Here is a 120139-nt window from a genome sequence, read left to right as displayed (position 1 = left end):
GTCACTATCGTCCCTGCTTCCACCACCTCATCCGGTAGCGAGTTCCAGGCACTCACTACCCTCTGTGTAAAAAACTTGCCTCGTACATCTACTCTAACCTTGCCCCTCGCACCTTAAACCTATGCCCCCTAGTAATTGACCCATCTACCCTGGGGAAAAGCCTCTGACTCTCCACTCTGTCTATGCCCCTCATAATTTTGTAGACCTCTATCAGGTCGCCCCTCAACCTCCGTCGTTCCAGTGAGGACAAACCGAGTTTATTCTTTTTTTTTTCTTGGCCACGTCCGCCTTCAGTCCCTTTAAGTGCGCGAACACTCGAGCCCTCTTCACCGGCCCATTCAAGCTCCTCACATTCCACACCCCGCCGACTAGCCATCTCCTTTTCTGGGCCAGTCCCGTGTCCACGCCTCCCTCACCCTCCAGTCCCCCAGAGGGGGGACCCCCGTCCCGACCACCTCTTCTGTGTCCCATTCCCTTTCGGCCAGTGCAGCAGCAACCCTTTCCCCCCCCTTCCCCCCCTCCCCTCCCCCCCGCTAGACCCCTGTCTAGCTTTTTTGCTCCCCCCATATCACTCCCGTAAGTCAGCTGACGCCTGCTGATCCCGGCTTCCCCCGCCGTCCCATTGACCTCCCCGCGTGGGAGTCTCCAATCCATATGCATTCCTTCGTTCCCCTTCCCGCCTTTCTTCCCGCGCTGCGGGAAAAAAACCCCGCGCTTTCCAAAGCCTGCTCCGCCCCCTCTGGCGCAGCTCCTGTCGCGGGCCTTGTCTCTCTCCCCCAGCCCATGTAACATTTCCTGTGCGTAATTGACCCCCTATATACAACAACATCAAACCCCAAAACATGCCCCCCACCCTCACAAACCCTCAGTTAGAGTCCAACTTTTCGGCTTGTACAAAGGTCCACGCCTCCTCAGGCGTTTCAAAGTAATAGTGTTGGCCCTTGTATGTGACCCACAGTCGCACTGGCTGCAGCATTCCGAATTTCACTTCTTTCCGGTACAATGCCGCTTTGGCCCGGTTGAAACCCGCTCTCCGCTTTGCAACCCTCACTGCTCCAGTCTGGGTATATTCGGATCTCTGCATTGTCCCACTTACTGCTCCGCTCCTTCTTGGCCCATCTCAGGACCCACTCTCTGTCCATGAACCGGTGGAACCTCACCACCATCGGCCCTTGGCGACTCATTTGCCTGGGACTTCTTCGCCAGCACCCGATGTGCCCCGTCCAACTCCAGCGGCCTCGAAGGGGCCTTCGTGCCCATCATCGCCTCGAGCATTGTGCTCACAGTATGCCCCGGCATCAGCCCCCTCCACTCCCTCAGGGAGACCCAGGATTCTCAGATTCTTTCTACTCGACCTGTTCTCCAGGTCTTCGAGTCTTCCCGCCCACCTCTTGTGTAGCGCCTCGTTCTGCTCCACTCTCACCGCCAGGCCCACGAGCTCATCCTCGTTCTGACTGACTCCTTTCTGTACCTCCTGGATTTTAGCTTCGTGGGCCTTCTGGGTGATCCCGAGTCTTCAATTGCCGAAAGCATAGGCGCCAACATCTCTTTGCGCATCTCCTCGCGCTGCTCCTTGAAGTAGCGCTTGATGAACTCCTGCAGCTCCTCCTTTGTCCCTGGCCACCGCCATTTTGTTTTCTTTCCCTTGCTTCTCCCGTTGCTCCAGTGCCGCTCCTTTGGCCGTTACACTTCTGGTCCGTTTCATAGAAGTTGGCAGTGTTTGCTTCACTAGTCTGCCCCAAAAAGTCTATGGAAACTCCTGAAAAAGGTCTGAGAGTCGGTTCCAGACGGGAGCTGCCCGAATGCGCGACCTACTCCTCCATGGCTGCCACCAGAAGCCTCGTCCCCGCCTCTTCAATGGCCCTGGTAGAACCTTTCACAGTTGTTCCCTCTGCTGCTAGAATTCAGCTTGATAGAGTCAAGCTAGGTTGCAGCTTTAAGCTTGCCCTTCCCCCACCTGCATGCTGGAAGAGGCCTCTGTCTATTGCTGCAGCTCAAGCCAAATCCTTCACTGTTTCGGCCGGTCTGGCAGCCAAAAGACACAACATTCCTGGGGACACCGTCAGGGGAATGCTGCAGTCTTCTTCCCACACCGGGAAATGTCAAACAAATGCCGTGGGGGCCCTGTAAAAGAGCCCAAAAGTCCGTTCCAAGCGGGAGCTGCCGAATATGCGACCTAGCTCTGCATAGCCGCACCCGGAAGTCCACAAACCGAGTTTATTCAACCGCTCCTCATACCTAATGCCCTCCATACCAGGCAACATTCTGGTAAATCTGTTCTAAATCTGCACCCTCTCTAAAGCCTCCACATCCTTCTGGTAGTGTGGCGACCAGAATTGAACACTATACTCCAAGTGTGGCCTAACTAAGGTTCTATACAGCTGCAACATGACTTGCCAATTCTTATACTCCATGCCCCGGCCAATGAAGGCAAGCATGCCGTATGCCTTCTTGACTACCTCCTCCACCTGTGTTGCCCCTTCAGTGACCTGTGGACCTGTACACCTAGATCTCTCTGACTTTCAATACTCTTGAGGGTTCTACCATTCAATGTATATTCCCTACCTGCATTAGACCTTCCAAAATGCATTACCTCACATTTGTCCGGATTAAACTCCATCTGCCATCTCTCCGCCCAAGTCTCCAAACAATCTATATCCTGCTGTATCCTCTGACAGTCCTCATCGCTTTCCGCAATTCCACCAACCTTTGTGTCATCTGCAAACCTACTAATCAGACCAGTTACATTTTCCTCCAAATCATTTATACATACTACAAACAGCAAAGGTCCCAGCACTGATCCCTGCGGAACGCCACTAGTCACAGCCCTCCAATTAGTAAAGCATCCTTCCATTGCTACTCTCTGCCTTCTGTGACCTAGCCAGTTCTGTATCCACCTTGCCAGCTCGCCCCTGATCCCGTGTTACTTCACCTTTTTGTACTAGTCTACCATGAGGGACCTTGTCAAAGGTCTTACTGAAGTCCATATAGACAACATCCACTGCCCTACCTGCATCAATCATCTTTGTGACCTCCTCAAAAAACTCTATCAAGTTAGTGAGACACGACCTCCCCTTCACAAAACCATGCTGCCTCTCACTAATACGTCCATTTGCTTCCAAATGGGAGTAGATCCTGTCTCGAAGAATTCTCTCCAGTAATTTCCCTACCACTGAAGTAAGGCTCACCGGCCTGTAGTTCCCTGGATTATCCTTGCTACCCTTCTTAAACAGAGGAACAACATTGGCTATTCTCCAGTCCTCCGGGACATCACCTGAAGACAGTGAGGATCCAAAGATTTCTGTCAAGGCCTCAGCAATTTCCTCTCTAGCCTCCTTCAGTATTCTGGGTAGATCCCATCAGGCCCTGGGGGACTTATCGACCTTAATATTTTTCAAGACGCACAACACCTCGTCTTTTTGGATCTCAATGTGACCCAGGCTATCTACACACCCTTCTCCAGACTCAACATCTACCAATTCCTTCTCTTTGGTGAATACTGATGTAAAGTATTCATTTCGTACCTCGCCCATTTCCTCTAGCTCCACACATAGATTCCCTTGCCTATCCTTCAGTGGGCCAACCCTTTCCCTGGCTACCCGCTTGCTTTTTACGTACGTGTAAAAAGCCTTGGGATTTTCCTTAACCCTATTTGCCAATGACTTTTCATGACCCCTTCTAGCCCTCCTGACTCCTTGCTTAAGTTCCTTCCTACTTTCCTTATATTCCACACAGGCTTCGTCTGTTCCCAGCCTTTCAGCCCTGACAAATGTCCTCCTTTTTCTTTTTGACGAGGCCTACAATATCTCTCGTTATCCAAGGTTCCCGAAAATTGCCGTATTTATCCTTCTTCCTCACAGGAACATGCCGGTCCTGAATTCCTTTCAACTGACACTTGAAAGCCTCCCACATGTCAGATGTTGATTTGCCCTCAAACATCCGCCCCCAATCTAGGTTCTAATATTGTTATAATTATCCTTCCCTCAATTTAGCACATTCACCCGAGGACCCACTCTTATCCTTGTCCACCAGCACTTTAAAACTTACTGAATTGTGGTCACTGTTCCCGAAATGCTCCCCTACTGAAACTTCTACCACCTGGCCGGGCTCATTCCCCAATACCAGGTCCAGTACCCGCCCCTTCCCTAGTTGGGACGAATAAATCCATTTGTCTCGGCGGCCTGATCGTCCTATCGACCTCCTCAGCTCGGGCGGTGGTGTGGCGGCCCCGGCCATCTTAGTTGAGGGTACGTCCGGGAGCACGGTGGTCGGAGCCTTGGTCCGGGTCGGGGTAGGGGATTGGGGCACAGTGGGAATAGTTGGGGCTGGGGGTAGCGGTGCCGGCAGGGTGTGTAGAGGGGGGCGCTAGGGGGCGCACGCGGTAGGTGCCCACCAACGGGGAGTGGGGCCGGGAGGGGGGTGTTGTAGTGGGTGCCGATCCTGCAGGAGAGCTGCGAGGGAGGGGGCGTCTGTAGTGGGGGAACCAGCGGGTGCCAGATCCCGGAGGGAAACTGTATCTTGTGTGCCGTCGGGGTACTCGATGTAGGCGTAACTGGGGTTTGCATGTGGTAATCGGACCTTCTCAACCAGGGGGTCCGTTTTATGGCTCCTCGCGTGCCTCCGGAGAAGAACAGGTCCCGGAGCCGTCAGCCAAGGTGGAAGCGAGACCCCGGAGGTAGACTTCCTGGGGAAGACAAACAATCGGTCCGTGAGGGGTCTCATTCGTGGCCGTGAAGAGGAGCGACCTAATGGAGTGTAGGGCGTCGGGTAGGACCTCCTGCCAGCGGGTGGTTAGGAGACTCCTCGACCGTGGGGCCAGAAGGATAGCCCTTCCACACGGTCGGGTTCTCCCTTTCCACCTGCCCGTTTCCCCGCGGGTTATAACTGGTCGTTCTGCTCGAAGTGATGCCTTTGCTGAGCAGATACTGATGCAGTTCATCGCTCATGAACGATGTACCCCGGTCGCTGTGGATATAAGCGGGAAAACCGAACAGGGTGAAGATGCTGTGCAGTGCCTTAATCACCGTGGCTGAGGTCATGGCAGGGCAGGGAATGACGAATGGGAAGCGGGGAGAACTCATCGATGACGGTGAGGAAGTAGGCATTGCGGTTAGTGGACGGGAGGTGGCCCTTGAAGTCCACGCTTAGTCGCTCAAAGGGCCCCGAGGCCTTCACGAGCCGAGCCTTGTCTGGCTGGTAGAAGTGCGGTTTGCACTCCGCACAGATCTGGCAGGCCCTGGTCATGGACTTGATCTCCTTGGTTGAATAAGGTAGGTTGCGGGGACTTGATAAAGTGGACAAGCCGGGTAACCCCCGGGTGGCAGAGGTCATTGTGGATGGCTTGCAGGCGGTCCTCCTGCGCGTTGGCGCACGTGCCGTGGGACAGGGCATCTGGGGCTCGTTGAGCTCCCCTGGACGATACTTGATATCGTACGTGTAGGTGTAGAGTTCGATCCTCCACCTCAAAATTTTATCATTTTTTATTTTGCCCCGTTGTGCGTTATCGAATTTAAAGGCGACTGATCGTTGGTTGGTGACGAGGGTGAACCTCCTACCGGCTAGGTAGTGCCTCCAGTGCCTTACAGCCACCACAATGGCTTGTGCCTCCTTCTCGACTGCGGAGTGTCGAATCTCGGAGGCGGTGAGGGTCCGGGAGAAGAATGATACTGGTCTGCCTGCCTGGTTGAGGTAGCAGCCAGGGGCGATGTCTGATGCATCGTTCTCTACCTGGAAGGGGATAGTTTCGTCCACCGTGCGCATAGCGGCCTTGGTGATATAGGCCTTGATGCGGTTGAAGGCCAATCGAGCCACAGCCGACGGGGGAAATATTGTGGTCTTTATGAGTGGGCGGGCTTTGTCCGCATATTGGGGGACCCACTGGGCGTAATAGGAGAAGAGCCCCAAGCACCGTTTGAGGGCCTTGAGGCTGCGGGGAAGTGGGAGTTCCTTTAGGGGGTGCATACGGTCGGGGTCGGGACCTAGGACCCCGTTTTCCATGACATAGCCGAGGATGGCTAGCCGGGTTGTGTGGAAAATGCATTTTTCCTTGTTATAGGTCAGGTTAAGGGCTCGGGCGGTCTGGAGGAACTTTCGAGGTTTGCGTCATGCTCCTGCTGGCCATGGCCACAGATGGTGACATTGTCCAAGTACGGGTACATAGCCCGCAAACCGTACTGGTCCACAATTTGGTCCATCGCCCTTTGGAAGACGGAGACCCCATTTGTGATGCCGAAGGGGACCCTGAGGAAGTGAAAGAGCCGGCCGGCTGCTTCGAAGGCAGCATAGGGGCGGTCTTTCGGTCGGATGGAGAGCTGGTGGTAGGCAGATTTGAGATCGACCGTGTAAAATACTCGGTATTGGGCGATCCGATTGACCATTTCTGCTATGCGAGGGAGGGGGTACGCATCAAGCTGCGTGAAGTGGTTTATGGCCACAACCATCGTTTCTTATCCCAGACCGGACTACCACCACTTGTGCTCTCCAGGGGCTGTTGCTAGCCTCGATGACCCCCTCTCCCAGTAAACGCTGGACCTCTGACTTGATAAAAGTCATGTCTTGGGCACTGTACCGCCGGCTCCTGGTGGCGACGGGCTTACAGTTGGGAGTGAGGTTCACGAATAGAGAGGGGGGTGCGACTTTCAGTGTCGCAAGGCTGCATACCGTGAGGGGGGGCAAGGGTCCGCCAAACTTCAATGTCAGGCTTCGGTGGCTGCACTGGAAATCCAGTCCGAGCGGTAGGGGGACGCAGAGGTGGGGGAGGATATAAAGTTTGAAACGGGTGTATTTGGCGCCCTGGATCGAGAGATCCGCGATACAGTACCCCTTGATTTGGACCGAGTGGGACCCGGATGCGAGGGCTATGGTTTGGGACGCGGGATGGGTCCGCAATGAGCAGTGCCTTACCTTTTCTGGATGAATAAAGCTCTCCGTGCTCCTGGAGTCGAAGAGGCATGAAGGGTCGTGCCCGTTGACTTAGACCTTCATCATCGAGTTCTGCAGATGTTTTGGCCGCGTTTGGTCGAGGGTGATCGCTCCCAATCGCGGGTAGTCCGAGTCCTCAACCGAGTCGGACTCGTAAAATGGCCGCCATGGTCGATCGCACGTGTCGGGTCGAGAAGATGGCCACCGACAAGATGGCCGCTCCCATGATTCGCACGAGGCGGATGACATGTCAGTAGGCGGCGTGTTGGGTTGATGCGCAGCTGCATTGCGATGCCTGCGGGCCTGAGAGCCTGATTTTCGGGCTGGCTGTTCTTTGTTTTCCTGGCCCCTGGGCCTGGCCAAGCAGACCCTCGCAAAATGCCCCTTCTTCCCGCAGTCGCTGCAGATAGCGGATCGGGCTGGGCAGCATGGGCGTGGATGCTAGCCCTGCCCGCAGAAGTAGCATGGTGTGCCCCCAGGTTGAGCGGGTCGCCGCGCGTTGTAGACCCGTAACGTGGCTGAGTCTGAGGAAGTCCGAGCGGGGGCTCGCAGAGTCCACGGAGTACGTGCCCAAATTATGTAGGGCCACCTCCAGCGAGGAGGTGAGCGTTAGCGTGTCCTGGAGGTCTTTTGCCCCATTTTCGAGTAGCCGCTGCCAGATGTAGGTCGAGCGGATGCCGGACACGAACGCGTCTCTGATGTGCAGGTTCATATGGGTTTCCCCCTGTTACATCCTGATGGTCACAGTCCCTGGCAAGCGCGGTGAGTTTTTCAACTAATTCGTCTAGCGATTCCCCCGAGCGCTGCCAGCAGGTAGAGAGCAGATGCCTGGCATGTACCTCGTGATGGGTTTGACGAACCGCTTGCGGAGTAACTCGACTGCCTCTTCAGAAGTAGTCGCCTTTTCGAGCGTGGCGGAAATTCTGTGACTCACCCGGACGTGGAGTAGGCGCAGCTTTGCGCGGCCCCAGGATGGGAGTCTCTGAGGAGTCCAGGTAGGGCTCGAAGCATCGGAGCCATTATTTAAAATTTTATTTTGCCTCCGGTATCCGTGCTTCCAGGTTGAGTTTCTCTGGTTTTAGGCCTGTGTCCATCCTGATGTAGTTTAGCTTATTAAATTGTTGTACCCTCAATAACGACGCTTAGAGAGTAAACGGTAAAGAAGGCTTTCATAAGCTAAGAACTAGCCTGGTGCCGAGACGGGTACTGTGGGCAGAGCTAGAGGCGGAGTCCCCCCAGGGTTCCAAGCCCGGTCTGCGGAGTCCCCCAGAGTTCCAAGCCCGGTCTACGGAGTCCCCCAGGGTTCCAAGCCCTGTCTTAAAGGGGTCATCACCTTACATGATGATAAGGGTAAAGTAATACAGTAAACCGTTCATCACACCCCGCCCTCCCCCTCCCCTCCTCCTCCCCCTCCCCTCCCCCTTCCCCTCCCATCCCCCCGTCCACCCATCCGTCCTCCACTCCCTCCCCCTCCCGCCCTCCCCGTCCCCCCCTCCCGCTCCCCCCTCCCTCTCCCCCTCCCCCTCCCATGTCCCCCCTCCCACTCCTATCCCCCTCCCTTCCCCCTCCCCACCTCCCCCATCCCCCTCCACTCCCTCCTCCTCCCCTCTCCCTCACCCCTCTCCCTACCCCTCCACCTCCTCCCCCTCCACCCCCTCCCCGTCCCCTCCCCTCCCCCCCCCTCCCCCTCCACTCCTCCACCCTTCCCTCCCCTTCCCCTCCACCCTCCCCTTCCCCTCCACCCTCCCCCTCCCCTCCACCCTCCCCCTCCCTCTCCCCCCTTCCCCCTCCCCATCCTCCCCCACCCCATCCCCTCCCTCCTTCGCCCACCTTCCCCCCTCCCCTCCCCGTCCCCCTCTCCCTTCTCCCCCCTCCCTATTCCCCCCCTCCCCCCTGCCCCCACTCCACCCCTCCCCTCCTCCCCACCTCCCCCTCCCCCTCCCGGTCCCCTTCCCCTCCCCTATCCCCACCCCCCTCCCCTTCTGCCCTCCTCCCCCGCTCACTCCCCCTCCCACCTACACCCCACCCCCCTCCCCACATTATAGCGTTTGATAAGGTTCCCCACGGTAGGCTATTGCAGAAAATACGGAGGCTGGGGGATTGAGGGTGATTTAGAGATGTGGATCAGAAATTGGCTAGCTGAAAGAAGACAGAGGGTGGTGGTTGATGGGAAATGTTCAGAATGGAGTGCAGTTACAAGTGGCGTACCACAAGGATCTGTTCTGGGGCCGTTGCTGTTTGTCATTTTTATCAATGACCTAGAGGAAGGCGCAGAAGGGTGGGTGAGTAAATTTGCAGACGACACTAAAGTCGGTGGTGTTGTCGACAGTGTGGAAGGATGCAGCAGGTTACAGAGGGACATAAATAAGCTGCAGAGCTGGGCTGAGAGGTGGCAAATGGAGTTTAATGTAGAGAAGTGTGAGGTGATTCACTTTGGAAGGAATAACAGGAATGCGGAATATTTGGCTAATGGTAAAGTTCTTGGAAGTGTGGATGAGCAGAGGGATCTAGGTGTCCATGTACATAGATTCCTGAAAGTTGTCACCCAGGTTGATAGGGTTGTGAAGAAGGCCTATGGAGCGTTGGCCTTTATTGGTAGAGGGATTGAGTTCCGGAGTCAGGAGGTCATGTTGCAGCTGTACAAAACTCTGGTACGGTCGCATTTGGAGTATTGCGTACAGTTCTGGTCACCGCATTATAGGAAGGACGTGGAAGCTTTGGAGCGGGTGCAGAGGAGATTTACCAGGATGTTGCCTGGTATGGAGAGAAAATCTTATGAGGAAAGGCTGATGGACTTGAGGTTGTTTTCGTTGGAGAGAAGAAGGTTAAGAGGAGACTTAATAGAGGCATACAAAATGATCAGGGGGTTAGTTAGGGTGGACAGTGAGAGCCTTCTCCCGCGGATGGAAGTGGCTGGCACGAGGGGACTTAGCTTTAAACTGAGGGGTAATAGATATAGGACAGAGGTCAGAGGTAGGCCTGCAACTACCTGCAACAGTAGTGAACTCGCCAACATTGAGGGCATTTAAAAGTTTGTTGGATAAGCATATGGATGATAATGGCATAGTGTCGGTTAGATGTGTTTTTTTTCGGTGCAACATCGTGGGCCGAAGGGCCTGTACTGCGCTGTAATCGTTCTATGTATCCCCCCTCCCGCCCACACACCCCCTCCCCCCCCACACTCCCCCTCCCCCAACCCCCCTCCCTCTCCATCTCCCCCCACACCCCCATCACCGTCCCCCACAGCCCCGTCCCCCTCCCCTCACACCCCCCTCCCCCTTCCCCTCCCTTCCCCTCCACTCCTTCCCCTCCCCTCCTTCCCCTCCCCTGACTTCCCCTCCCCTGCCTTCCCCTCCCCTCCCCCTCTCCCTCCTTCCCCTCCTCACACCCCATCCCCTCCCCTTCCCCCTCCCCCCTTTCCCCTTCCCCTTCCCCCTCCCACCTCCCTGCTTCCCCCTCCCCTCCCCCTCCCCCTCAACCCACTCACCCCCTCCCCCTCATCCCCCTCCCCCTCATCCCCCCTCCCCCTCATCCACTCTCCCCCCTCATCCCCTTCCCCCATCTCCTCCACTCCCCCCTCTCCCCCCTCCCCATCCCCCCTTCCCTCTCCTCTTCCGCCTTCCCCCATCTCCTCCACTCCCTCCCCCTCCTCTCTCCCTCACTCCTCCCTCCCCGCACCCCCACCCCCCCACCCCCTCTCCCTCCCCCTCCCCCTCTCCACTCCCCTTCCCCTCCCACTCCTCCCTCCCGTCCACCCCCCTCCCAATCCTCCCCTCTCGCTCCCCTCCCCTCCCCCTCTCCTCCCCCTTCCTCCCTCCCCCCTCCCCCTCCCCTTCCTCCCCCCTCCCCCCTCCCCCTTCCTCCCCCTCCCAATCCTCCCCTCTTTCCAGGAGGGGTGCTCTTTCCAGGAGCCGGTGCAGACTCAAAGGGCCGAATGGCCTCCTTCTGCACTGTAAGTTCAATGATAATCTATGATTAATCTAGGACAAAGGTTCGGCACAACATCGTGGGCCGAAGGGCCCTGTTCTGTGCTGTATTTTCTATGTTCTATGTTCTCCCCCTTCCCCCCTCCTATGTCACCCCTCCTGTCCCCCCTCCCTTCCCCCTCCCCCCTCCGCCATCCCCCTCCACTCCCGCCCCTCCCCTCTCTGTCCCTCCCCCCTCCGTCTACCCCCTCCCAATCCTCCCCTCTCCGTCCCCCTCCCCTCCCCCCTCCCTCTCCCCTCCCACTCCCCCTCCTGTCCACCCCCTCCCAATCCTCCCCTCTCCCTCCCCTCCCCCACCCCCTCCGCTCCCCCTTCCTCCCTCCCCCCCTCCCCTCCCCCCTTCCTCCCTCCCCCCTCCCCCTTCCCCCCTCCCCCTTCCACCCTCCCACGTCCCCCTCCCCTCCCTGTCCCCCCTCCCCCCCTCCCTTCGCCCCTCCCCCATCCCCCCTCCACTCCCTCCCCGTCCCACCCTAACCCTAACCCTCCCTCTCCCCCTCATCCCCCCTCTCTGCCCCTCCTCCCCCTCACCTTCCTCCCCCTCCCGATCACGCGACCTCCCTTGTGGACCCACGACCAAAGAAGACCCCAGGCCTGTGCCGCGCGGCTGCCCGCCCACCATGGGGGACTACCCTGTTATTTCTGCAGCCAGCCTCAACACCCTCGGCAGCGCTGCCCAGCCCGGAACGCGAACTGCAGGAGAAAAGGACATTTTGCTAAAGTTTGGCTGGCCAGGTTCAAAAACTCTAAATCGCAGGCCTGACCCTCAGATTCACAGGCCCGCAGATCCCGCAGTGTGGCAGCATGTCTGCCGGCTCCGCCACCGCCCCCCCCCCCCCCCCCCCCCCCCGGACGCGTCATCGGCCTCGTGTTGTCCGTGGGGGCAGCCATCTTCCAGCCCGCACAGCGTGTGCGACTCACGGGGGCTGCCATCTTGGCCATCCTCGCCCACGCGGCCCGCCACGTGCGCTTCATAGGGATGCCATCTTCCTCACCGCCCAACACTTGCAACCGACGGGGGCCGCCAGCTTGGCCGCCATCTGCAACGCCGACCGACACGTGCGACCAACAGGGGCAGCCATCTTGGACCCGCCCCAGCACCTCCAACCACGCCGGCTACCCGCAACTCAGTGCGGTCACCCTTGACCAGTCGCGACCCAAACACCTCCGGAGCTCTATGATGACCGTCCGGGTAAACGGACACAAAACGCCCTGCCTCTTTGACTCCGGGAGCACAGAGAGCTTCATTCATCCAGACATGGTAAGGCGCTACTCGCTCCCAATCTTCCCGGCGCATCAAACCATCTCCCTCGCCTCCGGGTCATACTCGGTGCAGGTCCGGGGGTGCACTACCGCAACCCTCGCAATACAGGGCGCCGAGTACGGCAACTTTAAATTATATGTACTCCCCGACCTCTGCGCTCCTCTCCTATTGAGACTGGATTTCCGATGTAACCGCAAGAGCCTAACCCTGAAGTCAGCGGGGCCCCTACCCCCACTCACCGTATGTAGCCTCGCGACCCTAAAGGTCGACCCTCCCCCCGCTCTTCGCAAATCTCACCGCCGACTGCAAACCAGTCGCCACCAGAAGCAGGCGGTACAGCATCCAGGATAGGACTTTTATCAGGTCCGAGGTCCAGCGACTCTTGCGGGAGGGAATCATCGAGGCCAGCAATAGCCCCTGGAGAGCTCAGGGGGTGGTCGTCAAGACCGGGGAAAATAACTGGATGGTTGTAGATTACAGCCAAACCATAAACCGGTACACGCACCTCGATGCGTACCCCCTTCCCCGAATCGCAGACATGATTAATCAGATCGCGCACTACCAGGTGTTCTCCACGGTGGATCTGAAGTCTGCGTACCACCAGCTCCCAATCTGCCCGGGGGACCGCCACTACATGGCTTTTGAGGCAGACGGCCGCCTCTTCCACTTCCTCCAGATCCCCTTTGGCGTCACGAACGGGGTCTCGGTCTTCCAAAGAACAATGGACCGAATGGTGGATCAGTACGGGCTGCGAGCCACATTTCCGTACTTGGACAACGTCACCATCTGCGGCCATGATCAGCAGGACCACAATGCCAATCTCCAGAGATTTCTCCAAACCGCCCGAACCCTTAACCTCACTTACAACAAGGAGAAATGCGTTTTCCGCACAACCAGACTAGCCATCCTCGGCTACGTCGTGGAAAACGGGGTTCTACGACCCAACCCCGACAATGTGCGCCCCCTCCTGCAACTTCCCCTTCCCCACTGCCCCAAGGCCCTGAAAAGGTGCCTCGGGTTCTTTTCATATTACGCCCAGTGGTCCCCAACTTTGCGGACACAGCCCGCCCACTAATCAAAGCCACCATCTTCCCACTGGCGGCTGAGGCCCGCCAGGCCTTCAGCTGCATCAAGGCGGATATTGCCAAAGCCGTGATGCACGCAGTGGACGAGTCCGTCCCCTTCCAGGTGGAGAGCGACGCATCAGAGGTCGCCCTTGCCGCTACCCTCAATCAGGCAGGCAGGCCAGTAGCGTTTTTTTCACGAACCCTCACCACCTCCGAAATTCGACACTCCTCAGTCGAAAAGGAAGCCCAAGCCATCGTGGAAGTCGTGCGGCACTGGAGGTATTACCTCGCTGGTAGGAGGTTTACCCTCGTCACCGACCAACGATCGGTAACCTTCATGTTCGATACTACGCTGCGGGGCAAGATCAAGAATGATAAGATCTTGAGGTGGAGGATCGAACTCTCCACCTATAATTACGATATAGTATATCGTCCTGGAAGCTCAACGAACCCCCAGATGCCATGTCCCGCGGCACATGCGCCAGCGCGCAAGATGACTGACTACGTGCTATCCACGATGACCTCTGCCACTTGTACTTAACCCGGTCTAAGAAAAATAATAAAACTCTCCGACCTTCACACACTCACACACACACACACACACACACACAAATAGATCAGAGAAACGGGAGGATAGGTAAAGTAATTAAGAGTCCAGTAGAATTAAAGGAGTATACAGCAGGTTGGTGACTTGGTTGGTTTCGGGCTTCTGTGTACCTGCAGCTTTTGCCATTGATGCACTTTAAAGTTGTAATGATACAACTTATCTGTGTTTCTCGACACATCAGTGTAGTGATCTCTGTATATCAATATACATGATCAATATATGTAAAACTAGTACAGTCAGTTCAACACTAGGGGCGTCATTCTCCGACCCCCCAGAGGGTCGGAGAATGGCCTTTGGCCGCCGTGAACCCCGCCCCCGCCAAAGTCTCCGAAGGGAGAAAAGTCGGCGGGGCGTTAATGGCGCCGCTGCCGCGGAGAATGTCACGGGTCTGCGCAAGGCAGCCGATTTTCAGCCTGCCGATATTCTCCCTTCCGGATGGGCCGAAGTCCCGTCGACGTGATGGCCATTCACGTCGACGTGAATCAAACCTCCTTTTCATCGGCCGTGACCCAGTGCTCCAGGCTCACGCCGACCAGCGTGGAGGTGAGTGACGGCCTGGGGGGTTGGCTCTGGGCAGGAAATGGCGTGGCCGCAGTCTGATTGCGTGAGGAGAGGTGTGTCTCGGGTTGTGTGTGTGTGTGTGTGCGGCGGGGGGGTGGGGGTGGGGGGGGGGGTTAGAGTAGGCTGGGCTCCGGGGGAGTGCCGGGAGGGGGGTCCGTGCCGGGGTGGAGGTTGGGGGTTGGGGGGGGGGGGTCCGTGCTGGGGTGGAGGTTGGGGGGGGGGGTCCGTGCCGAGGAGGGGGATGGGAGGGCAAGTGAGTTGGTCCACCTGGCCAGGTGCCAGCCTCCAACAGTTGGACCCATGCGGTCCATGCCACCTGGCTGGAGGGAGGAGGGGATATGGGCAATGATGGACATGTCGTCGTTCCCCTCCCCCCCACCAGGCCGTCATGTTTTCAGATCATCCAGCGATGTTGGCCGCCGTGGTGGCAGCCGCTCATGTCTATGTTGCCCTGGATGAGGAGGAGGAGGAGCGTGCCAGAGGGGCGGCGCAGGCTGCCGCAGAGGGGCAGGCGGCAGCCGCCCAGGCTGGAGGGACACCTGACCGACAGGACGAGGAGGGGGAGGAGGACGTCGCGGCCCAACGGCAACGGAGGCACCCGAGGGCGCCCCGTGTGTACCGCCCCGGCAGTCATACCAGGACCTCACGGACCGGGAATGCAGGAGGAGACTCCGGATGAGCCGGGAAACCGTGGCACACATCTGCCACCTGCTGGCACACCTGTCACCCGCGTGGCACTGGCGGGGGACACCCTCTCCCCGTGTCCGTCAAGGTTACGGTGGCCCCTGAACTTTTATGCAACGGGGTCATTCCAGGCACCGAGTGGGGACCTGTCCGGCATATCGCAGACTTCGGTGCACCGGTGCATCCGGGCAGTGACAGATGCCCTATATGCCATGGCGCACCGCTACATCCGCTTCCCCGTGGACCGGGCCAGCCAAGATGCCCGGCCGTGGGCTTCTCTGCCGTGGCCGGGTTCCCCATGGTCCAGGGCGCGATCGATGGGATGCACGTCGCCGTGCGGCCACCTGCAGATAACAGGGCCGTGTTCACTAATAGGAAGGGGACCTATTCGATGAACGTACAGGTGGTCTGCGACCACCGCATGATGATCCTGCACGTCTGCGCTCGTCACCCAGGCAGTGTACACGACTCATTCGTGTTGTCGCGGTCATCCATCCCCGGCATGTACGAGGGACGCCATCCCCGGCTGAGGGGCTGGTTGCTGGGCGACAGGGGCTACCCATTGCGATCGTGGCTGATGACGCCTATACGGAGGCCACGCAATGAGGCGGAGAACTGCTACAATGATGCCCATGTAGCGACAAGGGGAGTGATCGAGAGGTGCTTTGGCGTGCTGAAGATGCGTTTCAGGTGCCTGGACCTCTCTGGGGGCGCCCTCCAGTATCAGTCAGATAGGGTCGGCCGCATCATTGTGGTGTGCTGCGTCCTGCACAACATAGCCCAGCAGAGGGGCGATGTGCCGCAGGCAGAGGAGGGCGGAGTGGAGGAGCAGCAGGAAGAGGCCCAGTCCTCCCCAGATGAGGGGGATGGGGGCAATGGTCAGGGCAGACGGGGTAGACACAGGCGGGTGGCTGTCCACCGTTACCGGCTAGCCCAGCGGGCTCGGGACAGACTGATAGACGCCCGCTTCACTGACTAGATGGGCGTGGGAATCGGGTAGTATGGCCACAGACCGCACACCATGGCAACAGCCGATCACCCACACCCCCCACCCATCCACCCACCCAGCACCCTCACCCCCCTCCCCAACCCCACCCACCCCACCCGCATGCACACCACCCCCCCCCCCCATTGCCGATCCACCTGCGGCACAACGGGCCGGGCTCACACAGTTGCGGGTGGACGCGTGTCTATCGCAGGCCATGGAGGATGATGACAACCCGCCCTGCGATGAGCTCCTGGCTCTACATCGTTGGACTATGTCTGACCCATGGCCACAGTACCACCATCCACCCGGACCATCCCTGCATGCGGCTGTGACACTGCAGCGCACGGTCCCGTCCTCTGCCCGGGGGATGTTGATGGCGGCCCAGGGGGAAGGGGGCAGACTCACCTGGGGCTGAGGTAAGACCACCCCTCACACACACACTTGCGCTCAACGTACATGACACCCCCGCACACTTTGGACAGAGCACAAAGGCAGCTTCGGTAGGTGTAACATTGACTTTAATAACCAAAGGAGTTCATGCACGTGCCCTAGCCCCTAAAACTCATCTGTGCCCTGCACCCGTTTCAACTTACTCAGTGTCTAATTGTTTGGCCTTACGGGCCCTTTGACTACGTCTACGTGGTTCCCCAGATGGTACAGCAGAACTGGAGGTGGACTCCTGTGATTCCTGCCCTCTGACACTGGATCCCTTTGGCGGCCGTTTCCTGGGGCGTCCTGGCCTAGATGGGCCAGGCTGCGGCCCGGGCGACTGGGATGGCGAGCTGCCAGCCTGTCCTGCCCGCTGCCCACCCGATGCACCTGGGACAGAAGGGGGGAGTCCGAGGTGTCGCGGTGTACCGGGACCACCCCTACAGAGGGAGCCGGGACGGACCACACCACCTCCCTCCTCCCTCGGGGTGCCCGATGGCCCCCAGGCCTCTACATGGGTGGGGGATGCGAACGGACTGGCCATCCGACGCCCCCCCGACATCTGGCGCTGCCAGTCCTGGAGGCCCGTGCTGGTATCGACAGGGGTCTGCAGGTTTGCAGCCAAGGAGCCCAGGGTGTTGGCAAACCCTGTCTGTGACTGTGCGACGCCGGCTCGCACATGGCCACTGGCGCCGATGCCCTCAGCGATGGCCTGCAGAGACTGGGCCATGGCCTGCTGAGACTGGGCCATGGCCTGCAGAGACTGGGGCCATGGCCTGCTGAGGCTGGGCCATGGCCTGCAGAGACTGGGCTATGGCGTTGAGCGCCTCTGCCATCTGGCGCTGGCACTGGCTCAAGGCCTCCTGTGAGAGGGCAGCCATTTCCTGGGCCACAGACGCCGCCCTGCACGGAAGGCCCCAGGCCTCGCAAACCGTTCCCCATGTCTGACACCGTCGCAACCATTGCCTCCACCGCGGACGCCACCCGTGCGGTGTCAGCCTGGGTGGCACGCATGACCGGCACCACTCCCAGCTCCTGGACGCGGGTGGACTCCTCCACCTGCGACCGCAGCCGCCGCAAGCCGCCCGTCACCCTCTTCGCTCGTCTCCGGGTCGGTGGTTGCATCGGATCTCTGTGTGGGTGTGGTAACTGCAGGAACCCGGGATCCATCTGGGCGGCAGATGTTCGCTTGGCCTGGGCTGCCCTCCGACCGCTCGGTCCCTCTGCTGCTCCTACCTCCACCTGCTGTACCGGGACGGCTGTGTTGTGCGCACCAGTGAGTGTACCAGATGCCTCATCACTAAAGTGCCCAACCGTGGTGAGTGTTTCTGCGATGGTGGAGGGTGTTGGTGACAGCAGTGGCGTTGTGTCGTGCTCTTCGTCCCACTCTGACTCCATGGCACTTTGGGGTGGGGGTTCGTCTCCACCCATCCACTCTGAGTCACTGTCCGGTATTTCGTCTTCCTGGGTAGTGCTGTCCCGGGTAGTGCTGTCCCGGGTAGGGGTGTCCTGGGTAGTGCTGTCCCAGGTAGGGGTGTCCTGGGTAGTGGTGTCCTGGGTAGTGGTGTCCTGGGGTAGTGGTGTCCTGGGTAGTGGTGTCCTGGCTCGGATGTGACGGGGGCCTGTGGCAGCCCCCCTCATCGCTGGGTGGTCGCTCCCGCACGTGACGGGGGTGTCGTCTCCCTGTTGCTCCAGGTCTCTCCGTCTCCCGTGGTGTGCGAGGGGCATCCTGCGGGCGTCGCATGCTGGAGGGTCCGGGTCTCTCCGTCTCCCGTGGTCTCCGAGGGGCATCCTGCGGGCGTCGCATGCTGGAGGGTCCGGGTCTCTACGTCTCCTGTGGTCTCCGAGGGGCATCCTGCGGGCGTCGCATGCTGGAGGGTCCGGGTCTCTCCATCTCCCGTGGTCTCCGAGGGGCATCCTGCGGGCGTCGCATGCTGGAGGGTGCGGGGTCTCTCCGTCTTCTGTGGTCTCTGAGGGGCATCCTGCGGGCGTCGCATGCTGGAGGGTGCGGGTCTCTCCGTCTCCCGTGGTCTCCGAGGGGCATCCTGCGGGCGGTGTGCATCTGCGGGGATGGGTGCCTGGACGTTTGGTCCTGCGATACACAATGAAGCATGCATGGTTAGACATCAGGCAGTGATCAGGTGATACGGGGGAGGGGGATATAGGGGAGGGGGGATATGGGGACGGGCTGTCGGTGGCTCACTCGCTAGTACGCCCCCGACCTCTGCATCAGCAACCTCCCGGTCCTCAGGTCCGCCAGCCAGTTCCAGGGCCCTTTCCTCGTGTACGGTCAGTGGCCTCTCATCAGCGGGCCCTCCTCCAGTCCTCACATGCTCCCTATTGTTGTGTGCGCGCTTCTCCTGTGGGGGGGGGGGGGTGGTGGCAGTGGTAAAAGGCAACACTGTTAGGCAGGTATATGAATGCACGCCATCGGTTGCGCGTGCATTGCAGAGGTTAAGGTTAGGGCTGGATTCACTTGGGGATATGGGGGATATGGGGGAGGGGGGATATGGGGGAGGGGGGATATGGGGGATATGGGGGATATGGGGAGGGGGGATATGGGGAGGGGAGGATATGGGGGAGGGGGATATGGGGGATATGGGGGAGGGGGGATATGGGGGAGGGGGGGATATGGGGGAGGGGGGGATATGGGGGAGGGGGGGATATGGGGCATATGGGGGAGGGGGGATATGGGGGATATGGGGGAGGGGGATATGAGGGAGGGGGGATATGGGGGAGGGGGGGATATGGGGGAGGGGGGGATATGGGGGAGGGGGTGATATGAGGGATATGGGGAGGGGGGATATGGGGGAGGGGGGATATGGGGGAGTGGGGATATGTGGGAGGGGGGATATGGGGGAGGGGGGATATGGGGGAGGGGGGATATGGGGGAGGGGGGGATATGGGGGAGGGGGGATATGGGGGAGGGGGGGGATATGGGGGGGGATATGGGGGAGGGGGGGATATGGGGGAGGGGGATATGGGAGGCTCACCCTGCCTGCTCTGACGAGGTCGTTCACCTTCTTGTGGCACTGGGTGCTTGTCCGTGGTGTCAGGGCCACAGCGGTGACGGCCTCTGCCACTTCCCTCCACAGACGCCGGCGTGGGGCAACTCTGCGGCCGTGCCCGGGATACAGGGCATCCCTCCTCTGCTCCACCGCGTCCAGGAGCGCCTCCACATCCCGTGACTCGAACCTCGGGGCTGAGCGACGGCCAGCCATCCAGTCGGGTGTTGCGGTCGGGTGTTGCGGTCGGGTGGGGGGGAGCAGCGCGGCCTTATGAGCCGTCACGCCGTGCAGCGCGTATCATGCTGCACGGCGTGAACCACTGCGCAAGCGCGGATCCCGTTACGTCGCTGCTAACCCATTTCGGGCCGGAGACTATCGACCCATTTTTCCGACGTGACGCAAGTCGGATTTGCGCCGTTTTTTTGCGCCGATCGGCGGACTTTCCGCGATAACGGAGAATTTCGCCTCGATGTCTCACTATCAGGTGATATAAAATGGACTTTCCCGCTCTTTCTGAGAGAGTGTGCTTTAGGAGAGTGAACAGACAAGACATAGAATAGCTAGAGAGAGAGAAATTATAAGATATTTCATTATTACATTGTATAGTTAGTTAGTTATCTTTACTATATTTTATTTCTTTACTAGTTGAGTATTAAATAAAAAGGACTCACAGATATTATTTATATTACTCAATAAATTAGTTTATCTAATGCCCTGATTTGGCCTGTAAGAAAACCAGATGGTTCATGGCGACTGACCAAAAAAGCCCAAATTCTCCAAGAAAAGGTCACTTATTTAGGAACAGTTATAACACATGGTAAGCGTGAGATAGAGCAGAAACGTATCGATTCAATTGTTAAATTGCCCTTGCCCCATAATGTTACAGCACTCCAGTCATTTTTAGGACTGGTCGGTTACTGCAGGAACCACATAGACGGTTTCGCCACAAAGGCAGCCCCACTTTCCGAGCTCCTTAAGAAACAGGCCCTATGGAAATGGCTTCCACAGCACACGGATGCCGTAGATGCATTGAAACGCGTCCTAAGTACAGCTCCCGCTTTGCAGGCACCAGACCCACACCCCCCATACGCAATAGAGGTAGTGACCACCGACCGAACCCTTTCGGCCATACTTCTCCAGGAAAGGCACGATCGTTTAGGACCTGTAGCCTATGCCTCATGAGTTTTAGATCCGGTAGAGCAGGATTTTCAGCCTGCGAAAGGCACTTGCTCGCAGTTTTTTGTCTGTTTAGTACTTCTCGTACAATTCAAGACTCAACCCCGTAACCATTTGACCGAACACACCCCAACACAGCTACTGTTGGACGGTAGGCTAAAAGACGGTACAGTAAGCCAAATTAGAGCAGCACGCTGAACCCTACTCCTACAAGGACGCGACATTACAGTGAAGAGGACAAAGACGCACACGTTTCTGGCCGATAATTTACAATATGCAGGAACCCCACATGAGTGTGAAATCATTGCAGCCAAGCACAACACAGGCCCCATTATTCCCAAATCGTTACCGACAAAAACAGGCATCAGACCACAGAGAACCCAGCCCACAGATAAAGCTCTAAAAATGTATGTAGATGATCCTCCTCCCTCGGGGTGCCCGATGGCCCCCAGGCCTCTACATGGGTGGGGGGATGCGAACGGACTGGCCATCCGACGCCCCCCCCGACATCTGGCGCTGCCAGTCCTGGAGGCCCGTGCTGGTATCGACAGGGGTCTGCAGGTTTGCAGCCAAGGAGCCCAGGGTGTTGGCAAACCCTGTCTGTGACTGTGCGACGCCGGCTCGCACATGGCCACTGGCGCCGATGCCCTCAGCGATGGCCTGCAGAGACTGGGCCATGGCCTGCTGAGACTGGGCCATGGCCTGCAGAGACTGGGCCATGGCCTGCTGAGGCTGGGCCATGGCCTGCAGAGACTGGGCTATGGCGTTGAGCGCCTCTGCCATCTGGCGCTGGCACTGGCTCAAGGCCTCCTGTGAGAGGGCAGCCATTTCCTGGGCCACAGACGCCGCCTGCACGGAAGGCCCCAGGCCTCGCAAACCGTTCCCCATGTCTGACACCGTCGCAACCATTGCCTCCACCGCGGACGCCACCCGTGCGGTGTCAGCCTGGGTGGCACGCATGACCGGCACCACTCCCAGCTCCTGGACGCGGGTGGACTCCTCCACCTGCGACCGCAGCCGCCGCAAGCCGCCCGTCACCCTCTTCGCTCGTCTCCGGGTCGGTGGTTGCATCGGATCTCTGTGTGGGTGTGGTAACTGCAGGAACCCGGGATCCATCTGGGCGGCAGATGTTCGCTTGGCCTGGGCTGCCCTCCGACCGCTCGGTCCCTCTGCTGCTCCTACCTCCACCTGCTGTACCGGGACGGCTGTGTTGTGCGCACCAGTGAGTGTACCAGATGCCTCATCACTAAAGTGCCCAACCGTGGTGAGTGTTTCTGCGATGGTGGAGGGTGTTGGTGACAGCAGTGGCGTTGTGTCGTGCTCTTCGTCCCACTCTGACTCCATGGCACTTTGGGGTGGGGGTTCGTCTCCACCCATCCACTCTGAGTCACTGTCCGGTATTTCGTCTTCCTGGGTAGTGCTGTCCCGGGTAGTGCTGTCCCGGGTAGGGGTGTCCTGGGTAGTGCTGTCCCAGGTAGGGGTGTCCTGGGTAGTGGTGTCCTGGGTAGTGGTGTCCTGGGTAGTGGTGTCCTGGGTAGTGGTGTCCTGGCTCGGATGTGACGGGGGCCTATGGCAGCCCCCCTCATCGCTGGGTGGTCGCTCCCGCACGTGACGGGGGTGTCGTCTCCCTGTTGCTCCAGGTCCTCTCCGTTCTCCCGTGGTGTGCGAGGGGCATCCTGCGGGCGTCGCATGCTGGAGGGTCCGGGGTCTCTCCGTCTCCCGTGGTCTCCGAGGGGGCATCCTGCGGGCGTCGCATGCTGGAGGGTCCGGGTCTCTACGTCTCCTGTGGTCTCCGAGGGGCATCCTGCGGGCGTCGCATGCTGGAGGGTCCGGGTCTCTCCATCTCCCGTGGTCTCCGAGGGGCATCCTGCGGGCGTCGCATGCTGGAGGGTGCGGGTCTCTCCGTCTTCTGTGGTCTCTGAGGGGCATCCTGCGGGCGTCGCATGCTGGAGGGTGCGGGTCTCTCCGTCTCCCGTGGTCTCCGAGGGGCATCCTGCGGGCGGTGTGCATCTGCGGGGATGGGTGCCTGGACGTTTGGTCCTGCGATACACAATGAAGCATGCATGGTTAGACATCAGGCAGTGATCAGGTGATACGGGGGAGGGGGATATAGGGGAGGGGGGATATGGGGACGGGCTGTCGGTGGCTCACTCGCTAGTACGCCCCCGACCTCTGCATCAGCAACCCTCCCGGTCCTCAGGTCCGCCAGCCAGTTCCAGGGCCCTTTCCTCGTGTACGGTCAGTGGCCTCTCATCAGCGGGCCCTCCTCCAGTCCTCACATGCTCCCTATTGTTGTGTGCGCGCTTCTCCTGTGGGGGGGGGGGGGGTGGTGGCAGTGGTAAAAGGCAACACTGTTAGGCAGGTATATGAATGCACGCCATCGGTTTGCGCGTGCATTGCAGAGGTTAAGGTTAGGGCTGGATTCACTTGGGGATATGGGGGATATGGGGGAGGGGGGATATGGGGGAGGGGGGATATGGGGGATATGGGGAGGGGGGATATGGGGAGGGAGGATATGGGGGAGGGGGATATGGGGGGATATGGGGGAGGGGGGATATGGGGGAGGGGGGATATGGGGGAGGGGGGGATATGGGGGAGGGGGGGATATGGGGCATATGGGGGAGGGGGGATATGGGGGATATGGGGAGGGGGATATGAGGGAGGGGGGATATGGGGGAGGGGGATATGGGGGAGGGGGGATATGGGGGAGGGGGTGATATGAGGGATATGGGGAGGGGGGATATGGGGGAGGGGGGATATGGGGGAGTGGGGATATGTGGAGGGGGGATATGGGGGAGGGGGGATATGGGGGAGGGGGGATATGGGGGAGGGGGGATATGGGGGAGGGGGGATATGGGGGAGGGGGGGATATGGGGGGGGATATGGGGGAGGGGGGGATATGGGGGAGGGGGATATGGGAGGCTCACCCTGCCTGCTCTGACGAGGTCGTTCACCTTCTTGTGGCACTGGGTGCTTGTCCGTGGTGTCAGGGCCACAGCGGTGACGGCCTCTGCCACTTCCCTCCACAGACGCCGGCGTGGGGCAACTCTGCGGCCGTGCCCGGGATACAGGGCATCCCTCCTCTGCTCCACCGCGTCCAGGAGCGCCTCCACATCCCGTGACTCGAACCTCGGGGCTGAGCGACGGCCAGCCATCCAGTCGGGTGTTGCGGTCGGGTGTTGCGGTCGGGTGGGGGGGAGCAGCGCGGCCTTATGAGCCGTCACGCCGTGCAGCGCGTATCATGCTGCACGGCGTGAACCACTGCGCAAGCGCGGATCCCGTTACGTCGCTGCTAACCCATTTCGGGCCGGAGACTATCGACCCATTTTTCCGACGTGACGCAAGTCGGATTTGCGCCGTTTTTTGCGCCGATCGGCGGACTTTCCGCCGATAACGGAGAATTTCGCCCTCGATGTCTCACTATCAGGTGATATAAAATGGACTTTCCCGCTCTTTCTGAGAGAGTGTGCTTTAGGAGAGTGAACAGACAAGACATAGAATAGCTAGAGAGAGAGAAATTATAAGATATTTCATTATTACATTGTATAGTTAGTTAGTTATCTTTACTATATTTTATTTCTTTACTAGTTGAGTATTAAATAAAAAGGACTCACAGATATTATTTATATTACTCAATAAATTAGTTTATCTAATGCCCTGATTTGGCCTGTAAGAAAACCAGATGGTTCATGGCGACTGACCAAAAAAGCCCAAATTCTCCAAGAAAAGGTCACTTATTTAGGAACAGTTATAACACATGGTAAGCGTGAGATAGAGCAGAAACGTATCGATTCAATTGTTAAATTGCCCTTGCCCCATAATGTTACAGCACTCCAGTCATTTTTAGGACTGGTCGGTTACTGCAGGAACCACATAGACGGTTTCGCCACAAAGGCAGCCCCACTTTCCGAGCTCCTTAAGAAACAGGCCCTATGGAAATGGCTTCCACAGCACACGGATGCCGTAGATGCATTGAAACGCGTCCTAAGTACAGCTCCCGCTTTGCAGGCACCAGACCCACACCCCCCATACGCAATAGAGGTAGTGACCACCGACCGAACCCTTTCGGCCATACTACTCCAGGAAAGGCACGATCGTTTAGGACCTGTAGCCTATGCCTCATGAGTTTTAGATCCGGTAGAGCAGGGATTTTCAGCCTGCGAAAGGCACTTGCTCGCAGTTTTTTGTCTGTTTAGTACTTCTCGTACAATTCAAGACTCAACCCCGTAACCATTTTGACCGAACACACCCCAACACAGCTACTGTTGGACGGTAGGCTAAAAGACGGTACAGTAAGCCAAATTAGAGCAGCACGCTGAACCCTACTCCTACAAGGACGCGACATTACAGTGAAGAGGACAAAGACGCACACGTTTCTGGCCGATAATTTACAATATGCAGGAACCCCACATGAGTGTGAAATCATTGCAGCCAAGCACAACACAGGCCCCATTATTCCCAAATCGTTACCGACAAAAACAGGCATCAGACCACAGAGAACCCAGCCCACAGATAAAGCTCTAAAAATGTATGTAGATGGCTCCTCCACCATTGTTAATGGAAAAAGGATTACAGGATGTGGCATTTATGTAGAGGACGCACAGGGACGTGCATTAGAGGAGATATCGTTAAAATTGCCAGGACATTTAGGTTCACAGGCAGCTGAGTTAGCAGCCATTGCATACATTGTGCAGCACCCAGGCCAATATTCTCACAGACCAATATTCAAGATTTGGCACAGGCACAAAAGGAAGACGACACGCTGAAGGAAATTTTCAAAGGAAACTTCCCAGCTCCCTATGATAGGTTCAAAGATACTTTAACGGTACACAACGGAATCATATTAAAGGATGGTATTTATGTGGTTCCCACCCAGGACAGGAACCAGATTATTTGTCAATTCCATGACAGACACGGACACCAAAGGATAGAATCCACCCTTGCCCACCTCAGACCTCTCTGCTGGTGGCCCGATTTAAAAACTGATGTAACTCACTGCATTGAAAATTGTTTAATTTGCGCCCAGAACAACCCAGACAGATACGCAAAGAAAGGTCAGCTAAGACACACCCGCCCTGTTAATGGCCCATGGACGAACTTACAATTAGATTACATTGGTCCCCTTCCCCCTGCAGAAATGGATTTAAATATGTGTTGGTCACGATCGACACCTTCACAAAATGGGTGGAAGCATTTCCTTCCAGGACAAAGATGGCTGAAGCGACAGCAAAAATTCTAACCCAGCAAATATTTACTAGATGGGGACTCCCCCGTAGTATTGAGTCGGACCAAGGTTCGCACTTTACAGGAAGGGTAATGAAAAACGTCCTAACAATTTTCGGAATTAAACAGAAGTTTCACATTGTCTATCACCCACAATCCAGCGGCATTGTAGAACGCATGAACCGAACCCTAAAGGCAACACTTAGGAAGATGGTGCAACAGCACAATACGACATGGGACACAGTTCTCCCATTCACACTGATGTTTATTAGAAACACGGTGTCGAGTTCACAGGATACACCCCCCACACCCTCATGACCGGATGACCCATGAAGGGTACCGAGTATTTATTTGGGCTTGATTTGGCCAGCCGCACAGTCACCGCCCTTACCCACGAAAAAGCAGTCCAACAAATAATGGAGAATATTAAAGCAGCACAGCTCGCTGCAGCTGTTCGACTAGGCGCTAGGAAAAAACAAAGTAAGGCCTGCTTTGATAAAACTGTACACCCGGTAGAATATACAGTCGGACAGCAAGTCATGATCTCCTTGTACAATCTTAGTTCATTCCTCTTCCCCAGATTTGCAGGACCCTACTCAATTTCTGATAAAGTAAGCCCCTCAGTTTATAAGATTACGTATCCAAATGGAAAGTCAGGATGGTTTCATATAAACCAGCTTAAGGTTTATGGAACTCAGTGTAGCCACTCACACCACATTTCGCTGGCAATAGCAGACAGCGAAGACCCGTCCACTGGCAACCCAATCCAGTCCTCCCCCAGCCAGGACAGCACGTCCACAGACACGACCTTGACTCCGCCCCCAGAGATGAGTTTCCGCCTCACACTTGATTCGGCCACTAGCAATAGCGATAGCGACAGCGAAAGCACCACGACGTACTTGAAATCCCCGACCAATGGCAAAACAGACCAGGCCCCAGTCACTACAGCGCCAGTGACACCGACCACGATATGTTCGGCCCCTCAGAGTCCATTTATTTGCCACTATGAGAACCTGACCCACCGCCCGACGATAGCGATCCCCCCCTGCCACTACCGCCCTACAGGATAAGAAACAATGGCACCACGATAACTCTTATCGACTGATCAGAAACGACAAAATGGATCCCACATCGGCCCAGGCCGCCTTGGCCCAGAAACTCCAGTCACGAGTTTGGCAACCGGGAAATGGTGATGACTCAGAGCTTGACTCCCACGACTTTACGACCCTTTTTGGAATGGAACCCTGAGGTGTCCAGATGATGAGAGAAAAGAACCGATTGAGATTTACGGTGTCCCATTCCCTGATGGAGCCTGCCCGCTTTCTTTCTTTAGTTTTTTTTTAATGTTGAATGTTTCTCTCTTGGACGACTTTGTGTGTTGATCTCATGCTGAATTTCTTGATACAGTTATAACTACTCTTTTGACGCCGCATGGTAGTTAAAGGAACAAGTTTGTCGAAAGTCCATAGATGTTCAAATTCTTTCCGTTCTTGTAAGGTCACTCAGGCAGTGGATTAACGGCACTGATCCCCGCCCTGCCTGAGGACCCCCTATGTATTTGGTCAGCCAAGCTCGGGTAGTGGAGCAACGGCACTGATCACCACCCTACCCGGGGATTCCACCCATTCTTGCCCTGCCGTGGCTCATGCGCACCCCATTCAGAAAGTTATTTTTGAAACTCTTTTATTGTTCTTTTAAAAGTATACACACTCAGAGCCGCTTTTCTCGGACTTCAACAGACCCCACATTCTTTCTGAACCCTTTTTTCTCCCTAATAAATTCCGCGGTTTTCAAGACAAATTACTTTCTCTGTAAATGGCATAAGTGTTAAGTAGAAATGTGATGCTGTTATTGTTTATTTTGTACTGTAATATAAGTTCCTTTGGTTATTAGCTAGCAGCATAAGTGTAGTTCAGGTAAGGACAGTTAGAGCTTCTCCTTTGTGTAAAGAAATTGAAATGTATGATTGAATGTTATAGTGCCCCGTTAGAATTTTTATAGATGTGTGTTGTATTAAAAAAAAACATAGGTAAATGTTCCAATCCATTGGACAGAGTAGGATAGAACCTGTCCTTGATTAAGGGTAACCGGTACACCAGAGAACAGAAGAAGATTCAGTAGTGTGATCCATCACGCTTCGCGTTTAGGATCAAAAGGACGGACTGTAGCCATCTGGGATGGCCACTTACAACAAGAAACATGGACGTTCTCAAAGCCTAAAGGGAAATATGGACAATGTAAGATTCAGGCAGGCACAGAGCCTGCATGTATGTTCGTGAGCAGAGAATCCAGACAGTATCGAAACCCCCAACCGATTAGCATTTTGATGGCCCATCTCCGTAAGACAAAGGACTGATACTCAGTTAACCGATACAATCCCAGACATTTCGGCACCACTCCCTTTACTCAGGAAGCATAAACAAGGTCAATGACCGCTTAGGACACGCCCAGCCATCAAGCCACCCGCCCCTTTATTGCCTCAGATCGGAGGCAGTGATCGAGAACTGCCCAATTAATTGGGTCCAAACCGAAGGACCGCCCAAAAGAGTGCGAAACCCCCCCAAGGATAAAGACAGACTCTGCCATGTGTTCGATCTCTTTTGGACCTGGCGCTCTGGCAACGTCCATCTCCAACTGCAGCACCACGGCCAGAAGCAAGTCCAAGTTCAACGCTCGCTACCAGACGGATGAGCCCAGCTGAGCAGCACTTACTTCTCCAGACCCAGTAGATCCAGATTCGAACAAAGGCCGCTGTTCCTCTGACCTAAGCTGGGTGCCTGAAGAAAAATACAGGCTGTCACAGTTGTTAGGTGTAGTTTAGCTCGTAGTGTTTATGTTGCAAGTGTAAGTTAATCTTGTGTGTAAATAAAGTACCATTGATCTTGAACTAACTAACTGGTTGTTTGGCTCTTTGATCGATACCCGGTTGAACCTTCTGGCGGTATCATTTGATACGTGGTGACTCTGAGAGCATATCATATCACTATCTAGATAAAAGAAGGGCAACCTTATTGACTGTCATATTTATAGCAAGCAAAAATAGCAACACTGCACAATTGTAGCTAAACTTGTTTATTATTATATCCCCCTGAAAATGATTAGGAAGTGGGTAGTGAGGGAGGGGTCGGCATGGGAGTGGATGGAGGCGGCGTCATGCAAAGGCACCAGTTTGGGAGCACTGATAACGGCACCTCTCCTGTTCTCGCCAGCCCGATACTCCACAAGTCCAGTGGTGGTGGCGGCTCTGAGAATCTGGGGGCAATGGAGGAGATATAAGAGAGTGGAGGGAGCATCAATTTGGACCCCGATTTATAATAATCATAGGTTTGTACCAGGTAGGCTAGATGATGGGTTCCGGAGTTGGCAAAGGGCAGGAATTAGAAGGATGGGGGATCTATTTACAGATGGGAGCTTTCCCAGCTTGAAAGCCTTGGAGGATAAATTTGAATTGCCAGCAGGGAATGGTTTTAGGTATTTGCAGGTGCGAGACTTCCTGAGAAAACAGGTGCCGGTCTTTCCGCTGCTGCCGCCACGGGGGATACAGGACACAGTAGTCTCCAGTACCTGGGTGGGAGAGGGGAAGGTATTGGATATTTACCAGGAGCTTTCAGAGGCGGAGGAAACCCCGATGGAGGAGCTTGAGGGCAAGTGGGAGGACGAGCTAGGAGGAGAGATAAAGGCGGGTCTATGGGCGGATGCCCTAAGCAGGGTTAATACCTCCTCATCATGTGCCAGGCTTAGCCTGATACAATTTAAGGTAGTCCACCGGGCACACATGACAGTGGCTAGGATGAGTAAGTTTTTTGCAGTAGAGGATAGGTGTGCGAGGTGCGCGGGAAGCCCAGCAAATCATGTCGACATGTTTTGGGCAAGCCCGAAGCTTAGAGGGTTTTGCTAAGGCAATGTCCACAGTGCTAAAAATACGGGTGGTGCCGAGCCCGGAGGTAGCGATCTTTGGAGTGTCGGAAGACCTGGTAGTTCAGGGGGCGAAAGAGGCTGATCTCTTGGCCTTTGCCTCCCTGGTAGCCCGGAGACTGATTTTGTTAATGTGGAGGGACTCTAAGCCCCCGAGCGTAGAGACCTGGGTTAGTGACATGGCTGGGTTTCTCAGTCTCGAGAAAATAAAGTTTGCCTTAAGGGGGTCAATGTTAGGGTTCACCTCGGAGGTGGCAGCCGTCCGCCGACTTTCTCGGGGAAAATGAAAATGTCAGCAGATGCAGTATTCCAAGGGGGGGGGGGGGGATTTTTGTTGTATGGTTGGGGTGTGTGAAGATTGAGATGGGGGGGAATGTTTACTATACCATGTTGCATGTTGATGTCATTGTCTATGTTATTTTTATAACATTTTTCAAATACCTGAATAAAATATTTTTTTAAAAAATTATTTCACCTTGAAATAACATGCTATTTATTGGATTATGTTGCTGAGGGGCAGCATACAGATGGAGAATAAGTGGAGCTGGACCCGAGGTGTATCCTTGGGCAATGGAAAAGGTAACAGTGCAGGAAGAGAAGCCTTTGCAGGCAATTCTCTGGCTACGATTAAATGGATCAGAATGGAACCAGGTAATGATGATCTTACCCAGCTGCATTACAGATCTTTGGAGGAGGGTGTAGTGGGCAAAAGCAGCAGAACGGTCGAGAATGAGCAATAGGGACAATCAATCTTGTTTTAAAATCTTATTCCTTTTTCAGGGTTACACGGGCAATGTGCAGAATGCCCCTTAATCCATCTCCTTGCTTGCTTCAAAAACCAATAGCGAAGCAAGTTCTTTACACAGAGGGTAGTGGGTGCCTGGAACTCGCTACAGGAGGAGGTGGTGGAAGCAGGGATGATAGTGACATTTAAGAGGCATCTTGACGACTTCCGGGTGCGGCGATGACCAGCTGAGTCGCACGTTTCGGCAGCTCCCTGTGAAACGGACTTTTGGGCTCTTGATAGGAGCCCCAACGGCAATTTTAACGGCTGAAAACACCGTGCGGTAAACCAGAAGGGTGTTCCCCCTGGACACGGATGGAAAAAGGAGAGGAAAGTGGCCGGATTGCAGCGGATCCTTTGGAGCAGCGGCAAGGAAGGCAAGCAGAAACCAAGATGGCGTCGGAAGGTGGCAGTTTCATATGGGGCCCTGAACAACAAGAGTTTTTGAAACGCTGCGTGGAGGAGATAAAAAAGGAAATGAAGAAAGAGTTGTTGGCCCCGATATTACAGGCGATTGAAGGGCTGAAAGAGGAACAAAAGACCCAGGAGCAGGAGCTTCGGGTCGTGAAGGCGAAAGCAGCAGAGAATGAAAACGATATACAGGGCCTGGTGGTGAAGTCGGAGATACAGGAGGCACACCAGAAACGATCTGTGGAGAGGTTGGAGGCGCTGGAAAATAACGCAAGGAGGAACAACTTGAGGATTCTTGGACTTCCTGAAGGAGTGGAGGGGGCGGACGTCGGGGCATATGTGAGCACGATGCTGCACTCGTTAATGGGAGTGGAGGCCCCGACGGGTCCGTTGGAGGTGGAGGGAGCATACCGAGTTATGGTGCGAGGATCGAGAGCAGGAGAAGCTCCCAGAGCCATAGTGGTGAGATTTCTCCGTTTTAAGGATAGAGAAATGGTCCTTAGATGGGCGAAGAAAACTCGGTGTAGTAAATGGGAGAACGCGGTGATCCGCGTCTATCAAGATTGGAGTGCGGAGGTGGCGAGAAGGAGGGCGAGCTTTAATCGGGCCAAAGCGGTATTTCACAAAAAAAAGATAAAGTTTGGAATGCTGCAACCGGCAAGACTGTGGGTCACATATCAAGGGAGGCACCACTACTTTGAGACGGCGGATGAAGCGTGGACTTTTATTGTAGAAGAAAAATTGGAATGATTGGACTACGAAAATGAACGTTTGGACAAAGTGGTGGGACGAGTGGGGCGGGGGGGGCGAAGAGGGATTGTATGATTAATCCTGCGGTATGGTAACTTCTCTTTCTCCCACAGGTGGTGATGGGGGGAGGTGGGGAGGGAGAGGAGATGGGGCGTTGGCCATGGGAGGCGGGGCCGAGGGAGAGGCGCGGGCTTGGTTCCCGCGCTATGATAATTATGGCGGGAATAGAGAAGCAGGAAGGAGGGGGCGCAGCACGGGGCGAGCCGTGATCACGGGGGGAAGCCGAGGTCAGCCAGAGTTTGCTGACTTCTGGGAGCAACATGGGGGGAGTAATTACGCTAGCGGGGGGCCTAGCGGGGGGGGGGGGGGGGGGGGGGAGGGGGGAATTACTGGGTTGCTGCTGCTGGGGAAAGGGGGGAGTGGGTACGGGAAAGGATGGGCAGGGGGGCACCGTCTGGGAGAAATACAGCTGCGTGGGAACTGGGCGAGAAGCTGGAAAAAGATGATGGCTAACCGGCAAGGGGGGGGTGGGAAGCCCCCCAACTCGGCTGATCACGTGGAACGTGAGGGGGCTTAACGGGCCGATAAAGAGGGCACGAGTACTCGCACACCTTAAGAAACTTAAAGCAGATGTGGTCATGTTACAGGAAACGCACCTGAAACTGATAGATCAGGTTAGGTTGCGCAAAGGATGGGTAGGGCAGGTGTTCCATTCGGGGCTGGATGCGAAAAACAGGGGGGTGGCTATATTAGTGGGGAAGCGGGTGATGTTCGAGGCAAAGACTATAGTGGCGGATAACGGGGGCAGATACGTGATGGTGAGTGGCAAATTACAGGGAGAGATGGTGGTGTTGGTAAACGTGTATGCCCCGAATTGGGACGATGCCAATTTTATGAGGCGAATGCTAGAACGCATCCCAGACCTAGAGACCGGAAAGCTGATAATGGGGGGAGACTTCAACACGGTGTTGGAACCAAGGCTGGATAGGTCGAAGTCCAGGACTGGTAGGAGGCCGGCAGCAGCCAAGGTGCTTAAGGATTTTATGGAGCAGATGGGAGGGGTGGACCCGCGGAGATTCAGTAGACCTAGGAGTAAGGAGTTCTCGTTTTTCTCCTATGTCCATAAAGTCTATTCACGCATAGACTTTTTTGTGTTGGGTAGGGCATTGATCCCGAGGGTGAGGGGAACGGAATATACGGCTATAGCCATTTCGGATCATGCCCCACACTGGGTAGACTTGGAGATAGGGGAGGAAACAAGAGGGCGTCCACCCTGGAGAATGGACATGGGACTAATGGCGGATGAGGGGGTGTGCTTAAGGGTGAGGGGATGCATTGAAAAGTACTTGGAACTCAATGACAATGGGGAGGTTCAGGTGGGAGTGGTCTGGGAGGCGTTGAAGGCGGTGGTTAGGGGGGAGCTGATATCAATAAGGACACATAAAGGGAAGCAGGAGAGTAAGGAACGGGAGCGGTTGTTGCAAGAACTTTTGAGGGTGGACAGACAGTATGCGGAAGCACCGGAGGAGGGACTGTATAGGGAAAGGCAAAGGCTGCATGTGGAATTTGACTTGCTGACCACAGGCACTGCAGAGGCACAATGGAGGAAGGTGCAGGGTGTACAGTATGAATATGGAGAGAAGGCGAGCAGATTGCTGGCACACCAATTGAGGAAAAGGGGAGCAGCGAGGGAAATAGGGGGGGTGAGAGACGAAGATGGAGAGACGGAGCGGGGAGCGGAGAGAGTGAATGAAGTGTTTAAGACATTTTATAAAAAATTGTATGAAGCTCAACCCCCGGATGGGAGGGAGAGAATGATGGAGTTTTTGGATCGGCTGGAAATTCCCAAGGTGGAAGAGCAGGAAAGGATGGGATTGGGAGCACAGATCACGGTAGAAGAAGTGGTGAAAGGAATTAGGAACATGCAGACGGGAAAGGCCCCGGGACCGGACGAATTCCCAGTTGAATTTTACAGAAAATATTTGGACTTGCTCGCCCCGCTACTGACGAGGACCTTTAACGAGGCAAAGGAAAGGGGACAACTGCCCCCGACTATGTCAGAAGCAACGATATCGCTTCTTTTAAAGAAGGAAAAGGATCCACTACAATGCGGGTCCTACAGACCAATCTCCCTCCTCAATGTAGATGCCAAGGTCTTGGCCAAGGTAATGGCAATGAGAATAGAGGAATGTGTCCCGGGGGTGGTTCATGAGGACCAAACTGGGTTTGTGAAGGGGAGACAGCTGAACACGAACATACGGAGGTTGTTAGGGGTAATGATGATGGCCCCACCAGAGGGCGAAACGGAGATAGTAGTGGCGATGGATGCCGAGAAAGCATTTGATAGAGTGGAGTGGGATTATCTGTGGGAGGTGTTGAGGAGATTTGGGTTCGGAGAGGGGTATGTTAGATGGGTGCAGCTGTTGTATAGGGCCCCAGTGGCGAGTGTGGTCACGAATGGACGGGGATCGGCATATTTTCGGCTCCAGAGGGACAAGGCAGGGATGTCCTCTTTCCCCATTACTGTTTGCACTGGCGATTGAGCCCCTGGCGATAGCGCTGAGAGGTTCCAAGGGATGGAGGGGAATACTTAGGGGAGGAGAAGAACACCGGGTATCTTTATATGCGGATGATCTGCTACTATATGTGGCGGATCCAGCGGAGGGGATGCCAGAAATAATGCGGATACTTGGGGAGTTTGGGGATTTTTCAGGGTATAAATTGAACATGGGGAAGAGTGAGCTGTTTGTGGTGCATCCAGGGGAGCAGAGTAGAGAAATAGAAGACCTACCGTTGAGGAAGGTAACAAGAGACTTTCGTTACCTGGGGATCCAGATAGCTAAGAATTGGGGCACATTGCACAGGCTAAATTTGACGCGGTTGGTGGAACAGATGGAGGAAGATTTCAAGAGATGGGATATGGTAGCATTGTCAATGGCAGGGAGGGTGCAGGCGGTTAAGATGGTGGTCCTCCCGAGATTCCTCTTTGTGTTTCAGTGTCTCCCGGTGGTGATCACGAAGGCTTTTTTCAAAAGGATAGAAAAGAGTATCATGGGTTTTGTTTGGGCCGGGAAGACTCCGAGAGTGAGGAAGGGATTCTTACAGCGTAGTAGGGATAGGGGGGGGCTGGCACTACCGAGCCTAAGTGAGTATTATTGGGCCGCTAATATTTCAATGGTGAGTAAGTGGATGGGAGAGGAGGAAGGAGCGGCGTGGAAGAGATTAGAGAGGGCGTCCTGTAGGGGGACCAGCCTGCAGGCTATGGTGACAGCCCCATTGCCGTTCTCACCAAGGAACTATACCACGAGTCCGGTGGTGGTAGCTACACTGAAGATTTGGGGACAGTGGAGACGACATAGGGGAAAGACCGGAGCACTGGGGGGGTCCCCGATAAGAAACAACCATAGGTTTGCCCCGGGGGGAATGGATGGGGGATATGGAATGTGGCAAAGAGCAGGTATAACGCAATTGAAAGATCAATTTGTGGATGGGAAGTTTGCGAGTCTGGGAGCGCTGACCGAGAAATATGGGTTGCCCCAAGGGAATGCATTCAGGTACATGCAATTGAGGGCTTTTGCGAGGCAACAGGTGAGGGAATTCCCGCAGCTCCCGACACAAGAGGTGCAGGACAGAGTCATCTCAAAGAAATGGGTGGGGGACGGTAAGGTGTCGGATATATATAGGGAAATGAGAGACGAAGGGGAGACTATGATGGACGAACTAAAAGGGAAATGGGAAGAAGAGCTCGGGGAGGAGATTGAGGAGGGGATGTGGGCAGATGCCCTAAACAGGGTAAACTCGTCGTCCTCGTGCGCCAGGCTAAGCCTGATTCAGTTTAAGGTATTACACAGGGTACATATGACTGGAACACGGCTCAGTAAATTTTTTGGGGTGGAGGATAGGTGTGCGAGGTGCTCGAGAAGCCCAGCGAATCATACCCATATGTTTTGGTCATGCCCGGCACTACAGGGGTTTTGGATGGGGGTGACAAAGGTGCTTTCGAAAGTAGTAGGAGTCCGGGTCGAACCAAGCTGGGGGTTGGCTATATTTGGGGTTGCACAAGAGCCGGGAGTGCAGGAGGCGAAAGAGGCCGATGTTTTGGCCTTTGCGTCCCTAGTAGCCCGGCGCAGAATATTGCTAATGTGGAAAGAAGCCAAGCCCCCGGGGGTGGAGACCTGGATAAATGATATGGCGGGGTTCATAAAGTTAGAGCGGATTAAGTTCGTCCTAAGGGGGTCGGCTCAAGGGTTTACTAGGCGGTGGCAACCGTTCGTCGAATATCTTGCGGAAAGATAGATAGGGGAGAACAAAGAAGGCAGCAGCAGCGGCCCAGGACTTGGGGGGGGGAGGGTGTGGCCTGAGACAAGGCAGTTGCCAATTAGGGCTAGTTTTTTTTTGTTATTTAATATTTATTTATTTGTTGTTGTTTTTGTTTAAATTTAAAAAGGTCATTATTATCTGTATTGTTACAATGTTGTGTAAAGGATGCACAATGTACTGTGTTGGTTGACCAAAAATTTTCAATAAAATATTATTAAAAAAAAAGAGGCATCTTGACAAATACATGAATAGGATGGGAATAGAGGGATACGGACCCAGGAAGTGTAGAAGATTGTAGTTTAGTCGGGCAGCATGGTCGGCACGGGCTTGGAGGGCCGAAGGGCCTGTTCCTGTGCTGTACATTTCTTTGTTCTTTGTTGTTGTTGAATCTCATCCATGGTCCCCACATGAGAGACATACAAGATCCAAGCTGACAAGCAAAGGCATTGCACCTGACCTGACGCTTAACCTTAGCCAAAAGGCCGAGAATCAGTCGTACATATTGTCGTTTGCCCTTTTGATGAGGGCGGCTTCACTGATGTGGCAGGGATCACGATGGGTGTTTGACACAGTCCAACTTTTGGGAAAATTCGATAAATACTGGAGGAAGAGAAAGGTGCCGGCTGGAGGGAGAGAGCTGCAGTGAGGTGCGTGCTGGATTAGAAGAAGGTTGTAGGAGGAAATGCTGTTTGTTTCACAGCCCAATTTGATGCCCTCATTCCCAGTGTTTTTTTTCCATTCCCAAGCCGGAATCGAACCTGGGACCCGGGAGCTGTGAAGCAATTGTGCTATCCACAATCTCACGTCAGGTCTTTGGGCCAAACAGAGAGAAAAATATATAAACTCCAGCAAAATCAAACACTGCGAACGGAGCGCCGAGAACCCGATCCCGCTGAGTGTGAGCGGCTCTGTCAGCCCGAGCAGTGGCTGGCAGAGCGAGCGCGCAGGCGCAGTGCCGCGCGGGGTGGGGGCAGGGTTTGAATGAGGCTGAGCTCGAACTCAGTCGGATCGCAGGAGCGGCGGTAGCATGCCGGTCTTCACAGGTAGGCCCGCCTCCGCCTTGCTCGCTCGGCCAGCCGGCCCATCGCTATCGCGTTGCTTCATGCAAGCAGGGAGCGTGAGTGCGCCCTAGGCCTCGGGATCCTCGTTGGCGCAGTGTAACGGCGATTTGTTCACTGTCAGTGTGCAGGCCCTGTGCGAAATGGAGGCCGAGCTGAAAGCAACCAGTTAGTCGGTGGTTGTTGTCCGCTCGGGACCGAGTCCGAATCAGCTGCGCTACCGTGATTATTTTCTGGCGATTAATGGGGGAAATGTTCCCTCTTTCTCCTCCCGAGTATGTTTTTTGTTCCGAGTTGGAACAGCTTATGCTTGCCCTTTGCAGAATAGCTGCCACAATGATTGTGCAGAAAGCTGGGGCAGCTGCTGCTGCTACTGCCCCCTTCAGCTCTTCATGCCTCACTTTTAAAGATTTTTTTTGAAGCCCGATTTTTTTTAAAGTCAGAAGCACAGTAACTGAATTATTTTTAATTTCACAGGCTAAATGATCAGTGTGAAGTTTTTATAACTGCTATCCTCCTTAGTAAGATGTTTTAGTCTTGCAGTTATTTGCTGTGCATCGAAACATGCACATTGTAGACAATTTGGACTTCATAGATTATCATAGAATTTACAGTGCAGAAGGAGGCCATTCGGCCCATCGTGTCTGCACTGGCTCTTGGAAAGAGCACCCTACCCAAGGTTAACACCTCCACCCTATCCCCATAACCCAGTAACCCCACCCAGCACGAAGGGCAATTTAGCATGGCCAATCCACCTAACCTGCACATCTTTGGACTGTGGGAGGAAACTGGAGCACCCGGAGGAAACCCATGCACACAGGGGAGGATGTGCAGACTCCGCACAGACAGTGTCCCAAGCCGGAATCAAACCTGGGACCCTGGAGCTGTGAAGCAATTGTGCTATCCACAATGCTACCGTGCTGACTTAAATCATGCACTTCCTTCAGACAAGCTTTAAGCCTACGTTGGCCCACGGTTCTGGGTTATGTGTACACCAAAACATGAGAAGTCGGAGCCGGACTAAACCATATGGCCCATTGAGCCTGCTCTGCCATTTAATACCATCATAGAATCCCTACAGTGCAGGAGGAGGCCATTTGGCCCATTGAGTTTGCATCGACCCTCTGAAAGAGCACTCTACCCAAGCCCACTCCTCTGCCCATGTTGCCGCAACCTAATCTGTACGTTTTTGGACATTGAGGATATTAGTTCTGACAGTGTGGAATTGGCATGGGTCGAGCTGAGAAACACCAAGGGGCAAAAAACGTTAGTGGCTGTATATAGACCCTCAAACTGTAGTGGTGATGTTGGGCATGGCACAAAAGCAGGAAAATAAAGACGCATGTGACAAAGTACATGGAATATATGTATTTAGGGTCATTTTAATCTGCATATAAATTGGGCAAATGAAATTAGTCACAATACTGTAGAGGAGGAATTCTGGACCGTAGGCTGAGGAACTGACTAGAGAACAGGTCATCAATACTGTGTATTGACAACAGAATCATTGGCAATCGAGTTGTGTGAGACCGCTTGGGGATGAGCGCCCATAATACGATAGAATTTTTCAGCAAAATGGAGAGTGAAGTAGTTGATTCTGAGACTGGGTCCTAAATTGTAATAAAGGAAACTACTATGATATGAGGCGCTATGATCAATTGGGAAACATTACTTAAAGGGATGACTGTGGATAGGTAATGGCAAACACTCAAGAACTGCAACACTTGTTTATTCCTGTCTGGTGCAAAAGTAAAACCGGAAAGTTGGCCAAACCATGGCCGACAAGGGAAATTAGAGATAGTACTCGGTCCAAGGAAGAAGCATGCAAATTGGCCAAAAAAACCAACAGGTCTGAGGATTGGGAGCAGTTTAGAATTTAGCAAAGGAGGACCAAGGGATTGATTAAGAAAGGGAAAATAGAGTATGAGAGTAAGCTTGCAGGGAACATACAAACTAAAGTTTCTACAGGAACGTGAAGAAAGATTGATGACGACAAATACTCAAAAGAATTCCAGTAGATTTGTCAAACATGATTTCCCCTTTATAAATCCATGCTGACAGTGTCTTATCCTGCCACTGTTTGCGAAATGCTCAGCTATAAAATCTTTGATAATGGATTTGAGAATTTCCCCCACTACTAAAGTCAGGCTTACTGGTCTATGATTCCCTGCTTTCTCTCTACCTCCCTTTTTAAATAGTGGAGTTACAGTCAAAAATGGGACTTTATAATGGGGGACAAAGAAATAGCTGATCAACTAGATATAAACTTTTAGTTCTGTCTTCACAAATGAGAACACAAATAAGATACCAGAAATGTTGGGGAACACCGGGTGGTTTAGTGAGCCGGAAGAACTGAAGGAGATCGGTATTAGTAGAGAAATTGTGTTGGAGAAATTGATGGGATTGAAGGCTGATAATGTACATCCCAGAGTATTTAAGGAAGTGGCTCTAGAAATAGTGGATACATTAGTGGTCATCTTCCAAGATTCAGTCGACACTGGGACAGTTCCTACAGATTGGAGGGTAGCTTATGTAACTCCACTATTTAAAAAGGGAGGTAGAGAGAAAGCAGGGAATCATAGACCAGTAAGCCTGACTTCAGTAGTGGGGGAAATTCTCAAATCCATTATCAAAGATTTTATAGCTGAGCATTTCACAAACAGTGGCAGGATAAGACACTGTCAGCATGGATTTAGAAAGGGGAAATCATGCTTGACAAATCTATTGGAATTCTTTTGAGTATGTAACTAGATGAGGGGGAGCCAGTAGATGTGCTTTATTTGGACTTTCAGAAGGCTTTTGACAAAAGTCTCACTTAAGAGATTGGCATGTAAAATTAAAATGCATGGGATTAGAGGTAGTATATTGAGATAGATAGTAAACTGGTTTGCAGACATTAAACAATGAGTAGGAATTAACAGATCTTTTTCCAAATGGGGGACCCCAGCTATTCATAATATATTTTAATTATTTGGATGAGTGAATGAAATGTAATATCTCCAGATTTGCAGATGAGACAAAGTGGGGTGAGAGGGTGAACTGTGAAGAGAATGCAGAGATCCTTCAGTGTGATTTGGACAAGTTGAGTGAATGGGCAAATGAATGGCAGATGCAGTTTCATTCGGATAAATGAGAGGTTATCGATTTTGGTAGCAAATACAGGAAGGGTGACTATTATCAGAATGGCCATGAATTAGGAGAGGGGAATGTGCAATGAGACCTGGGTGCCCTCGTACACCAGTCGTTGAAGGTAAGCATGCAGATGCAGCACGGGTAAAGAAGGCAAACGGGGGGGGGGGGGGGGGGGTCTTCTAGAAACCTCTCAAATTCTAACAGGACTAGACAGGGTAGATGCAAGAAAGACATTCTAGATGGGGGTTTCCAGAACTTTGGGGTCACAATCTGAGGATACGGGGTAGACAATTTAGGACAGATATGTGGTGAGCCTATGGAATTATTTACCACAGAAAGGACTTGAGGCCAAAACATTGGATGTTTTCAAGAAGCAGTTGGATATAGCCCTTGGATCAAAGGATATGAGGAAGAAGGTGAGATTAGACAATTGAGCTGGATGATCAGCCATGATCATAATGAATGGCGGAGCAGTCTTGAAGGGCCAAACGGCCTCCTGCCCCTTAATCCTATGTTTGTAAGGGACAATTTAGCATGGCCATTCCACCTAACCTGCATATCTTTGGACTGTGGGAGGAAACCCACACAGACACGGGGAGAATGTGAAAATTCCACAGTCAGTCAAGGCTGAAATTGAACCTAGGTCCCTGATGCTGAAGCAGAAGTGCTAACCACTGTGCCACTATGCTGCCCCATAGCTTATCCTGGGCTTCAGCTCCACTTCCTTGCCCATTCCCTATAATCCTTGAATTGCAGAGGCACCAAAAACCTGTGTATTCTAGCCTTAAATGAAGTCAATGATGGGGCATCCACAACCCCCTGGAGCAGGGAATTCCAAAGATTCACAACCCTTCAGTGAAGTAATTTTTCCTCGTCTCAGTCATTAATGATTGCCCCCTTATCCTGAGACTCTGCCCCCATGTTTTAATTCCCCGACCCAGCCAAAACAATCTCTCAACCTTCACCCTATCAAGTACCTTCAAAATTTTGAATGTTCAATGAGATCGCCTCTCATTCTTCTAAACTCCAGAGAAAATAGACTCTCTGTGCTCAGCCTGTCATAATAGGACGACCTGATCATCACAGGGACCAATTCCATGAATCTTTGCTGTGTTGCCTCCAATGTAAGTGCATCTGTTCTAAAACATGGAGATCAAAACTGCAAACTACTCCAGACTTTCAAGGTACATGGCATGATTCAAAGAGTTTCTGTGTTGTGAATATCTAGTTCAGAATTCATTTTTTAAGAATATAATTCTGAAGAATGAAAGTTTTAACTGTAGATAAAGAGGGCACCTGGTTAAGACATTGGTAGGTATCTCAAGTGAATGCACTTCAAAACAAGCTTGGAGTTAATTACAGCTAAGAGTTAACTTATGTTTAATTTAAACAACGAATGACCTATCTCTATGCAAGAATGGAGCTGTTAAGTCTACGCTTACTGAATAAATTTTACACTTCTAGTTCTGACCTTCTAAGATAAACATAGGTGAGCTTTTAACTGTAAATGCAAACTGTTCGAATTTCTTAAATTAGTTACGTAGTTCCCAGATGAAAATAACTTGAAAGCTGATTGTGGGGTGAGAAAAGGGTTCCTTGATAGGACATAAATTCTGAAGAACCGCTCATAAACTCCATTAGAAATATAAATTAATCATTTGGGTCACAGAATCAGAGTTGTGTTGGAGGTAAAATAATTTGTTTACATTTGAAACCATCCCAAAGCATGGCACCTTAAAATAGAACAATTAGGGTAGAATGTTCTTTTGTTTAATGTACCTGGGTGTCAGTGGGGGAACATTTAGAATTCAGTAATCATTGTATCATAAGGTTTAGGATGATGGGAGAAAAGGACAATGGGCAATCCAGAGTAAGAATAATTAAGGAGAGAGCAGTCTTCAGTGGGGTAAGAATGGAGCAGGCTCAGATAGATTAGAACAAAAGGTTTGCAAGCAAAACTGTAGTTGAACGATGGGCTACCTGCAAAAAATAAATGTTTTGGGCAGCCAAAATAAAGGGGAATCCCAAAGTCATCTATAGGCTTATAAATAGTGAAAGGGCAAGTAGGACCGATTTAGGGATCGAAAAGAGAATTTACACGTGGAGACAGAGGGTGTGCTGAGGTATTAAAATGAATACTTTGCATCTGTATTTACCAAAATGATAGATGCTACCTAGGCCATGGTGACAGAGGAGGAAACTGTCACGCGAAGTCTTCAAAATTGATAAGGAAGAAGTGTTGGCTGAACTGTCGGTACTTAAGGTTAACAAGATGCTGGGGACCGGATGAGGTGGATCTAAGCATATTGAAAAAGTGGAAATAGCAGGGGCGTTGGCTGTAATCTTTAGTCTTCCTGGACTCCGGGAAGGTGCCAGAGGAGTGGAGGTTGGAAACATTACACCCTTGTTCAAAAAAGGTTGTACGGATAAGCCCAGTAATTATGGACCAGTGTGGTGGGCAAGCTTCTAGAAACAATTATTTGGGATAGAATTTGTAATTGCACAGAAAAATGTGGGTTGATTAGGACGAATCTGCAGGGTTGATTAGGAAGAATCCGCATGAATTTCTGAAGGGGAGATCCTGTTTAACCTTCCGGAGTTTTTAGAAGAGTTAACAGGTTGATGATGGTAATGGCGGCATGGTAGCACAATGGTTAGCATTGTTGTGTCATAGCACGAGGGACCCGGGTTTGTTTTCCGGCTTGGGTCACTGTGTAGAGTCTGCATTTTCTCCCCGTGTCTAGGTGGGCTTCCTCCAGGTGCTCCGGTTTCTTCCTACAAGTCCCGAAAGACATGCTTGTTAGGTGAATTGGACATTCTGAATTCTCCCTTTGTGTACCGGAACAGGCGCTGTCATATGGCGACTAGGGGATATTCACAGTAACTTCATTGCAATATTAATGTAAGCCTATTTGTGACACTAATAAAGATTATTATTATTACTGTTGACGTGGTGGTACATGGACTTTGTGATGGCATTTGATGCAGTGCCACACAACCGACTTGTGAGAAAAGATATAGTTCATAGAATAAAAGGGACAGTAGTAATACGGATACAAAATTGGCTGAGTAATAGGAAACAGTAATGGTTAGTGGATATTTTTCAGGCTGGAGGAAGGTTTGTAGTGACTATGGAGCGATATTGGGAGCCTTGCTTTTCCTGATATTTATGAATAATCTGGATTTTGGTGTGCAGTGGACAATTTCAACATTTGTGGACAATACAAAAGCTGGAAGCATTGTAAACTGAGGAGTTCAGTATGGAATTTCAAAACAACATGGACGGGTTGGAGTGGGCCAATAGGTGGCAGACGAAGTTCAATGCAGAGTAGTGTGAGGCGATGCATTGCATTTTGGCATGAAAAACATGGTGATGACATATAATAAGGGGTACAATTCTTCATGGGTGCAGAGGGACCTGTGAGTATATGTGCATAGATAATTGAATGTGTAAGGGCAGGTGGAGAGAACAGTTAAAGCATACAGTATCTTAAGTAGTGTGCTCTTTCCAAGGGTCGGTGCGGACTTGATGGGCCGAATGGCCTCCTGCACTGTAAATTCTATGATTCTATCTTGGGTTTTTAATTAATAGGGGCTTGCAGTACAGCAGCAAGGAAGTTATGCTGAACTTATACAAGACACCAGTTAGACATCAGCTGAAGTATAATGTACAGTTTTCTGTTCCACATGAAGGAGTATATGAACGCATTGGGGTGATTGCTAAGGAGGTTTACAGGAATAGTTCTTTTGAAGATAGATTGGAGGGGTTGGGGCCGTTCTCCTTGGAGAGTAAAAGGATAAGATATCACCGAAGTTTTCAGGAACATGAGATGGCTTTTTAGGGTAGTTAAAGCAAAACTGTCCGTGCTCGTAAAAGGATGGAGAACGAGAGGGCACAGATTTAAAGTGATTTGCAAAGGAAGCAAATGTGATGAGAGAAACAACTTTTTCACACAGCGAGTGGGTCGAGTCAGGAATATACTATCTGAAAGTGTAGTGGAGGCAGGTTCAATCAAGGCATTCAAGGGGGCATTGGATGATTGTTTCTATTCAAAATAATATGCAAGGATGTAGGAGAATGTTAGTAACTCATGCTCATTTGGAGAGTCGTGCAGACGCGATGGGCCAAATGACTGCCTCCTGTACGGTATCAGTTCTGTGGCTCTGCTCCAAGAAGGCAGTTACAGATTTGCTTTGTTGGGTTGAGAACGCCAACAGGTCATGATTGTCTGGCCTGCATTTTAAGCAGAGAAAATACTAACTTTATTGTTCCCTGCACTGAATGCAGGTGGAACTTAAGCTCAGTTTAGATTTTGCGAGAGGAAAAAGTAGCTAGAAGATCTGCTTATTTTGCAGCTGGAGAAATAAATCTGTTTTGCTCCTTGGAGCCCTGTGGCAGAAAACAGTCAGCAGTGTTAGTTGGGAAGCTCTGAGAAGGCGGCTGAATATCTGCCAGCAGCCAGAACAGAGTTGAGGCATCCACAGCTTGGCCAAAAACCTAATGGAATGATCTCCATAAAACATGACCTCGGGGGATAGCTAGTACACTGAGGAGAATTAACGTGAATTCCGAGCTGCTGTGGCATACTGTGTGGGTTGGCCCTTAAAGAAGTGAATGAACCTTCAAAACCCTTGGGGTTGGTGGGGGAAGTAAAAAGTAAGACCGAGTTCATAGCATGTTATCAACTATAGTGTTAATAGTGTTTGTGTTGCTTATTTCTTTTTACATGCAGCAATATTTGTTATTGTGTAAAGAAAAGTAAACTTTTGTGGCATAGTTCCGTCAGTTACTTTTGGAATGTTTGTATTTATTTAGCATTAACGGTCCCCAACAGGATCATAATGTCTGTTAAAATGAAAAACACTTCAGCTGTTGTTTTATCTCTATTATTTGTATGGTCTTGTGTAGTGCTGCTATGTAACAGTCATTTTGCAATTTATTGTGCTGATTGCATTTATTGAAGTGTATTGAGATGGTCAGAGAAATGCTCAAGTCTGTAAATAACATGGTCTTGGGTGAGAACTGAGTCGGGGTCTGTAGTGCAAGACCTACTTCAGTCTTGATCAGAATTCAGTCTGGTACTTCAGTGCAGTAATGAGGGAGGTTGCTGCACTGTTGAGGCGCTCTCTTTGGATGAGAAGTTAAACCAGGATCCCATTTGCCATTTCAGGTAGCTATAAAAGAGCCTACAGCACTATTTTGAAGAGGAGCAGGGAGGCCTGATCTTTTTCATCCTTGTGAGAGTGAAATAAGTGGTAGATCAATAAAGCTGTATATTCATCAGTATGAAAATTGAGATGAAGGGTGTGGCTATGGATATCAACTAACAGTAAGCTGAGAAAGAGAAAAGAGCCAGGAATAAATCCTTGGAAGACTCTAGGTGAATGTATAGGGGATTCAAAAAGAAACCCCCTGGGAATCTGTTAGCTGCATTGGGACAGGTAGAGTTTGTGGGACCATACGAGGACAGTCCAGTCGAGTTGGGACAATGGGAGAGGATGGGATACAAGTACCATAATTCATGGCAAGGCCAAGGCAGAATGATCCATTATGATCACAATCATCAGGAATTTTAAAACTAATATTGAGGAATGGGATACAAACAGAAAATGCTCGATAAACTCAGCAGATCGGCACCATCTGTGGAGATGTAGAAGGGCCATTTAGACTCGAAGCATTAGCATTTCCACAGATACTGCCAGATTTGCTGAGTTTTATCTGGTATTTTTTTGATTTTATTTTAGATTTCCAGCATTCGCGGTATTTTACTTTTACTGAGGAATGGGTGCTAGATAGCTGAGGAAGCAAGTGAGATTAGGCCAAAATCCATGAAGTGTTGATGGTCAGGAATACAAAGGATAGAGTATTGGTTTGCAAACAAGACTTTGGTACCTCTTTGATAAAAGAAGCCCACAAGTACCAGTAATTGCTAAAATAATAACGCTGAGAAGCAAACTTACCAAAACCACCTAGTAAAAATAGAAGCCAATGTAGTATCTGAAGGAGCAAAACTTGATGCACCAATTTCCTTGACTTCTGAGAAAATGAAATCTTAACTGTACATTGAGATGACAACTTGAATTTATGAAACACCTTCAATGTATGTTGTATATAAGCCTATACCCATTGGATAGAAAAATGAGATGATCTTATTGAAATTTTCATGATCTTGGGGAGTTGGGGGGGCTTGATAGGCTGGATAATCAGAGGATGTTTCTTTCCTCTTAGTAATTTGGTAGTACAGAATGAGTATTGCTGAAAAAAGACATTTTGTCAAAGCTTTTCATCTTGTACTCATCAGGACAATCACAACCTTTTAAGATGGATGGGGAGAATTTATTTTCTCTGAGGGTCATTAATTGAATTCTGTTCCCCAGAAAGTAGTAGAGGCAGGGCCTTTTAAGTTTATCTAAGGCTGAGTCAGATAGATTTTGGATAGACAAGGGGTCAAGGGTTATGGGTGGCAGACAGGGAAGTGGAGTGAAGGCCACAACCAGATCAGCCATGATATTGAATAGAAGAGCGGGTTCAAAGAGCCAAAAGGTCTTCTGCTCCTAAGTCTAATGTTCCTATGTAGAAATCATACCATGGCTCTTTGTGACTACAAAATTTGACAGAGCCACATATAGAGATGTTAGGGCAGGTGATCAAAAGCTTTGGGGTGGTAGATTTAAAGGAGTGTCTTGAAGGAGGAAAAAGAAAAGCTTGGTGAGGGTAATCAGTTGTAGTCTGAGGCAATTGTGTTGAAGCTGTAAAGTGTTCTGGGGATGCTATACCTTGAGCACTGCATTGGATTCTGATCCATCAAATTCCATGCACACATTCAAACCCTCCATGTGGTTCATAGAAGTATCAAACAGTTGCACTTCGAAGGTTGTACTTCATATCAAGATGTAGTTATGAGTGAAAGCTCGAGAATCAAATACATTTTTAAAAAAATGAGTGAAAGCTAGATGACTTCAGTCTTGAATGCAGGCAAATCAGAGGTGACCTTTGGAGAAAGTAAGATACAAAATGAAATAAAACTGGTTACTCGTGTGGAAGGGTGCAAATTAGGTAAAGGCATGTTTAGGACTAATGTCGCAATGTGAGGGCAGCACAGTGGCGCAGTGGTTAGCACTGCTGCCTCACAGAATACAGGTCACAGTGCCTCCCGGGCCTGGGTCACTGTCCATGATTTGCACATTGTCTGCGTGGGTCTCAACCCCACAACCCAAAGATGTGCAAGGTATGTGGATTGGCCACACTAAATTGCCCCGTAATTGGAAAAAATTAATTGGGAACTCTAAATTTTAAAAAAATGTTGCAATGTGTTCCTCCATAAAGTGATTGATGGCTGAGATGGTCTTCCAGTTAGGTTAATGGAAGCAAATACATATCTCGTATGCTGATCCCGAGGTAGCATTTATGTTGGTATGTATGTATTTCCGAGATTGATGTCAACTAAATAAATATGTTAACACTTTTATATTGCTTAAAAGCAATAAGCAATGTATGTTTGTTATTCGGTGTAGCATCTGTGCACTGATGTTTCTAGTGTGAGCAAGAAAATCGTCGCATGCAGGAATACCTAAAGACAAAAGTTTAGGCATGCTATACTATATGAACTCCGTTTTTGCTGGTGAATAAATGAGAATTTGTCTGCTTCCCAGTAAATGTCAAATGGGGGAAGGAGAGGTTTGATGGATTGGAGCTGAACACTGATGATCCACCTGTAGTTTTCAAGGCACAGCTATTTGCATTAACTGGAGTTCAGCCTGAAAGACAGAAGGTTATGATTAAAGGAGGCACACTAAAGGTAAGATTTTTTGTATGAGGGTGAATCATGGGAAAATATTTTCTCCGTTTATGTTTCCTCTTACCCCTTGTGAAACACACAATACAAGTCAGCACCATGTTGCCAGAAAATATCTAAGACTAACCAAAGGGGAAACTCTTTGTATCTACTTATCTTATCACTTTTATAATTTTCTAAAACTCAAGCTAGAACCTTAGTATTATGTTGAAGAACTGTGTATCCAAGCATCTTTGATTTAAATTCTCTGTCCTTGCCTTTTGATGTGGAGATGCCGCCGTTGGACTCTGGTGAGTACAGTAAGAAGTCTTACAACACCAGGTTAAAGTTCAAAAGTTTTGTTTCAAATCACTAGCTTTCAGAGCACTGCTCCTTCCTCAGGTGAATCACCTGAATCAGACCATTCACCTGAGGAAGGAGCAGTGCTCCGAAAGCTAGTGATTTGAAACAAACCTGTTGGACTTTAACCTTGCCTTTTGAGAGAGAGTTGATTGGTAATGATTTAGCCCGAGGGTCACCACAACTCGGGTGAGGACAAGGTAGAGAAGGCAGGGCCTTCATGAATAACTTCAGCTGGTATGGGAATTGAACCCACGTTGTTGACGTCACTGTGCATCATGACCCAGCGATCCAGCCAATTGAGCTAGCCGAATAAACATTTCAATTAAATGTCTGATGTTATCAGCGGGTGCACATTATTTTGTGTATTGACTCACCAAGATTAAGTGACTTGATTACTTTGATTTTTTTTTTGGTGTTAAGTCAATGCCAACACAAATTCCATGTCATTGAGCCATAGGATTGATCAAGAAAAAAAATTGTACTTCCGGTTGCGGCTATGCCTAGGTAGGTTGCACGTTCGGCAGCTCCCGCCGGGAACGGATTTTTGGGCTCTCTAGAGGGGCCCCAACGGCAATTGTTCGACGGCTTCCAGCATGGGAAGGTGACAGCAAGGTCCCCCCGACATTTTATGGATTGGACCAGGAGTGGAACGGTGAAAAAAGTGATCTTGGAGCAGTGAAAAGTGCGAGGGAGGAAAAACAAGATGGCGGCGGGTGGAGACCAAGCAGCATGGGCGCAGTGGTCGCAGGAGCAGCAGGGGTTTCTTAAACGGTGCTTTGAGGAGCTGAAAACCGAAATGCTGGCGCCAATGAAGGCGGCGATTGAGAAGCTTGTGGAGACCCAGAAGGCCCAAGGGGCGGCGATCCAGGAGGTGCGGCAAAAAGCCTCGGAGAACGAGGACGAGATCTTGGGCCTGGCAGTGAAGGTGGAAGCGCATGAGGCGCTGCACAAGAGGTGGGCGGAAAGATTTGAGCACCTGGAGAATAGGTCGAGGAGGAAGAATCTTCGGACTCTGGGTCTCCCTGAAGGAGTGGAGGGGCCCGATGCCGGGGCATATGTGAGCACGATGCTCAATTCGCTGATGGGCGCGGGAGCCTTCCCGAGGCCCCTGGAGTTAGATGGGGCTCACAGGGTCCTAGCAAGGAGACCCAAGGCCAACGAGCCGCCAAGGTCTGTAGTGGTGAGGTTTCACCGCTTTATGGACAGAGAGTATGTCCTGAGATGGGCCAAGAAATAGCGGAGCAGCAGGTGGGAGAACACAGAGATTCAAATCTACCAGGATTGGAGTGCAGAGGTGGCTAAGAAGAGAGCTGGTTTCAATCGGGCCAAGGCAGTGCTCCATCGGAAGGGGGTGAAGTTCGGTATGCTGCAGCCAGCGCGATTGTGGGTCACGTTCCAGGATCGGCACCACTATTTCGAAACGCCTGATGAGGCATGGAGCTTTATACGGACTGAAAAGTTGGACTCAAATTTAGGGTTTGTTGTGGGGGGATGTTTACTGTGGATATGGTGTTTATTACGATTAGGGGATGTTCCTTTGATTTGAGTGCTGGATGGGGATGGGGGAATGGATTTGATGGGGAGACTGTGGGAGAGTGTGGGTGTCGGTGTTGGAGGGGCAAACCCCCACGAAGGAAGAGGGGGAGTGGAGGCCCGGGGATGAGGAATTGGAATAAGGCTGCAAAAGGAGCTGCGCCAGAGGGGGCGGGGCCGGCTCAGGAAAGCGCAGGCTTTTTCCCGCGCTAGGGAAGGACGGGGGGGGGGGGGGGATGGGCGGCGCTGGAGAGGTGCGCACACTGACTGCTAGTGTGGGGGAGAGGGGATTCGGGGATTCTCACACTGGGGGGGGGGGGTGTCGAGTCGATGGAACGGTGGGAGAGGCCGGGGTCAGCAGGAGTCAGCTGACTTACGGGAGTGTTATGGGGGGGAGCAAAAGGGCTAGATGTGGGTCCGGGGGGGGGGGGGGGGGGGGTATAGGGTTGCTGCTGAGCTGGAAGTAAGAGAGGTGGTCGGGGCGGGGGTCTGCCGTCTGGGGGACTGGAGGGTGCGGGAGGCGCGGGCACGTGGCTGGCCTAGAAAAGGAGATGGCTAGTCGGCAGGAGGGGGGGGGGGGTGATTGGAATGTGAGGGGCCTGAACGGGCCGGTCAAGAGGGCCTGGGTGTTCGTGCACTTAAAGGGACTGAAGGCAGACGTGGTTATGCTCGGGGAGACACATTTGAAGGTGGCAGATCAGGTTCGGCTGAGAAAGGGATGGGTACATTCCATTCAGGGCTGGATGCGAAGAACAGAGGGGTTGCAATACTGGTGGGGAAGCGAGTGTCGTTTGAGGCAATGAATATTGTAGTGGATAATGGAGGTCGATATGTGATGGTGAGCGGTAGGTTGCAGATAGGTGTGCAGGTGGTACTGGTAAACGTATATGCCCCGAACTGGGATGATGCCGGATTTATGAAGCGCATGCTGGGACTGATTTCGGACCTGGAGGTAGGAAGCTTGATAATGGGGGGGATTTCAACACGGTGCTGGACCCAGCACTGGATCGCTCTAGGTCCAAGATGGGTAAGAGGCCGGCTGCGGCCAAGGTGCTTAGGGGGTTTATGGACCAGATGGGGGGAGTGGATCCATGGAGGTTTGTCAGGCCTTTGGCCAGGAAATTTTCATTCTTTTCCCACGTCCATAGAGCCTACTCCCGGATAGATTTTTTTATTTTGAGTAGGGCGTTAATCCTGAAAGTGGAGGGAACGGAGTATTCGGCCATAGCCATCTCAGACCACGCCCCGCACTGGGTGGAGCTGGAGTTAAGAGAGGAGAGGGACCATCGCCCGCTGTGGCGTTTTGATGTGGGATTATTGGCGGATGAGGAGGTGTGCGGGGGTGCATTGAAAGATATTTGTATGCCAACGATAACGGGGAGGTGCAGGTGGGGGTAGTCTGGGAGGCGCTGAAGGCGGTGGTCAGGGGAGAGTTAATCTCCATCAGGACCCACAGGGAGAAGAGAGAGGGCAGGGAGAGGGAGAGGTTGGTGGGGGAGATTTTAAGGGTGGACAGGAGATATGCAGAGGCCCCCGAGGAGGGACTACTCGGAGCGGCGGAACCTCCAGACGGAGTTTGACCTGTTGACCACAGGGAAAGCAGAGGCACAGTGGAGGAAAGCGCAGGGGGCGACGTATGAGTATGGGGAGAAGGCGAGCCGGATGCTGACACACCAGCTTCGTAAGAGGGAGGCAGCGAGGGAGATAGGTGGAGTTAAGGACAGCGGGGGGAATATGGTGCGGAGTGCGGTGAGAATAAACAAGATATTTAGGGACTTCTATGGGGATCTGTACAGATCTGAGCCCCCAGCGTGGGAAGAGGGGATGCGACGATTTTTGGATCAGCTGAGCTTCCCGAGGGTGGAGGAGCAGGAGGTGGCTGGTTTAGGGGCGCCAATTGGGCTGGAGGAGCTGGTTAAAGGATTGGGGAGCATGCAGGCAGGGAAGGCCCCGGGGCCAGATGGGTTCCCGGTTGAGTTTTACAGGAAATACTTGGACCTGCTAGGCCCGTTGCTAGTGAGGACTTTCAATAAGGCAAGGGATGGGGGGGACCTTGCCCCCGACAATGTCCGGGGCGCTGATCTCTCTTATCCTGAAGCGGGACAAGGACCCACTGCAATGTGGGTCGTATAGACCGATCTCGCTCCTCAATGTGGATGCTAAGTTGCTGGCAAAAGTGCTGGCTACGAGAATTGAGGACTGTGTCCCGGGGGTGATACATAAGGACCAGACGGGATTTGTAAAGGGCAGGCAGCTAAACACTAATGTGCGGAGGCTCCTCAATGTGATCATGATGCCCTCAGTGGAGGGAGAAGCGGAGGTAGTGGCAGCTATGGATGCGGAGAAGGCCTTCGACCGGGTGGAGTGGGAGTATCTTTGGGAAGTGCTGCGGAGGTTTGGGTTCGGAGAGGGGTTCATCAACTGGGCCAGGTTGCTCTATAGAGCCCCGGTGGCGGGTGTGGCTACGAATTGGCGGAGGTCGGAGTACTTTCGGCTGTACCGAGGGACGAGGCATGGGTGCCCCCTGTCCCCCTTGTTGTTTGCATTGGCAATTGAGCCTCTGGCCATGGCACTAAGGGAGTCCAGGAAATGGAGGGGACTGGTCCGAGGGGGAGAGGAACATCGGGTGTCGCTGTATGCGGACGACCTGTTGCTGTATGTGGCAGATCCAGTGGAGGGGATGGTGGAGGTCTTGCGGATCCTAAGGGAGTTTGGGGACTTCTCGGGGTATAAGCTCAATGTGGGGAAAAGTGAGCTCTTTGTGGTGCATCCAGGGGACCAGGGAAAGGGGATAGACGACCTACCGTTGAAGAGGGCGGAAAGGAGCTTTCGGTACTTGGGGATCCAAGTGGCTGGGAGTTGGGGGGCACTGCACAAGCTGAATTTGACGCGGTTGGTGGAGCAGATGGAGGAGGATTTCAAAAAATGGGATGTGCTACCACTCTCGCTAGCGGGCAGGGTGCAGTCGATTAAAATGACGGTCCTCCCGAGGTTTCTCTTTGTGTTCCAGTGCCTTCCCATTATGATTCCCAAGGCCTTTTTCAAACGGGTAGGTAGGAGCATCATGGGTTTTGTGTGGGCAAATAAGACCCCGAGGGTAAAGAGGGTGTTTCTGGAGCGTAGCAGGGACAGGGGAGGGCTGGCGCTGCCGAATTTGTGCGGCTATTATTGGGCTGCCAACGTGGCTATGATCCGTAAGTGGGTAATGGAGGGAGAGGGGGTGGCGTGGAAGAGGTTAGAGATGGCGTCCTGTGTGGGCACGAGCCTGAGGGCGCTGGCGACGGCACCGCTGCCGCTCTCGCCGACAAGGTACACCACGAGTCCGGTGGTGGCGGCGGCGTTGAAGATCTGGGGGCAGTGGAGATGACACAGGGGCGAGGTGGGAGCCTCTGTTTGGTCCCCGATTCGGGAGAACCATCGGTTCGTCCCGGGAAGGATGGATGGTGGTTTTTGGAGCTGGCATCAGGCAGGGATTAGAAGAATGGGGGACCTGTTTGTAGATGGGACGTTTGCGAGCCTAGGGGCGCTGGAGGAGAAGTTTGGGTTACCCCCGGGAAATGCTTTCAGGTATATGCAAGTGAGGGCGGCAGGTGAGGGAATTCCCGCTGCTCTCGGCACAGGGGATTCAGGACAGGGTGATTTTGGGTGTATGGGTTGGGGAAGGCAAGGTCTCGGCGATCTACCAGGAGCTGAAAGAAGAGGAGGAGGCCTCGGTAGAGGAGTTAAAGGGCAAGCGGGGGGAGGAGCTTGGGGAGGAGATAGATCAGAATCTGTGGGCTGATGCCCTGAGTAGGGTTAATTCTTCCTCTTGCGCCAGGCTCAGCCTAATACAATTCAAGGTTACTCACAGAGCGCATATGACAGGGGCGAGGTTGAGTAGGTTCTTTGGGGTGGAGGACAGATGTGGGAGGTGCTCGGGAAGCCCGGTGAATCACGTCCACATGTTCTGGTCGTGCCCGGCACTGGATGGGTTTTGGAGGGGTTTCGCGAGGACTATGTCCAAGGTGGTGAAAGTCCAGGTCAAGCCGAGTTGGCGGTTGGCATTATTTGGGGTAACGGACCAGCCGGGAGTGCAGGAGGCGAAAGAGGCCGGTATCCTGGCCTTTGCGTCCCTGGTAGCCCGGCGGAGGATCTTGCTATTATGGAAGGAGGCAAAGCCCCCCAGTGTGGAAGCCTGGATAAATGACATGGCAGGGTTCATTAAGCTGGAGAGGATTAAGTTTGCCTTGCGAGGGCCTGTGCAGGGGTTCTTCAGGCGGTGGCAACCGTTCCTAGACTATCTCGCGGAGCGTTAGGAGGAGGTTAGCAGCAGCAGCAGCCCAAGGGTGGGGGGGGGGGGAGTCTCTTTCCGGGGGGGGGGGGCGGGGGGAGAATTCGGGTGGGTGGGTGGGGGGGGGGGGCTTCCCTATGGGTACCTTGGAATGTCATATGGGGGGGTTACTGTATATGGGGAAACCCAATGTATAAGTGTTGTATAATTTTTGACTGTTGTGTTTATGTTTCTTTTTGTTATTGGGGGGGGTTTGCTAAAATTCTGTTGGAAAATTTGAATAAACATAATTTTAAAAAAAAATTTCAAAAAATTATTGTGTGAGCTCTTTACTAGATTGCTGATGGTGTGTAATTCTCTCCATCAACAGACAAATGAAGCATACCATCCAGCAACCTATTTGCTCCTAACTTTCACCCTAAAAACAGAGACGCAAGTAAATAAGGCCAGGGTCAAATTTTTTTGAGAAGATCAAAATCGTCTTTGCATTGAATAATATCCATGTATAAATTTTCTATCGGGTCTTCCTGATTTCAATCTGTACTTTCCTGCCTGTTCTATTTCTTCTGCAATAATGTTTAAATATTGTTTCCTTCCTGGCTTCAGGCATCACTTCTACTGTTCCGTTCCCTGCATCTCATTTGCTGAATGGACTTTCATTTTAAGTCAGAGTATAACTTTGGAATTAAGTCAGAAGGGAACATTGTAATTTTAATATTGCAGAGGAGCAAATTATGTGGAATATATTCCCATACAACTGCTAGTTTGCCCACTATTTTTGAATAATGTGCTCCACTATGAGAGCAACTGCAAAGAGCATGTTGCTCTCTTATAAGTGAAACATCTCCCTTATTTTTAGCCCTATTCAGGAACAGGAATTTCTCACAATGTGCATTAATTTATGCATTACTAATTTCCTATCTTCATGGACCTGCAGTCTTCATTCATCTCATGCTCCCAATAACTAAATGCCCCAGGTACATGTCATCAATACCTAACCATTGGCCAGTTACTCAAATATATTTTATTATATCCTTGTTAGAACTTGGGAGTAGTCGGCTTATTTGAATGTAAACTATAACACATTGAAAAACTATTGTCCAACCACAGTTGCCTCCCAAATCGTGAATCTTTCCCCACGATTGATCTGCCAAATGAGAATTATTATTTTCATCTGACGGTAATGTTTTGAGGTGAGAAACTTGCTTGAAATTCATCAAAGTGGCTTGTTTTGATAACCTTGAATCATAGAATTTACAGTGCAGAAGGAGGCCATTTTGCTCATCGAGTCTGCATTGAGTCCCGATCCTGCACATCATTGGACTGTGGGAGAAAACCAGAGCTCCCAGATGAAACCCATGCAGACACTGAGAGACTGTGCAGACTCCGCACAGACAGTGCCCAAGCCGGGAATTTCCTCTGCTGAACATGTATCCTAATTTTGAACTATTTTAAATTTACTGAGCAATATTTCTTTATGATCAAACTTTATTTTTTATTTTTTAGGATGATGAATGGGGCAACGTTAAGATAAAGAGTGTAAGTAAGATGAGAAACTATTATAATATTTTAATGCACTAATATTTGTTACAAAAAACAATAATATTAAAATGTTTGTTATGAAATCCTTTAATTTTAAATTCGGTCAGCTGAGTGGTACCAAGATTGAAATTCAAGTTCAGTGGCAATAAAATTGTCCGCTTCAATTAATAGTTAAAGAAAAATAAAGTTAATTCTTGGGATGCTGCCATTGCTGGTGAGGTCAACATGTATTGCCCTTCCCAAGTTGAAACTTGAAAAGGTGGTAGCAGGCCCTTTTCTTGAACTGCTGCAGCCTATGTGGTGAAGTTGCTTCCATTGTGTGGTTGGGTAGCAAGTTCCAGGGATTTGACCCAGCGATTGGTGAACAGCAATATATGTATTTATGAATTACCTTTAATGTAGCAAAGTCTCCCAGGGTGCTCCGTAAGAGCATTAGCAGACTAAGTTTGACTCAAAGTCACATGAGAGATGAGGGTGGTCGAGCAAGCAGGTTTTAACGAGTGCCTTAAAGGAGGAAAGAGAAGGGTTTTGGAAGCTGAAGGCATAAATTTGGAAAATAACATACTGAAGGTCTTTGGAAAGGGAGGTTGGTTTCAAGGATGGAGGTCAAGGGTTTATTTTTTTTAAAAAGAGGAATGGTGATGGCAGATTTGAATGAGAGGGGGACAGTGCCTGCGGAGAGAAAAACAATAACATTCACATTTCTGACCTGTGTCATCTTGTTGATAGCTAGGCTTTGGGGAGTCATTTGAAGTCACTCACAATTGAATACTAGGCCTCTGATCTGCTTTATTATAGCCACAACATTTATTTGGCTAGTCTATTTGAATTGCTTGTCCCCGGATGATGATGGTCGTGTCTCTGTGATGTAAGGCTGTTAAATGTCATGGGGAGGGGTTAGTCATTTCTTAGATTGGATTGTTGCTTGGCACTTGTGTGGCCTGAATGCTACTTGCCATTTATCAGTTCAAGTCTGGATGTTACCTCAGTCTTGCTGCATGTGGGCATAAATTGCTTCATTATCTGAGGGAGTCATGAAGCCACAGTGCTGTATTCAAAAATCATCATCAACCTCACTTCTGAATTCACGATGAAGGGAACGTCATTGAGGAAGCAATTGAACATAGGTGGACCTCGGATACTGCCCTGAGAAACTCCTGCAGTGATGGCCTGGTGTAGCGATGGTTGGTATCAATGAGCCATCTTCCTTAGTGCCAGATGTGACTCGGGGAGTTCTTGTGTCCTGATCTAGTTGACTTTAGTTGGACACTAAGGGACAATTTATCATGGCCAATCCACCTTGAGTGGCTGCAGCTGCTCTCTCTGTTGCTCTGTTTGCTGCTGTGTCCAGAGCTGGTGGTTGCTGAATTGCCTGGATGAAGGAGAAAGGAGAGAGGGAGGATGACATTTGCTGCTGCCTGGTTTATCTGAAGCTCACCGGATGTTACAGGGAGCTGCAAGAGAGGCAAAGCAGTCTTCACAGGTGAAGGTTTGGCCTGGCCTGGAGTGGATAGAGTTCCAGCCTTGGACTGGATTGAAACACTGCCTGCCTGCCTCCCTGCATTTCCAGAGCCTGCAGCAGGAGGAGGGGCCGGGACTGTTTGCTCCCTGTTCCATCTACAGGGCCCTTGGAGCTGGGACTGTTTGCAGTTTGCTGCCTGTTTCACCTACAGAGCCCTCGGGCCTGAGGCCTCCCAGCCAACAGGAGGTTGTTGCAACACTTGGAAGGGGACGAAGAGGAGAAGAAAGTTGGCGCAACTGGACTTTATCTTGTTTTCATCTGCCGATAACTCCAAGATGGGATAATATCCGTGAACTGTTTTGCTGGGCTGAAGGCCCTGTCTCCCACCCACCCGCTGCTGGATCAAAGACCAGCCCGCAAGACTTTTCTCTGCACCGGCCTGTTCTTTTGTGCCTTAACTTCCTGCTCCTCCCTCCCCTTCCCTCCCTTGTACTCGGGGCACACCGCTGTCTGTCCCCCTGTGCCCCATCCTCCTGTGCCACCCCCCCCCCCCAAGCTCCTCCCCTTCAGTTCCTCCCTCCCCTTTCTCCTCTATCATCCACTACTGACCGGGATTGCAACACGCTGCCTATGCTGGTGGTGGGCCCCTCTACAGCCACCTATGCGGGAGTGGTGGCCTCCACCCTCCCCACTGTTCCTGGGGTTAGGTCGCCGTTTCGCCTCATGACCCAAAAACCTGGAGTGAAGTGCTACGCCCACCCCACCATGTCAATCAAGGCCTGCGTCTGTGCTATGGCCGAGGTTGTTGGCCCTTCGGCCATAGTTGCAGCCTCGAAGGTGTATGGCAAAGCTGCCTTCTTTTTGAGAGCTGAGCGGGGGGTCCACCTCGCCCTGGAAAAAGGGCTCACAGTGGGCAGGATCTACCTAGCGGTGGACCCGCTGGAGGCCACTGCTGAGAGAGTTATCCTGCCTAATGTCCCACCTTTTATTTCCACGGAGCTTCTCCTCACCCACCTCCATCAACTGGGGGAGGTACGGTCAGGGGTGATACCGCTCCCGCTTGGCCTCAAAGATCCCCCCCTCAAACATATTTTCTCATTCCGGCGCCAGCTCTTTGTTTGCCTGGCCCGGTAGGAGGTCCTGGAAGGGACTTTTGAGATCCCTTTTGGGGACAAAACCTACCACATCTTCTGATCTGCGGGTGGCGTGCGGTGCCGCGCCTGCAAGAAGGTGGGACATATTAGAAAAAATTGCCCTACCTCTAACAATGCCGCTGATGGTGCCGCTGCCCCCTCTACTTCCACAGGCGTGGAGGTGAGGGGACAGCCGCATGGCTGGAAGGCTGAGAGGAAGACCAACAGGCCGATTCACCAGCAGTCAGGTTTGGGTCCTTCTGACCCTGATTGACCCAGTGCCCCTGGCTACTGACCCGGGTGCAGCTGTTACGCCTCACCCCACCATCACCCAGCAACACCCTCAGCCTGGTGACATTTCACCATCGGATGTCGGGCCCAGCGACACTTCTGCGCAGGCCCCTCTGGGTGGCGGTAGTGAGGTGCGTGACCTCAAACCAGTGGGTGCTCTGTCCCAGCCACAAATTTTGGAGAGAAGCAGTGAGGGACAAGGAGTCAGCCTGGAGGGGCCTCCAGATATAGAGGTCTCCCCGGCGTGTGACCCTCTCCTCCACAAACGGCGTCAATCCAGGTTCTTTTCCATCGATGTCACACCCAGTCCCCGAAAGAAAAGAGGCGGGGGGATAGTGAGGAAATCCTAGCAGCTGCCGCTGTCCCCCGAGCAGGGTGCTTCAGGGTCGGACGGGACCCTAGAGGTCCCCTTCCACCCAGCACAATTTAGCACCCCGGACTTGTTTAATTTCTTAGGGGAGGGGGTCAGCCATAACCCCCTGCTTCTTAGGTTCTTAGCGGGTTATAGTTTGGAAGACCCTCTGTCCCAACCGCTGTCTTTGGGCACCTCTGCCACCATCCCGAACCTGTTTCCAGAGTTATTTTCGGGGCCTTCCAGTGACCAGGCGGCGGGTGCGGAGCAGGCATCTGCACCACCGCCTCCCGCTGGCCCGGGACCCCAGAAGGAGCCTGAGGAGATCCCGCCTGTCGATGATCCCGGTGGCGGGATCAAGGCAGCCCCTGAGTTGGTTGGTGGGCCCGTGTCGCCCGTCGCACTGTGTGGTGGAGGATTCGGGCCCGGAGGGCGACTGTCCGAAGGCTGTCAGCCGTCCAGGGTCGGGAGCGCAGGGTGTACGAGACGCTCTGTAGCGGAGTGCGGGTCTCACTCGTGCCTGACACTATGTCGCCGCTCACCCCCTCTGGGTAACTCCCAGAATCCAGCACATCATAATTGAAGGTTATTTTGTTTTTCTGCCTCTGTAGATAGTTCAGGCAGTGCCCTATTGGGGCCCCCCCTTCACCAACACTCCGACTCCCTCCCTCCCCACCCCTTTCCTTTCCCTTCTGTTGGTACAGAGGCGAGGGTATGTGGTCTCTCCAGTGCAAAGTATAGTGCTTGTACCATTTGTTTTTTGTAGAAACGTGTTGTGAACTGTTTTAATAATCAGAGTATCATTGGTACTGAGGGGAGGATATCCTGTTTCTCCAACATAAAATGAGTGTTTGTATCGTTTGGCCGTGTATATATGTTTTACTGTTTTAATAAAAAGATATGGTGCTCTATTCAATTAATCGCTGCTTTGGAGACCAGGGAAATCACTCCTATCTCTGAAATTCAGCTCTTATGACCAAGGCTGTAATGATGTCTGGAACCAAGTGCACCTATTGCAAACCAATCAGAGCATTAGTGAGCAAGTTATCGTTGAATAAATGCCACTTGATAGCAACTTTGCTGTTGAGTAGGAGTAAGCTAATAGGCCAATAACTAGCCTCATTGGATTTGTCCTGTTTTTGATGGAAAATACATAATTGGATAACATTCCACATTCTTGGATAGATATCAGTATTGTAGCTGTCCTGGCACAGATTAGCAATGGATGCAACTGGTTCTAGCACACAGGTGTTCAACATTGCAGCAGGTAGTTATCGAGGCCCATAGTCTTTGCTGTGTCCAGCACTTTTATCCATTTCTTGATGAAGTGTGGAGTCTGATTCTCTTTGACATTGATTTTTGCGAGGGCTCCTTCATGCTGCACCAATCAAATGCTGTCTCGATGTCAAGGGCAGTCATTCTTGCCGCACTTCTGGAATTCACTCTTTTATCCATGTTTGGACCGAGGCCTCTGGCGAACCCAAACAGAATCAGTAGGCAACTTTTTGTTGAGTAAGTGTCGCTTGATAGCACTGTTGGTGACACCCTACATCACTTTGATGATTGGGAGTAAACTAATCGGGCTCTAACAGGCTGGATTGGATTTGCCCTGCTTTTTGCGGACAAGACATACCTAGGCAATTTTTGATATTGTTGGATAGATGCTAGCATAAGACATAGAAGCAGAATTAGGCCACCCGGCCCTTCGAGTCTGCTCTGTCATTCAATCATGGCTGATATTTTTCTCATCCCCATTCTCCTGCCTTCTCCCCATAACCCCTGATCCCCTTATTAATCAAGAACCTATCTATCTTTGTCTTCAAGACACTCCGTGATTTGCGGCAAAAAGTTCCACAGATTCACCGCCCTCTGGCTGAAGAAATTCCTCTTCATCTCTATTTTAAAGGATCGCCCCTTTAGTCTGAGATTGTGTCCTCTGGTTCTAGTTTTTCCTACAAGTGGAAACATCCGCTCTGCGTCCACTCTATCCAGGCATCATAGTATCCTGTAAGTTTCAATAAGATCCTCCTTTGTCCTTCTAAACTCCCAACGAGTACAGACCCAGAGTCCTCAACCTCATACGACAAGCTGTTCATTCCACGGATCATTCTTGTGAACCTCCTCTGGACTCTTCCCTTAGATACGGGGCCAAAACGGCTCACAATACTCCAAATGGAGTCTGACCAGAGCGTTATACAGCATCAGAAGTACATCCCTGGTCTTGTATTCTAGCCCTCTTGACATGAATGCTAACATTGTATTTGCCTTCCTAACTGCCAACTGAACCTGCACATTAACCTTAAGAGAATCGTGAACAAGGACTCCCAAGTCCCTTTGAGCTTCTAATTTCCTAAGCATTTCCCCATTTAGAAAATAGTCTATACCTAAATTCCTCCTTCCAAAGTGTATAACCTCACACTTTTCCACATTGTATTTCATCTGCCACTTCATTGCCCACTCTCCTATCCTGTTCAAATCCTTCTGCAGCCCCATTGCTTCCTCAATACTACCTGTCCATCTACAGATCTTTGTATCATCTGCAAACTTAGCAACAGTGCCTTCCAGTGTAGCTATACTGGAACAGCTGAGCTAAGGGTATGGCTAGTTCTGGAGCGCAAGTCTTCAATACAACTACTGGGATGTGTCAGATCCTGTAGCTTTTGCTATATCTAGTGCCTTCCGCCGATTCTCGATATTGCATTGAATGAATTGAACTGTCTGGAAGCTGGCATACATGACGAAGAGGCTGCAATGGATCATCCACTTGACACTTAATGGCTGAAGATGTTGCAAATGATTCAGCCTTGCCTTTTGCAATGATATGCCTTGGGGGGGGGGGGTTCCTGGATGTAAAATAAGTGACAGAAGGATTACAGCAGAATTAAGGAGAGTTTTTTTCACCTCAGACTGGTGGAGGTCTGAATCTCGCTGCTTGAAATGCAGTAGAGGCAGAACTCAACACTTCACAGAATACTTGGATATGCACTTGGACTGCTGTAACCAACACGGTTACGGACCAAGAGCTGGAAAGTAGGATTAGGCTGGATAGGTTTTTTGGCACCCTACACCCACTGGTTTTTCCTTATCTACCTTACTGGTTACATCCTCAAAAAACTCTAACCAATATGTCAAACATGATATCCCTTTTATAAATCTGTGTTGATTCTTGCATACGCATGCTATGATTTTCTAGCTGCATTTTTAAATGCTAGGATGTGTAGGCCACAGACCCGGGTAATTGTTGTTTTTCAGACCCATTGACTCTTGCTTAATTCTGCTTTATCATTATGACTGCGATTAAGTTTTCTTCCCACTAAGTTTGATCGCCAGTAATAATATTGATTCTGATGTGATCCTTTCCATTGTCCTCAAAATGTGTTCTGAATTTGCATCTTATGCCATTGGTTCCATCCTTGTCACTGCCTGTTCAATTTCCCCTCTTAGAAATTTTCGATGTCAAAAAGAAAGACAATCTCTATTTGCCTTCAAACTATCATCCTGCATAGATTAAAAAGCAAAGTATTGCAGGTGCTCGAAATTTGAAATAAAAACAGAGAATGGTGAAAATACTCAGATCAGATGGCATCCTTTTTTTATTGTAAAAATTCATGGGATGTGGACTTTACTGGAAAGACAAGTGTTTATTGACCATCCTTAATTGCTCTCAACTGAGTGGCTTGCAAGGCATTTCCAAGGGCAGTCAACTATATTGCTGTGAGCCTGGACTCTCATTTGGCCAGAACAGGTAAAGACAGACAATTTCCTTCCCTTCAGAACCTTTGTGAACCAGATGGGTTTTTCTACAATCTGGTGGTTGCATGGTCACCATTACTCATACCAGCTTTTTATTCTAGGTTTATTTATTTATCTGAATTTAAAATTCTCTAGTTGCCGTGATAGGATTTGAACTCGCAGCTCTGGATCATTAGTCCAGTAACACAATCACTATGCTACCATACACATCTGCGGAGAGAATAGCAGTTAACTATCACATCATCCATCGTCTGAAAAGTAAAAATGTCCTAATTCAGGATCAGACATGAAAGAGAATTTTTCTCTGATAGACCATTATTCGCAATCCTCTGATTTCTATGTTGCAACCATTCCTTTTTATTAATTACAATTATTAAGGAAAGTGTTCCTGTAACATTTCTATTTTTTGGCTCCTAATGAGCTTCATATGCACACTGCTGCACTCTTTCACCTCCTTACATTATAGTAGTAATCACACTTCAAAAGTACTTAATTAGCTATAAAATGTTTTGTGACATCCAGTGATCCTGAAAAGTACTACATAAAAACAACTCCTTTCTTTCCCTACATTGTAATGACATTTATAATTGAACTCCTAATTAATTTTACTAAAGACCTTAAAATTACGTAATTCCTTTCATCCTCAGATTTTAATTCCTCCTGCAATTTTCAGGATTTTAAAATACAACTTTAATATTACTTTATCATCCCTTGCCTTTTTACTATTTCCAGTCTTTATGGTGTTCCTATGTCTTCACTTCTGTTTCCTTAATTTTAAATACCATGCTAGTCCAACATAAAATGTAAGTGACCGCTAAAGGAGACATGAAAAATTTGATATAAATCTGCTAGGATATGAAGATTGCCGAACTACAAATATTTGTAATTAAAATTTATAGGGAATGACCTTGCTAATGATGGGGTCAGCAGAGGCATTGCCTGAAGAACCAGTTGTGCGTCCGACCTTCATGGAAGACATGACAGACGAGCAGCTAGCTTCAGCTGTAAGTATTTTCAAGAATTGCATCATTTCCACAATAGCATAATTGTGCTATATAGGTGGACCTATGAGGTGGTTTAAATGTGCACTGTTCGTTTGGAAGCTGAGGATGGATCACATCAGGGTTGGAGCCTCAATGGGATAGAAAGTTGAAGGGCAAAGCCTTAGTCCTGAACATTAACAACAATATGTGAAGCGACCTATATGCTTATGCATGGATTGAAGTTCTGACTACATGGCAACTCCTCGACTTTTTTTGAAATCATCGAAGATGGATTCCTGCTTGATCATATTCTGTTTAGATTGGATCAGCTACATTGGCCTCTTAAAGTTAGCCAGCTGCCTGAGTGTTGTGAAATAGAGAGGGAAGGATGTAATTGGAATCTTGGATGTTCAGAAGGTCTGTTATATCTGTAGCAAAGATAGAGAAAATTGGAATTGCATTTAAAGGCAAGCTTTCTGATTTGTCAAATTTTAACTGCTCCATTCTATACAATGTAGTGAGTGAAGAATTCTCCTGGCAATTATGTATTGTAGTGAAATATGTTATTTGGATATGAATAATTCTTATAAAGCTGACTCCACGACACAAATTATGAATTTGATTGAAATTTTGAGATGATGGGTTGATGCTTTGAAATCTGATCACGAACTCTACAATATAACCAGATGGATATGCATTTGCAACATTTTTAATATGAACAACTGTTCGATCAATGAATGTGTAAAAGCATACTGTGCACACTAACCAATAAATATCAGTGATATAAATGCAAACTGCTAAAAAGAGCTTGAAAGCTGGTAAGAATATTGAGCAATTTAGCACTGTGAGACATTCACTGGGAAGCTGAATGAATTTAGAATGGGTAGGAAGCAACAACAGTTAGCTGACTGATACTGAGGGCTCAAGCTCAACAAGGTAAAGATTGGAGCAGATATTGGAATTTAGGAAAATGAGTTGGATGTGGGGTATGGGAGTTTTGTGTTGACATATAGTTTGTTACACAATTGCAATAGGCAGCTAGCCAGAAATAGCGGTTCATCCTTGTGGTTTCTTAGTATATTTATTGAAGTCAGAGTGCATGTTGGGTGGGCGAAGGATTAACTGTAAAATATTGGAGAAGAGAGGGTGGGATTTTCCATGCACCCTCATGGCTTGTTTTATGACGGCGGAGGTGGCCAGCCATTGGGATTCACCGCTGTCGATGGGGTTTCCTGTTGTATGCACCCCCACCACCAGGAAACCCGTGGTAGGGGTTTGCCGTCTGAGAGACACAATGATCCCGCCAGCGAGAGTGGCCAGAAAACTGGCCAGAGTATTGGAAGTTGGGCATGTTCACAAGTCCCATAAAGCACAGGAAACCATGGTGAAAAGCTGCTTGGGTAATTAATGGATTAATGTGTTTTTCCCATAAAACTTTGAATATTTAATTTGTTTTGAATTTTACTTTTATTGGTAAATAAGCAGTTATTCCTATTCTTTTCCAGACACTTATCAAGCTAAGAATTTAGATTCATGTTTGCTTTCCTTATTTTCCCCACTCCTAATCAGGGTACTTACACAGTGTACTTTGTCCAATTTCTGCCAGATCAGCAGAGAGAATGCTGTGGGCGCAAAATAAATTGGCTACTTCAGGATTCCATAGAATGATACAAAACAGAAGTAAGCCATTCATCCCATCATGTCTGTGCCTGTCTCTGAAAGAGCTATCCAGTTAGTCGCACTCCCTTGCGGTTTTCCGATGGCCGTGCAAATTTTAGTGAAATATTAGAAATTGTTATGGCTTTGCAATGGTATGTGGTGAAAGAGACATGCCATGTATGCCCCTTCCAGTCACAAGTATGCAGCTAATCAGTCTTGTAGCTATTTTTCTGGTTCCAGTGCAATAGGCTATTTAATTTATTATGTTTGTTTATGAGCATGAGTGCTTTGCTAGAGTATTTCAGGCATTATTTTATATTAACATGAGTCATTCCACTTAGCTCACAGTCTGACCCAAGCTACTAATTTTGGAAATCTGAAGTGGTGGACAATGTGAACTTTAATTACACATCATATTGGGAACAAGCCCAGATGTCTGTATAATTTATAGTACAAGGATAACTACTGTATCCCATGTATGGGATACAGGATGAACGTAGAGGGAAATCTCTTAATTTCCTATCCTCATATTTTGTAGCGCCCCACAGCAAGAATTGCCATAATGGAAATAAAACCCGTGAGACATCTGTCTATTCATGCTGTGCCAACATGCTTTTTAAAAAAAAAATATATTTTTTTTATTCTCCTTTTTCACATTTTCTCCCACATTTACACCCATCAACAATAAACAATAATCAGCAAGATATGTCAATCCCCATAATAACAATCCCATCCGCCCACCAACCCCCAAACATCAGTCCGCATGTTTACATAAACAAATGACAAAAAGGAATCAGGGATTACCCATAGTCACCCTTAATCTACACAGCCCCCCTCTCCACCCCCCCAACTAATGTTCGATGTTATCCAGTTCTTGAAAGTGCATAATAAATAGTGCCCATGACTTGTAGAACCCCTCCGAGCTTCCCCTCAGTTCGAACTTAACCTTCTCAAGGGTCAAGTATTCCAACAGGTCCCCCCGCCACGCCAGGGCACTGGGTGGAGAGGCTGCTCTCCATCCCAGCAGGATCCGCATTCGGGCGATCAACGAGGCGAAGGCTATGATATCTGCCTCCGCTCCCATTTCCAACCCTGGCTGGTCCGACACCCCGAATATGGCGTCCTGGGGACCCGGGTCCAGTTTCACACGCACCACCTTGGAAATTACCCTAAACACCTCCTTCCAGTACTCCCCTAGCTTTGGACAGGACCAAAACATATGAACGTGATTCGCGCCCCCCCCCCCCCCCCCCCCCGCAACGCTCACACACATCCTCTACTCCTTCAAAAAATCGGCTCATCCTCGCCCTCGTGAGGTGCGCTCTATATACCACCTTCAGCTGTATCAGCCCCAACCTCGCACATGAGGTGGAGGCATTCACTCTCCGGAGCACCTCACACCAGACCCCCTCCTCTATAACCTCTCCCAGCTCTTCCTCCCACTTTGCTTTGATCCCTTCCAGTGGTGCCTTATCCTCTTCCAAAATAGCTCCGTACACCGCTGACACTGCCCCCTTCTCCAGTCCCCTTGTCGTCAACACCTCCTCCAGCAATGTGGAGGCCGGTTCCTCCGGGAAGCTCTGTATCTCCTTCCTGGCAAAATCCCGAACCTGCATGTACCTAAACACTTCTCCCTGTTCTAGCCCATACTTCGCTTCCAGCTCCTTCAATCCTGCAAACCGACCCCGAAGAAACAAATCTTTTAGCGTCTTAATCCCCTTCTCTTCCCATTTCCGAAAACTTCCATCCCACCTCCCTGGCTCAAATCTGTGGTTCCCCCGAATCGGCATTTCCCTTGACCTTCAACCCAACCCGAAGTGTTGGCGAAACTGCCTCCAGATTTTCAATGAAGCTATTATTACCGGACTCCCTGAATATTTCCCTGGAGCTTTCTAGAGCGGCGCTGTTGCAAGTGCCTTTAGCCCCGACCCCCTGCACAAACTTTCCTCCATTCTGACCCACTGAGAATCAACCCCTCTGACCCAGCTCTGCACTTTCTCCACGTTCGCCACCCAGTAGTAGTACAACAGGTTCGGGAGACCCAAACCCCCTGCCTGCCTTCCCCTCTGTAGCAGCACCTTTCTCACTCTGGCCACCTTCCCTCCCCATATGAATGAGGTAATCCTTCCCTCCGTCTCCCTGAAAAAAGACTTTGGCAGGAAAATCGGTAGGCATTGAAAAATAAACAGGAATCGCGGCAACACATTCATTTTAACCGCCTGTACCCGACCCGCCAGTGACAGAGGAAGGCCATCCCACCTTGCCAGATCTGCTTTCACTCTCCCCACCAAACTAGTGATGTTGTACCTGCGAAGCCTCTCCCACTCCCGGGCAACCTGCACCCCCAGATACCTAAAATGAGTCCCTGCTCTACGGAATGGCAGCCCCCCCACCCCCGGCCGAGACACCACCAAGTACTCACTTTTGTCCAGGTTCAACTTGTACCCCGAGAAAGACCCAAATACCCGCAGTAGCTCCAATATTCCTCCTATCGACGCCCTCGGCTCCGACACATACAGCAGCAAGCCGTCGGCATATAAGGACACCCTATGCTCTATCTCTCCTTCCCCCCCCCGCACTATTTCTTTCCATGCTCCCGAACTTCTCAATGCGATGGCCAACGGCTCAATCGCAAGTGCAAACAGCAGGGGCGACATAGGACATCCCTGTCTCGTCCCACGGTGGAGAGAAAAATATCTCGAACTGATATTATTTGTGCGGACACTCTCCTTCGGTTCCTTATATAATAGCTTTGCCCAGTTCACAAACCTTGGTCCAATCCCACACCGCTCCAGCACTGGCATCAGGTACCCCCATTCTACCCGATCAAACGCCTTCTCGGAGTCCAATGCCACAACTACCTCTGTTTCCTTTCTTTCCGCCGGTGCCATAACAATGTTCAAAACCCTCCTAATGTTCGAAAACAGCTGCCTCCCTTTCACAAACCCGTCTGATCCTCCCCTATCACCTTCGGAAGGCACTCCTCCAGCCTACCCGCCAGTACCTTCGGCAACACTTTTACGTCCACATTCAGAAGTGATATGGGCCGATACGACCCACACTCCGTCGGATCCTTATCTTTTTTTAGTAACAGGGAAATCGATGCCTGCCCCAAGGTTTGCGGCAACACCCCCTTCCCTATCGCCTCCTCAAACATCCCCACCATCAGGGGTGCCAACTATCCTGAAATTTTTTATAATATTCCACCGGAAACCCATCCGGCCCTGCCACCTTCCCTGACTGCATCCTCCCAATCGCATCCTTTATCTCCTGCTCCACTATTGCTCCTTCTAATGTAGCCCTGTCCCCCTCCCCTAGCCTCGGGTACTCCAACCCATCTAGAAATTCCTGCATCTCACGGTCTCCCCCCGAGTGGCTCTGACTTGTACAACCCCTCATAAAACTCCTCAAAAACCTTGTTAATCAGCACTGGGGCCACCACCAACTTCCCTGCCCTATCCTTCACCTGAAGAATTTCCCTTGCCGCTGCCTCCCTCCGGAGCTGACCTGCTAACATACCCGCCTTATCTCCATGTTCATAAACTGCACCCCTTGCTCATCTCAGTTGGCGCACCGACTTCCTGGTGGACAGTCGGTCGAAGCTCACCTGTAGTTCCTTCCTCTTTTCCAGCTTCGCCGGGTCCCCATCTTCTGCATACCTCCTATCTACCTCCAACATCTCATGTATTACCCTCTGCCGCTCCAACCTCGCCTCTTTATCCACCCTGGCCTTAAACAAAATTACCTCCCCTCTCACCATCGCCTTTAGAGCCTCCCAGACGACTGCCTTCGACACCTCACCCGTACAATTGAAACCTACATATTCCTTAATTACCGTCTCAATTTTCTGCGCTGCCCCCTTCTCCAGCACCATATCCATCCAATGTGGAGTGTGATCTGACACTGCAATTGCAGAGTATTCCGACCCCTTGACTCCAGCCAGCAAAGCCTTCCCCACCACAAAAAAGTCGATCCGCGAGTATACCTTATGGACCGCTGAGAAAAACGAATACTCCCGTTCCCTTGGGTGCAGGAACCTCCAAGGGTCCACCCCTCCCATTTCCACCATTAGCCCAGCCAGCGCCTTCGCCCCCCCCCTGATGGGACCAGCGAGCATGGCCGTGATCTGTCCAACCTTGGCTCCTGCATCAAGTTCCAGCCCCCCCCCCCCCCCCCCCCCACAATCAGCTCATGCGTGTCCAAGTCGGGAATAGCCCCAAACATCTTCCTCGCGAATCCCACATCGCCCCAATTGGGACCGTATACACTTAACAGTGCCACCAATCTCTCCTCCAGTGCCCCTGTCACAATCACATATCTACCCCCCTGACCTGCCACCACCTTCTCTATCTGGAAGCGTACCGTTTTGCTGACCAGCACCGCTACCCCTCGAGCCCTTCCATCGAATCCGGAGTGAAACACTTGGCTAACCCAGACCTTTTTAAGTCTCACCTGGTCCTTCACCCTCAAGTGAGTCTCCTGCAGCATTGCTACATCGGCTTTCAAACTTTTAAGATGTGCAAGCACCCTTGACCTCTTGACCGGACCTTCTAGCCCTCTCACGTTCCACGTGATTATTCTTACTGGGGGTCTCTCTCACCCCTCCTCCCCACCTTTCTTATCCACCATCACCATACCACCGGGCCTTGCCCCATAAGCCTGACCCGCCCCTGTCCATTGTTAACATCGAACCCCTTCTTCCCCCCCCCCCCCCCTCTCTCCCAAGAACCCCCCCTACAAAAACATCCCCCAACATCCATCCCTCCACCCCGTCTTGCTCGCCTCGTAGGCCCATTGAAGCCTGCTATCCAGGCTCCAACGTCTGCAGTCGTCCTCTCGCCTCACCCCCGTTCACTAACTGACTTTAGTTAGCTAGCGCGGGTGGCTCCCCCCGCCAAGACCTCTCGCCCCCTTCCACCCAGTCCCAGAGAAAGAAACACCAAAACAAACCCACCAATCCAACCCCTACAATTCACTAACATAACATTTAACTGTCGCAACACAGAACCCCATTAACTTGAACTCTGTAACAATGCAAAGAGAAGTAAATTTCAGTACAAATCAGTAAAAAGAAAGTTGTAACATTTGTACATTTTCCAGCCGCTCAAACACAGTCCACAGTCTCTCTTCCAGTTCCGCTCTTCACGTCTGTCCCAAGCCTTCTGCCCTCACGAACGCCTCAGCCGCCTCCGCTGTCTCAAAATAAAAGTCTTTGGCGTTATATGTTACTCTCAACTTCGCCGGGTACACCACACCAAATCACACCCCCTTCTTGTACAAAGCCGCTTTCACTTGCCCAAACGCCGCTTGGCTTTTTGCCAACTCCACCGTCAAGTCCTGGTAGATCCGAACCGCAGTACCATCCCACAGCACCTCACGCTCCTGCTTCGCCCAGCTTAATACTTTCTCCTTCATGCAAAACTTATAAAGCAGATAATTACTGCCCTTGGCAGCTCGTTCACTTTGGGCTTTGGCCTTAATGACCGATGAGCTCGGTCTAGCTCGTACAGGGTGGGGCTCTCACCCTCCCCCATCAGCTCCGCCAACTTCTTAGCAAAGTATTGCGTTGGCCTTGGGCCCTCTGTCCCTTCGGGCAAGCCCACAATTCTCAAATTGTGCCGCCTTGAGCGGTTTTCCAAGTCTTCCAGCTTTGCTCGGAGTCCTCTGTTAACCTCCACCACCCTCCGCAGCTCGTCCCCCATCGAGGTGACCTGGTCGCTGTGTCGTGTCACGGCCTCCTCCACCTCCATCTTCTCGCCCTGCTCTCTCACCTCGGCCGATGCCTTTGCCACCTCCACCCTCATCAGGCCGATTGCCTCCTCCACCCATGACCTCAACACGACCGCCATCTCTTTCCTCAAGGCCTCCATGTGCCTCACCAAATGTTTTTCCAGCTCCACCGCCATCACCTCTGTCATCTTCTCCACCGTAAGTAGTGCGGCCCCGCCTTGCAGTTCGGCTTCCGCCATCCTGTCAACCCACGCCACCGGAATCAACCCAATCCCACGCCACCGGAAGCCCCCTGTGCCAACATGCTTGATGACCATGCTGAGTTTTGGGATTTTCTTTTCATACTGGCTATTATGTTTTCTTTTTGATGCTAGATGGATCTTCCATGTGGGCTCACCAATCTCGGAAACACTTGCTACATGAATGCTACAGTTCAGTGTCTACATTCAGTGCCTGAACTCCGGGAAACCCTGAAAAGGTAGGTGGTTTTGCAGCAAGATTTAGCACATCTACAAGTTTGCTGGTGGGCAATTACTTGGTAATTTTTCTCTTCAAAATATTTTTACTGTTTAATACAATCAACATAAAGTAGCCTGATTCTTTTAGAAAAGATTTGAATTGGATTATGTTGTCTCTTATGTTTTATATTGTTTGAAGTCTGGTCTACTTCAAAACACAAACTGACGAGGAAATTAAGGAATAAAAGGAAGCAATTATAATAACTGAAAATGTCAGTTAATGGTAAATAAGTAGCACATGTTGCAAAAGGTTATAAGAGTCTGGATGGTTTCTCAGAGTCACTTATGTTCACACTTGCACATCTTGTTGCTGCAAATTACAGGTTAACATGATTTAGGATGCCTTTCTGAATTGCAAGATGTTTTGAGATCATAGAATTTACAGTGCAGAAGGAGGCTATTCGGCCCATCGAGTCTGCACCGGCCCTTGGAAAGATCACCCTACCTAAGTCTGTCCACCCTGTCCCCACAACCCAGCAACCCCACCTAATCTTTTTGGACACTTAAGAGCATATTAGCATGGCGAGTCCACCTAATGCACATCTTTGGAGATAGAGGAAGTTAAGTAAAAGCTCCTATAAAAGTGACAAGAAAGCAAAAATGTATTTAGTGTATTGTATATATTGAGCTGTGGAGTGCAATTTACATTCTTATGTTTTCTATTTGATAACTTAAAAGTGAGTTATGATGAGCTTTGCAGCTGGGAATTAGATTTTGTTCTGTGGCATATTGTGCGTTTAAAATCATTCAAAATAAGTTGTATAGCTGACTGGTTTCATGGAGGTGTAATTTGATTACATTGCGAGTAACCCAGATACTACTGAAAATCTTTTATATATAAAAAAATAAACTTTAAAAGGTTGCCATCAAAAATAATCAAGAACATTAGCTCCCTGCATTAATGAAAATTTATATTTGTAAAATATGATATGCTAAAAATCAGTAGTGGAGATCCTGTAAAATGTTATACAGTGCCAGAACACAAATGAAAGCAAAGGAGCAATTCTTGCTGCAAATTAACAGGTATCTTAAAAAGTACCGTCTATGTGCATCCCTGTCCAATTTACTGAAAATATTCGCTTATTTTTCAAATGCTTCTAGGTTTAAAGGTGCCTTGAGAGCTTCAGTAGCTATGACTCCACCACAGTATATAACAGCAGGTGAGTAGTTCTGTTTTAAGTATTTTGTATAAAAGTTAAAATTCAATTCCTTCAATTTATCTCTGCCTGTTCTCCCCCTCCACGAGAAAGCAGGAAAGCGTTAGATATCTCTTGATCACTCTGGGTAACTATAGTGCGTTGTGTGACACTTGACCAAGAAGAACCACGCCATAACCTTTTTGTCACGTAGGGTAGGATTGAAGGTTCACCATCAAGAAGAACCAAGCCACCATTTTTTTTGTCACGCAGGGTAGCATTGAAGGTTCACCATTGAGCTTGGTCTTCTGGAGTGGAAAAGTGGAAAGCAACAATCAGAATGCACTCTTTTGATTGTTGTCTATCAACTCTCGCTGGAAAGTCTGTAGTATGTGTATCAGAATTGGATTTGGCTGTAATCGTTCCTACTGTCGAATAGCCTGCTAGCCATCATTGTCTAGGCTCGTATCATAACAGAAAAATATCAATTTAAGAGGCTAGAGGGCCACTCCTATCCATGGAACTATGCAACTTTATCTCGCGTTATGTCCAAAAGCAGGTCCTTGCCAATTATTCACTGAACAAGAACATTTTGTTGTGATAGTTTACTACTGGTAAGGCGCAAAGGCGGCCATGGTCTACCTCAACTAGGGTGGGGATTGAACCCCATGCTGTTGGTATTAATCTGATCCATGCTGGCCATCTAACCAACTGCACTAACCATGTGTAATAATTTTGTACTTTGCATCCTATATAATTTATCTATTATTAAGACTTGTGTATGTGTACACTTCCCTGTGTTATGATTCTTATTACGTTTCTCATCAACATTTACAATGTAAAATGCCTCTGTAAACATAATGGCTGTTCCTTTTATAAGTAATTAACTGTATCGGTATAGTTGCATGCCTTTTATTATTAATGGTGTTATACAGCTTTTCCACCCCATCACCATATTGATTGGATTAGATTTGTTTATTGTCACGTGTACCGAGGTACAGTGAAAAGTATTTTTCTGCGAGCAGCTCAACAGATCATTAAGTACATGAGAAGAAAAGGGAATAAAAGAAAAATACATAATAGGGCAACACAACATATACAATGTATCTACAAAAGCACTGGCATCGGATGAAGCATACAGGGTGTAGTGTTAATGAAATCAGTCCATAAGAGGGTCATTTAGGAGTCTGGTGACAGTGGGGAAGAAGCTGTTTTTGAGTCTGTTCGTTTGTGTTCTCAGACTTCTGTATCTCCTGCCCGATGGAAGAAGTTGGAAGAGTGAGTAAGCCGGGTGGGAGGGATCTTTGATTATACTGCCCGCTTTCCCCAGGCAGCGGGAGGTGTAGATGGAGTCAATGGATGGGAGGCAGGTTCGTGTGATGGACTGGGCGGTGTTCACGACTCTCTGAAGTTTCTTGCGGTCCTGGGCCGAGCAGTTGCCATACCAGGCTGTGATGCAGTCTGATAGGATGCTTTCTATAGTGCATCTGTAAAAGTTGGTAAGAGTCAATGTGGACATGCTGAATATCCTTAGTTTCCTGAGGAAGTATAGGCACTGTTGTGCTTTCTTGGTGGAAGCGTCGACGTGGGTGGACCAGGACAGATTTTTGGAGATGTGCACCCCAAGGAATTTGAAACTGCTAGCCATCTCCACCTCGGCCCCGTTGATGCTGACAGGGGTGTGTACAGTACTTTGCTTCCTGAAGTCAATTACCAGCTCTTTAGTTTTGCTGGCATTGAGAGAGAGATTGTTGTCGCTACACCACTCCACTAGGTTCTCTATCTCCCTCCTGTATTCGGACTCATCGTTATTCGAGATCCGGCCCACTGTGGTCGAATCGTCAGCAAACTTGTAGATGGCGTTGGAACCAAGTCCTGCCACGCAGTCCTGTGTGTACAGGGAGTAGAGTAGGGGGCTAAGTACGCAGCCTTGCGGGGCGCCGGTGTTGAGGACTATTGTGGAGGAGGTGTTGTTGTTCATTCTTACTGATTGTGGTCTGTTGGTCAGAAAATCGAGGATCCAGTTGCAGAGTGGGGAGCCAAGTCCTAGGTTTTGGAGCTTTGATATGAGCTTGGCTGGGATTATGGTGTTGAAGGCGGAGCTGTAGTCAATAAATAGAAGTCTAATGTAGGAGTCCTTGTTTTCGAGATGCTCTAGGGATGAGTGTAGGGCCAGGGAAATGGTGTCTGATGTGGACCGGTTGCAGCGGTATGCGAATTGCAGTGGAATGAGATATTGCTGAAATGAGAATATTGCTGAACTCTCATGCAGGTCCCTAGCCCTGATTGTTCAAAATCGATCTCTTCCTTCATATTGCAAACTGATGCTTCCAAAATTTTGTTTCATTGATGTGACCTGGTCCCACTGCTGAACAAAAATCCTTCCCCATCAATTCTCAGCTTTTGTTACCTGTTAGTGTGTGATATTGGGGGTTCAATTTATCAAGGACAATATGATGGGAGATCCACTAATAATAAAAATTATAAATTGTAATGTGTGTGTGTGTTTATTAACAGCTTTTCGAGACTTGTTTGATTCAATGGACAAAACATCCTCTAGCATTCCACCTATAATTCTACTTCAGTTTCTTCACATGGCCTTCCCACAGTTTGCAGAAAAGGGAGATCAAGGACAGTATCTTCAGCAGGTTAGTTATCAAAAGAAAAATTTCTGAAATATTTTCTGTTGTTTACCCTCAACTTGACAAAAGTAGAATGTAAATTATTCTTTTTTTTTAACCGTGGTGAGTTAACTAAATTGTCATTGGATATTAAGTGATCATATTTGATTTTTATTATTCATCTGGTGTGGAAGATTAGCTGTTTTTTTTATACATCTAATTATGATGTGCTGTAATCCCTGTGGTGATCACAATTTAAATTATATTAAAATGCCAATCTTTTTTAAAAAAAAATGTTTTATTAGGATATTTCGTTTTTATAATAATAACGATAACAGCAACATAAACATGGTACCTAAAACAATTCCATCCCTATCCCGTTCTTCGCACCCCTAACAGTAAGACAATAGCCTAGCCCCCCCCACCTTCCCTAGATTTCTGCCTCTGCTGACATTTTAATTTTCTCCAAGAAAGTCGACGAACGGCTGCCACCTCTGGACGAACCCTAACATTGACCCTCTCAGGGTGAACTTTATTTTCTCAAGTCTGAGAAACCCAGCCATGTCACTAACCCAGGTCTCTAATTTCGGGGGCTTTGAGTCCCTCCACATTAACAAAATCTGTCTCCGGGCTACCAGGGAGGCAAAGGCAAAACGTCAGTGCCTCTTGCCTCCTGGACTCCCGGCTCTTCTGACACTCCAAAGATCGTCACCTCTGGACTCGGCACCACCCGTGTTTTAAATACCGCGGACATAGCCTTAGCAGAGCCCTGCCAGAACCCTCTAAGTTTTGGGCATGCCCAAAACATGTGGACATGATTTGCTGGACCTCCTGCGCACCTTGCACACCTGTCCTCTACCCCCAAAAAACTTGCTCATCCGGGCAACCGTCATGTGTGCCTGGTGGATTAGAATTGTATCAGGCTATGCCTGGCACATGATGAGGATGTGTTAACCCTACTTAAAGCATGTGCCCACAGACCCGCCTCTATCTCTTCCCCCAGCTCATCTTCCCACTTGCCCTTTAGTTGCTCTATCGGAGTTTCCTCCGACTCCATAAATTCTTGGTAGATATCTGATACCTTCCCCTCTCCCACCCATGTTCTGGAAAGTATGCTGTGCTGTATCCCCTGTGGTGGCAGGAGTGGGAATGGCGAACCTGCCTTCTCAAAAAAATTCCGTACCTGCAGATATCTAAACCCATTCCCTGCTGGCAATTCAAATTTCTCCTCCAAAGCCTTCAAGCTAGGGAAGCTCCCGTCCAGAAATAGATCTCCCATTCTCTCAATTCCTGCTCTTTGCCATCTCCGGAACCCTCTATCTAGTCTACCTGATACAAACCGATGGTTGTTGTAGATCGGGGTCCAAACCTATGCTCCCTCCGCTCTCCTATATTTCCTCCACTGCCCCCAGACTCTCAGAGCCGCCACTACCACCGGGCTTGTGGAGTAACAGGCCGGCGAGAATGGGAGAGGTGCCATTATCAGTGCCACCAGAGTTGTGTCCTTGCATGAAGCCACCTCTACTTACTCCCACGCCGAGCCCCCCCCCCCCCACTACTAACTTCCGAATCATGGCTATATTAGCCGCCCAGTAGTAATTACAGAAGTTCGGAAGCGCTAACCCACCCTCCCCTCGACTATGCTCCAACAATACTTTCTTCACACGTAGGGTTTTACTCGCCCACACACAGCCCAAAATCACTTTATTCACCCGTTTAAAAAAGGGCTCTCTGGATGAATTTGGGGAGGCACTGAAAGACAAACAGGAATCTGGGGAGGACCGTCATTTTCACGGTCTGTACCCTCCCGACCAGTGATAGCAGGAGCATGTCCCACCTCTTGGAAGTCCTCCTTCATTTTTTCTACTAGTCGGGACAGGTTTAACTTGTGCATTGTCTCCCGTTCCTGAGCCACCTGGATTCCCAGATAGTGAAAGCTCCTTCCTACCATTCTAAAAGGCAGCACCCCCAGTCTCCCCCTCCTGCCCTCTCGCCTGGATTGCGAACATCTCGCTTTTCCCCATGTTCAATTTATACCCCGAAAACCTGCCAAATACCCCTAAAATCCGCATAATTTCCCCCATTCCATCTAACAGGTCCAAAATGTACTGGAGAAGATCATCCGCGTAAAGCGAGACCCGGTCCGTCCTAGAAGCTCTTAACGCCATAGCCAATGGCTCTATGACCAGAGCAAACAACAGCGGGGAGAGGGGACACCCTTGCCTTGTCTCTCGGTGCAGTTTGAAATAGCTCGGCATTAACCGATTCGTGTGCACACTTGCTACTGGTGCCTGATACAGCAACCGCACCCAATCAATGAAGCCCTGACCAAACCCGAACCTTCCTAACACCTCCCACAAGTAATTCTACTCCACCCGATTCCTACCAGAGGAAATGGTTTAATTCTATCCAACCAAAGTCGATTCCTTTTAATCCTTATAAATACTTAATTGTATTCTCTCGAGTATGGAGGATAATGGGGTAATTTAAGACTTGCCTCTGTAATCTGTTCTCATAATTTGACCCTTTTAGTCCCAGTATCATTCTGGTAAATCTGCACTTAACACCCATCAAGACAAAATATCCTTCCTGAGTTATGGCGTGTAGAATTTAACACAATCTAAAACAGGTTTAACCAGAGTTTTATATAACTAACATAAACTTACTTTTGTGTTCTTGCCCCTTGGATCAAAGATCAACATTTCGTTAGCCTTTTTAATTATGATTTTGCACCTGTCCATGAACTTTTAGTGATTTCTGCTCTTCCACCCTTAATCTCTCTGGTCTTTCACAATTCCTGGCTATTCACCATATAGGAAAATAAACTGTTAATCTTTCTTAGGTTTAAAGTGGATGACCTCATACTTCCCACATTGAACTCCACCTGCCACAGTTTTCTTTACTTATTTAATGTATCACTGTGGCTTTGTAACTTTCTGCTCTTATCGACACTATTTTTACCGTGTCACCTGACTTGGTGTCATTAGCAAACTTGGATGTATGGCTGTCTATTCCTCCTCCCAAGTAATTTCTGAATATAATGAAAAGCTGTAGCACCAGTCCAGATCCCTGGAGTCGCCACTAATCATATGCTGCCAGCCAGAATACATATCCAATGCCCTTGCTCTGTGTCCTATATCTGTTACCCAGTTCCAAACCATGTCAGTAGGATGTCTCCAGTTGCATGTGCTACAATCTTTGTTAATCCTCTGTGGTGTGGAACCGCATTGAGTACCTTCTGGAAGTTCATATAATTAACATCCATTGACATGATGTTTGATGTGATCCTTCCAAATCCATGCTGGCTTTCTCTAATCGGTTAATATTGATTCCAAGTGTTCAGACACTCTGTTCCTCACAAACTCGAGTAACATCCCCATGACAGATATTCGATTAATGGGTGTATAATTTTCTACTTCACTCTGCTACCCAACTTAAATAATAGCACGACAAGTAGGGCTAGTAACAACACCCAACAGCAATCAGTAAAGAGCAGTCATGCTTGAGTTTGAAATCTTAATTATGTACCCAATATGGTATATTTAAGGTTCCTTCAATTTAAACACATTTTTAAAATTTGATGACAGGAACCTAGTTTATCTGAGTAGCTTTCACATGATTGCTATCCAGAGTAAATTAAGGGCCAAACAAAATGTTAAATTTGTAAAAGTGCAAAGTAAAATGTAAGTATCTCCGAAGCTTGTGACTCCTGTGAGGTTTCTAATAGTCTACATGTTTCTCTCTCTTCCCCCAAACTTAGGATGCTAATGAGTGTTGGATACAAATCATGAGAGTGCTGCAACAGAAACTTGACCCTATGGAATCAGAAGCACCTATGGAGGTAAAGACACAGCTAACATAGATGTCTCTATTCTATTTGTACATTTTTTCAATCTGTCCACAGTGCAAATGGCCTTGACTTGTTCTCATAGCTAGTTCCTAAAAAAGTTACTACTTTGGTTGTTTGCCTCAAAACTAAACAAGATCGTTGCACACTTCAGTCTCATTGGTACACTTTTACTTTCTTGCCTGTCTCTTCTGAAGGCATTGACCTTCCTTGGGATTGTTTCCATAGGTACACTGCAAATCTTTACCCTAGTGACCATAAATAGTGTGTGAACTTTGTGAATGCTAATGATTGTTTGAACATGGGGAGCATAACAATGAATCCAACTTTTAGCCAATGTCAACACATGCATTTTCAATAATGTATAGTGATCTGAAGTGGGAAGCTTGACTTTTCCCCACACCGTCTGCTTTAATATGGGTATAGTTAGGACCATAGTACTATCACACTGACTGTGGTCAGTTTACTGGCGCAAATAGGATTGCACCAGCAGCTTTCATGGTTAATGTGCTTCAGATACTTGTTGTTTAAACACACTGCCATTGAAAATCTACATTCGAAATTGTAACGGGGCTAAGACCTCGCTCTATATTTTTATGCTCTATATATATATATATATATATCTTGGCTAATTTCTAATGTTTCAAAACTGGACAATGGCCTTTTTAAAATGGCTAAAGATGTGTCTGTCTGGGACCCTGAACAAAAGGGAATGTTTTGCACAATCACAGAAACTTCTGCATCTCTATCTCTATCTCCGAAGAGACTCTAATGGCCCCTGTGGGTGCAGAGAACAAATTCATAGGGAATTATACAAAAGACATTTTGTAGGACTGGCCTACTGGAACGGATTCATTTGTTAAGACAAAGGAACCTGCAACCTCCTGTTAAGACTTGATGGTTGAACATTAACAGTCTCACGAACCCAGTCAAGGGGTTATACACCCTTCGTCAAGGCTAAAGTGGAGGGTGGGAGCCATGTGACATGCCCCCATTCCCTGAGCTGTGAAAGCTATAATATTGCATTGTGGAGCTGCAAAGCTCTGTCTGCATCTTTCCACCTACCTACTAGTAGACACAGAAAAGGGACTCAGTCCAGATTGGAATGACTACCCCCAACTTCACTTTCTACTGGAACATCTGTAACATCAGCTACAAGACAGGCATACAAAGATGAACCAATCTCATCATGGATGTCAACTCTACTGGAAAACTGAATTATCCAGCATCGGTTCAGTCTGCCGACTTTGATTCTGAACTCTGGCTATATGTGGAACAGCCATATGTGAAACAATCAGTGAAAAGGAGGCAATGTTGCTATCGTTTTCCTACATTTGAGTGTGTGTCAATAAACTAACCCTGTGAGTTTATCATGTGTTTGCTGTGGGGTTATTAATAGAAATTGGATTACACTTAAATGGAGGGGTTCGGAAATATGCCACTTTATGAAGGTGGGGTAATCAAAATGTCTTTCTGTTTATGGACGGGTAGTGAGAGGAAGTATCAGGGCTCTTTAAATTAAACGCCTTCCTGTCAGATTTATTTGGGGTTTGAATACTGTGGCAATTGAATTGGTGCTATTTCTGGAATTCAACTCTGCGCACAGAATAAACCGTAAATAGGCAACATTGTCCTTGGGGAAAATAAGAATTTAAATGTTCTGCTGTCATATTCTAGAAGGGATATCGAAGTTGTACTGTATATTCTGTGTAATGCAATTCATTTAATAATTTCCAAAAGCTGTAGTGGATTTATAATTTGGTATGTATGGAAGTAACAAAGTGGTAATATCCTTTCCTATCAACAAAAAAAAAGGGATGTTTCAAATGATTTCACAGCATTTGTAGTTAGGTATTTACCCCTATTTCCTATTATTATTTTCTCTCCTCTAGATTAATTCAGAGGGAGCTGCAGCTTCAACAACCAAGAAAAATTTCATTGATCAGTTCTTTGGTATAGAATATGAAACCTCGTATCCTTTTTCTTAGAAAACAGAACAAAGCAGATGGACAGCCTCTGTTGGGAAAAATTGGAGGATGCAAACCGTTGTATTCCAGTGCTTGAATCCTGTAATTAATTTTATCTCTCCTAATTTCCACCATCCCCCCCCATTAGATTGCCTTTCAAAAATTGTTTCCTCTGCCTTTATAAATACCAACTTAATCATTAATTGTTAAACATACGGGCCGGAATTCTCCCAAAATCTGGCAGTGTCAGGTTCTGACTGAAAGCAGGCACGTATCTCTCCAGATGCTCAGCCGAGTGTTCACACAGATTTTCTGGCATACTGTGCACAGAGAATTTGGAGCGTGGTTTGTGCAGTCACTGTGGAATTTGGGGTGGGGATTGGGGTCCACAGGGATCAGGGCTGATCTGTAAAGGGCGCCCCAGTCTGTGCAGGAATGAAACCCCACCTTCAACTGCCACGCCTGCACGCAGCCGCGCATGCAGATGCGCACCCACAAAGCTATGAGGCAATGCCCCACCGCGCATGCATTGGGGTATTCCCCTCATAGACATAGGGGCTGCCAAGGGCACTGCCTGGTCATGTCCCTCACCACCCGGGGGCTATATACTTAACTGTGCGTCCCCGGTGTGATCATCATGACTGTTTTTTGTTTTTTGACCCAGTAGTAATTTGTACTGGTGTGATGTCGAGCCGGTTGTGTGGGACGATACGGTGAGGGTGGAAGTAGCGGCTTTAAGTCCTATAATGATATATTATAAAATATGTTAATCAGGCACCCTAAATCTCGCCGGCACAAATCCTATGTTGGGCCTCTCGCAAGATTAAGCAGCAATTGCAGGATTTTCACCCATGGCTAGAGTGGCCACTAGATCATGGCCTATGAATGAAAATCTGTCAGTATGTGGTTTCCCATCTTGCTCTCCTCCCAATTTGTGACGTGACTAATCTCCAGAAAGAAGTACCCAACAAAACCTTTATTTTGTCCCAATCCAGTTAATTCCGTTGGCATCTTTGCTCCATTGTCTCCAAGGATCATAGATTTTTAGTTTGTCGAAACTCATTTAGCCATCCATCTCAAGATCCAGTTGGATATCATCAAGTGCAATCCGTACCTTGCTGTCCTCTGAAAACTATTCCACAATCATTTCACAGAGCAAAGGCAATACTTTACTACTTACCTTCGCTGCTGACCATCTTAATCCATTGCACCCTCTGTCACAATTAGTTAATGGATTTTTAAAAATCAATAAGTTTGTGACAATCCATTTAGCTTCCCTGCCTCCACCTTGACTTGTGTCCATCAACCAAACCCCCCCCTAGGGTTCCCTCTTCTCTTTCTTTTTCTCTCCTGCCTTCCATGACTGAGTTCATCTTGACCATGAGGTTCGTCTCCTGTTCCCTAGACCCAATTCCCACTAAACTGCTGACCACCTAACGAGCTTTCTTTAGGCCCCATAATAGCGGGTATTGTACATGATTTAAGGCCAAGATTCTGTGGATACTGGAAAACTGAAATATTGAAAGGTCATCAACTGGAAACATTATTTCGCTCTACACAAAATGCTGCCAGACCTCTTCGAGTATTCCCAGCATTTTTTAAAATTCTTTTACATTTTTGTCGCCAGTATTGCTGCTCTCATTTTCTAAATAACCCCCTCATAAACCCCCTAAACACACCCTCAACCTCTTGTCTCCTTGGAAGCTACTGGCCCCATCTCCAATCTATTTCTTTTTCCAAAGTCCTTCAATGTGTTACCTCAAATCCAGATCCATCTTTCTTCCAACTCTATTTTTGGATCTTCCAATCCTGCATAAGCATTGAAGTGGTTCAAACCAAAGTCCCAAATTGCAACAATGTAATCATTGTATTTTGTCCCCACTCAACATCTTGTGGTATTTGATATGGTCAACAACACTCCAATGCCTTACCTCTGTTATCCAGTTCATTGGATTGCCTTCATTTGGTTCAACACCTACCTACTTGATCATGGCCTGAATGCCACCAGCAATGGCTTTTCCACCTACCCTGTCATATTTTCTTCAAAGTTCTTGAAGCATCTGCAAATGATGCCCTCCTTATTTTGTCTGTTGTCTTCTTGCCTGACTTCTCCACAGTCCTGGTGACATCATCCTCAAATTTGTTATCAGATTGCACGTGCATGATGACAACTTTCTCTGCAGCACCTGCCTTGCCACCACCATTTCCTCTGTTGTCATACTGCATCTCCAATAATCAATATTCAAATCCAATCCTCAAATTTCTTCTCTTTAAACATTGGGAAGATGAAAGACAGTATCTGCCACCCACGCTGCAAGCCCTGTACCCTCACTATTGACTTCCTAGCTCTCTTGACCATCATTTCAGTTTGAACAAGGCTGAGAGCATGTGTTCTCTCGTGAAGATCACCTAGCCCCATCTCCATAACATTGCCTGCCTCTGTCCCTTCCTAACCTGTTTGCTAATGAAATCACTTGTCCCTCTTCAGCCTCAATTATTCCAATGCTCTCCTGGCTGACCACCTTTGATTCTATGCTCCCAACTGCAGTGTTCTGAATTTTGATGATTTTTGGAATCCTCCCCTCGGAATTAACTATGAGTCCAACTAAATTGATTTATATTTATTTTTAAATGCTGTGTAAAAAATCTAGAATGGCTGACTCGTAATCGTTGCCTCTTTAAACATTGGCCTGTAATACAGTGGCATCCATTTCCTGGCTTAATAATCTTGTTTGAACAGGGCTGAAGTTCTCATTAGAAATATTGGCTCAGAGGAGTTGCTGAACCTGGCAATTGGGGTAATGATGGAGTTGAGTTTGTTTCATAGAATTTACAGTGCAGAAGGAGGCCATTCATCCCATCGAATCTGCACCTGCTCTTGGAAAAAGCACCCTACCCAACCGCACACCTCCACATTATCCCCATAACCCACTAACCCCACCCAACACTAAGGGCAATTTTGGACACAAAGGGCAATTCAGCATGGCCAATCCACCTAACCTGCACATCTTTGGACTGTGGGAGGAAACCGGAGCACCCGGAGAAAACGCACGCACACACGGGGAGAACATGCAGACTCCACACAGACAGTGACCCAAGCCGGGAATCGAACCTGGGACCCTGGAGCTGTGAAGCAATTGTGCTAATCATTATGCTACCGTGCTGCCCTGAGTCAACAGCACCTGAGTTGGAAGTTAGCCTAGTGTTCTCCAAATTGAACTTCACTTGCATGTTGAAGCAGATATTAAATCTGCAAGTAATCGTCAGTCAGCACTCGCTAATATTGAAAGAAAAACTAAACAACATGAATACAAATTTTTTAAAGCAAAACGCCGCCGGTGCTCAAAGTCTGGACTTTCACCTGAAACTGCGATTTACGTATACTTGGTGTACTGTATTCGCTGCTCACAATACAGTCTACTCTACATTGGGAACCCAGGTGCAGTTTGGGTGACTGATTTGTGGAACACTTCCATTCAGACCACAAATGTGACCCCCATGCTCCCAGTCCTCCGTCATTTTGATTCTCCACCTTGCTCCCACTCTGGCCTCTGTGCCCTCAACCCCCTGCAATGTTCCAACAAAGTTCAACACAGCAGCTCCTCATCTTTTGATTAGACACTTTTACAGCCTTCCAAACTCAGCATTGAGTTCATTGATTTCAAACTGTAATCTTTGCCCCCATTTTGTTTCCTTTTACTTTGTTAGTTTTGGTTTAACACTCTTGCTTTTTTTTTGCTTTTGAGTGGCAGCTGTTCATCATTCTGCCATTCTCACGGTCTGTAAACATTTTTTATTCCTTGACCCATTGCCACACTCCCTTTAGCCTTGAACCACCAACCCTTTTGTCAATTAATCTCTCTTGCCTCTCGCCCTTTGTTATCTCTCCCTCCCCCCCCCCCCCCCCCCCCAACCACCACCACACACTTTCTTGCTTCGAACCTATTATATGCCTTACTTTTCCCAATTCTGAAGAAAAATCATCGAACTGAACTGTTAACTGTTCCTCTCTCCACGAACACTGCCTGGCCTGCTGAGTATTTCCAGCATTTTCTGTTTTGATACAATTTTTTTTTTAGTTAGGATACTTTTGAGTCATCCATATATTACTTTATCAGTACTGGCTTTATATTGGTTCATCCTTAATTTTCTTAAAGCATGAAGTGCACTGAAACAGATGACGAGGAAGAAACAAAGGGCAAGGAAACGCAACTTCAGCTTAGTTGTTTCATTAATCAAGAAGTCAAATATCTTTTTACAGGGCTGAAGTTGGTGAGTACCAAACCGTGTCAAATTAATTAATGTTTTAACGGCTTACAAAGAAGATTGAAACACATGAAAGTGCAACAATTTATTTGGATTAAAAATCACCTTCGCCCTTCCAATTGTAATTTATTGTTCTCTTGTAATTCGAAATGTGCTTCATTTTATTATATCCAAAATGTTCAACAGTAGAGTACATTAAGGGTTTAAAATTTGCTCAAGAATTACCGAAACTGCATCAGCTGCACTGGTCAGCAAGTAACTTCAATTTTTAATTTCTCAGCGTCTTCATGAAGAGATCACCAAACATTCTCCTACCTTGCAAAGAAATGCTTTGTATATAAAATCTGTAAGTATCATTTTAGCATTATTAGCTATATTTAGAAGACGTTGCTAAAGTACATTTTTAAGTTGCTAGTAGATAAAATATGAGCATAAAGATGAATGTTGCACAACCTCTTGCAAATGTAATATATTCCTGTTTTTCGACCATTCTTGTGAAAAAAGTGTTTGGTCGGGCCAATACATCCTGTTAAATGTTATCACTGCTATATCAAATGATTGGGGAAGCTGTATGCTTTATTTTCCTTCCTTTTGTGTCAATTTTCTTCCCTCTTTTTTAAAAATACTGCACTCTAGCTAGCAGTAGAGTTCCATGGGCACCATCAGTCCTCCCATAGATTAGCCAATGAAAGGAAATAAAGAATGTTCAGTTATATTGTGCTTTTTAGGCCAGCAGAACATGCCAAAGTGCTTTATACCCAGTTAATTACTTTTGAAGTGTAATCAGTGTTTGTGGACCATTTTCCATCTGTGAGCCATATCTGACTGTTGATGGGGCTGTTGTCCCCAGGTATCACCACTCCGTTCTATCCTCACTTATGGCATGTCCTTGATATGTATGTCCCTGTCAGGCAGGGAAGAGATGGTCGAGTGAGGGAACCATGGTTGACAAGAGAGGTTGAATGTCTTGTTAAGAGGAAAAAGGTGACTTATGTAAGGCTGAGGAAACAAGGTTCAGACAGGGCATTGGAGGGATACAAGATAGCCAGGAGGGAACTGAAGAAAGGGATTAGGAGAACTAAGAGAGGGCATGAACAATCTTTGGCGGGTAGGATCAAGGAAAACCCCAAGGCCTTTTACACATATGTGAGAAATATGAGAATGACTAGAGCGAGGGTAGGTCCGATCAAGGACAGTAGTGGGAGATTGTGTATTGAGTCCGAAGAGATAGGAGAGGTCTTGAACGAGTACTTTTCTTCTGTATTTACAAATGAGAGGGGCGATATTGTTGGAGAGGACAGTGTGAAATAGATTGGTAAGCTCGAGGAAATACTTGTTAGGAAGGAAGATGTGTTGGGCATTTTGAAAAACTTGAGGATAGACAAATCCCCCGGGCCTGACGGGATATATCCAAGGATTCTATGGGAAGCAAGAGATGAAATTGCAGAGCCGTTGGCAATGATCTTTTTGTCTTCACTGTCAACAGGGGTGGTACCAGGGGATTGGAGAGTGGCGAATGTCGTGCCCCTGTTCAAAAAAGGGACGAGGGATAACCCTGGGAATTACAGGCCAGTTAGTCTTACTTCGGTGGTAGGCAAAGTAATGGAAAGGGGACTGAAGGATAGGATTTCTGAGCATCTGGAAAGACACCGCTTGATTAGGGATAGTCAGCACGGATTTGTGAGGGTAGGTCTTGCCTTACAAATCTTATTGAATTATTTGAGGAGGTGACCAAGCATGTGGATGAAGGTAAAGCAGTGGATGTAGTGTACATGGATTTTAGTAAGGCATTTGATAAAGTTCCCCATGGTAGGCTTATGCAGAAAGTAAGGAGGCTTGGGATAGTGGGAAATTTGGCCAGTTGGATAACGAACTGGCTAACCGATAGAAGTCAGAGAGTGGTGGTGGATGGCAAATATTCAGCCTGGATCCCAGTTACCAGTGGCGTACCGCAGGGGTCAGTTCTGGGTCCTCTGCTGTTTGTGATTTTCATTAATGACTTGGATGAGGGAGTTGAAGGGTGGGTCAGTAAATTTGCAGACGATACGAAGATTGGTGGAGTTGTGGATAAGGAGGGCTGTTGTCGGCTGCAAAGAGACATAGATAGGATGCAGAGCTGGGCTGAGAAGTGGCAGATGGAGTTTAACCCTGAAAAGTGTGAGGTTGTCCATTTTGGAAGGACAAATATGAATGCGGAATACAGGGTTAACGGTAGAGTTCTTGGCAATGTGGAGGAGCAGAGAGACCTTGGGGTCTATGTTCATACATCTTTGAAAGTTGCCACTCAAGTGGATAGAGCTGTGAAGAAGGCCTATGGTGTGCTCGCGTTCATTAACAGAGGGATTGAATTTAAGAGCCGTGAGGTGATGATGCAGCTGTACAAAACTTTGGTAAGGCCACATTTGGAGTATTGTGTACAGTTTTGGTCGCCTCATTTTAGGAAGGATGTGGAAGCTTTGGAAAAGGTGCAAAGAAGATTTACCAGGATGTTGCCTGGAATGGAGAGTAGGTCTTACGAGGAAAGGTTGAGGGTGCTAGGCCTTTTCTCATTAGAACGGAGAAGGATGAGGGGCGACTTGATAGAGGTTTATAAGATGATCAGGGGAATAGATAGAGTCGACAGTCAGAGACTTTTTCCCCAGGTGGAACAAACCATTACAAGGGGACATAAATTTAAGGTGAAAGATATCGGAGGGATATCAGAGGTAGGTTCTTTACCCAGAGAGTAGTGGGGGCATGGAATGCACTGCCTGTGGAAGTAGTTGAGTCGGAAACATTAGGGACCTTCAAGCAGCTATTGGATAGGTACATGGATTACGGTAAAATGATATAGTGTAGATTTATTTGTTCTCAAGGGCAGCACGGTAGCATTGTGGATAGCACAATTGCTTTCACAGCTCCAGGGTCCCAGGTTCGATTCCGGCTTGGGTCTCTGTCTGTGCGGAGTCTGCACGTCCTCCCCATGTCTGCGTGGGTTTCCTTCGGGTGCTCCGGTTTCCTCCCACAGTCCAAAGATGTGCGGGTTAGGTGAATTGGCCAATGATAGGGTGCTCTTTCCAAGAGCCGGTGCAGACTCAAAGGGCCGAATGGCCTCCTTCTGCACTGTAAATTCAATGATAATCTATGATTAATCTAGGACAAAGGTTCGGCACAACATCGTGGGCCGAAGGGCCTGTTCTGTGCTGTATTTTCTATGTTCTATGTACATGTGCACTTCCAACAATAATGTATATTTGGTGATTGTGTAAGAGGGTCTTTTTCTCTTCCCACCCCCACCACCCCACACCCCCACACACACAAACACACATTGGAATATCGATCTCACTGATAGCAGGTTTTATTTTTTTTCCTGCCTCCCATCTTCCTGTTAACTATTCACAAATGCATTAGCTGGGTTCCATGCTGTTGATGTGTCTTGAGCTTGGTTTGCAGAACTGTGCAGATGTTCTTGATTTGTCTTGATTTCTGCAGAAGTGTTCTTTCATGCACATTATTTTTAATGTTAGAAGTTTGTGGAAGTATACAGAAATTGTACAAGCTGATCAAATCATTATGCCACTCCAGTGGGCAACACACTCCTAGGATGAATTGTAATGTTGTGTAGTCCTATATGTGCTCATTTAACCATTTACATTTTTATTTCATTTAATTTAGTCTAAAATTCGTCGTTTGCCTGCGTACCTTACGGTTCAGATGGTGAGGTTTTTCTACAAGGAGAAAGAGTCTGTAAATGCCAAAGTTCTCAAGGTATGTAGCTGTGCTCTATAGTGTTGCACACAGCACATAAGTTGTTTGAAATATGTACATTGGGTTCCTTTGATACCCATTTCGTAGATTAAGTGATCTTAATTTTGCTTTCGTTCATTTGTTTTGGTTGTTCTGCAGACAGCAAAGCTCAGGAGGTTTATTAAATTGAAATCTTTCAACCTCTCTTGCAATAAATCTAATATTGCATTAAGACCTCATGAAAAGTATTCATATGGCTCTCTCTTAGTAGTACAAACTTCAATATTGCCGAAAAGGGAGACATGTTGCCAAAGCTTTTTACCTTGCACATATCAGGACAAATATAAAAATGCTAAAGTTTGCACGGCGCCGAGGACTGGGTTCGATCCCGGCCCCGAGTCGCTGTCCTTGTGGAGTTTGCACATTCTCCCATGTCTGCGTAGGTCTCGCCCCCACAACCCAAAGATGTGCAGGCTAGGTGGATTGGCCATGCTAAATTGCCCCTTAATTGGGGAAAAAAAATGAATTGGATACTTTAAATTTTTAAAAATGCTAAATTTCAAACCATCACAACACTATACTGTATGATTACACAATTGGGCAGCACGTGTTGAACAATCCTAATGTGCTAATAGCTACATTAACGAACAATTGAATAGAATCATAACCGAGCTTGTAATGTGGTTTATTTACACTGATTAGAAATGGCATACATGCATACACAGGATATTCATACACAGGAACACTTCTCTGCAAACAAAATGAATGTGACGCGGGTTGGCGCGGCGCTCATTTGGTGCTGGGAAAGGAGGCTGGAGCGGCGTGAACCATTCCAGCGCCGTGCTGGCCCCCTTTGGGGGACAGAATAGGTCGTACCCGGGCCCGGTTCGCGTCGTCGTGAAACGCGCGAACACTTGGGCTCCGTTGTTTGGACATGACATCCGCAAACCCCTGCTAGAATCCACTAAGCTTCGGGCATGCCCAGAACATATGAACATGGTTCGCTGGTCCTTCCGCACATCTTGCACACCTGTCTTCTATCCCAAAGAACCTGCTCATCCGGGCCACTTTCCCTCAGAATCCTCATAATTTCTCCCATCCCCTCTAGTGGATCAGAAACATATAGGAGCAGGTCATCTGCGTGTAGCGAGACTCTGTGTTCCACCCCTCCCCGAACCAGCACCTTGAGGCTCTCGGCACAATTGCCAGCGGCTCTTTGGCCAGCGCAAACAGCAGTGGGGAGAGGGGACATCCTTGCCTCGTTCCCCCATTCAGCCTAAAATAGCCCAACGTCAACCTGTTCATCCGTACACTCGCCACAGGCGCCTGATACAGCAGCCTACCCCAGTCAATGAAGCCTCGTCCAAACTCAAACCACCCTAGCACCTTCCACAAATAGGTCCATTCCACCCGATCAAAGGCCTTCTCTGCATCCATTGCGATCACTACCTCTACGTCCCTACCCTCTGGGGGCACCATGATCACATTCAACCTTCTAACGTTGGCCGGCAACTGCCTGCCCTTAACAAATCCCATCTGGTCCTCCCCAATCACATCCGGAATGCAGTCTTCGATCCTTGAGGACAAGATTGTGGCCAACAGTTTGGCGTCAACGTTTAATAAGCAGATCGGTCTGTAGGACCCGCATAACTCCGGGTCCTTCTCCCGCTTCAAGATCAGTGAGATTGTGGCCTGTGACCTTGTCGGGGGAAGCACCCCTCGCTCCCTTGCCTCATTAATGTCCTCATCAGCAGCGACCCCAGCATCCCAGAGAACTTATTATAAAACTCCACTGGGTACCCGTCCGGTCCTGGGGCTTTACCCGACTGCATGGCCTTCAGCCCTTCTGCTATTTCTTCAATCCCCATCGGGGCCCCCAGCCTTCTACCAGCCCTTCCTCCACCTTCGGGAACCTCAGCCCCCCTAAGAATTGCCTCATCCCTTCCAGCCCAGCTTGGGGTTCCAACTCATATAAAACTCCTTGAACCCCTGCTGAATCTCCGACCAATTTCCCGTCTCTGTCCTTCACTTTCCCAATCTCCCTGGCTGCCTTCCTCTTTCTGAGCGACTGCGCAAGCATTCTGCTGGCCTTCTCTCCATACTCGTATATCGTCCCCCCTCGCCTTCTTTATGATCTTTATGATATACACCATTGATAATTCTTGCTTTTATTCCAGATTTATTTGCTTAATTGAATTTATATTCACAGTTGCCATGGTGGGATTTGAACTAACATCTCTGGATTACTCGTCCAGTAACATACCATTGTGCATGCCTCTTTCCCATGCTCTAAGATCATGCGATTTGCCCTTGACTCGACTTTCTCCCCTGATCCTCAAATCCTTTGATTCCCTTAGTGTCCAATATCTATTCACCCCACCATTGAACATGCGTATTCACACACCCTTCTGAGTGAAGAGATTTCTCCTCATCTCAGCCATAAATAGCCGACCTCTTTTTTTTTTTTTGTAAAATATTTTTATTCTCCATTTTCACATTTTCTTCAGAATTTACACCCCACCAACAAACCGTAAACGGTAACGAATACAATGCCAGTCCCCCTACCAACAACAACGATCCCATCCTCCCACCATCCCCCAAACAATGGTCCACCTGACAATATAAGCACCAAATAAAACAAAACCTCCCAAGAAGGAGAAAAGGAATCAGGAATCGCCTATGGTCACCATTGACATATGTAGTCCAAAACCCCCCCCCAAATATTCAACGCCATCCAATCCCCGAAAGAGTACCGTGAATGACACCCATGTGTTGTAGACCCCCCACCCCTCCTCTCCCCTCCCAGACTCTTCCCCTCCACTTCCTCTTGTAAACTCCTGCCGCCAACCTCGGTTCCTTCCCCCAACATTTCACCCCAGCTAGACTCACCGAGACCTATTCTACCGAGCTCCTATGGCCGCAGTCCCACCCTCCTGTTCACTGGCCGGCTTAAACCGGCCAAATAGCCGACCTCTTATCTGAAACTGCCACTCGGATTCTGCAGCCTGGGCGAGAAACCTCTGAGTCCACCCTGTCAAACCCCCACGGAATCTTGTGTTTCATTTTATTCAACCTCGCCTCGGAGGGCAACCATCCCACTCCCAGGATCATTTTAGTGAATCTGCATTGCAATGAGGTAAAACGGGTTAAAAAGATAATAGGCAACAGGTGGGAGGTGGGTTTGAGACCACTAAGAGATCAGCCATGATCTGATTGAATGGTGGAGCAGGCTCGAAGGGCTGAATTCCCTACTTCTGCTCCTAATTCCTATGTTCCTATATCCTTAATTGTGAGCCCAAATGTTCATAGTGCTCCAAGTGTGGCCTCATGTTATTGAAAAACTTCCTTATTCTTGGCCTTTATTACAAGGAGTTTAAAATACAACTTAGCATTTGTCCTCCTAATTGCTTGCATGTTAACTTTGTGCTTCTTGGACTTCCGGTGGCGGCCATGGAGTAAGTGGTCACACATTTGGTAGCTCCCGCTCTAGGTGGTATTTTTCGGTCCTTTCTCCGTCGTGAGGGTTTTGGATGGAAAAGGTGTAGGAGTGCCAGGAGAAGATGTAACTCCTCTGATGTAGCTGGTGGATGGATCCACAAACTTGAGTTGGTCAAGAAGAATAGAGCTGTTGGAGCAGGAGAGTCTTTGTGGTGGGCCAAAGTTTAAGATGGTGGAGGGCCAATGGTCTGTTCTGCCCGTCCAGTGGTCAATGGAACAGCTGGTGGAATTTCTAAACGCCAAGTCAGTCAGCAGAGGAAGGAGGCTCTGTGGAGGACCTGGCCAAGGTAGTGGATCCAGTTAAAGCAGGTATTGAGAGAGTGGAGCAGAGGCTGGAGTCCCAGGGCCATGCGATCCAGAAAGTGGAGGAGGCGGTTTGGGAGCATGAGGAGCAGCTGGCCTTGTTGGTGGCCAAGGTGGGGGTGATGCAGGAGACCCAGAAGATGGAGGATCTGAAGAATCACTTCAGAAGGCAAAGTTTGAGGATTGTGGGGATGCTCGAAGGCATCGAAGGTGCAGAGGCACCTATGTGGCCAAAATTTTAGAGCTGTTGATGGGGGAAGGGGCCTTTGACCGCCCCCTGGAGGTCAATTGAGCGCACAGAGCACTGATGCAAAGGGCGCAAGCAGGCGAGCCGCCAAGGGCTGTTGCACCACTTTTTAGATAAAGAGAAGATTCTTCGGTGGGTGAGGCAGGCGAGGAAGTGCTCCTGGGAAGGGAACAAGGTGTGGGTGTATCAAGGTCTGGGCACCGATCTGGCGAAGCGGAGGGCCAGGTTTAATCGGGTCATGGCTGCTTTCTTCAGGAAAGGGGTGAAGTTTGGAGTGCTGTACCTGATCTGCCTCTTGGTGACTTTCCAGAAGCGAGAATATTATTTTGGTATGACAGAGGAGGAGATGGTCGCAAGTGTGCGGACTAATTGGGTGAATTCGGGATATTTTGGGCTGCATCATCGGCCTCCCCATTGCTTTTTGCCTTGGCTATAGAGCTATTGGCAATAGCGCTTAGAGCTTCGTGGGATTAGAAAAGTATTATGAGGGGGGCGGGGGGTTGATCACAGGGTTTCGCTGTACACGGACAACCTGTTATATATTTTGGATCCCATTGGGGGCATTATGGGGATTTTGCAGGACTTTGGCTGGTTCTCTGGGTGCAAGTTGAACATGGGAAAGAGCAAGGTGTTCCCGATTGAGACCAGAGGGCAGGAGAGGAGGTTAGGAGAGCAGCCGTTTAAGGTAGTGGGGGCAAGTTTGGATACTTGGGCATTCAGGTGACATTGGGTTGGGCGCAGCTGCACAAGTTAAATTTGACTCGGTTGGTGGAGCAGATGAAGTTGGACTTCAAGGGGTGGGATGTGCTGCCACTGGCATTGGCAGGACGGTTGCAGACAGTAAAGATGACGGTGCTGCCAAGGTTCCTGTTCGTATTTCAGAACCTCCCGTCTTTGTCCCGAAGACTTTCTTTAAAAAGGTTAGCAGCCTGATCTCTGGGTTTGTATGGCGGGGAAGATGCCGCGGGTCAAAAGGGCTTTTTGGAGCGGGGAGGTTGGTGTTGTCGAATATGATGAACTACGATTGGATGGTGAACATCGCCATGGTTAGGAAATGGGTAGTGGAGTGGGCGAGGGGTCAGCATGGGGACGGATGGAAGCGGCTTCTTGTAGGGGAACAAGCTTGAGGGCATTGTTAACAGCGCCCCTGCCGTTCCTTCCAACCGCATACTCTCTGAGCCCAGTGGTGTTGTCGGCCTTGAGGGTGCCTCGCTGTGGGCAGAATGGTAACTCTTCTGCCAGATCTGCTAGGTTTTTCCAGCTTTTTATGTTTTTATTTCTGACTTCCAAATCAACAGTATTTTGCTTTTTCCAAGCATAATCTCATTTCTGTGCTTTATGCCCGTAGACCTTTTTCCTCCACATCAGACATTTTCCCACTTTTCCCTTAACAGGTATGGTAACCTCTGCCTCACCTATCCCTCATGGCAAGACGCCCTTTTAGATGCTTCAACAACTCTTTATGAAAGCTAATTTCTACTAATCTCTCTCATAAAACTCGCAGTTGCAATTTTAACTTGCTGATTCTCTCATCACTGGCTCCATAAGCAAAGGAAATAGCCGTTCCCATTGTATCAGGGCGGTACGATAGCACAGTGGTGAGCACTGTTGCTTCACAGCTCTGGGGTCCCAGGTTTGATTCCCGGCTTGGGTCACTGTCTGTGCGTAGTCTGAACGTTCTCCCCATGTCTGCGTGGGTATCCTCCGGTGCTCTGGTTTCCTCCCACACATGCTAAATTGCCTTTAGTGTCCACAAAGGTTAGACTGGGTTACGGGGATAGGGTGGAGGTGGTGCTTAGGTGGGGTGCTCTTTCCAAGGGCAGGTGCAGACTTGATGGGCCGAATTGCCTCCTGCACTGTAAAGTCTATGATTCTATGGATCAAAACTCTACATAATTGTAAAAACTTCAATCTCCTCAAACTTCTGTGTTCCTGTAGAAATAACTCCATCGTCTCGTAACTATTGGGTGGGATACTCCAGCCCCGCCCGCCCTGCGACCGAAAATTCCCACCTGAGGCCAATGGACCTTTACATGGTCCGTGACCCTTAAGTGGCAATCTTGCGGCAAGTGGGGCGGAATATGGTTCAGCCCATAGTTTCGTATCCTTTGTAGCATCTTAACGAATCTATAATGTCTCCGATGCACACAGTTATTTCAACATAAAATTCAGCATTGTTATTTTCTTTTAGTACCTATGCATACCAGCACTGTTGTGTTGCTAATGAACTAGTCCAGAGACTTGCGCTAATAATCCAGAGATTGTAAATTCAGACCCCACAATGGTTATTTGGGAATTTTTTTCTTTATAAAACAAAATAGAAATTATAAAATGGTAAAAATGACCATGATGATTTTGGTATGTTGCTAACTGGCTCACTAGGAAAGAAAGCCTGCTGTCCTTACCTGGTTTAGCCTGTGACTTGCACACCAATGTGTTTAACTCTTAAATCCCCTCTGAAGGGGTATAGCAAGTCAGTCAGTTGTATCAAATTACTGCAAAGAATAAACTGAAAGAAGGCCCACAAGAAAAAAAAATCCTAGCACCAACTTTATCCTTGTTTTCATCTCCCATGACTACAAAGCTGATTTTTAAAAATAATATTTTGTTACTCTTTCATTGGTACTTGGGTGTACTTCGACAGCTTCATTGATCCTATTCCCTCTGTACTGCCAGTGCTGTATATTTCCCATTCCCCTGTCATATTGGTTTAAATCTGTCTCATTGCTTTATTTATCCTTTCTAAGGATGTTGAAAGCTGTCCCTTCTCATCAGCATTTCTTTGCCCAAGCTCTCTCCAATGCCCTATAAATGTGAGGCCTTCCCTGACCTGTGCCATTTGTTGATCTGCCAAATCTTTTCTTTAAAGTGCTTATTGTGTGCCATGAGAAATAGTCTGTCTGTAACTAAAATGTTGCTTTTTATTTTGTGTATATCTCTTTAAATTCTCCCTAGAATGTAATAAATTTGGGTGCCTGTTTGCAGTTTTAAATCTTGGATTTGGAAAAGTAACAGTTTAGGTTTAAACTATTTGTATACATGTTTAGTTTAAATCGGACATTTATTATCATCTTTGTAATTTGCTGTTCAGTAAAGTATCTTCTAACTTCCAGCATTGCAAATTGTATTTTTGTAGCAGAGGCCCATAAAAGTAACCACTTCATGGTACAATTTCTGCAGCAGTCTTGGAACAAATTTGTTTTATTATTGTCCTCAGGATGTCAAGTTTCCTTTAATGCTGGATGTATATGAACTATGCATACCAGAGCTACAAGAGAAAATGATTCCACACAGGTCAAAATTCAAGGAACAAGAAGACCGGAAAGTCGATATGCAAACAATGAAGGTAATCTGGGAAGGAGCATTCTTGCCATTTAGCAAAAGAGCCTTCTGCAATGCTGCTTGGCTGATTACATAATTGATTAATGAATCAGAGATGAAGTTGACCTGTCAAACTGTTTGATAGTGCATCAAATACACAATGAGCCTGAATGAAATAATGCTGTACAATACTTTGCATGGAATTAGTGATAATGTTCAGTTGTGCAATAAGTAAAGCATTTATGTGCTCAGGAATGGGCTGGCATCCATCAATCACTCGTGGTCCACCCGTTGTTAAGTAATGGGTTAAAAGACATTGCAATTAGTTGTCTCATTTATGTTAAGTATCCATTAATTGACGCTGATATGTAAAGGGGCTTCAGGTGGCCTCTGTCAGCTGATGTACAGTGAGAGTTTTGTGCAAAGGCTGTTGGAATGAAATAAATGGGTGTTTGTGAAAAGGAACAGAACTTTAGACTCTTCATATCACAGCAACTAAAACATCTAACAATTGGTAGCAGAGGATGGTTGCTGTGTAAATGTGAAGGGTTGAAAGATACAACTTTTCCAGATCAAACCAAGGAGTGAGCGAAAAAAGAAGAAAAAAAAAGGGATTATATGGCTGAACCAAGGATAACGATGGCTGGATATGACTATCCTCCCTTATTTTCTGAAAGGGAATCATATAACCAATGGAGAAGTGCAGTAGTTATGTGGACTAAGGTAACTGCTTTGGGAAAGAGAAAACAAAACATTGGCTCTTTCTCTACCATATGGCAGTAAAATCTGAAACAAAGTGCTTTCTGAGCTGGAATTGGAAGAGTTAGACTCAGAAGAAGGTCTGGCGACTTTATTACATTATATGGATAAGATTTATAAGAAAGATGACTTGTTAAGTGCGTATGAAGCATGGTCGGATTTTGATAAGTTCCAGAAAATGGAGGCTATCTCCATGGAAGACTATATAAAAGGCTACAGAAACACAACCTGGAATTTCCACAGTCTGTGTTGGCCTTTAAATTACTTGACTGTGCTAGTGTGAGCAACATGGATAGGCTCCTGGTTTTGACAGGAGTTCAGTTTACTGATAAGGATACCTTATTCGAACAGATGACAAAAGCTTTACAAAAGATTCCGATGTCTCTGATGACCCAAATAGGTCAGCCGGCAATAAGGCAGAATATGGAAGATACACTACTAACAGGATGGCGAAATCATATGGCTACGAACAGGGCTCAAGACTATAGAAGGAGACTGAGACCAGGAAATTATGAAGACAGAAACCCAGTTAGAACCTACAATAGGAAGATGAACCCCAGAAATGTACGGGGCATGATAAATCGATGTTTTTGATGTGACTCTCAATACCGTTATGCTTTCAACTGTCCAACTCGTTATGATGGTGTTTGAAGCGACACATGACACGGAAGAGTCAGAAGAGGAAAAAGATAGTGACCAGAAAGAAGGCATTGTCCTATTGACAAGCAGTTTTACGCCGGTAATGAGGGTGTTGGTTGCAGAATCCTTCAACTGTGCTGTATTGGACTGTGGCTGCACATCTACTGTGTGTGGAATTGACTGGCTAAAATGTTACCTGGACTCTTTGAATGCTGAAAATCGTAACAAGGTTAAGGAATTTGAAAGTTCCACAAGTTTCAGGTTTGGGGATGATAATACTCTGAAGTCGCTGAAAAGGGTGGTGATCCCTTGCAATATTGCCGGAGTGAATCATTTCATTAGCACGGATGTTGTATCAAGTGAGACACCTTTGCAGACCGTCGATGAAGAAAGCGCACATGAAACTGGATATGGAACCGGATAAGCCAACAGTTTTTGGAAAGACGGTGGACTTACAATTTACACAGTCGGGACACTATTGCATTCCATTACTGACAAATAATATTTCAAGTAGAGTGGTTAAGGACTTTAGCTGATAAAAAGCTTGTGGTATTAAAACTGCATAGGCAATTTGCACATCCGTCTCCTCGGAGGCTGAAAAATGTATTAAAGGGTGCAGGGGTAAGGGATGACAACTATACTAAACTGATAGAACAGGTTAGTGACCGCTGTGAAGTTTGTAGGAAGTACAGAAGGACACCAGCACGACCGATAGTAACCCTACCTTTGGCCAGGCATTTTAACGACATTGTGGCCATGGACCTTAAGATCTGGGATAAAGCAAATAATATATTTATTTTGCATTTTTTAGATTTAGCAACCCGATTTAGTCAATCAACGATTGTACGAAGTAAAGAAAAGAGAGTAATTCCCAGGTTGCTGCTGCTATGGTCAAGGGGGAGCTGGAGCGAGTAGAGGGGGTTGGGATGGGGGTCTTCCGCCACGGGGAGCGGGCCGGGCGTGGGGTGCAGGCGCGTGGCTGGCCAAGGAGAGGTTATGGCTAGTCGGCGGGGCAGGGGGTCGGGTAGCCACCCCGGTCCGGCTGATAACCTGGAATGTAAGGGGACTGAACGGCCCGGTCAAGCGGGCCACAGGTATTCGCGCACCTGAAGGCGGATGTGGTCATGCTTCAGGAGACACCTGAAGGTGGCAGACCAGGTAAGATTGAGGAAGGGGTGGGTAGGTCAGGTGGTCCACTCAGGGTTGGATGCCAAAATTCGGGGGGTGGCGATCTTGGTGGGAAAGAGGGTGTAGTTCGAGACGTCGAGCATTGTGACAGACAATGGCGGCAGGTACGTAATGGTAAGTGGTAAGCTGCAAGGGGAGAGGGTGGTGCTGGTCAATGTGTATGCCCCGAACTGGGACGATGCGGGTTTTATGCGGCGCATGTTGGGTCGGATCCCGGACTTGGAAGTGGGGTGCCTGATAATGGGGGGGGACTTTAACACAGTGTTGGATCCGGCACTGGATTTAAACTAATTTGGCAGGGGAATGGGAACCGGATTTGTAGTCCAGCAACTAACGTAGCCGATATTCAGGACGCCAAAGCGTGTAATGAGGCAGTGGGGAAGGGAACACTGACAAAGGAGAGTATTTGCAGGCACGGAGATGGGTTGAAGTGTGTATACTTCAACGCAAGAAGCATCAGGAATAAGGTGGGTGAACTTAAGGCATGGATCGGTACTTGGGACTACGATGTGGTGGCCATCACGGAAACTTGGATAGAAGAGGGGCAGAAATGGTTGTTGGAGGTCCCTGGTTATAGATGTTTCAATAAGATTAGGGAGGGTGGTAAAAGAGGTGGGGGGGTGGCATTATTAATTAGAGATAGTATAACAGCTGCAGAAAGGCAGTTCGAGGAGTATCACCCTATTGAGGTAGTATGGGTTGAAGTCAGAAATAGGAAAGGAGCAGTCACCTTGTTAGGAGTTTTCTATAGGCCCCCCAATAGTAGCAGAGATGTGGAGGAACAGATTGGGAAACAGATTTTGGAAAGGTGCAGAAGTCACAGGGTAGTAGTCATGGGTGACTTTAACTTCCCAAATATTGAGTGGAAACTCTTTAGATCAAATAGTTTGGATGGGGTGGTGTTTGTGCAGTGTGTCCAGGAAGCTTTTCTAACACCGTATGTAGATTGTCCGACCAGAGGAGGGGCAATATTGGATTTAGTACTTGGTAATGAACCAGGGCAAGTGATAGATTTGTTAGTGGGGGAGCATTTTGGAGATAGTGACCACAATTCTGTGACTTTCACTTTAGTAATGGAGAGGGATAAGTACGTGCAACAGGGTAAGGTTTACAATTGGGGGAAGGGTAAATACGATGTTGTCAGACAAGAATTGAAGTGCATAAGTTGGGAACATAGGCTGGCAGGGAAGGACACAAGTGAAATGTGGAACTTGTTCAAGGAACAGGTGCTACGTGTCCTTGATATGTATGTCCCTGTCAGGCAGGGAAGAGATGGTCGAGTGAGGGAACCATGGTTGACAAGAGAGGTTGAATGTCTTGTTAAGAGGAAAAAGGTGACTTATGTAAGGCTGAGGAAACAAGGTTCAGACAGGGCATTGGAGGGATACAAGATAGCCAGGAGGGAACTGAAGAAAGGGATTAGGAGAGCTAAGAGAGGGCATGAACAATCTTTGGCGGGTAGGATCAAGGAAAACCCCAAGGCCTTTTACACATATGTGAGAAATATGAGAATGACTAGAGCGAGGGTAGGTCCAATCAAGGACAGTAGCGGGAGATTGTGTATTGAGGCTGAAGAGATAGGAGAGGTCTTGAATGAGTACTTTTCTTCTGTATTTACAAATGAGAGGGGCGATATTGTTGGAGAGGACAGTGTGAAACAGATTGGTAAGCTCGAGGAAATACTTGTTAGGAAGGAAGATGTGTTGGGCATTTTGAAAAACTTGAGGATAGACAAGTCCCCTGGGCCTGACGGGATATATCCAAGGATTCTATGGGAAGCAAGAGATGAAATTGCAGAGCCGTTGGCAATTATCTTTTCATCCTCACTGTCAACAGGGGTGGTACCAGGGGATTGGAGAGTGGCGAATGTCGTGCCCCTGTTCAAAAAAGGAACTAGGGATAACCCTGGGAATTACAGGCCAGTTAGTCTTACTTCGGTGGTAGGCAAAGTAATGGAAAGGGTACTGAAGGATAGGATTTCTGAGCATCTGGAAAGACACTGCTTGATTAGGGATAGTCAGCACGGATTTGTGAGCGGTAGGTCTTGCCTAACAAATCTTATTGAATTCTTTGAGGAGGTGACCAAGCATGTGGATGAAGGTAAAGCAGTGGATGTAGTGTACATGGATTTTAGTAAGGCATTTGATAAAGTTCCCCATGGTAGGCTTATGCAGAAAGTAAGGAGGCATGGGATAGTGGGAAATTTGGCCAGTTGGATAACAAACTGGCTAACCGATAGAAGTCAGAGAGTGGTGGTGGATGGCAAATATTCAGCCTGGATCCCAGTTACCAGTGGCGTGCCGCAGGGATCAGTTCTGGGTCCTCTGCTGTTTGTGATTTTCATTAATGACTTGGATGAGGGAGTTGAAGGGTGGGTCAGTAAATTTGCAGACGATACGAAGATTGGTGGAGTTGTGGATAGTGAGGAGGGCTGTTGTCGGCTGCAAAGAGACATAGATAGGATGCAGAGCTGGGCTGAGAAGTGGCAGATGGAGTTTAACCCTGAAAAGTGTGAGGTTGTCCATTTTGGAAGGACAAATATGAATGCGGAATACAGGGTTAACGGTAGAGTTCTTGGCAATGTGGAGGAGCAGAGAGATCTTGGGGTCTATGTTCATACATCTTTGAAAGTTGCCACTCAAGTGGATAAAGCTGTGAAGAAGGCCTATGGTGTGCTCGCGTTCATTAACAGAGGGATTGAATTTAAGAGCCGTGAGGTGATGATGCAGCTGTACAAAACTTTGGTAAGGCCACATTTGGAGTACTGTGTACAGTTCTGGTCGCCTCATTTTAGGAAGGATGTGGAAGCTCTGGAAAAGGTGCAAAGAAGATTTACCAGGATGTTGCCTGGAATGGAGAGTAGGTCTTATGAGGAAAGGTTGAGGGTGCTAGGCCTTTTCTCATTAGAGCGGAGAAGGATGAGGGGCGACTTGATAGAGGTTTATAAGATGATCAGGGGAATAGATAGAGTAGACAGTCAGAGACTTTTTCCCCGGGTGGAACACACCATTACAAGGGGACATAAATTTAAGGTGAAAGGTGGAAGATATAGGAGGGATATCAGAGGTAGGTTCTTTACCCAGAGAGTAGTGGGGGCATGGAATGCACTGCCTGTGGAAGTAGTTGAGTCGGAAACATTAGGGACCTTCAAGCAGCTATTGGATAGGTACATGGATTACGGTAAAATGATATAGTGTAGATTTATTTGTTCTTAAGGGCAGCACGGTAGCATTGTGGATAGCACAATTGCTTCACAGCTCCATGGTCCCAGGTTCGATTCCGGCTTGGGTCATTGTCTGTGCGGAGTCTGCACGTCCTCCCCGTGTCTGCGTGGGTTTCCTCCGGGTGCTCCGGTTTCCTCCCACAGTCCAAAGATGTGCGGGTTAGGTGAATTGGCCAATGATAAATTGCCCTTAATGTCCAAATTGCCCTTGGTGTTGGGTGGAGGTGTTGAGTTTGGGTAGGGTGCTCTTTCCAAGAGCCGGTGCAGACTCAAAGGGCCGAATGGCCTCCTGCACTGTAAATTCAATGATAATCTATGATTAATCTAGGACAAAGGTTCGGCACAACATCGTGGGCCGAAGGGCCTGTTCTGTGCTGTATTTTCTATGTTCTATGTTCCAGGTCGAGGACGGATAGGAAGCCGGCGGCGGCTAAGGTGCTGAGGGGGTTTATGGACCAGATGGGAGGGGTGGATCCTTGGAGATTTGCAAGGCCGAGGGCTAGGAAATTTTCATTCTTCTTGCATGTTCATAAAGCTTATTCCCGGATTGACTTCTTTATTATGAGTAGGGCGCTGATAGCGAGAGTAGAGGATACCGAGTACTCGGCGATAGCCATTTCAGATCATGCCCCGCATTGGGTAGCCCTAGAGCTGGGGGAGGAGAGGGACCAGCGCCCGTTGTGGCGCTTGGAGGTGGGGCTGTTGGCGGACAAGGAGGTGAGTGAGCGGGTCCGAGGAAGCATAGAGAGATACCTGGAGGCCAACGATAACGGGGAGGTCTGAGTGGGGATGGTATGGGAGGCGCTGAAGGCGGTGGTTAGGGGAGAGCTGGTCTCCATTAGGGCCCACAAGGAGGGGAGAGAGCAGAGGGAGAGGCTGGTGGAGGAGATGGTGAGGGTAGACAGGAGGTATGCGGAGGTGCTGGAGGAGGAACTGTTGAGGAAGAGGCGTAGCCTCCAGGCCGAATTCGACCTGTTGACCACCAGGAAGGCGGAGGTGCAGTGGAGGAAGGCCCAGGGGACGATTTATGAGTATCGGGAAAAGGCAAGTCTGATGCTGGCACATCAACTTCGGAAGGGGGACGCAGCTAGGGTGATCGGGGGAGTTAAGGATAGGGGAGGGAGTGTGGTACGGAATGGGGTTGACATCAATGGGGTCTTCAGGGACTTTTATGAGGAATTGTAACGGTCCAAGCCCCCACGGGAGGATGGAGGGATGGACTGCTTTCTGGACTAAGTGAGGTTTCCGAAGGTGGAGGAGGGACTGGTAGCGGGATTGGGGGCCCCGACTGGGCTGGATTTGCTGGCCAAAGGGATAGGGAGCATGCAGGCGGGGAAGGCACGGGGGCCGAACGGTTTCCCGGTCGAATTCTACAAGAAATGTGTGGACCTGTTGGGCCCGTTGCTAGTTAGGACCTTCAATGAGGCAAGGGAGGGTGGGGCTTTGCCCCCGTCAATGTCCCGGGCACTGATCTCCTTGATCCTGAAGCGGGACAAGGATCCCCTGCAGTGTGGGTCTTACAGGCCAATTTCGTTGTTAAATGTAGATGCCAAGGTGCTGGCGAAGGTCTTAGCCACGAGAATTGAGGATTGTGTGCCGCAGGTGATCCACGAAGACCGGACTGGATTTGTGAAGGTGAGGCAATTGAACGTGAATGTGCGGAGGCTCCTGAATGTTATTATGATGCCGGCGAGGGAGGTGGAGGCGGAGATAGTGGTGGCGATGAACGCTGAGAAGGCCTTCGATAGGGTAGAGTGTGGGTACTTGTGGGAGGTGCTGAAGAGGTTCGGGTTTGGGGAGGGGTTTGTCAGGTGGGTTAGGTTGTACGAGGTCCCGATGGCGAATGTGGCCACGAATAAGAGGAGGTCCGAGTACTTTCGGTTGCATCGAGGGACGAGGCAGGGGTGTCCCCTGTCCCCCCCTGCTCTTTGCACTTGCGATTGAACCCCTGGCTATGGCACTGAGGGAGCCGAGGAACTGGAGGGGGTTGCTGCGGGGCGGGGAGGAGCATAGGGTGTCGCTCTATGCCGATGACCTGCTGCTATATGTGGCGGACCCGGTGGGGGGGAATGCTGGAGGTAATCAGGATCCTCAGGGAGTTCGGGGATTTCTCAGGGTACAAGCTCAACATGGGGAAGAGCGAGTTGTTCGTGGTTCACCCAGGGGACCAGGAGAGGGGGATTGGCGAGCTCCCACTAAAAAGGGCGGAGAGGAGCTTCAGGTACTTGGGGGTCCAGGTGGCCAGGAGCTGGGGGGCCCTGCATAGACTTAATTTCACGAGGCTGGTGGAGCAAATGGAGGAGTTCAAGAGGTGGGACGCGTTGCCGCTGTACCTGGCGGGTAGGGTGCAGTCAGTTAAGATGACGGTGCTCCCAAGGTTTTTATTCCTTTTCCAGTGCCTCCCTATGTTTATCCCGAAGGCCGCCTTTAGGCGGGTCAACAGGAGCATAACTGGGTTTGTGTGGGTGCGAGGGACTGGGTTGGAGTGGGGAAGATCTCGGAAACTTACCAGGTGATGCAGGAGGAGGAGGAGGCCTCGGTGGTGGAGTTGAAAGGGAGGAGGAGTTGGGAGAGGAGATCGAAGAGGGGACGTGGGATGATGCCCTAGGGAGGGTGAACTCTTCCTCTTCGTGCGCGAGGCTCAGCCTCATACAGTTTAAGGTGCTGCACAGGGCACACATGACCGGGACAAAGATGAGCCGGTTCGTTGGGGGAGAGGACAGGTGTCTTAGGTGCTCAAGGAGCCCAGCAAATCACACCCATATGTTCTGGGCATGCCCAGCGCTGGAGGAATTTCGGAAGGGCGTGGCGAGGACGGTGTCGGGGGTGGTAGGATCCAGGATCAAGCCGGGCTGGGTGCTCGCAATATTTGGGGTTGCAGGGGAGCCGGGAGTGCAGGAGGCGAAAGAGGCTGGTATTCTGGCCGTTGCGTCCCTGGTAGCCTGGCAAAGGATTCTTCTTCAGTGGAGGGATGCGAGACCCCCAAGCGTGGAATCCTAGATCAACGATATGGTGGGGTTTATTAAATTGGAGAGGGTGAAATTCGCCTTAAGGGGATCGGTACAAGGGTTCTTTCGGCAGTGGCAACCGTTCTTGGACTTCCTGGCAGAGCGGTAGACAATGGTCAGCAGCATCAGCAACCTGCGGGGGGGGTTCTATATTATTTTTGTTTATTTACCCTGGGGGATCTGAGGGGGTGTATATATTTGGTATGTTTGCTTTGTGTTAACTCGGGGTGTTAATTTATTATTTATGTATGGGGGAGGGGGGCACGGGGGTTGTTTTACTTTGTTCTGTATTTAATTCTACTTGGTTTCTTTTTCATTCTGTTGTTGATATTTTGTGAAAATCCTAATAATTTTTTTTTTTAAAAGAAAAGAGAGTAATTCTGGATCAAATCGTGGAAAAATGGATAGGGACAGGAATGGGTCCACCGGCAAAATTCCTTACGGACAATGGGGGAGAATTTGCTAATGAGGAGTTTAGGGATGTGTGTGAAAACATGAATATCAGAGTTATGAATACGGCTGCAGAAAGCCCATTTAGTAATGGTGTCTGTGAAAGAAATCATGCTGTCATCGATGACATGCTTCGGAAGATTTTGGCAGATCGACCAAATTGCAGGCTAAATTCAGCTTTAGCATGGGCAGTACATGCAAAGAATTCATTGCAGATGGTTGGGGGCTATAGTCCTTATCAATTAGTGTTTGGTAGAAATCCTAAAATTCCGTCCATTTTGGATGACCAGCCTCCAGCTTGGGAGGGGACTACAATTAGCTCTGGTTTTGCTGAACATTTAAATGCATTACATAGCAGTAGAAAAGCTTTTTTGGAAGCAGAAGTCTCTGAAAGAATTCGCAAAGCTTTAAGACATGACGTACGGCCATCAGATTCCGTTTTTCAGCAAGGAGGCATGGTATACTATAAGAGAGACAATTCTAATGAATGGAAAGGCCCAGGGAAGATCATAGGCATAGATGGCAAAACAATTATTTTGCAACACTGTAATCAAACTGTTAGGGTACATTCATCAAGGATAATGGGTACAGATTACAAATTTTCAAATTTAGACAGAGCAGACAGACATGACGAGGAACCAGTCATCTGGTACGCATGTGTCACAGAACTATGAGGACCAATTAACTGATATAGACAGGGTTTCTGTGGAGGAACACAACACTTCTGATGAATTAGAACAGGCCATTTTTCCGAAAGGGCAACTGCCAAAAGTTGGTATAAAAGTGACGTACTTGCCTGAAGGGTCTAGTCGATGGAAGGATGCAACTGTTATTAGTAGAGCAGGGAAGGCCACTGGAAAGTATAAACATTGGTTGAATGTACAGCATTCAGGGGAAGGAGTCAAGACAATGGATTGGGAAAACGAAGTTCAAAAACAGGGGGCACAGAAACGCAGTGCCAGTTCAGATAGTACACCAGATAGTGAACTGGTCCGCAGGAAAATGTCGTGAACTATTGAAAGGACATCCCACAGCAGAAGGGGAAAGATCAAGCAGTAGCAGTACAGAATGAGATACCAGGCGGGAGAGGGGACGTAGTTTATCAAGATCTCGGAACATGAGTAAGACTACGAATACTAATAGGAGTAGAAGCCCACATGCACGTGAGATTTTGGTGGCTTCAAATAAATTAGTTGAAAAAGTTATCAAAGAAGCTTAACAGCAAGAATTGCATAGTTAGAGTGAATTTGGGGTATACACGGAAGTACCGGATAGGGGACAAAGAGCTTGGAAAAGGTACTTCCGGATGGAACTTATAGGGCAAAGGCCAGGCTTGTGGCAAGTGAATTTGAAGAAAACTTAGAAGATCAGGATTTAAGGGTAGATTCACCTACAGCAGGAAAGGTTATTTTAAAGATCTTCTTGGCTCTATTAGCCACAAAGGCATGGGAATGCAAATGTATAGATATAAAAGCTGCCTTTTTGCAGGGGCATCAGCTCCAGAGAGACATTTTTCTCCGTCCTCCTAAAGAAGCAGCTAATACAGAAGGGGTACTTTGGAAGTTGAACAAATGTGTATATGGATGAAATGATGCATCTAGAGTCTGGTATTTTTTCGGTAAGGTCAGTTTTGTTAAAGTTAGGCTGTTGCCAGTTGAAAGCAGATCCTGCAATGTTTTACTGGCACTGTAAAGGAAATCTTTCTGACATTTTTATGATGCATGTCGATGATTTTTTGTGGGGTGGGAATAGTGATTTTGAAGCTATTGCAATCTCTGGTTTGAGGAAAGAATTCAGGGTTGGAAGTCAGGCTTCCGGTGCATTTCAATATATTGGACTGGAAATTGGACAGACTAAGTTAGGGGCAACTTTACGTCAGCAATCTTATTTGGAAAGCATCAGCCTAACAGCAATTAGTCGTGGCCGAGTTTCACAAAAAGACGCAATGGTTTCAAAGATCGAAAAAGAGCAACTGCGAAGTTTAATTGGGCAACTGAACTGACTAGGTAGACAGACTAGACCGGACGTGAGTTTTGATGTCTTAGAGTTGAGTTCAAAAATGAATGATCCCAAAGTGGAAGACCTATTAAGAGCAAATAGAGCGTTGGCCAAACTAAAAATGCAGGAGTGTGTTTTGAAGTTCCCGGTTTTAGGTGACCGTAGGCACTTGAAACTCATAGTTTATAGTGATGCGTCCTACGCAAATTTATGTGATGGGGTTTCAAGCGCAGGAGGTTTTATAATTTTCCTTTTGGGGAACAATGGTAAATGTTGCCCGCTTGTGTGGGGAACAAAGAAAATAAGGAGAGTGGTAAAAAGCACTTTGGCTGCTGAGACGTTAAGCTTTGAAGACGCGGTGGATATGGCCTTCTATATAAGTATGATATTGACAGAAATTTTGGGATTAGGGGATTTGGGTAATATACCTATTGACTGTCACATTGACAATAAATCCCTGTGGGAAAATGTGCACTCTACAAAAAGTGTCAATGAAATGAGTTTACGGATAGACATCACAAGTTTGAAGCAGATGTTGGACAGAGGGGAAATAACAAAAATTAAATGGGTCGACAGGAGCTATCAACTGTCAGACTGTTTTACGAAAAGAGGGGCGAGTTCACAGAAATTTTTGGATATTGTTAATGAAGGGCGCTTGTTTCTGTGACTTTTTTTTTCTTTCTCGTCCAAACAAAAAAAAGGGGGGGAAAATCATGTGTGTGTTTTTGAGTTTCTTGAAATTTTGTTTTCACCTAATTTTTTTTTTCTCCAAGGAAGGGGAGACTGTTAAGTAATGGGTTAAGAGACATTGCAATTAGTTGTCTCATTTATGTTAAGTATCCATTAATTGACACTGATATGTAAAGCGGCTTCAGGTGGCCTCTGTCAGGTGATGTATAGTGAGAGTTTTGTGCAAAGGCTGTTGGAATGAAATAAATGGGTGTTTGTGAAAAAGAAACAGAACTTTAGACTCTTCATATAATAGCAACTAAAAGGTCTAACAACTGTAGCATAGTAAAGTATGGCAAAGCACCTACTGTACGCGATAATGTGTCTTATCTCTGCTTCAAAACAGAACCGCCCCCTCATTTCCTGGGAAAGCCATCCTGTAGCAGCTCTGAGAGTTTGAAAATGTGTTCTTGAAGTACATGCAATTTCAGTGTTGTGACCATACAAAGTAGGATCTTGATTGGTGATGGCATTTATACCTGTATCTATACTTGTGGTTTGGCTTTAAAAGTCATTCTGATGATTCAATATTTTCCCATCCCATTGGTGATGGCCAAACTAATTTCACAGTAACATCTTTAAAACCAGTTGAAGGCGGCAACACTTATCCCCTCAGCCTGAGCAAGATTTAACCCAAAGGTCAAAGGCCATTTGCAATTCTACTGCACCACTCTTATCCTTGCATCTGACTTTTTCCTCCCGTTCTTCAAAAGAGAAATCACGCACTTAGATTACATTAACTGCCGAAAACAAATGCATGGAATTTAAGACTTTACACCTTAAGCACAAAATTAGAACACCATTGCTTTGACTAGTTTTGAATTCTGACAGCATATTAGTGATCTATTTTGTGTGTAAGTAGTTCTGGAAGTTGGCAGAATTTTTTTTAAACTTTCCTTACTAAAATAAAAATTTATATTGCCCTGGTGAGGAAACTTTGAAAGTAATCCAGTGAAAATTACATTTCAAGTGTTTTCTGTGCCTGGGTAGATCAGTAACATAAATTTTAAAACAGAAAATACTGGAAACACAATACCTTGCAGGTCAGAATGTAAGAAATAAGAGCAGGAATAGGCCATGACGTTCCTCTAGTCTCCTTCCCCATTCAGTAGAGATTATGATTGATCTTTGGCCTGACTCCACTTTCCAGCCCCATCTTCATCTGATTCCTTTAACGTCTCAAAAATCTATACTTGCCCCTGAAAATACTCAAATACTGATCTTCCAAAACTCTGAGGTACTGAATTCCAAGAATTCACCACTCTTAGCGAAGAACTTCCTTAACTAATTCTCCCCTTATCCTGAGAGACTCTCTCCTAGTTTTTGACTCTCCAGCCAAGGGCACCCCTCACAATCTTGTATGTTTGAATGAGATTTCTTCTAAAATTTAGATAGTATAGGTCAAATCTACTCCACCTCTCAGCCCAGGACATCCTTCTCATCCCAGGAATCAATCTTGTGAATCTTTGTTGCACCATCTTCACATAAGTATATTCTTCCTTCAATAAGGAGAATGATGTGGAGATGCTGGCGTTGGACTGGGGTGAGCAGTCTTACAACACCAGGTTAAAGTCCAACAGGTTTGTTTCAAATCACTAGCTTTTTGAGCACTGCTCCTTCTTCAGGTGAATGAAGAGGTTCCAGAAACATATAAATAGACAAAGTCAAAGATGCTAGACAATGCTTTGAATGTGAGCATTCGCAGGTAATTAAGTCTTTACAGATCCAGAGATAGGGGTAACCCCAGGTGAAAGAGGTGTGAATTGTCTCAAGCCAAGACAGTTGGTAGGATTTCGCAAGCCCAGGCCAGATGGTGGGGGATGAATGTAATGCGGCATGAATCCAAGGTCCCGGTGAAGCTGTACTCATGTGAGCGGAACTTGGCTATAAGTTTCTGCTCGGCGATTGTGCATGTCGCGCGTCCTGAAGGCCACTAGGGAGAAAACTTATCAGGTGATCAGAGGCTGAATGCCATGCCCTTGACTGCTGAAGTGTTCTCCGACTGGAAGGGAACATCCCTGCCTGGCGATTGTTACGCGATGTCCATTCATCCGTTGTTGCAGCGTCTGCATGGTCTCGCCAATGTACCACGCTTCGGGACATCCTTTCCTGCAGCGTATGAGGTAGACAACGTTGGCCGAGTCACACGAGTATGTACCGCGTACCTGGTGGGTGGTGTTCTCACGTGTAATGGTGGTACCCATGTCGATCTAGCACGCCTTGCAGAGATTGCCATGGCAGGGTTGTGTGGTGTCGTGGTCACTGTTCTGAAGGCTGGGTAGTTTGCTGCAAATAATGGTTTGTTTGAGGAGAACACAGTACTCCAGGTATGGTCTCACCAAAGCCCTGCAAAATTGCAGCTAGGCTTCCTTACTCTTGCACTCTAGCCCTTTTGTAATAAAGGTCCTGGACCATTTGCCTTTCTTAATTGCGTGCTGTACCTGCATGTTAACTTTGTGTTGTACAAGGACATCCTTGTGTCCTGAAACATCCATATTTTTAAAAATGTTATCATTAAAAATCTGCTTTTCTAATCTTCCTTCAAGAATGTATAATCTCAGGGCAGCACGGTGGCGCAGTGGTTAGCATTGCTGCCTCATGACTTCCGGTTGTAGCTTTGCCTAGGTAGGTCGCACGGTCGGCAGCTCCCTCCGATAACTGACTTTTGGGCCCCTTTAAGGAGCTCCAGCGGCACTTTGACAACGATTCCCGGTGTGGGAAGGAAACAGTGAGGGTCCCCCAGTGCTGTATGGAGCGGACCAGGAGTGGAGCGGTTTAAAAAAAAGTGGCTTTGGAGAAGAGAGGAGAATGGGTGCGAAAAAGCAAGATGGCAGCTGGCGGGGATCAGGCAGAGTGGGCCCAGTGGTCACGGGAGCAGCAGGAGTTTTTAAGAAACTGCTTTGCGGATTTAAAGGCGGAGATGCTGGCCCCTATGAAGGCGCTGATTGAAAGGTTGGTGGAGACCCAGAAGATGCAGGGGACGGCGATCAAGGAGGTGCAGCAGAAGGCCTCTGATAACGAGGATGAGATTTTGGGCCTGGCGGTTAGAGTGGAGGCGCACCAGGCGCTGCACAAAAAATGGCAGGAGAAGCTGGAGGACCTGGAGAATAGGTCAAGGAGGCAGAACCTGTGGATTCTGGGTCTCCCTGAAGTCGTGGAGGGGTCGGATGCTGGGGCGTATGTGACCACGATGCTGGGTACGCTGATGGGCGTGGGGGCTTTCCCCCGGCCTCTGGAGCTGGATGGGGCGCACAGAGTCCTGGCAAGGAGGCCGAGGGCGAACGAGCCGCCGAGAGCTATGGTGGTAATGTTCCACCGCTTCACCGACAAGGAGTGTGTCCTGCGCTGGGCGAAGAAGGAGCGGCGTAGCAGGTGGGAGACCACCGAGATCCGTATTTATCAGGACTGGAGTGTAGAGCTGGCCAAGAAGCGTGCGTGATTCAACCGGTCCAAGGCGGTCCTCCACGGAAAGGATGTGAAGATCGGGCTGTTAGAACCGGCGAGGCTGTGGGTTATATATCAGGGCCGGCATCGGTATTTCGACACGCCGGACGAGGCGTGGACTTTCATCAAGAATGAGAAGCTGGACTCTAGTTAATGGACTGCAGTATGTTGTGGAGGTTGTTGGTGGCGGTGTTATGTTGGGGGTTCACCTGTGTTTTCTAGTGTTTTTGTGGCCCCTTTGCCCTGGGCCCTCGAGGCTTTGGGCGAGGTCGCAGTTGGGAAGAGCTGCGTCACAGGAGGTGGGGTCGGCCCAGACAGGGAGCGAGGTTTACCCACAAAATGATGGGGGGTGGCACCTGAAGCTGGGGGTTTGAGTGTACGATACTTTATTTTGTTTTTCTTTCTCTGTTCACACGGAGTGTAGGGGGTACTCTCTCCACCCCACTTAGGTTGGGGAGAGGGGTGTTGGATATTTGTAAGGGGAACCCACCGGGGGATTGGAGGTGGAGGCGGGAGCGGCCGGGGTCAGCATGAGTCAGCTGACTTACGGGAGTGCAATTGGGGGGGGGGGGTTGCTGGGATGCTGCTGTGCTGACTGAGGGGGAATCGATGTTAAAGGGGAGAGTCGGTGCAGGGCGCCTCTGCCTGGGGGGGCTGGAGGGTGCGGGAGGCGCGGGCACGTTGGCTAGTCGGCTGGGGGGGGGGAGGGCCCCCCGACCAGGCTGATCATGTGGAACATAAGAGGCCTGAATGGGCCGGTCAAGAGGGCCTGTGTGTTTTCGCACTTAAAGGGGCTAAAGGCAGACGTAGCCATGCTACAAGAAACGCACCTGAAGAGCGCGGATCAAACCAGGCTGAGGAAAGGATTGGGGGGGGGGCAGGCTTTCTACTCAGGGCTGGATGCGAAGAACAGGGGCGTCGCAATTTTGGTGAGCAAGCGGGTGGCACTTGAGGCGGCTGGTATTGTGGCGGATAAAGGGGGTCGATATGTTATGATGAGTGGCAGGTTGCAGGGGGCCCGGGTGGTGCTAGTGAATGTGTATGCTCCGAACTGGGATGATGCAGGGTTCATGAAGCGGATGTTGAGTAGGATTCCGGATCTGGAGTCATGCAGTTTGGTAATGGGGAGGGGGGAGTGGGGGGGGGGGGGGGGGGGGAGAGAGAGAGAGGAGAGGAACGGACTTTAACACGGTCCTGGACCCGGCACTGGATCGGTCTAGGTTGAGATCGGGTAAGAGGCCGGCAGCGGCCAAGGTCCTGAGGGGGTTCATGGACCAGATGGGGGGAGTGGATCTGTGGAGATTTGCCAGGCCAAGGGCGAAGGAGTTTTCCTCCTCCTTCCATGTGCACCAGGCGTACTCGCGGATTGATTTTTGCGTGGTAAGTAGGGCGCTAATCCCGAGAGTGGAGGGGTGGAGTATTCGGCCATTGCGATCTTGGACCATGCCCCGCACTGGGTGGAGTTGGGGCTGGGGGAGGAGAGAGGCCAACGCCCTCTGTGGAGAATGGACGTGGGACTACTGGCGGACGAGGAGGTCTGTGGGCGGGTTCGGAGGTGTATCCAAAGCTATGTGGAGACCAATGATAATGGGGAGGTTTCGGTGAGTGTGGTCTGGGAGGCGCTGAAGGCAGTTGTCAGAGGGGAGCTAATTTCAGTCAGGGCCCACAGAGAAGAGGGATAGGATTGAGAGGGAGAGATTGGTGGGGGAGATACTTGGGGTGGACAGGAGGTATGCGGAATCCCCCTAGGAGGGGTTGTTGAAGGAGCGCTGGAGCCTGCAGGCGGAGTTTGACTTGCTTACCACGGGGAAGGCTGAGGCTCAGTTGAGGAAGGTACAGGGAGCAGTGTACGAGTATGGGGAGAAGGCAAGTAGGATGCTGGCACATCAGCTGCGGAAGAGAGAGGCGGCCAGGGAGATTGGGGGGATTAAAGGTGGGGGTGGGGGGGATACACGGTGCGGAGCTCGGCTAGGATTAACGAGATCTTCAAGGACTTTTATGGTAAATTGTACGAGTCAGAACCCCCGGAGGAGAGGGGGGGGATGAGGCAGTTCTTGGACCAACTGAGGTTTCCACAGGTGGAGGAGGGGGGAGTAGAGGGATTGGGGGCCCCGATTGAGATGGAGGAACTGGTTAAGGGGTTAGGGAGTATGCAGACAGGCAAGGCCCCGGGACCGGATGGGTAGCCCGTAGAGTTTTATAGGACATTCTCGGAGCTGCTGAGTCCGCTGTTGCTGAGGACTTTCAATGAGGCTAAGGAAAAGGGAACCCTTCCCCCGACGATGTCGCAGGCTCTGACCTCGCTTATCCTCAAGCGAGATAAGGACCCGTTGCAATGTGGCTCCTTTCGGCCGATTTCGCTCCTTAGTGTGGATGCCGAGCTGTTGGCCAAGTTTTGGCCACTGGGATTGAGGACTGTGTCCCGGGAGTGATCAATGAGGATCGGACGGGGTTTGTGAAGGGCAGGCAGTTGAATACAAATGTGCGGAGGCTCCTGAAAGTGATCATGATGCCCTCGGAAGGGGGGGGGGGATGCGGAGAATGCCTTTGATCGGGTGGAGTGGGAGTACCTGTGGGAAGTGGTAGGCAGATTTGGGTTTGGAGAGGAATTTATAGGGTGGGTCAAATTGTTGTATCAGGCTCCCGGTAGCGAGTGTGTTGACGAACCGGCTGCGGTCGGGGTACTTTGATTACATTGAGGTTCCCTGTCCCCCCCTGCTGTTTGCCCTGGCGATCGAGCCGCTAGCCATGGCATTGAGGGTGTCCAGAAACTGGAGGGGGGGGGGGGGGGGGGGGCATCGTGTTTCACTGTATGCGGATGACCTGCTCCTGTACATTGCGGATCCGGTGGAGGGGAGAGGTCATGAAGATTCTTAGGGATTTTGGAGACTTTTCGGGGTATAAGCTGAATATTGGAAAAAGCGAGCTTTTTATGATACATGCGAGGGGCCAGGAAAAGAGACTGGGAGAGCTACCACTTAAGATGGCGGAGAGGAGCTTTCGTTACTTGGGCATTCAGGTGGCTAAGAGCTGGGGGGTCCTGCACAAGCTCAATTTGGCGCGGCTGGTGGATCAGATGGAGGAGGACTTTAAGAGGTGGGACATGCTGCCGCTTTTCCCTGGCGGGCAGGGTGCAGTCCGTAAAGATGACAGTCCTCCCCAGGTTCTTGTTCGTCTTCCAGTGCCTTCCCATTCTCATCCCCAAGTCCTTTTTCAAGCGGGTAAATAGGATTATTACGGGATTTGTGTGGGCAAACAGGACCCCGCGTGTTAAGAGACTGTTCTTGGAGCGCAGTTGGGCGGGGGGGGGGGTGGGGTTGGCGCTGCCGAACTTTTGCAGCTATTACTGGGCAGTGAATATATTCATGATTCGGAAAGGGAGTGGAGGCGGCGTTTAATTAAGTACTTTTAAACTTTGTGAAATTCAATCATTACATAATCGCTCTGCCCCATACGATCCTTTGTTATGAGATTGCTAACCATCCCTATCTCATTACACAATACAATATCAAAATTAGCCTCCTCTTATAACAGACCTGGAATCTCTGTTTCAACCCCCACAGGTGCTGCCAGGCATGTCGTGTATTTCCAGAATTTTCTGTTTTTATTTTCTGTTAGTCTTATCCTTGGCATATTGTTCTCGGAAACTGTTTCATGTGCATTCTATGAGCTCGTCCTGCAGCCAGACTTTGTCAATTTCTTGTGAATATTAAAGTCCCCATGATTGTTGGATTACTTTTGTTGCTCCCGTTATATCTTGATCAAGATCCTCTGGGTCAGGCAGCATTGATGGAGTGAGAAACCAAGTTAATGCTTTGGATGGATGATCATTTCTGAGAACATAAAATGAATTATTGCTTCTTTTCCCCAATTTGTATCTTAGACATTTTTAATCACTAGATTTTGTAAATATACCATCACATTTTTATTATTAGGCTGACACAAAAAATGGAAGTGGAGAACCAAAAGAAATCAAGTACGCACCATTTAATTTCCCTGATGGTAAGTAGAGAATTAATACTTCATTCTAATGTGAGACTGGTCCAGGGCAGCACAGCAGTGCACCCCCACAACCTAAAGATGTGCAAGATAGGTGAATTGCCCATTAATCTGGGGAAAAAAGGAATTGGGTACTTTAAATTGTTTTTTTTTTTAAAAGTTCTTAACTGGGGATGGCAACCTCAAAGGGGTAAGAATGCATCTGGCCCGGATAAGTTGGAATCAAAGGGTAATAGGAAAAATAATAACTGAACAATGCGCCTCATGGTTCACAATGGTTTATGTGCTGCTAAGTAGTTTAGGGAACCATTTTAAACTTGCTTCCAGAGTAAAAGCTGTGCCCATTCTTGGATGCTTGAAATGACACTCGATCTAGACGTACTGAACAAGCCAGAAAGCTGATGCAGGAGTTTTTTGGATGTTTTGCCTAACTTGATTTTTAAGAACTGATGGTATTCAAGTATCATCTGTGAGGTTTTTCCCTGCCTTAAATAATGGTTTGAGTTGACAGCTGGCTAGGGTAGTGTCTAGCCTCTGCTGTCTTCACACAGAGTACAATGAGATCAGTAACTTGGCAGTGTGGAAATTAAAAAAATTTTGCTTACAGTTTAACATGCTTCATATTGAAACTAATTCTGGTTTTATTTTAACAGATTTAGGCTCAAATAACAGTGGGTACTATGATCTAATGGCAGTTCTAACACATCAAGGCAGGTCGAGTTCATCTGGTCATTATGTAGCTTGGGTTAGAAGAAAATCAGGTAATGTTTTATACACATTTTGTATTAGCCAACTAATAAAACAAAGCAATAGAGCAAGGCCTTATGTCACTGGAGGGTGGAAAATAGATTTCTGCTCCTCCACTATCGGATAACTATTAGAAAGTGAATGTGTGTGGACATCAACCCAGCTATAATGTCTCCTTAATTGTTGAAAAACCCTCAGCCATTTATTGTCCATATTCATATATAAATAATGACACATGTGCTGGAAAACTGCCACGCCTATGGAGCCAAACTGGAGTGTAAGTTAGCACCTTCAGGGAGGAGAAGTGTTAGTTTCAAAATCCTACAAGATGCAATCAAAGCAAATTACACCAGAGAGTGAAAGCCTAATTTATATAATTTAACCCTTGGAGCCTTTCCACTACACTTCCTCGAGCAAAAGGTGGCAGAATTGTGGAATACTGTCCCTCAAAAAGCTATAGATACTAACTCAGTTTGGTTTCAAAGCAGAATTATGTATACTTTTGCTAGCTAAGATTATTACAAATTTAACCTTTGAATCCGTGTAAGGCCAATATATTATTTCAAGGTTGCAGTGCTCAACTCGAGATATGGTCTAACCATGGCTTTGTAAAGCTGTAGGAAAGCTTAATCTCTTTCATATTCTAGCCCTTTAGTTATAAAGACTAACAATGTTTTAGCCTTGATTATTTTTGTTCCTGGTTATTACACTTACATGATCTCTGTACATTGACCCCTCAATCTTTCTCGACCTCCACTGTTCCCAGCTTTTCACCATTTAAATAATACTGATCTATCCTTGTTTGGTCCAAAATGGATGAGCTGATGTATGAAATCAGTCAATATCTGTCTGTAATTTTATACACCCATCTGCATTCCTTTCAATATACGTTGTGCCATTGACAAACCTGAATATGTGGTTCCCTATGTTGTCCAAGTATTTGTGGAATATTTTAATTAATCCATAAAAGAACCCTCCATGATAGCAAGTACAAATTCATGAAAATTCATTTGTGACATTTATATAAGGAACGATCTGCATTGATCAGAAAATGAGTGTTCAATACTGAGGATCAACTTCCTGGTTCCATGTGCTGTTAGAATTTGATTGCCATAAGTGTGTGAAATTGATGATTTTTGACACTTTACCCTTGTATCTGTTACCTGAGCATGTTTTCTGAGATCTTGCTTCCAGATCTTCATCAGTACCTCTTCTGGCTGGCTGCTGGAAAGTGAGGTACTGTCCAAACACAGCATTCCCATTTAGTTTTTGTTACTCCTCCCTTGAAGGAGGTATCACATCCTTTCACAAATACTAGCTAGAAGCGGTGCAGTATGTCAAGCCTTCCGACTCTTAAATGACAGTCCTGGAATATATTTCCAAAATAACTTGAGCAATTCTCACTTCAACTAACATTGGAAGAAATTTTTGTTCCTCTAGAGTCAACATTGACAATAGTTCCATGCCATGTGTACCCTTTGGCAGACTTTGCTGTTGGTGTGTTTTTATTCATGAAAGTTTTTATGTCTACATATCTCTGTACTTATTAATTTGTGTAATGTGCTGCAGAGCTGCCACAAAGTCTTGCCTGTTGCAATCGTATTCTAGCAAGCAACTTTGAAGTAATAATTACATGCAAATGTATATCACAACAAAGGTGTGTGTTATGTATACTTAAATGTTAAAGTTTTCATTTTTATTTGATTAATTTTTAGATGAGTGGATCAAATTTGACGATGATAAAGTCAGTGTTGTGGCACCTGAAGATATTCTGAAGTTGTCTGGTGGTGGTGACTGGCATATAGCCTATGTTCTACTTTATGGGCCTCGTAGACTAGAATTAATTGAAGATGAATCCCCGCAGTGATGCCATGGTTGAGCACAAATACCTTCATTTCTGTTATCCTGCATGGCTATTATTGTTTTATGATACCATCATTTTATTGTAGCTTACTTGAGTAAGACTGCAAAGGGAAGGTGTTGCCTCAACTGTGTTCCTGGTAACTGCTTCACATCATCTACCACACCGTTTGAAAACAAATCAGGCATTAGTTGAGGGAGACCTGTGGATTTGATCTATTCTTAATTCTGACATTTCTCAGTGTGGAATAAAAAAAAACAAGTGATCCATAATTCTTCTGTTTTGTTCCTTTTTATGTTAAATGTGGTTCTTGTCATGTGTGGCTAATGGTGACTGGTTATGTGATGCTGTAAAAGAGAGAAGCAAAGTTAATGAATACTGTGTTGAATGGTTTCTATTTTACTAAGTGTAAAATAAAAATACAATGTAAACTTTGCATTGCAACTACATGCCAAGTTTTAATATTTTTCCATTATTGTATTGCTGCTCCAGTCAAAACCAGTTTGCCTAAAACCACATTATGTTGTATAATGTAAATTCATAAAACTTACATGTTTCACTAAAACTTTGTAGTTTAACTTTATATGAAACAGGAATTGCTGAAAAGCGATCATCTGAAACGCTGAACCTAGGTAAATGAATCATTATCTGATTCACCTGATATGATTCAAAATCACTTGATCTTTCATTTCTTATTTCGACATTGCATTCGAATTCCTCCAAAATGCAGGGTTACTGAGCTAAGGAGGGGGCCTTGTGTTTTTCTATAGGGAGAATCAGTTGGCAACAGCCTTGTGCATTGCATAGGATTTACTTCATATCAGTCTGGAAAGGGAGCTGGGTCAGATTGCGTGTAGTCTGGAATCCACAAAGCGGGAAAGAATGCTGCTCTCTATCCTTTACTGTAGGTTCATTTCAACTTTGAAAAAATACTCATACTTTATTTCAGAGATCAGAAAGGCCATACAGACTAGAAAATGTGTCCTTCCAATCTATTTGCTGTCCAACAAGGTGATTAGAAACCATGGAAGTCCCAATATTTGGGACTCTCTTCAACATTAGCGGGGGGGGGGGGAGACAGGCAGTGGTGGAAATGGGATGACTACAAGGAGGCTATTTTTCTCTTTCCTTTCTCTTTATTCACTTAGCTGTTGTCTTAAACACATTCCAAGCTGCTAGCCTATCTTTCTATAGTGACAATGAATGGGAAGACAAAGATTAAAATATAATGGCAGCCACCTGAAAAAGTGGGCACAGTGCATGGTGTTCTTCTGGTTTTTAGTAATTTGCACATGAATGGAATGGAAGCCCTTGTCATTTGCAAAGACAAAAGACTCATCAGATGTCTGCATGGCAACATCAGTGACACTATAAACGTGTAATCCATGCAAATGCCAGATTCCTGTCCTGTTTCCATTTTCATCATGAACACAAAATTCTCTACTTAGAAAATATTGCATTGTTTGCCTGGTTATGGTACACATGACCTGCAGATTGAATTATGTTATTGATGCTGA

General features: G+C 48.8%; 1 protein-coding gene across 3 annotated transcripts; it reads left to right on the top strand.

Moving 5' to 3' along the window:
* Window positions 1-37007: 37007 nt before the first annotated feature.
* usp14 (ubiquitin specific peptidase 14 (tRNA-guanine transglycosylase)) lies at window positions 37008-119187 on the top strand. 3 transcript variants are annotated; one of them, XM_072467879.1, is made up of 16 exons: window positions 37008-37134; window positions 47935-48080; window positions 55729-55761; window positions 63655-63759; window positions 71502-71605; window positions 72747-72805; window positions 75299-75429; window positions 79163-79243; window positions 81142-81221; window positions 85374-85488; window positions 85763-85828; window positions 89137-89229; window positions 96474-96602; window positions 115951-116017; window positions 116668-116775; window positions 118477-119187. In XM_072467879.1, exons 1-16 carry the CDS (start codon window positions 37119-37121, stop codon window positions 118626-118628), a joined length of 1485 nt encoding a protein of 494 aa, XP_072323980.1. In that variant the 5' UTR covers window positions 37008-37118; the 3' UTR covers window positions 118629-119187. The 3 variants fall into 3 exon arrangements, with proteins under 3 accessions (XP_072323980.1, XP_072323982.1, XP_072323983.1); XM_072467881.1 differs by lacking the exon at window positions 55729-55761; XM_072467882.1 differs by lacking the exon at window positions 63655-63759.
* Window positions 119188-120139: the final 952 nt, after the last annotated feature.

Source organism: Scyliorhinus torazame, chromosome 11 (assembly GCF_047496885.1).
Source record: "Scyliorhinus torazame isolate Kashiwa2021f chromosome 11, sScyTor2.1, whole genome shotgun sequence".
Taxonomy (NCBI): Eukaryota; Metazoa; Chordata; class Chondrichthyes; order Carcharhiniformes; family Scyliorhinidae; genus Scyliorhinus; species Scyliorhinus torazame.
The sequence above is the reverse complement of the archived record's forward strand: the minus strand, read 5'-3'. Positions and strand labels throughout refer to the sequence as shown.

Excerpts from the sequence above, each read along its gene's own strand:
- usp14 (XM_072467879.1), top strand. Across the intron at positions 96,603-115,950 it reads TCGATATGCAAACAATGAAG|GCTGACACAAAAAATGGAAG; the intron begins GTAATCTGGGAA and ends TTTTATTATTAG. Across the intron at positions 116,018-116,667 it reads ACCATTTAATTTCCCTGATG|ATTTAGGCTCAAATAACAGT; the intron begins GTAAGTAGAGAA and ends TTATTTTAACAG.